Here is a 144,179-nt window from a genome sequence, read left to right on the forward strand (position 1 = left end):
ACCCCACCCCTGCACGGGACATGAGACCATGTGATTTGACACACTATCCCACCGAGGACCATAGATAGGCAATAAAAACAACGGTCACCCACAGTGCCCAGAAACAGCCAACACCAATGGCACGAGGAGCCACCCACATTCATCCATCGCCACTTGTGGATGGGGAAGACAGTGCACAAGTCTCTCACGGAAAAAGACCTGGTGGAAAAAGACCCGGCAGCAGCATCCCATCACTGACACAGTGAAATCACGTGTTCCTGTCACGGTGCATGCATGCAGGGACCCATAAGGTCAGCATTTTAAAATCCAGCGTTTGTTTACTCCCGATTAGCGGTAATAATAACAACCCACAGCTGCCACACCTGCATGACCACCAGCCCCCCCCTCCACCGTGCAAGCATCCCCCCGGAGACCCCTGCCAGACACCAAGAAACCACGAGCAGGTAAGCAGTACTCCACTCGCACTGCAAAGCAAGCTCACATCTCTATGGACACCTGAAACCAAAAATGTGGGAAGAACCCGGCACTGAACAACACAACAAGCCATTACGTGCCTGACCTCGAAGCAAATACAGCCTCCCGGTGCACCCAAACTCCGTTGCCACAAAGAGGGGTCCGCCCAGCCTTCCCTCTGACCCTGAAACAAGAAAATTGAGGCCGAGTTGTGGAGCCAGCCAAAGCCCAAAATGAAGAGTGTCCTGGGGATAAGGCCCACCGCAGCAGCTCCAAGGAAAAACATCAACAAGGCCACCCAGCCAGTCCCCACCACCTCTAGAACAATATATATGACACCCAGCAGCTCCCCAGACACCTCTCTCAAAACACAAGTTGAACCACAAGCTCACCGCTCCATGTCATGAAACACCGCGTCCTCCGCCGGTGCCGCCGCGGGCGGTCCCACTGAGGGCAGCTCCCCACCCTGGGAGCAGCCAACCTGTGGATCCCCATCCCATCAGATTGAGCGCGACACCATTCCTGGGGCAGCCCACAGCCTGAGCAGGAAGCACAGGAAGTGCTGCCACCATCAAAAGGTGCCCACACCCCTGGAAGCTGTGCACAAGATCTCTGTCCACCTTGGAGACCGTCCCTCCTGTCCGAACACCTGCAGGAAAATAAACAAAAGAATAGTTAGGACCTCCGCTGGAGGCCCAGACCCATTGTGCGAGGTTCTCCCAGGTTGGGGGGCAAAAAAGAGAGGCCGTCCTCTCCGCTCCCCCAACCTCTTATACCTAATGGAGAGGGCAAACAGATCCCGACCGCCCTGGTCCAGAGCGTATGAACCGGAAGCACTAATAAGTGCTTCCGGTTCCTGCGGGCCACCAGCCAATCACCAGTGGACCCTAGAGGGGGCCGGGGGTTCCTCGTCACTACTGTACGCGGTGCGCCCCACCTCCCATTGATGTGGGGGACCGACGTTACCACCATAATGGTAGCATGCCAGAGTCCGTGCCCTGCTTCTCAAGATGTGATTCCAATCCACAGAGGCGCTTCAACATCGAACATCATGGATAACTGCTGTGTGCCTCTCTTGCACACCTATTATCGCCAGCGGGCTTTTTTTTTTATTCATCAGGGGTAGCAAGCACTATATAAATGCAAACCCTTCTCTCTTCTATCCCTTCACTATCCTTTTTTGATACAAATAACAAAGTCACATGTACACTGCTCAAATTAATTTTTATATTCCCCAATACTAGTTCCCCACTAATACTGTTTGGGTTCAGGAGTAGCGTGCTACCTGCCGAAAAACACTTCAACACCTCATCAGGGGTAACAAGCACTATAATAATGTACACTCTTCCCTCTTCTATCCACTAGCGTAAAGAAACTTGAGAGTGGCCCCCTGCAAGGTACCGTGAGGGGGCCCCCTCCAGATTAAATTGGGTGGTCTCCAGCCAAAGTTTTCTGCTGAGGGGGCTCCCTGAATCTTGGGGGCCCACTGCACTGCAGGGGATGCAGGGGTCTGTGTTAGGCCACTGCTTCTATCCCTCCAATATCCTTTTTCAATCCAAATAACAGACTAACATGTCCACCACTCAAATTAATTCAATATATCCCCCTACTAATTCACCACTAATCCTTTTTGGATTCTAGAGTAGCATGCTGCTCACTGAAAAGTGCTTCTACACCTCATCAGGGGTAGCAAGTTCTATATAAATGCAAACCCTTCCCTCTTCTTTCCCTACACTATCTCTTTCAATCCAAATAACAGACTGACGTCCATCGGTCGAATTAATTTCATATTTCACTATACTAATTTACCACAAATCCTTTTTGGGTTCCGAAGTACTGGCCAACTCGCCGAAAAAGCACTTTGATGCCTCATCAGGAGTAGTAAGCTCTATATAAATGCAACTACAATTACAATTACAGAAATGTGCCCTTGTCTGTATGACTTTCACAGTGAGCGTCAGTTCTCCAATTATGTGTAACACCACTAGGGTTCAGCAATACTTTTCTGATTCTCATCATGAAAAACTGCATTGCATCCCACGTTTCAAGGCACTAACTGCACCCATTCCTCCAGCTGGGCCTGAAATCAATCTGCATGGATTTATGCCTTTCCTTCAACTGCATAAAAGGCAACAAAGAAACACAATGGCTGATGCTCAGCAACTTATCGTTTTGCAGAAGAAAAGGAAACAAAAGGCCTAGTTAATCACACATCCCTGAAGTTAAAGAATACCTGTATAGTACAGGCAGGAACGGGGATTCCACGTTGAATAGTTCATCTGGAATACATTTGTTGGTATTTGGGTTTTACTTTTACCTGCTTAGCTGTGGGGGTAACTTTAGTGAATTACAAGTGGCTTTTCATTTTGTGGGCATTTTTGTATTTGTATACTCACCGTTTTGAGGCCACTCTTAGAAAAGTGCTATACCCTCCCTTTCAAACATGGTAAAATTGACACACACAAAAAAAATTGGCACATTTGAATTACGTATAAGTCCCTATTATATAGCACTGCCTGTACTCAGGGCCGGTAAGGTAAATGCTACTAGTGGGCTGCAACAGGTAACATAAAAACAACTCAATGATCACATAACAATACAGTGCAATAACAAAAAAGAAACATGACACAAAACTCAAACCAATAATGCAGTACAAAAAAATGAAACAGCAGTGCAAGAACACACCATAGATACATCAAAAGGCATAATGATCACTACAGATTAGAAAGAAATCATAGCACAACACAAAAGCATAGCACAACAACTTAACCTAATAAGGCAAAATAGAACAAAAACACAACGATACCATGCAAATCAGCCAATATAAAACGAAAAAACAAAACACAACTTGTCAATATATCAAATATCACACCAAACAGCACACGGCGATGAAAAACAACAGAATAAAAAACCAAAGCAGAACACACCACAGAATAATCAACACAGTGCACAATAAACACAGTAGCGCTGCAACAAGCAAAAACACAGAAATACAGCACAACAATGCACTGTTGTGTGCAGATTTAGATTCCTTATATAGGTTTCCCGATTTATGCCCTTATATAGGTACAATTCACATTGCCCTTATTTGGACATAGAAATCCGGCCCTTATTTAGACATTGTCCGTAAAAAATCAAATACAGGCATGGCCGCCTACATCCGTCCATCCACATCACAACGACAACCAGACCCCTAAGCCTTTAGGAATTTCTCTCAGCTTGAATATTGATTTCTCCAAGAACTCATTAAGTATGCATGAACATCTATTCCTTAGGGGTTCATTCATGACGTTCCTCTGCCTGACGTCAATACTGGCATTCCTAGACACCTTCAAGGTATAAATATACCAGCACTTGCCCTGGCAAATTGAGGTTCTCGGAGGATTCGATCCAACCCAGACTACGCGGTTTGCCACGGCAAGTTCGGATGGAGATCAAGTTCCAGCCTGATGCACTGACCTGACGCTGCCATCCTCCTCGCAGAGAATCCAGCTCCAGTGCTCTCTGACGTCCATTGCAGGGGGTTAGACTATCGAGTCCAGAAAAGAGATTCCAACTCTCTCATTCTAAGGTATGGAGCTGACTAGAACTTAGAGAAACTTTTGGCAACTCTTGGCTAAACTAAAATATAGCTAGCTATTCTTTAGAAATGGCACCTACTTCAAACCTCGTACGCACTTAGGTTAGGTACACTAGGGTAGAACAATTTAGAAGCATCAAATGAGTATCACATTTTAGCTTATGTTATTTATGTATGTATTTTGATTAATATATGTCATAGCTACAAACCATGCTATTGCAGTATTATTTCATCTTACTTCTAACCTCATACATATTGTACTTCGCAGTCTATCTTACGATTGTAGCAATTCATATCTCTTGCATGAGAAATAAGACTGTTCAATAAACCCTTTTATTGAAACGCCCATATCTCTATTTCTGTGCAACTCTGTAGAAACAAAGCATGCACGATTGACTGAGTGAAACTGTTATCTATTGTTTCCACGATTCTGAGACTGCTCCGATTCTAAAAGGAAACAAAGTTGTCATGTATATCGGGTTGTCAGAGACTAATCCCTTCTTGTATATTTGAGAAGTTTCTAGTGACCTCTGAGTTAGCTGGCACACACAAATAATTACGTTTAATATACTTGATAGAGACATACTGACCGTAGTCCTATGTCAAATCTATAGTGTATGTTATTCCAATGCGCAGAGCCTATCAGGGATATAGGAACTACGCTACATGGCGCCTAATGGTTTGGTAAGGCACTAATTAAATGCTAGATACTGAAGTAACTCGGTCGTGCTTTTCTCAGAGACCTTCTACTCATAAAACTCCATAAGACGTCTGGAGTGGGTAGGAATAATATCCGCCATAGCTGAGTAGGACGATAGTCCTATGTATTAGCTGTTTGGTTTCATTCAACGTTGAAGGATACAGTGTTCCAAAATATTGTGCACCTTATCTTTGTTCCCTTGAAACTTGCTCTGAAACTTTCATTAAACAATGACCGAAAACGGCACAAACACCGATACTGGTGGAGTTGCGGCTGACCAAGTCACAGCAGCTTTTAATCGCACAGGTTTTCAATAGACCGACGAGGATTCTATAAACATCCATCCAAATTTAGGGAGAGCCATCACTCTAAAACTTATAAAACATGGCCTAACACCATGGTGGTAGAGCAGTTTTTGTGATAGAGGCACATGAATCTCACCAGACAGAGGTATTCTATTGATGGATAGTATTCCCAGAATCAAATCCAGTAACACACTTGTTTCACTTCTACAAAGAAGATGAACCACCTGAGGAATATATTCCTTTCGAGGATATTGAAATTCCACTCACATACCAGGAGCATGAGCTCTGGTTTAAAGGCGCTCTAAAACATTACAATCACATTACCAAGCTCGGTCCACTAGGTAGACCAGGAGCAACATGGCCGATTTTAGTCGGCTACACACCTCATCCTGACATTGAAGAAATGTCAGATGCAGAATTACTAGCTCAACTCAAGGAGCTAATCAAGATCTACAGACAATTAGTTCAATATGTCATGCGGCCTTTCACAGTCCAACCACCATTAACCATTCAAAATCCAGCCCCTCATCAGGTGAATACGTAAAAAATTACTCCACAGACTTTACACTCAGTCATGGGTAAATTACCCGCAAAACGCAAACAAATTCCATTCTGGTTGGCTCAAAAAATTACTCAATTGAAGCAGTATTTCCTAATACTACCCCTTTTGAAAAACACAGAATTTTAACAATTTGTTTACCAATGGGGATCAAACCACATCTGGAAGACTGCACCTCTTGTGGCACAGTCTTTGCTGCTATCTACACAAAAACACATGGTGTTCCGTCAATGGCGGTAATACCTGATGTCCTGAAACAGATTCAAAACGAATACAGGGCAGAGCCTGCTCTGAATTTAGGTATGAAGTTACTTAAAAATTTCGACCAGGTGTCAGCAATAATATTATCTAATATTTAAGGAGAAGCAGCATCAGTGGCGATCCGTCAGAAACTAAGGGAATTTGATGTAACAGAACAACCTCAAGAACTAGCCAGAATAATTGAAAAATCCTATGAGGAATTAGGCAGAGACAGACTGGGAGGGAAACCAGTAAAACCAAAACTGTCTGAAAGTCCTGATAAGGTCTTTCCTAAAAACACTCCTTTCTCTTCTAAAAAGAAGTGGGAAAATAGCAAACAGAATTCCAAAAAGAAGCGTTCTCATTCCCAAGGCAGGTCTCCTCCACAGAAGGAGCCCTCTGAAAGGAGATACAACCTCAGGAATAGGGATAATTTGAGAAAACCTGACAGATATCAAGATAATGATACATGTCCCTCTCGTACCTTTCAGATATCGTCACAGACATCTGAAAGAAGAGGATGGTCAGAAAACAATGAAGAACGCGTGAAGTCCAAAGACGATCAGCACGTTCAGAAAAATAAAGCAAAACCTCAATTCTCCAAGAAAAAGGTAGCAGGTCTGAAGATCAGACAGGCCGAGAATACTGAGAACCCAACTCAAGAACGGAGAATGGGCCCAGTGCAGCAGAAGTTACAATAGCTCGCCAGAGCCTGAAGGGACCTCTGGAGACAGTGAAGTTGAATGAAGACGTACAAGTTGAGACTGTAGACACCAGGGTTAGTTCTCCACATCGGTTATATGAAATAACACTCCGGATGGAGGGAGACATACCAAGAAAAGTGAAAGCACTCTTTTGGGAGCATCTTTCAAAGGGTTATCATATACTTCTAGCAGAACAGGACTGGTCACCAGAATTTTTAAGGGAGTGCCCACATGGCGAGGACATCATTATGCCTGCCTTCTCCAACCATGTTCCAGTTCATTTAAAATATACATTAGCCAGGAAATGGGCAGTAGCCCAAGCCCCAGCACTGTATAAAAATCATGTAGGATGGAATGAGGACTCACCTCCATAAAATCCAGTTAAAAAATCAACCGACTGCACAAAGGCAGTACCAAGTTAAGCAAGAAGCTAAAAAACAGGTCAGGGAGATTTTAGATCAACTTGAATATCATGGGGTGATTGAAACATGCACCTCATCAATGAACAATCCTTTGTTTCCTGTCTCCAAACCAGACAATACATATCGTCTAGTTTTGGATTACAGACACTTAAATTCTTGTTCCAAACCTTTGCAGAGGAAAATGCTCACGGTACAGCATTAATGAATAACATTGTGCGTAAAAAATATCAAACCACATTAAACATTTCAAATGGTTTCTTTTGTCAAAATATTGCACCAGAAAGCAGATATTTGACTGCTTTCTCAATAATGGGGACCCAGCGTCAATTTTGTCGACTCAAAAACAGCCCGAGATTATTCTCAGCAAGGGTAACAGAGTTAGTACAAACTTATGATGACGAGGCATTGTCATATGTCGATGATATATATCTGACAGACGATGACCTGGATAGGCACTTGAACAGGGTGAGCACCATAATATTGGGCTTCGCCTCAGAGGGTCACAAATTCAACTTTAAAAAGTCAAGAATTGCCCACCTCAACGTCCTTTTCCTAGGATATGAACTATCAAGTGAAGGCAAAAGCTGGCAGCCAACTTTTTAGAAAAGTGTGCGCTGCTCCAACCGTCAAAAACGCTAAAAAATGTACAGTCGATTCTAGGTTTCAAGAAATTTGGAAGAACTTACATTTTAAATTACGCAAAAAGGGTTAAACCACTCTAAAAATTAATCAAACCTGATTTTAAAATTACACATTGGACACATAAACTAACCCTGGGCGTAGTTCGCGAAGTAGCACTTCGCAAAGCTACGCAAAGTGCACTTCGCACTACGCGAGCTACGCGTAGCACTTCGCGAACTGCGTAGTACCTTGTTCCCACTGTGCCAGATGTCGTTTTCAATGATTACACAGTGCGGACAAGCAACCGGCACTGTGCAATCATTGAAAATGGCATCTTGCACAGTGCGAGCTGTAGTTTTCTGCTGCTCAAGTAGATTTTTACTCGAGTGGCAGCTTTCTCAACGCGAACTGGTAGTTTCTCATCGCGAGCGGTCGCGAGCATACGCGACCACTCGCAATGAGAAACCTGACCTCCTCGCGTTGGGAATCTCGCCGGGAGGTTTATTTTCCATGCTCGCGATCGCCAACTTGATGTTGCTGATCGCGAACAAGGAAAAAGTCTCGCCGGGATGTCATTTTGCTTGCTCGCGGTCGCCAACTTGACGTTGAGGACCGCGAGCAAGCAAAAAATGACCGCAGCACTATGCTACGCGTGTTCGCACTGTGCTACATGCAATTCGCGTAGTGCGAAGTAGCGCGAACTTCGCAAACTACGCGAGCATGGCGTAGTGCTTTGCCCAGGCTTAACATAAATACACAGAAATTTTGAGTTCACTCCAAACAGACATGTTAGCAACAAAATACTTGCAATCACGCGTAAACGTACGCAACTTAGTGATCCGAATATTTCCGGGTCAATGCAGATTCACCTAATTAACTTTTAACGAAGGTGAAAAAGTACCTATTGCATACAAATCCCACTTGCAGAAATGAGATTCACTTCTACAGAAAAAATTCTGACAGCAGTTCAAACCGCTGTAGTAAAAAAAATAGCCCTAGCTCAGGAGAAACGCATTATTGTCATGACTCCTGTACCAGCCTTAGAGGCGGTTACAAAGGCTGGCATTCCAAATGCAAAAGCTTTACATCAGAGATGGATACAATGGGTTAATTCTCTTGCTGCAACTGATGTTGAATACGTTTTTGATCCATATTTAAAAATACAAGCATTCCTGCAATATGAAGACGAATGTCCTCTGCCTACTGAAATTCTCCCTCTTGACCAGTACGAATTTATAATTTATACTGACAGATCTGCACAGCCCGCTATGGGGAGTAAACAAGCTTACAGTGCAGTGTGTGCTATCGTTAAAGGCTGCATGCGAAATGGCAAATTCAGACCAATGGTCACAAAAACCCAATCTCTAGGAGATTGTACAGCTCAGCGAGCTGAACTACAAGCATTTAAGATGGCACTTGAAAATACAGATCGCTAATTCCCCACACTGATAGTGTGCGATTCTTTTTACTGTGTTCAATCTTACAATGAATATTTACAGAATTGGATTAAAAATGGTTTCAAAGATGCAAAAGGTGGCACAATCAAGCACAAATTGCTTTGGGAACAAGTAGTTCAGGTGTGAAACGGACTACAGAGCACTCACGTTATACACAAGCTGAGTCACCAACGTGATGGCATTCACATTGAAGGGAATTCATTGGCTGATGAAGCCGCGAAAGGGGCTGTGCAAACGGCTTCCGTAGCTGCAATCACTCGTTGAAGAACGAAAATAGACAGCGAAATAATGCTGGCTGTCAATGCATCACGCAAAGGCAGCGGTGCGGCATTACCTAAAAAGTTTCCATTCAAATACTCATACATAATTGATGCGAATGGAGTTCCATTTGCTCTAATCCCTGGAGTGGGGGATAGAGTAATTCCAAACAGGAAATGTAGAGCAGCTTTGATTTACGAAGCGCATCGGGGAGAGGGTCTGATACATCAGGGGATCTCAAAGACAATTTTAGAGTTAAAAGAGATGTACTGGTGGCCAGGGATGAATTCTCTCATTCACATCTTCATTAATAACTGTATAGCATGCAATAGAGATCGCAGTACAGAACGAGTTCTAGCTACTTATTTAAGAGGCGTATTTTGCCGTGGGGAGTCCTTTACTGGCAGTCGCATGGATAGGGCAGGTACACTGGCATGACCATCTAGGCTGAAATGTGAGTATCTGGGAGTAGAGGGGATTTACAACCCTACCAGCTTGAGAATAATGTTATGCATCTTACTCCGTCTGTACACATTTATTGTTTCAGCCCAGTTACGTATCGGTGGTCCATGCGCCTAGCCGAAGGAGTATCTGTGTCCGACCAGTTAGTTAAGACTCCTGGGTAGCTAAGGTTTCTCCGTGCGGAGTAGTAATTTTTACGGGCGAGGTTCGCTGCCGATGTTAGTGTTCTACACTCTAAGTAAAATTCCCTCACATTAGCCCATCAGATAGGAAATCAATTACCACTTACAATATGGGTGCTGTGAGGTGAAGAATTGTGCAAGATGCCATGTACGGTTGTGATGCCCACATATATATTATGGATTTGTGTGCTTGCTTTAACGTGGGTAAGATATGCACACGACTGTGGCACACATATGTTGTATCAAGTTTTACTGATAGACATCCCTACTGCTTTTTCTTTTTCATTTTCCTAGATACTGACCTGGAGCCTATTCTTCATCATTAACCTGTGACCACACTGAGGAACACAGTTTGTGGCCCAGAGCGGTATTGAGGGTATTTTATTATGATTCACCAACTTTCACGTGCACTTAATTTTAACAATTTGGTCCTGACGAAGCGCCATCGACCTCTTATAGGCGGAAGAAGCGCGAAACATGTTGACCTATGACTGACCTATGACCTATGACCCCTGGGCATAGCGTGCCTCTAGGGTCATTACGTTTCAGCAGTCCAAAGCCTGCTAAGGGTACATCTAATAAAATTTGCTGCATGATGACCCATTTTTTTACATATTTTTCACACCATCTAGCACGCACTTCATTTACCCTCCATCAACAACCCACTCCCCACACACCCACATGCACCATCCGGCGGTCCTCAAAAGATCTCCGACAAAGAGACCCTTCGCGGGTCCCGTAGGGAATTGCAGCGCCGGCCCTACGAGGAGCAACCGCCCGATGATGAAGCATGACACCCTTCGGGGTGTGTGAGGGCAATAGAGGACAAAGAGTGGTCTTCCAGTTTCTTGAGTGGGTTTCCAATCTAGGAAATTTTCACACTCTGCTTTCCTTCCTTTTTCTCTTTTTTAGGGCTTGGTGACTTTATGCACCTGCCCATAGGAACTTTGTCCTCCTGGTGTTAGATATCGAATTTAGGGAGCATGGACACTGGACCTTTTTTAGCTCCTAGATCCCCCCCTCTTTTTGTGATATATATTTAGAACGGCAGCTTAGCCGTGGGATCATTAATTTTCTATTTTTTTCTACTTTGGTCACACAAATCCTTAGTACTAATAATATGGGCACTGCATGAGGGCTCCATCTTTTTAATCAACCCCCCACTTTGCACTATATGGTATAGCGAACCGACATGGGCTGGGGCTTTAGAACTTTATTAGTTCTTACAATTATATTTATATATATGGGCTGCAACTTCTGTTGAACGTGAGTGACATGGCGATATATTTTTTTCGTCTAGGTTTTACGTTTTAGTGACGTGATTCTAGCTAGTAACGCGCTGCCCTAATTGGGGCAGAGTAAGTGTAGTATCTCTGATACACGCACGCGCACAACCATAGATGCCTCACGCATGCGCAGTCAAGCTGTTAGCCCGGATAAGGGAACTACCTACACACGAGTTCTAGCTACTTATTTAAGAGGCGTATTTTGCCGTGGGGAGTCCTTTACTGGCAGTCGCATGGATAGGGCAGGTACACTGGCGTGACCATCTAGGCTGAAATGTGAGTATCTGGGAGTAGAGGGGATTTACGACCCTACCAGCTTGAGAATAATGTTATGCATCTTACTCCATCTGTACACATTTATTGTTTCAGCCCAGTTACGTATGGGTGGTCCATGCGCCTAGCCGAAGGAGTATCTGTGTCCGACCAGTTAGGTAAGACTCCTGGGCAGCTAAGGTTTCTCCGTGCGGAGTAGTAATTTTTACGGGCGAGGTTCGCTGCCGATGTTAGTGTTCTACACTCTAAGTAAGATTCCCTCACATTAGCCCATCAGATAGGAAATCAATTACCACTTACAATATGGGTGCTGTGAGGTGAAGAATTGTGCAAGATGCCATGTACGGTTGTGATGCCCACATATATATTATGGATTTGTGTGCTTGCTTTAACGTGGGTAAGATGTGCACACGACTGTGGCACACATATGTTGTATCAAGTTTTACTGATAGACATCCCTACTGCTTTTTCTTTTTCATTTTCCTAGATACTGACCTGGAGCCTATTCTTCATCATTAACCTGTGACCACACTGAGGAACACAGTTTGTGGCCCAGAGCGGTATTGAGGGTATTTTATTATGATTCACCAACTTTCACGTGCACTTAATTTTAACAATTTGGTCCTGACGAAGCGCCATCGACCTCTTATAGGCGGAAGAAGCGTGAAACATGTTGACCTATGGCTGACCTATGACCCATGACCCCTGGGCATAGCGTGCCTCTAGGGTCATTACTTTTCAGCAGTCCAAAGCCTGCTAAGTGTACATCTAATAAAATTTGCTGCATGATGACCCATTTTTTTAAATATTTTTCACACCATCTTGCACGCACTTCATTTACCCTCCATCAACAACCCACTCCCCACACACCCACATGCACCATCCGGCAGTCCTCAAAAGATCTCCGACAAAGAGACCCTTCTCGGGGCCCGTAGGGAATTGCAGCGCCGGCCCTACGAGGAGCAACCGCCCGATGATGAAGCATGACACCCTTCGGGGTGTGTGAGGGCAATAGAGGACAAAGAGTGGTCTTCCAGTTTCTTGAGTGGGTTTCCAATCTAGGAAATTTTCACACTCTGCTTTCCTTCCCTTTTCTCTTTTTTAGGGCTTGGTGACTTTATGCACCTGCCCATAGGAACTTTGTCCTCCTGGTGTTAGATATCGAATTTAGGGAGCATGGACACTGGACCTTTTTTAGCTCCTAGATCCCCCCCTCTTTTTGTGATATATACAATGTAGCCAGCCCAGTTCAGACACCATTGTTAGATAGCACCAGACTAATGATGTTCATGCGTCCTCATGGACGAATGCAATCCCAGAAACACTAAGTCTAGGTTCCTAGGGATGTGGCCTCAGTGTGAAGAACCAGAACCTTTGGGGCCTGGTGGCGCAGGGTACGCCCTAGTCTCCTGGATTCACCTGCTCAGCTACACAGAGACACGGGACACTCTGTCGGCGTTAGAAGATCAGATTTATTAGCTGCAGCTAGTACAGTTATCCCAGAAGTACACAAGGTAGGTTCTCAGGAGACTGCCACTTCACTCTGTGGCGCACAAACTTATATACCATATAGATAACCTATACATTAACCAAACACACTCCCAGAACATACAAGAAAGAGCCAATAAGGAAAGTTGGAAAACAGGACAGAACCAATAGGAGAGATTGGAAAACAAAAGTGTCAGATGACTCGAAGAAACCTCTCCTCCAACTATGTTTATCACCCCTCCCTCAAGCTAATTCATTAACGGATTCGTAACTAACTTGCAGGTAGCGAGATACGTTTGTGTGTGTTGGAGGACAGTTGTGAAATGAGAGAATGCTAGCAGAAGACAGTGAAGGCCAGACGATAAGATAAAGTCAGAAAAGAATAGTATGAACCAACAGATAGTTGAGACGGGGATTAGAAAAGCCAGACAGGGATTAGTGTACTCGGCCAGTCCTAACATCAGCTTTGCAAACAGAGGCAGAAAGCGTATTTGGACTCCAGGCTGCAGAAAAAGCAGAATAGACTTTGTTCGCCGTGCTGCCTGAGTGATGGCAACACAAAATGGCAGTGGAGCACAAAATGGCGGGTCGATTCGATCGTGATCAGAAATCGAAGTTCCTCAAGTGCTCGGCTGACGCTCGAATTGTTATAAAAGATTTGCGAGTCTTTATCGGTACATACGCAATAGGAACACTACATTCTCACCAGGGTCCTGCATTTATCTCTAAGGCTTACAAAGAAGCCATGGCCAGTCTGGGCTTAGCATTGCGGTATTCTTCTCCATTCCATCCTGAGGGAAATTCTGTTGTGGAAAGAAAAAACCGGGACATAAAGCAGTCTATAACTGGGTTCGGGTGATGGGTGGGTCAAACATTTATATGGGGTCCAGCGCGCAATAAACAACTTGCCAAGAAGTTCTCTAGGGGGTGTCACTCCATACGAGGTCCTGTTTGGCACTAGAAAGTTGGTTCCGGACTTAGATATGAAAGGCACAGTGGTGGAAAACAAACAATTTGATATCAAAGATCGTTTGGCTGTTTTACAGGACTTAAATGTACTAAGAATGCAACAAAGCAACGTGGTCCTGAAGCCAACCACCACTGAGAAAAACCCGTCCGTCCCAGCAAGGCCTGTCTGGATCCCAAAGCTTGGGGATCTAGGCAAAGAAAAGATCGCAGATAAGAAGGAATTTGGGCCTTCATACAGACAACCAGTACCCGTCCTAGCAATCCACGGATCAAGAACAGTTCTTTTGCTGCCCCTTGCTGGTAAAAAGGAGAAAAGATTTGTGTCCATTGACCTGATCAAACCACATTATGTGGCCGATACTGAACAGTAGGCCCAATGGACTCCGCCAATGTAGCAGACGCACTCCTCTAGCTACAATCCAAGAGGGTCAAACTGAGAGACTCATCACCTTTGAAGATTTGACAGTAAGAAATAGAGGACTAAGCAACAATGTTATGGACCTTGTACCTCTTGAGACCCAAATAACAGTTCGTCCAGATACACCTGTTTACAACGAAGTAACAAGTGATCAACTGTTCCAGCAATTTCATCAAATACGGATGCAATTCCAACCATTGACAGAACTGCTTCTGGCTATTTTATGAACTTTGATTTGTTTTCTGAGGATCCCAGCGAGCCTGAAACAACAGCAGTACAAGGAACTTTCAAAGAACAAGTAACAGACTTTTTTCAACCCTTGAAAAAACTTATCTGGTTTCACCATGGATTGAACTATGGATTGTTTTGGGAATATTCTTCTTTCTACTTTGGTTAGCTCCGGTAATAACTCTGGGTATGCTGATTAATGGAAGATATATTCAAATGGACACAGTAAGTAAAAGAGTGAACTCACTTCTCCAGCCACACAAATCATCCCATCGTGAAGCAAGAGACATGTCAGCGATGAACATCACAGCGATTCCTATACCTGATGGTATAGTTTGGGACAAAACCGAATATGACATTTTTGGCCCGTCGGAGCTTTTGAAGATTCCACATTTATTTAAAATTTCATTAAGTGACTTTATTACCTCCAGTACCTTTTGTGATGATTGGGGCTTCGAGACTGTTAATAATATGATGTCTGATCTAGAGATATCAACTGCATTCACTAATAATGAATATTTACAAGGTTCACCAGACTATGAACAACTGTATTGTTATAACCACCATGGTCATCATTTCTTGCATAGATCTGCAACACCTAGAAATGTATTTATGTATAACCAATGGGAACATTGTCCTACGCCACCAAAGGTTAGGTCGAAAACATTTGCAATGAGATTTCCATATTTTTCAGGGTTTAATATCTCAAATGCAGATACATTTTACTTTAAGAATGTCAATAAGACAAGGATGAAAACTATGTTAATGAATACCAAACAGATTTATTCTACAGCCTTTATTGCCCAACTGTCTAGACAGGGTTAAGACTTTTGGAAAGACAAATGTCTGGGGTACTAAAGATTGGCAAGTACAGGGAATAGAAGCTTTGTTTAGAGCCTTTATCATCCCTGAGCAAATTATGTTTTTGAACGACACTATCCAACAAACATTATGCCTTGGAATAGCCAAGATAAAAGACATGAACACTCCGTCTATACCTGCACCTACAAGTGAAAGCACTACACAGGGGTAGGTCGACGTACATACTATTTTGAATAATAACAGATCAGATCCTGAATGGAAAAAATGGTTGCTCTGGCCCTTAGACACAAACAACTGTCAAGATAGATTCCTGAAGAAAGCACAAGATTTTAACTTTCATAGGCCAGACCCATGTTATGTCCGAAGACAGCATCCGGGGGTAGTAACAACTTACAGTGTAGGGAAACTTTGTCTTGATTGGCTACAGAAAGCTACACTAGAGGATGTAAAACAACACTTAACTTTACTTCAAGAAGGCGCAGACCTTAGGGAATTCTTGCTAGGACCAAGAACTCCGCGTAAAAAATGTTTAATATATGCCGGTATCTACGCTGCTTATAATGAAGCATGGAAGGTCACCCAAGCAGAGACTGCAGAACAAATACGAGAAATTGATTGTATTAATTTAGAGAAATCTCTCTCTGTAGTAGACAATGGGTTAACGACTCTGTCGTCCAGGATATATTCTTTGGACAGCATTGTATCCTCTGTCATAGACATCATGGAACAAGACTTGGTCATGTTACAACATGGTCAGTAACTGCTACGTTCTATCATGCTATTAGGCTGGACGCTTCAAAACCTGCGTTCTGGCTATGTGCCTTGGCGTTTAATCAATACTATGTCACTGTTTACAGAATTCAATCTCACTGATAGAAAGATCAAACTGGCACAAAGGGGAACAGACTATACGGTGCTGAGCATTGAAAAACTGGAGAATTTACCATTCACAGTGGCAGAAAAACAGCTACTGAGTGGATCATACATGGTAAGATTACTCTGCCTGTTATGACTTTCCATTTTCAGTATTGCCTAGAAAATTATACCAGCAGGCAAATATGAAAGGTTGGGTAAAGAATACATCAAAACATCCTGGGATTTACCTTACACACACAGATGTTGGAGTGGGGGACGTGAAGTGTTTCTTAGCGGTGAAAACTGTGAACACGCACTAAGCGGTTCTCTCCTTTGTCAGGGTATTAACTTACACGGGGCCTATGGTGGTTCCACTACAAACTTATCCTGCCACCTGCACGGTTCACCGGCAGCAGAGATTAATCCAATCTTTGGTCAACTTTCAAATGGGAGTTACATTATGTTGAATGATCACAGCTGCTGTGCCATGCTGCCAGGTATCCCATATCTAGTAACGGTTACATCCAGGGTCACTTGCTGTATGCAGGTCTTGTTTTCACAAATAGACATAGTCAGGGAGTCGCCTTTATGGCCTTTACTGAATATCTCTTCTATACGGGTTGATAAATTAAGCAGAATGAAAGCCATTCTTAGACAAAAAACTGTGCCTTTGACCTCTGCCAAAGAAACCTATGATCTCCAAGTCGCAAGGACTTCTGCAGAGATACATACCCTTTTGTATACAAACTGCCCTGTGCATTTATCAGAAATGTTAGGTAGTATCTTAAACATGTCTGATACGAGCGGTATTCTACATGTATTTAAGAACGTGTGTGCAGGACTGTCAGCACCTTTTCAAGCAGTCCTCGGAATTTTTCCAAACTTCGTGCACTCTGTGTTTGGCGGACTGCCACTCCTTTTAGCACTCGTTGCGGGGATACTATTTTTGCTCCTACTGCTATGATATGGCAAGCCAAATCACCAGTGACACCAAGTTCACCATGGAAAGAACTCTATTGGAGATGAAGTGTTGTGAGCGCATCGTCCAAATACTGGGTTTACCTCGTCTACGAGAATTAAATACCACTTGGTTTCTGTCATTCAGATCAATCGGGCAAGATTGCATCTTACCTGTTCCACGCTGCCTGCTATGCGGTGAAGAATGCGTGCTGGACATTTGTTTGACACACCCATCAGTCATGCCTACGGATATCGATACTCTGTTGGACCCGATATTTGCACATGCTATGTGTTGTCCCCAGCGGCTACCAATCCTGATGGCGGCATTCATTGAGATCTCACAGACGTAACATGCTACTGCTGAGGTACGAGAGGAAACACCAGGTGCGCAGGTAATATCCAAACCGGACGTTGCTGATGCTTCCCATGCTGAAGGCGATAGTTTGCACCTATGTGCTGTTGATCTTCTACACGAGGTATTCCAACTCTCACCCACAACGGTAGATGACTTGTTGTCTACAGGTTTAGAAAATGTTATGTTTTCTCCATCCCCACACACTGAGTTTTGATTCAAGCACACAGTGTTCCGGAGAGACTCTGAATTTGGCCTTCATTATTTTTCAAATGTGATACTGACTTTGGAACTTTTTCTATGATTACATTTTTTTTTTCCTTTTCCCGTCCCAAAATTTTATTTTTCATTTTTTGGCACACTAATCTGCTTATAGTAGAACTATTCATAGAGAACAGAATTCTTTGAAAACACTTCCAGGGACACCTTGACATGAATAACAATTTGACTTGTGTAACCTGATATGAAATGGTTTCAGCCCCTTTTTCTTCTGTATTTACGAGCCATTTCATCACATGTATATATTTTGGTTCATTCATTTAGCATTCCAATGTGATCCTATGCTTAGAATGGAACATTGCCTTTAATATGTACAACACTTTATGCATAGCAATGGCTTTGTAATGTATTTTTAGCACATATGTTTTAGATTTATTTTAGCTTATGTTAGCAAACCCATGCGATACTTTTTTTAAGATATGTTTAGAATGTTTAGGATTTAGTAACGTCGTTCATACGAAACTGAAGTGGGTGTTGTGTGCAGATTTAGATTCCGTATATAGGTTTCCCGATTTATGCCCTTATATAGGTACAATTCACATTGCCCTTATTGGGACATACAAATCCGGCCCTTATTTAGACGTTGTCCGTACAAACCAAATACAGGCTTGGCCACCTACATCGTCCATCCACGTCTCAACGAATTCTTGGAAAACCAGACGCTTAAGCCTTTAGGAATTTCCCTCAGCTTGAATATTGATTTCTCCAAGAACTCATTAAGTATGCAGGAACATCTATTCCTTAGCGTTTCATTCATGACGTTCCTCTGCCCGACTTTAACGTCAATACTGGCATCCCTAGACACATTCATGGTATAAATATACCAGCACTTGCCCTGGCAAATTGCAGTTCCCGGAGGATTCGATCCACCCCAGACTACGCGGTTCACCACGGCAAGTTTGGAAGGCGATCGAGTTCCAGTCTGATGCACTGACCCGATGCTGCCATCCTCCTTGCAGAGAATCCAGCTCCAGTGCTCTCTGACCTCCCTTATGGGGGGTTAGACTATCGAGTCCAGAAAAGAGATTCCATCCTCTCTTATTCTAAGGTATGTAGCTGACTAGAACTTTTGGCAACTCTTGGCTAAACTAAAATATAGCTAGCTATACTTTAGAAATGGTACCTACTTCAAACCTCGTACTGCACTTAGGTTAGGTACACTGGGGTAGAACAATTTAGAAGCATCAGATGAGTATCACATTCTTGCTTATGTTATTTATGTATGTATTTTGATTAATATATGTCATAGCTACAAACCATGCTATTGCAGTATTATTTTATCTTACTGCTAACCTCATACATATTGTACTTCGCAGTCTGTCTTACGATTGTAGCAATTCATATCTCTTGCATGAGAGATAAGGCTGTTCAACCCTTTTATTGAAACTCCCGTCTCTCTATTTCTGTGCAACTCTGTAGAAACAAAGCATCCACGATTGACTGAGTGAAACTGTTATCTATTGTTTCCACGATTCTGAGACTGTTCCGATTCTAAAAGGAAACAAAGTTGTCATGTTTATTTGGTTGTCAGAGACTAATCCCTTCTTGTATATTCGAGAAGTTTCTAGTGACCTCTGAGTTAGCTGGCACACACAAGTAATTAAGTTTAAAATACTCGATAGAGACATACTGACCTTAGTCCTATGTCAAATCTATAGTGTATGTTATTCCAATGCGCAGAGCCTATCAGGGATATAGGAACTACACTACAGCACCACAAATCAATAAATTCAACAATATTTTATTTATTTATTTATTTAAGAACTTTTCTATAGCACTGGCCTGACCCTAGGGCAGAGGTCTCCAAATGTTTTTGCTCAGAGCCCCCGCTAAGCAAAATATTTAGAAGTCGGGCCCCCCTCCAAAACATTATGGCAAGCATTGGGGGAGTAGGAGGGAAATGGGTGCGTATAGGGAGTGGGTCTTATGAGCTGATTTCAGGAGTACTTTTTCTATAGCTTATAAACCTCACTAAATATGAGACTTCTAAAACAGCAAAAGCATCAAACAAAAACATGTATTATCCCAAACATACTTACCCCCATAATTGGGGTGTTGTGAGCTACTCCCACTTTTGGACCCCGATGCAACTACACCTGCTGCAATTCTCATAACTGCAGTCCTGAGTAGCAGGCTATCTCCTTTGCATCTTTTACCTCTTCCCCACCTTGGCGGATCATCACCTCGGCCCTAATGCTAGAAAGAAAAATATTCTGCCATGCCCCTTTTATAAAGGTAAACTATCATAATTGTGATGCAGTGGGCCCCTCAAACCCCTGAGCCTCAGTCCTGCTTCATGTGCTTCCCTAATGATAACCAGCAGTGGCCACTTACACACCTGGCAGCAGTACCAGCTTCACTAATGAATGGCCTTTTTAAAAAGAAATAAAAAAATAGACCACTTATATTGTCCCCTTCTTTAGGGTATCTCTCTGAAGAAGCTATCTCTGGCCATTTGTAAACATAAAAATGAGTCCCCATACAGTGGTCCATATTCTGGGCCTTCTCTTTGACAATATCAATGAATCTCAATCCTTTCCTCTGTCTCCTAGACTATTACTGTGAGGCTCCAGTAGTCGAGAGGATTAGGGCTCTGCATCTGAATGCAACCCTGCTGGCCTTCTACCTGCCATCCCATGGGCTCAGCTTTCACACAAAAAACTGCTCCAGAATGGTTAATATTGACTTTGAGGTGACTCTGCCTGAAAGAGAAGGGTGTGGTGGTAGTGCAGAAAGTTGAAAAAGAAACCAGCCATTAATTGATTGAGTCACTTAAAGCCAGGGCCACTGGAATTATGAGTTTGCATTTGCTACATAATCCATAATCTGCAGATTCCAACAAAAAAAACTTGATTTTAGCTTAAACGGAACAACAGTTACTTAAAATGAGGCAAAGTGTTCGGAGCAGTGGAAGGCCCTTTGCAAAGATTGACTGGCAATCTTGTAGTTGCATACGGCTGTTTTTGGGTGAGATGAAATATTTCCCTTGACAGCATTACCATGAGTTAAAATAACAAAATAATGAAGTAATGCTAACCACAAAATGTGCCGCATAATTAACCTTTTTTTTTGTTGCATTATTTAGTCAACCCTGCAGCATAATGTGTTCCTCTCCTACTGAATTATTCCAGTGGCTCTGCTTAAAGCTTCATGGCGGCAAAGATTTATTCTTTTTGAGATGTAATGTAAGGGTGTTAGCTGAGATTTGGAATTGTGGAGGCACTTACAAAAATGTCTGCATTATATACATTTTTATTACTTATTCCTAAAAAGTATATTATGTAAGAACTTGTTTTACCTCAATCACTGCATCATTTTGCTGCAGCAGCAGCCTAGTTTAGACCATTTTAAAATATTGGCTTACATACTCAGAGTGCTTTCTGCTACAGGCTGGGAGCTCATAGCACTATAAACAGGGTCACTGGAATTATGTGGCAGAAGGCCAAATTATGCAACAAGCAGAGGCGAATAATGCTGCATAATCTTGCCTCTTTTGTGATAGCATTATTGCATTATTTTTCGACTTGTTAACAGTGTCCTGGCATATATTTCCCCTCATTAGTACCACTTTAACACTCACATATAGCAATAAGCAACAGAAAGGTGACCAGTCAACCTTTAGAAAGGGCTTTCCGCTGCAAGGTAACGTGTTGCTGCTGCCTGTTGCTGCTGCCGTTTGAGCTCAAAATGAGTTTTTTTTTAAATCTGAAAATCAGATTATGTGGTAAATGCAGGAAATCCATAACTATGCTCAAACTTCTCACACACATACACACACATCTACAGTGATGGTAGTTACAAACTGAGGTTTCATAACCTAAAAGAGTGCATTTATCACCAGTTAGTTTAACTTGCATTTATTTTTCAATTCGTAAGTTATTGTATTATTTTATACACCCTTAAAAGACTGTGATAACACAAAACACTTGCCCTTTTTTTTTTTTAGAAACTTCTTTGATCCTGCCAGCACACTCACTGACCCCCGACCCCACCGCACTCTGCTAACAGTTGTCACTTTCACTTCAAGGTCTGGGTGTAAATGAAGACGGCCTGGAAATGCAGCAAATAAAGATCGATGCACTTCCAGGCCATCTTCATTTACATGTACTTTCAGAGGCATTAGCGCCCCCCTGGGAACCCATACACGCCCCCCCAGGGGGGCGCGCCCCACAGGTTGAAGACCTCTGCCCTAGGGTATCGGAGCGCTTTACAGCAGGTACATAGTAGATAATCCCCAGATACAAAATAGAAGAGCGACATATTAACAGAAGAATGCAAAATAAAAGAGAACACATTGTAGTGCAGGACAGTTTTGCCTTCAGGATTATTCGGAGTCTTAGAGCTGGAACAGAGCTCGATGTCCGCTAGCTGCCTCGAGCTATCCACTCCCTAGGGAGCAGTTTAGGAACAAGGTTTTGAGTTGGCTTTTGAATTCTACAAAGGAGGGAATGGTTCTGATGTGAGGGGGAATGGAGTTCCAGATTTTAGGAGCACTTACCGGTGAAGGACCGATCCGCAGGTTCCTGGTCTGGCTGGCTTTTTTGGAGTATTTTTGCCAGGTATTAGTGTTTGCCGGTGTGAAGGGCTTTATGGGCGAAGCAGGCTGTTCTGAAGCTAATCCGCATTTCGACTGGAAGCCACTTTAGTTCCCTGAGTGCAGGGGAGATATGCTCGAATTTCTTGATACCGGTGATCATTCTGGCAGCCGCATGCAGCGTTGTTTTGATGGGAGCCAGATGTGATTTAGGAATTCCTGAGAGGACTGCGTTCCCATAGTCCAGCCTTGACAGTACCAGAGATTGGGTGGCCTGTTTGAGATCACAGGGTGCAATGAAGGGTTTTATTATGTTCAGTAGTCTGAGGTTCAGGAAAACACTTTGGTCGAATTCTTAATGTGTCTCGTCATGTTCAGTTTTGAGTCTAGAGTGATGCCTAGAGATTTGACAGAGTCTGCTAGAGTGAGATTCCCGTTGAGTGCATCAATGGCCTTTAACCATTCGGCAATTTGGGGGTTATCTTCCTTATTCGAGATGAGGAGTGTCTCAGTCTTATCAGGATTTAGTTTAAGGTGGTTGCATGTCAGCCAGTGTTGGACATCTCTCAGTACATCATTGAGTCTTTGAATGTCTTTGAGAGAGGTAGTTTCCAGATAGATGTGAGTATCATCAGCGTAGAGATGGAAGCGGATGTTGGCTTTCCTCAGTAGTTTGGAGAGAGGTTCCGTGTAGATGTTAAAGAGTTGCGGTGATAGCACCGAGCCTTGAGGGACGCCCTTGTTGACTTGTTGGAGGTTGGAAGTGAAGTTTTTTATTTTTATTTTTTGTGAGCGATTGTGTAGTAAGGAGGAGAACCATTTGAGGACTACCTCGCCAAGACCAGCTCTTTCTTGGAGAGCCCTTATGAGGAGTTTGTGATCTACCGTGTCAAATGCTGCAGAGAGTTCAAGGAGAATGAGGAGGCAGCATTGGTCAGAGTCTAGTGATCCGTGGATATCGTCGATGATGTTGAGGATAGCGGTTTCTGTGCTACAGCCTTTTCTGAAGCCAGACTGGTGGGGGTCCAAGAGGTTGATGTTGTCCAGGTGCTGGGTTAGTTGATGTAGTACGCATCTTTCTAGGGTTTTTGAGATAAGGGGGAGTTTTGACACAGGTCTAAAGTTGTTCAGATCCGTAACATCTAGGCTGGGTTTTTTCAACAGGGGTGTGACTTGACCCATTTTAAGGCAGTCTGGAACAACTCCGTTTTTCAGGGAGCTATTTATGATCGTGCTCCAGAGCGGAGCTAAGGCGTGCTTCAGTTTTTTGGTCAGCAGGGGAGGAATGGGGTCTAGGACATGAGCTGAGGGTTTGGAGGTGAAGATCAGCATGACTATCTCAGTTTCTTGAATGGGGCAGAAGCTTAGCCAGGAATTGGAAGAGGTAAATGGAGAAAGATCAAGCGACCCAGCCACGATGCTCTTCGTGGGGTGCGTGTTGTTGATGTCCATTGAGAATTCGATTTTAGTGATCTTATCATTGCAGAAGTTGCCGAAGTTAATGCATAATTCTTTGGCTGCCTGTATAGGGGAGGACACGGGCTTGGAGGATTGTTCTCTGATGATGCTATAGAGCTCCTTGGGTCTGTTTTTGGCACTGTCCAGCACAGAACAGAAAAAGCTGGATTTCTTGTTTCTGATGTGATTGTTGTACTTCCTACGGGCTGATTTAAGTTGATTGTGGAGGATGGAGGTAGGGTTATTTCTCCACTTTCTTTCTTTGGCTCTTAGTTTTCTCCTTTCAGAGTTAAGGTCAGAGTTGAACCAAGATCTGGATGGAGTGGCTCGGCTCTTTTTCAGCTTTAGGGGAGCTAGTTGGTCAAGCATGCACACTAGCTTTGCATTGTAACACTCAGTGAGTTCATTTGTGGAGAGGTGGTCGTTGGTGTCGGGGAGAAGTGAGCTTATCCGTTCTTCGAAGACTCCCACGGGAACCTGAGAGAAGTTTCTCAACCATTTGGGGGGGTCTTGCATAGGCGTTTGAAAGAGAGTTAGTTGGTTGATATGGAATAAGATCATGTGGTGGTCTTACCAGTCGACGGGGAGTATGTGATTGATTGTGATTGTGTTTCTTTGAGCGATGATGGCATCCAAGGTGGCTCCTTTGTGGTGCGTCTCCTGTGTGCAGTACTGTATTAAATTGTTGTCACAGAGGAGACTGGATAGCGATTGGATTAGCGGGTTGTTAGTCTCATTCCACCACAGGTTAAGGTCGCCAAGAATTAGATTATTGGCATCTCCGAGTGCACCGTGAGCTATCAGGTCAGATAAGTGATCCCCGAATGCGGAGGTGTTACCTGGAGGATGATAGAGAAGGTGGCAGAGTAAAGTTCCATTATCTTTGGTCCTAATGTTGGTTGAGAGACATTCAAATGTGTTGTAATTGTATGAACCTATTTCTGTGATGACCATGTTGTCTTTATGGATGATAGCTACTCCTCCCCCTCGCTGGTCTTTTCTGTCTTTGTTGATGATGGAAAAACCTGGGGGTACAAGCATGTCTAAGCATGGTGGGGATAGCTCATTGAGCCAGGCCTCTGTGATGAACGTAATGTCAATGTCATGTGAGAGGATGGCCTCTGCTAGTTCAGTTGCATGCAAAGAAGCCGACCTGCAGTTGATGAGCAAGCTGTTGGTGAAAAGCTCTTTGTTGCTGGGGATCTTTTCTTTGGGCGCCCTAGGTAGGGTGGTGAGGACGGGCAGTCTCGGGGGTTTTGTGGAAGGAAGGTCTTTTCAGAGACCCGTGATCACTTGGATTTTGGATTTAGGGGAGTCAAAGGGGGGTGTGTCATATGAGGAAGCTAAATCGGCTGCTTCATTGTCGGACATGGCTGCTTCTGTTCTAGTGGGTCTTGAGTTCGGGGGTTTGGTATCGGTATTTGAGCGTCTCTGAGCCCTAGTGGGAAGGACTGCGATTTTTGAGGCGTTTTGTGGCCAGGGTTCTGTGTCCAGTCTTGGGGTTCTCTGGAGCTGAGTTTCGTGGGTTTCTGAGGGCCAGGAGGGGCTCTTGTGGCTGTTGGTGTTGGAAGTGGGGGTAACCCAGGGAGGAGATTGGTGGGGTCTGCATGCCTTATCTAGGTTGGAGAGGATTTCGGTCAGGCCCCGGGAGATCGAGTCTATCTGGTTTTCTAGTGTGAAGTACTCCAATTTTTGAGACTCCAGAGGTGCTAGGGGTAGCACCCTATGACTTCGAGTACTTCCTGATGTGGTATTATAAAATTCTGCATATCTTGATAATATCACAAAGAACTTGGCAACAGAAGCTGAAATATGAAAAGACATCTTTATTAAACTCAAATGAGTGAGACTACGTCGCACAGAAGCCTTAGCAACTGAATGAGGCAGTCTGCAGAACAAAAACCAGTGTTCTCTTTTATAATGCATATTACGCTCTGGGCAACACCGCCCTTCTCTTGCAGTTGGTCATTCACATATTTTACTTCAAAGAACAAGCAGAGTCATGATTGCAATCTCACATTTCAGTTCAGCCAGCCCGCAATTATTTACCCAGCAAGGCTCAGATCCCACATCTGACCCCAATAAACATGAGCATCTCCTGTTTTGAGAAACAGGCCATAAAGCAGGAACAAGCAGGTGCGAAAGTGATTAGCTGGAGGCTTGTGTGCGATGAAAGGACTTTATGGTGTGTCAAGCCCTGATGCTAATCACAGGTGGCCGGAGGAAGGGGAGCTCGTGAGACCGGACTGACCTGGGGCAGCGGAGACCAGCTGCCCAGGTCATGGAGAAGTCAAGCAGAAAGTACATGTATTCTAAAGGCCCGTACTTGCTTATAATGTGTTTGTCTATGTGAGGGCAACTTATAAGATGGCCACCACTCCAAGATGGAACCCACGGAGTCAATGTATAATAACGTATACATAGTGCATTTAGCAATGGGACGTCATGCAAAGCGCTTGTAAATACCGCATTGACCAATCGCGGTTTGCTAATACATGAATAAACAGGGGTAGGGCCCTGTCTCCTACGTGGTCCCAAATACCAAAGTACGACAGACCCTCCTTGTGCCCTTACATAGGCAATCACTATACTCATACTGATCTTAGTCCAGGTCTACAGACATGAAGTCATGGAGATGTTGCTGTAGCATCATCCTATTACTTAGCGACTCTCACGGGACACATGTAGTAGCACAAAGGCCATATATGGCAGGACAAAATAAGGAATACCTCTATCTAGGTGGCATAAGATCACACCCCCAACAATTAGTGATGTTTACTACTAACTAGTGTCGATGCAGAAGCTGTATAGAAGAATTGCTTACGAATTCTAATCTTTTAACCTGCTCATGTTCAGGAAAAGGGTGAAAAGAGTGAAAAAAAGACATAGGTTGGGAAGCGGGTGCAGAAGTCAATTGGGTAGAGAAAAACAATCCCACCCATAAATGACAACGTCATGTTTAAAACCCACTAGGAAACACGTTATTAAGAATATTTAGACAACGGGAGAAAGTAGCGACCACTATTACAAATGAAATATTTAGTAACATTTTAGGGCTCCTATACATTTTGTATGTTCAGGTGAAACAGTGGTGACCCTCATCAATGCTCTGAGGTGAAAAGGGGGCACCTTTCCACAGAAAATGGATTTTATTCTGTTTATACTAGACAATGCCAGCAAAACAAACAGTCTTCTAACACCTAGTCTATACAATCACACGGAAACCTCTTGTGAAACCACCTATGCCCAGAGTCCGTTCAAAAAGCCTCTCTGGCAGGCTTCTATTGTCCATCAAATCTTCTTCTGTTGTTTTCTTTTGCATGGGCCTCTTCATTCAAGCCTTTCATGAAAAAAAAGAAAGTACTGCTCAGTTGGAGTGCCCTCCTGGCAAACACTCACAGCTCACGGTCTCAATGTTTCAAGGCAGTGCACCTGTGTCTTTCCTCTGCTGCAGGCACTGCAAATAATATGCTCTTCATTGGTCATGGGCACAGATCATCTTGTGCAGACCCGGGACCATTCTCAGGATCCAACACTCATCATTCGGTGTCAGAGGATGCTCTTTCATGGGCACTGGAATGTAGTGCCTTCTGTCAATCTTGGATCCGCCGGTGCACTGCACTTCCATTGAAGCAAAGGAACAGAGGGGGTATGTGTGGCCAAAAACTCAGGCCAAGGGGCTCAAGGGACTGCACACTGTCAGAGGTTACCAGCACATGACAGGCGCTCTTGTGTACTGAAATTCTGGTTCTGTGGCAAAGCCAGCTCCTCCATCTTTTCTGATGTTGAACGCCTTATGACGAAGCAAGCGTGATGCTTTAACCAGTTCGTTGTATAACAAGGGGACTGTAAACAGGTGGCCTGCGGTCCTTCAAAGGAGTGGCCACACGCCATGGGACAATTTTGGTCCAGAATACACTGTCTTTCTTAGGAAGCAATACAAATAAAAAAAGGCAGTAGGCAAAACAGTGCCTCTAAGCTTTTCAATTGGGTTTCCGTGTGAGAGCCTTCATCATCTAAAGGTAGATAACTACACGAGAATTCTATCTAAAATGGATGTCTTCACATATGGTGGCATTGTCTAATAGGGCAAACACACATTTTTTTTCTGAATGATTACATATAAGTGTTTCTAAATTCCTTATCTAGGACATTTCAATAGAGAAATCACATGGTACAGATTATCATAGGCATGTAGAAACCTTTCATATCAGGTGCACTAGGCAATACACAGGCTAATAGTCAGATATGAAAACAAAAGACAAGAACTAGAGGGTCCTGATATTTGCATGATTAGAACACATCTGATCCCACCAAAAATTAAAGCAGCAGGAACAAAAAGGGTAAAAACCACATTAAAAATAGACATTGAAAATTCGTCATGTTCAAAAGGGTAAACGCAAGATATCCCCTATTGGTATGGAAAACTTGTCTTACTATAATATTGAGTCAGTTAGCCAGGCTATCGCTACCCTGACAGTCAGGCTGGAAAACATTGCAGCAGGCCTAAGGAAAATTCTTGGAAACCAGTCTGGTCATGCAAAAGGGAATTGTACATAATATGGGGGTTCCTGGTGCATCACTGCAGTCTGGAAGTATGTACCTGAACAATACACCTACAATAATAAATGGGCTGACTGGTGAAAGGAATACGGAAAAGGGAATTGGAACTAGGACACAACTAAAATCCCCAATCACTAAGCATAATGCGACATTGGGCAGGGAAGAAACAAAAGCAATAAAAAATAAAAATCTATAGGAAGGACAAGAATTTACTTGGGTGGTAGTCAGGCATGTGACATCACCAAGAGTACGGGTGATACACAAAAGGCCAAAGTCACATACGTTTTAACTCTACCGCTGGCGACTACACCATATACGGTAATCTTAGCTAATGTTCCAGTTCCTTCTGCAGGGAAAAATGAAAACCTAGTTTCCTTTTAAGAAGCAAAGGCCATATGCTACTTAGGAGACAGGACACCATTACCTCATGTAATATAGAAATTAAGCCACCTTGAGTCACAGATCTATAATTTCATCCTTAGGTTCAATCAAGGATACATAAATGTAGGGCTGCCTGTTCCTTTAAGGGACCCATGAGTCAGGCATTGGAAATAATAACTTATACTGTATAAAAATGAGCTTGTTTGCGCCTGCGCCAAGGGAAAATTGTACGTGCGAATGCTTGTCATTTTAGTGATGCAACACAACTTAAATCAAATTTTAATGCTAGGAGGTCATAGTATGAGTATTAAGCTTTATAAATATCAAAAAACGATTTTGAAAAGCACTTATTTTTTAAAATAATTTTTCCCATGATTAATAATTTTCTTTTAAAAAAAATCCCAATTATTCGTTTTTGTGATAATCCCATGTATAAAAACAAGCTGCATCCCTTGCCTATAATTTTGGACACGTTTACTCACAAGCCTAAGCGCATAAGCCGAATTTGAAACGCGCCACATTTTTGCGCCACTTTCATTTAAAAGGACGGTTCTGCAAAATTCCACCCGTGTTTAACTGCAGCTGAAATGTTTGCCTGTGAACATCTAATAAACTGCATCTAAGGAAAATGCTGTAAATTTATTTACTTTTGCAAAAATAGATAATTTCGTTTTTGGGGCCTGATTTATATCTATCGAATGTGTTTCTAATTTTATCCTTTAAGCATTTAACTGCAGTTTTGTATATGTGCACAATTGCTCATTCTATAAATTAAAGAGCAACACATAGCTATTGTAGCACATCACATTGTTCATTTCTGGATTTTTGTTTTAAGTTTCTACTTGATATTAATTAACCAGCAAACTACTTAACAGACTGGAAACATCAGAAGACCCACAAACACATATTGAGCTAATTTCAGACATAAACAGAAAGGGGTCAAACAGACAATACAGCGCGCTTTAGCCATTTTTCATAAATAGCGCCATCGCAATTTACTTACAGAAGTTGCACTAATGATAAAAAAACCACAGACATTTAAACACACAGTTGACTTACAAATCAATACGCATGACAGAAAAAAAGAACAGCTCACAGACTATACTTGAAACAAACCATTTGCAAATACTGTTGTAGGTCATATTTACAAGCAACGCTTTTCAATAGTGTTCCAAAAGGCTGCATGAACAGCCCCACAGACAGATGCATGTCCAAGAAGTAGTGAATGCACTCAATTCACTAGCTCTGCCTAGCAGAACACCACACAAAATCGTTGTGCATATCTTCATTCGTGAAACTGGGCAGAATGAAGGATCCTTGTTTTGTATTATGTCATATTTTAATTCCCTGGGGATACAAAATCACCAAGGAAGAAATATGTTTCTAAATCTAACCTATTTAGATATTTCCCACACTATGGTACCTTTCAAAACAAAAAGCAACACATTTTTCCATGTGAGCTTACAAACAGGCATGCCAAAAATATTGCGGAAAACGCAAGTATTATAATCAAAACCAAATGGAGAAATATCTCCTCAATACCTGCCTACACAAATTGCAATTCGCATATCAAAACTTATACAAACCAAAAGCTACATTTCCAAATTTGCTAAGATCAGGCATCTTATAGCTCACTAATCTAGCTCCAAACTTCAAGGGTTTATCTCTACCAATAAACTCGCAAATATGCGAGACCCTCGGTTTTGGTAATTGCAATGACCAAATCAGAAACCAAGAAACCAACCCCTCGGCTTTGGTAATTGCGATAACCAAATTAAAGACCCAAAGAACCAAAGGACTGGGAGCGACCCATTTATACTTAACTCTTACTTTTGATAATCAAAAGGTTATCCAAATTCTAATTGTCAAGTTCTACATGCCCAAACGTCTTTTATAATACTCACGCCAATTGGGTTCTTTTGCTCACCTTTTGAGTGACATCATGTGGAGGATCAAAATCAGGAAGAGCAGAAATATACCGGACTACATAATCAAAGAATCTCCAGAATCCCTGTGCACAGAGTACCTTCTTGGTAGAATCCCGGTCTGTCCTTCCAGTAGATTTCAGTCTCCTGACCAGATCACTCCCACAGAAAGTCACTTCTCTGATGAGGCCGCTGGTGGGCGCCAAACTGAAGTACTCCAATTTTTGAGACTCCAGAGGTGCTAGGGGTAGCACCCTATGACTTCGAGTACTTCCTGATGTGGTATTATAAAATTCTGCATATCTTGATAATATCACAAAGAACTTGGCAACAGAAGCTGAAATATGAAAAGACATCTTTATTAAACTCAAATGAGTGAGACTACGTCGCACAGAAGCCTTAGCAACTGAATGAGGCAGTCTGCAGAACAAAAACCAGTGTTCTCTTTTATAATGCATATTACGCTCTGGGCAACACCGCCCTTCTCTTGCAGTTGGTCATTCACATATTTTACTTCAAAGAACAAGCAGAGTCATGATTGCAATCTCACATTTCAGTTCAGCCAGCCCGCAATTATTTACCCAGCAAGGCTCAGATCCCACACCTGACCCCAATAAACATGAGCATCTCCTGTTTTGAGAAACAGGCCATAAAGCAGGAACAAGCAGGTGCGAAAGTGATTAGCCGGAGGCTTGTGTGCGATGAAAGGACTTTATGGTGTGTCAAGCCCTGATGCTAATCACAGGTGGCCGGAGGAAGGGGAGCTCGTGAGACCGGACTGACCTGGGGCAGCGGAGACCAGCTGCCCAGGTCATGGAGAAGTCAAGCAGAAAGTACATGTATTCTAAAGGCCCGTACTTGCTTATAATGTGTTTGTCTATGTGAGGGCAACTTATAAGATGGCCACCACTCCAAGATGGAACCCACGGAGTCAATGTATAATAACGTATACATAGTGCATTTAGCAATGGGACGTTATGCAAAGCGCTTGTAAATACCGCATTGACCAATCGCGGTTTGCTAATACATGAATAAACAGGGGTAGGGCCCTGTCTCCTACGTGGTCCCAAATACCAAAGTACGACAAGTGACGCGTGTTGCTGCGCCACGGAGTCGTGGGGGCATCCCGGGGGGATTCGCCTCGTGTGGTGGTCGGGTTTATGGAGTGTTATCTCTTGCTTATTGTGTAGGGCAAGTTGTCCTCTTTTGTAATCCTGGGACGGGGGTGAATTGGGTCATGAAATGAATTTGAGTTTCTGAGATCTGTGCGGGAACTAGTGAGGTTAGGGGTCACTGTCGGCGGAGCTCGTTCATGAGTTTGCGGTGGGAGGGTCCAATTAGGGAGTGGAATTGTGTTTTCCTTAGGGAGTTGTGCAGCATGGTTAGTAGGGGTACTGCAGTGTGAGGTGACTTGGGGGAGGTGGATAGTGGGGGCATGGGGTGGGGTGGATTGTGTTTCCTGTTGGGGCCAATTCGCTGTAGGTGGGAGCTAGGTTGAGACGGGTCGAGGCAGGTGGGGGAGAGCGGATCGTAGTGTGGGGAAAAGGGAGTCGAAAGCTTCAAGGTTCTCATTGTTTGCCTGAATGAGAACAGTACCGTTAGTGTAGATGGTCACGGAAGTGGTCCCTCTTCTTGACGAGCGATTAGGGAGCAAGGATGTTAATTTGCAGCTGTGTGGTGATGATGTGGTTTTGGCGATGTAGAGTTGTGCTCTGAGAGTGGAGATCCAGTCTTCTGGTCTCTCCGTGTGGAAAATTAGGTCCATCTTAATCGGACCTTTGGAAGAGGAGTGCTACATGTCTGTAAATAGGGTTTCTCTGTGTTGTCGGATTAGTTTCTGTTTGAAATGTCGTCTCATTTTAGCTAACCCTGGGCGTAGTTCGCGAAGTAGCACTACGCGAAGCTACGCAAAGTGCACTTCGCACTATGCGAGCTACGCGTAGCACTTCGCGAACTGCGTAGTACCCTGTTCGCACTGTGCAAGATGTCGTTTTCAATGATTGCACAGTGCGGACAAGCAACCGGCACTGTTCAATCATTGAAAACGGCATCTTGCAGTGCAAGCTGTAGTTTTCTGCTGCTCGAGTAGATTTTTACTCGAGCGGCAGCTTTCTCAATGCGGACTGGTAGTTTCTCATCGCGAGCGGTCACGTGCATATGCGATCACTCGCAATGAGAAACCTGAATTCCTCGCATTGAGAATCTCGCCGGGCGGTTTATTTTCCACGCTCGCGATCGCCAACTTGATGTTGCTGATCGCGAACGAGTAAAAAGTCTCGCCGGGATGTCATTTTGCTTGCTCGCGGTCGCCAACTTGACGATGAGGACCGCGAGCAAGCAAAAAATGACTGCTGCACTACGCAACACTATGCTATGCGTGTTCGCACTGTGCGCTGTGCAATTCGCGTAGTGCGAAGTAGCGCAAACTTCGCAAACTACGCGAGTGTAGCGTAGTGCTTTGCCCAGGCTTAATTTTAGCAGAAAGGTGGGGGGGAGTTAATAGTGTATGAGTTCAGGCTGTGAGGTTTCAGATGGGTAGGTAGGGATTGGGTGGGGTGAGTTGGCGTGTCATGAGCCATAGTGTGAATTCTGTACGCAGAGGGATCAAGCCTCTGAAAGGAAGTATAAGGGAGGTGGGGAGAAAGGCAGATCAGCAGAGAGTGAGATAGATGTTGAGTTGAAGGTTGTCGGCGGTGTCGGTCTTGGGCCTGTTATGAATTAGACTCGGTACTCCGATGGTCGGGTGACGGCCATCTTAAGGCCAGGCAGGGTCCTGAGAGGGATAGTAGCTCCGCGTAGGGCTTGTGCTCTAATTTCAAAATCTTCTTTTGATCATGGAGGGGGCCAATGGTATCCCCTTATGTAGAGCCCTTGCCTCTGAAATTAGGTTAATAGGACTTGTCTGAGGGTACGCTGTGGCTCTTAGTGCTCTAGGGGCAGCCATCATGAGGCCAGGCAGCCTCGGCAGTGGGCGTGGGGCTTCCTGAGGGGCTGAGAGCTCTTAATAAGGTTCTAACTTCATTAGGGGCAGAAGGGATCCTGTCCCAAGGAGTCCTGTGCCATAAAGTTGTCAAGAGCCAGATCTAGGGGCTGAAGCAGCACAGCAAGGGTTGGGGATCCGCCATCTTAGAGTCAGGCGGGATCGAGGGAGAGGTTGCCCTTCGTTCAGGATTTGGGCGCGCTATAGCCCCAATCTGGGTCACTTCTGGGCATAATCCTAGGGGTGTGAGGCCTCTGATTTTGAGGCTGGGGGCCTTGGGGCTTGGCGGGCCCTATTTCTTGATGTTGCGATCGCAGCTCTTGATCAGGCAGGAGCCCTCGTTTGGTCTGAGGAGCCCTTATATGTAAATAGGGGTGTCTGGCCTCTGATTTTGTGGTAGGGGGCCTTGGCGCTCGGCGAGCTCTAGTCCTCGGAGGTATTGTGGTAAATAAAATATCACGCTGTCATAATTTTTCATATTATCAATAAGATCATGCATAAAGCAAGAGGCTGAGTCTGTGGTATCAGATTCATAAAGGGATTTATTCCAATAACTCGAGTCAAAGGGAGAATATCTCCATCACCAAAAAGGATCTGGACGGGGCTGAAAAGTATTCTCAATATTCTCAAAACATTATTCACAGAGTACAGTATATATACATTTCTCAATTGTACGTAAGCAAGAGAGCAAGAGAGAATGAGATAAGAGCATGTGGGCGTGTAAGTAGGCGTGAAGGTGGGCGTCCATGTGGGCGTCCACTTGATGATAATGGGTAAATTTCCATGTGTGGGTGGATACCTGGAGATGATTTCGCAATGTCAGCAGAAATACTTGGCAGAGATGCGCGCGCAGCAGCATGACGTGTGATTGACGTGCAACTAGAGGGTGAAAGGGACTTGACATTTAGCTCTACATGTGGAGACAAAAGTCTGGGGTTATGTCAACCTAATCCCAAATCATATCTAATATCCTATGTTTAAAGAACTGTGTTATCCACAAGGGAAGGGCTCTCGGACAGAATCTATTCTATACTGACTGTGTGTGTGTGTACAAGCGTCTAAGTGTCTACACTGAATGCGAGGGGATGGGAATATTCCATGGTGACAGGGCTATGAATTACTTGCATGAGGGCAGAGAAACCGGGCCTTTTGCTTGGTAACTGGAGGAATGTTTACTTAAGCTACTAGGCAGGAATGCATCGGCTGAGGGGGAAGCAGATAATTCGAAGGTGAAATACAGCTCTTGGCAGAGAATAGGCTGATGTCAGGCTTCGTGGGCCGCGCAGAGAATGAGACAGAGTTCATGGTCACAGATGCGAGCTCAAGCTGAAGCTGTCAGAGGCAGAGAGCAGGGAAAGGCTTTGAGGACAGAATCGGGCCTACTTGCCTGAACTGTAAAAATGGAGTAACTTAGCCATAAAAAGTCGGTGGCCTTTCATACTTAGGAATCGAATATCCAGCCCATTCATGGCGGATCTGACAGAGGACATGTTAACGGTGGACGCACATGTGTTTGCGTCTTCGAAACTGGAACTGGAGGAAACATACATGTACTTGTAACATGCATATAGAACCATATAGAACCGTTGGGGTCCAAGATAGGGGACATAACTGATCAGGGAAATCCACATTTCCACATTCCCTCCTTGTCCCCTACTTGCCCGTCAAGAAACATCAATCTTCATTAATCCATCGATTTGCTCATGGAGCATCATTTCTTCTTCTTTCTTCTTCCGGGATCTTGAGCGAAAACCTTGATGTGGAATACACGATGTGGCACACAGACCACAAATCGCTGGTCCACATTGCAGGCATAGACAGCAACTGAATAGTATGAGAAGGCCAATACCTAGGAAGGATAGGACCCTCCATCCAAAGGTAGATAATACACTCCAAAACCAACCGGACCAAGTCCAGGTGCCTGGATTCTGGTGTATCTGGCTTACAATCTTATGAAGGCGAGTTATGGCTTTATATACAGATGGCGAATTTTCTGGTATGAAAAATGCAATAGCTTGATCCGATGACCCTACAAGCTCCGCCCCTATCGGCCAGGATAACGTCAAGGACAAGGCTATTTTGAAGCACAACAATCCGCATAGCAGACTGCTCTTCTGTTAAATTGCCTAAGGCGGAAATAGTTTCGTTCACTACTGCTTCAAGGGTTCTGGTTAATCTACGTATCAGCTTACTATTGGTAACTGTACCTATATAGGGAAAGAAACCTTTATTGAAATCTGTGTATTTTTCCCATGCTGTTTCAGTGTAATTGACAATTGGGAGATCTCTCTGCTGTCTATTGTGTACTAAATGAGTATTTCTATGAGAATCAGGAGGAGCTAGGAAAACAGGTGGTAGGAGGAATGCTATGTAACAGGTACCATCCCAATCTAGAGGTAAGCGTATATATGCGGTCTGGCCACATATAAAGTAGGAATGACGAGAAGCTCTAAATGTAGACTTGCCTTGATCACTGAATTTTATTACAGTGGTGCATTTACTATGGCCCATGTGTATGGAGCCATTCTTTCTTATACATAATTCCTCTTTTACTGGGAATACGGACATGGCGGGCAAGATTGGTGTAGCTTCAGATTCAACGTTCAGGATCATGAGGTTAAGTGTAAAATTACCTAATCCATATACTTCATTTCTTAGATCAGTTCCTGTTCTTTTGGGAAGTCCCTCCTTGTTAGGGTAGCAGACTTTAAGCAAAAACTAAATTCAGGTTTCCCCATACCCAGTTGTCTTGATAAACTGCGGAATTCGAATCTAGGGAATTAATCAAACTAAACCATGCTCCACAGGAGCCATTGTGTGTGAACGGATAGAGAATAAAGGGGCAAAACTCCCTTATAGTTCTGATAGGGGGGGAGTCGGCCACAGACCCAGCAGTCTGTAGCATTGCTAGTCTGATGTGAATGGTGCAGCATCTGAATAAAGGTATTGTTGCGTAAGGCAAGTCGATATGATAGCTCATAGGATGGCAGATCACTAAATGTGTGCTTTATGGTATCATTAGTGGAGGAGTGTAAAAGTGAGGCAATAGGAGGAAAAATAGCATGTAGTATTAAGCTGATACATATTATCGTGATGCTCTTAAGATATTGAAAAATTACAGTCACTATACATCTATTTGCTTCTTATCTAACTCTTATTTTTGCTTTATGTTATTGTCCAAGATCTTATGCGAGCCAGAATACATGTTCAACCGCTTCACCACCTAGTGGACTTAATTGATCAAACGGGTTCTGACTTTTTGAATCAAGGTTTAGCTTTGTGGAAACTTCTGGGCATTCTCCTCTAGAAAATGTTGTTCAAAATCCAAGTTCAAAGTTTTTTTTCCTTTGTAAAAGAGTGGTGAAGGTGCACTTTGACTTTAACGGCCGTCCCCGTGGTCCAGAGCACTGACTTCGGCGCCTGTCATCCAGGAGCGATGGAGTATTCTTTGACCTGGGTGTTGTCAGGGAAGGCGGCAGCAACCTGCGAACAACAAGAGAGTAGTGCAGACATCAAGGAAGCCAGGTAATCTGTCAGCATGTTACTGTCAACATAAGTAATCTTTTAGGCATTGTAGTGCCCCACATATTTGGTGGTCTACCAAAGACCACTTCATAGGGAGATAAGCCTGTTCTAGAATGAGCTACTATTCGCATGTAAAAGAGGGCAACCGGCAGGGCTACCATCCAGTCTATACCTTTGTCTGCGCAAAATTTTAATGTCTGATTATGTCTTTCTACAAGGCCTGCTGCTTCAGGATGTCGCACACAATGGAATTTCCAGGTATACCCTAACAAAAGGGACACCTGCTTCATTAGTACCAGGACATATTTGTAACCTCTACATCTGTTTATTTGGATATAATCCATTTGGAGCACTTCAAAAGGGTGGTCAGGTGGATGGAATCCACCTTGTTCCATCGGAATGCCTTTACCTGCATTGAATTGGCAACAGATCATACATGTTCTGACCTTTTGTTTCGCTGCTGCACGCAGGTGCTTGTTGAACCATATATTCTGTAAGCTATCTATCATTGCTTTCTCTCCTAAGTGTGCAGGACTATGTGCGGTATTTATAATCACTTGTACCATGGTATCAGGAAGAAACCATGTGGATTTGCCCTTTGTCATCCAACCTTGATCAGTCAGTACCCCTCCTTGTTCCGATCATTTCTTTAATTCGTCTACAGTAGCATGTGTCTGTATGTCTTGTACATCCTTGGAAGGATCCCTAACTGTCATGGCTTTGGACAGTGATAGTATCTGTGATTTTGTCATGTCTAGTGGGGTCTGAGCTGTCTGTTTAGCAGTTCGGTCTGCCAGATCATTGCCTTGGGAAATGGTATCTGTGGCTCTAGTATGTGCTTTACATTTTAGGATAGCTATGGCTGTTGGTAAATGTATTGCTTCCAGTAGGGCTTGAATAAGGGGGCCATGCTGTATCTTGGCCCCATGAGAGGTCAAGAAACCTCTTTCTCTCCACAAAATCGGTGTAAATGTTTACTCTCAGGTGCTTAGCTCTTATGCACGCTTGTGTCAGGGCGATGAGCTCTGCTGCTTGTGCTGACAATATGTCTATTCTTTTAGTCTCTATTATTACAGTATCAGCAGTCACTGCATATGCTGCCACTAATTCTCCCGCCCCTGTCCTCATGCATGAGCCGTCAACATATAGTGTTAGCTCGGGGTCTGGGAGTGCAACATCTGTCAAGTCTTGTCTTGGTTTAGTCACGGTATGTATTACTTCAACACAGTTGTGTGGTGAAACGCTTTCTGTACTGGAGGGCAAAAGGGTAGCAGGATTCAGTATGTTGCATCGTCTGATCTCTATGTGTGGTTGAAATAACGTTGGCTCATAATCTGTCAGTCTAGCTACAGTCAGGTGTTGTGTTTGTGTCCGGTTCAAGAGAACCTCTACTGCGTGTGGTACTTGTACTGTCAGAGGGTGGCCTAGCACTATCGAGTCACTTTGTCTTATGGCTAAGGCCGTTACTGCAACTGATTTAGGCACGCAGGCAAAGCCTGGGCTACTGGGTCTAATGTACTAGAAAAATAAGCACAGGGCTCGTGTTTTCCTGCATGATCTTGTGTTAGGACAGATAGTGCTGTTCCATCCCGCTCTGTCACAAAAAACATAAACGATTTGTTGTAATCAGGGTTTGCTAAAACTGGTGCTTGACATAAAGCTCTCTTTAATTCTTCAAATGCCACAGCGTGTTCTTGTGTCCAAGGGAGGACTTTAGTAGAAGCTGTATTAGGGGCTTGGACTAATTCCCCTGAAAGATCACAATAAAACATGAGAAAAAGGGGAAAACACCATACCTATTTCCTTGGCTTAATTTCTAAGGGGGCTAATTTCTAAGGGGCTTAATTTCTTAAGGGGCTAGCGGGAAGCGAACCTCCTCAGGGGCCAGCAGAAAGCCAATATTCTCCTCCTTCCCCCCCTTTTTGACAGGAGGAAATCTGAAACAGATTTCACTGCTGTCAAACACTATCAAACCCTGTGTCTTGTCAACACTATTAATCCCTGTGTGTAGCTACTGGGCGTAAGCAAAATTATAGGAAATACACAGCGTATGTGAAACGGCGAGAAATCCTTCAAATTAATGTACAAACCTCATTGTGTTAGCTCATAAGCTGGCCAAATGACATCTCATATGCAAATGTCCCTATTACATGAACCTACACCAACCTGAAGTCAATATTAATGCTAGGAGGCCCTAATAGGAATGCTAAATTACCTAAATATTCGGAAAACCAAGTTTAAGAACAGTTGTTAATGTTGATAATTAATAATTTATCTGCTAAAGAAATCAGTCAATGTGCAATAATTTCCACCTATACAATAAATAGCCTAATTCAAAAACAAGTCAACTTTTGGGGCCACCACTCACAAGAATGAGCTTACTAAAGCAAACTTTAAAAAGGAAATCCTGTCAGATATTTTCTCATTACCCTAAATACCGAGCCTTATTTGTCACTCTGTGGTGGCAGTCCTTATTTAAAACAGGCCTTTCAAGAGTTAAAATGCGAGTGCACAGATCATAACTGTTCCTTAATGTCCAATCTGGAAACATATGACCGAGGCTGCCTGTCTATAAGAGAAAGGCAGTTATGTGAAAAATATTTTAGTCTTGCATAGCCTTTTTCTTTTGTTTCATTCATCTCCAACACCAATTAGACATACACTGATAACGTGTTGTCTGCTATTTTGACAGCATGATAATGGTAATATCATGTCTGTGAAATTTAGTAATTGTGAACAAGTTCCAGCCAAGCGCTGTGCAAAGATCGCCGTCGTCATGACTATCTCTGTACTTGCACAGGAGAACTTGGTATTAAACGCTAAAACAGACTGGTCAATACAACACAAAAACAAAACATATATAAAATACATATGCCAAGCCATCAGTATACCAGGCACAGAAAGCATAGACAATTACACTAACATATATAAATGAGCAGCGATGCGCAATTACAGTACCTACAGCTCAGATGCGAACATTCTGGCCTGCTTAATTTGTCAGGTTTATAATCAATAACTGATTTACCTGCCCTATACACCTCCATCTGACAGTGGGTCATCCCAATGATGACCGCGTCAAGTCTGACACACAGGATCAGCAACAATAATCAAAAAATGACGAACACACGAACCTGTCTCTTTTTTTTTTTTTTTTTTTTTTTTATAAAAATGAGCTATGAATCTTTGTACACAATGTACCCCCATGTCCTAGTCGAAGATGCATCCCACATCTTTCCTCACAGACCCGTAACCACTGGATCATTTATCCAATGCAACTGGTGGCAGCTTGTGGCCACAATTCAAAAATGTCTGAATTTGAAAATCGTTTTTATATAGGCACATAGCCCTTAAAATTCCAAACAAGAGCAACATTTTACTTTCTGACCAGAAGCAATATAACAATTGCTAAAAAATAAAACAAATCCTCTCCATAGACATTTCCTCGGGGCACTTGTTTTGCACAGAATAGAACAAGGGAATCTTTCTCGACTTACATTTCTCAGCTGCCCTGTCTTATCAGAGAAGTTAAAAATAGCCCCTCAGCGCGGCCTGAGCCTGGGCTGCCAGCCATCTTTTGTTTGTTTTTCCTACTCCTGGCCCCAAGGCTCTCCAGCTGCAGGCATTACACAGATGCGATGTCAGAGAAGCCTTCTAAGCAGTGCCCTGTTCTGCTCCTCTCATCGGCCCCCACCTACACTGGCTACAAGGTCAGAATCTGTCTCCGATTTCTGTATCACATTCTGCTCTACACGGCCCCCACCTTCTCCTCACTCTGAAGCTGTCAAAGACAAAAAGACTACTCAATTCCATAAAAACTGCAATAATTCGCTCAATTGAAAAATTATTTTTACATACAATTTGCACTCAGGGGGTCATAATCTTACCGACTTGACCCAGCACATTGGCTCACTGGACCATCAAGAACACAAACCTGTATTCATGAAAAATTTGCAAATTCGAAATACCCACAAGTCTTTTTCCAAGCTAAACTTGTCACTAATTATTTTTCGTTAACACTTTGTACATTAGGGGTGTCATCAAATCACAGGAGTTGCTCCTTCTCTAGCTGCACCCCTCTCAATTTCCTATTGACAACGTAGTCAAATGTTGGACCATGTAAACACCAGCTATGCGCTGTTCATTTGGTGGGTGGCTCAAGAACCTTTGGGCTACTATGTAATTATTATATGTATTATAACTGGTCTTTTTACTGGGGCCACTCTTGCTAGGTCCTCTGAAAGGACGGGATAAATACCAGCAACGTCAGTATTTCTTTTTCTGTCAGCCTGCGCTCATTTTACCAGCTCAAATTCCTCCTGTAACATCTCATCCTTGGCTTTTCCAGACACCAGTCCACTTCTCTCTGCTTCATGAAACACTTACTCTGTCCTTCTATGTCACTCCGTGCGCCAAAAACTCAATGGCATCCTTCCAAGCTGGTCTACATTTCCTCTTTCATAAGAGTGTTTCGTTGTCTGTCTACTTGTTCTGCTTTTACTCAGATACCTTCCTCAACTAACACGTTTTCTCGGGCTTTGTCTGAATCCTCCCTACTTTTCTCTTCTTTTCTGAGCGCTTACTCTGTGCGTCTATGCTATTCTTTACGCCATAATTCAACAGCGTCTTTCTGTGACTGTCTAGCTTTCCTCTTCCACAACTCTTCTTCGACTTTCATGATACATTCGGCATCCCAGGTCCCAGCTACGGGCCATCTCTGACTTTCTGGTAACTCTTTGGTGTAGTCCACCCATAGATCAAGGAATAATATGGCGTCTAAGCCATGCTTGTGATAAATAAAATGTCCTGCAGTGTCCCTAGGAGGAATAGGAACTGCTTCTTCAAGCACCCCTTTTCTAGTAGTAATCTGTCTCAACTTCGAGAAGAGCGGCATATTGACAACTGATCTGATACTTACTCTTGAACTCACTTAATACGAAAAAAACACAATAATGAACAGTGAACAATGAACAATCATTCATACCACAATATTTGAACACTTTAAACATTAAACATTAAACATTTTAACAACGACCGACAATGATGACAGTCTGCCTAACTAATCACCACGCTGAATTCTTGACAATAACTGAATACTTCGGAATACTTGATATACTGCTAAACAGTACATATACACTGCTAAACAGTGCAGACCGGATTTGTGTACCCAAATCCGTCTTGACCGGCACAACCTATGTGCGCGTCAACACGCCTCCCCGGCGATGGTACTCACCGAGTAGCTCCTTGAAACGGAAGGCCTCAGAGAATGGACTGGACTCGACGACTGCGGACATCGGACCCTCTGGACATCGGGACTTTGAAAACCTGGTTGGCCTCTGTATACCTCGGACGCAGCTCTCTCGCAGGTGGGCTCTGGGTAGACAATCTGCGTTCCTCACCGCCTCGTATGGATGCCTGGTCGCAGTCTGTCCCCTTCGGTGGCCTGAGGGAGTTGGCGGGAAAACCCGCGACGTGCACGTTTGAAGTCCATCACGGCTATGGAAGGGGCAAAACAGGACCTTCATCTCCGGCGTGTGGGGAAAGAGATTAAACTGTTCGGGCGCCATTCTGTGGTAAATAAAATATCACGCTGTCATAATTTTTCATATTATCAATAAGATCATGCATAAAGCAAGAGGCTGAGTCTGTGGTATCAGATTCATAAAGGGATTTATTCCAATAACTCGAGTCAAAGGGAGAATATCTCCATCACCAAAAAGGATCTGGACGGGGCTGAAAAGTATTCTCAATATTCTCAAAACATTATTCACAGAGTACAGTATATATACATTTCTCAATTGTACGTAAGCAAGAGAGCAAGAGAGAATGAGATAAGAGCATGTGGGCGTGTAAGTAGGCGTGAAGGTGGGCGTCCATGTGGGCGTCCACTTGATGATAATGGGTAAATTTCCATGTGTGGGTGGATACCTGGAGATGATTTCGCAATGTCAGCAGAAATACTTGGCAGAGATGCGCGCGCAGCAGCATGACGTGTGATTGACGTGCAACTAGAGGGTGAAAGGGACTTGACATTTAGCTCTACATGTGGAGACAAAAGTCTGGGGTTATGTCAACCTAATCCCAAATCATATCTAATATCCTATGTTTAAAGAACTGTGTTATCCACAAGGGAAGGGCTCTCGGACAGAATCTATTCTATACTGACTGTGTGTGTGTGTACAAGCGTCTAAGTGTCTACACTGAATGCGAGGGGATGGGAATATTCCATGGTGACAGGGCTATGAATTACTTGCATGAGGGCAGAGAAACCGGGCCTTTTGCTTGGTAACTGGAGGAATGTTTACTTAAGCTACTAGGCAGGAATGCATCGGCTGAGGGGGAAGCAGATAATTCGAAGGTGAAATACAGCTCTTGGCAGAGAATAGGCTGATGTCAGGCTTCGTGGGCCGCGCAGAGAATGAGACAGAGTTCATGGTCACAGATGCGAGCTCAAGCTGAAGCTGTCAGAGGCAGAGAGCAGGGAAAGGCTTTGAGGACAGAATCGGGCCTACTTGCCTGAACTGTAAAAATGGAGTAACTTAGCCATAAAAAGTCGGTGGCCTTTCATACTTAGGAATCGAATATCCAGCCCATTCATGGCGGATCTGACAGAGGACATGTTAACGGTGGACGCACATGTGTTTGCGTCTTCGAAACTGGAACTGGAGGAAACATACATGTACTTGTAACATGCATATAGAACCATATAGAACCGTTGGGGTCCAAGATAGGGGACATAACTGATCAGGGAAATCCACATTTCCACAGTATGGTCGCGTGAGGCGGCCATTTTGAAGCCAATACAATACAATACAACACAGTGGCATAACACATAACAAAAACAACATTTAACATCATAAAAATAACTGCAAAACACAAAAACAACACAATATAAACACAAAAGCACAATTATTAAGGTTTTTTGATGCTGACTGCTAGACCTGTCAGCCTTGGGATGGTCTTCTCCCCCTAACGTTTGGCTTTTCTCCTCCATTTTTGCAGATCTCGTTTTTGCTGACCATTGACGTCTATGCAATCTGTGCTGAAGTGCATGTGCTCTCTCCTTAAAACATGGTACCATTGGCTGTCACCAACTGACATATTTAATTTACTTGTAAGTCCCCAGTAAAGTGGTACCACGTGTACCCATGACCTGTATATTAAATGCTACAAGTGGGACTACGGCACTTTTTGTGTCAACCTCTTAAGGAACCCGTTAAATATGTTTCAGGTTTGCCAATGCAGCCTGTGTGTAGTTTTAAACTGCCATTTCAACCTGGCAAAATAAACTTCCTTTTTAATGGATATACGTCGCCACTCGGGTAGGCCCTGAACAGCCCAGAGGGCAGGGTACAGTGTATTAAAAAGTTAGACACATATGTTTTTGTTTTACATGTCATGTTAGTGAACTACTTTAAAATTCATTTAAAGTTTAATGTAAGGCCTACCTCTCCCGTGGAATATCATTGGAGCTACCTTATTACATTTAATAAGCTGTAATTTCTAAAGGGGCCCGGGTAGGTAGTTCATGTTTGGTGTCTTTGGAATGGTAAATCCTATCTTAGGGTAAAGTCAGATTTCAAATTACAATTTTAGAAATGCCATTCTTAGAAAGTTAGCAGTGTCAAATCTTAGCCATTTGGTTCCTTTAGCCTGTCTTTAGGTCACTTGCCTAGATGTAGCTGACAGTTGGGCTCTATGTATTCCTCCTTGCTAGCCACACAAAATAGAGAGCTTAGGTGTGCCTGGATGGGCCATTGCTGGAAGAATGGGAGGGCTGAGCTGGGCACAGCCCTACTTACACTTAAATAGGGTGTGTTCTGCTTCCACACAAAGGGCTGTATACCCACTGTAGTTAGTCTGGAGCCAGGGCAGGGACGACAGGAATCTTTTGGACTTCAAAGGGAAACCTCTTAAAGATTCTCCCACTGAAAAAGATGAACCAGGTATAAATATAGGACCCCAGACACCAACTCTTCATTACACCTCCGGGTCTGTGGATACTCTGCCAGGAAGAAGGATTGCTGTGTTGCCGAAAGGGGCTGCAATTCTGCACAACACCTAGCAGTGAAGGAAGACGTGTCCGGGCATTGTGTAGGAATACAAGGTTTGCAACTATTGCATTTGGTTTGGACCAGACACGATTGCACCTCTGTTGATTGAACACAGTTGGACTTGAGATTTCTTCAATGGGTCATGTCTAAAGACATTTCACATGGCTTTACACGCTCAAGACGACGGTTACTGAATAGACCTTTCAAATAACCAAATGGTCAAAATGTCGACAGTAAGTACCTGGACATAATTTGATGAGATTGGTGTCTAGAGTCTAGATGAACTGTAACTGTAAACAGTATTACACTTGCATATAAAGAGGACCAGGGATCATTTGTTAAATGCTGTTTTTTACTGTATATATTCATGTGTGCATCACAAATTCTAGAGCAGTTTTTAATAATCAACACAAGACCAAAATAACAAAAATCCAACCAGTGGAACCAGAGATATGCAGGTTTAAATATTTCAGTGAAAAGAGCACCAAAAGGTACGAAGCGCCAAGAGTGGGCATCTAGTCACGCCGGACTGGGTCAAAGTCACAAGTTCAGGCTGACCGCAATGGAGCATGGGCTGGCTACAGGGACCCAGTTAGGCACTCTGAACAAGAGTCCTGGTTGCAGATCATTGTGAGGTCCCGCGTTGAGAAGGCATTGCCCAGCCTCTGTATCGAGGAGTTGAGGAGCTGCGATGCGAGGTCCTGCATCATTGTGGAGGATCCTGTTGATAAGGGCTTGCAATGCAAAGTCCAGCGTTGAGGATGTGTTACACAGTCAAGGCTATGTGACAGTTCCTTAGAGCTGTGAGGTTGCTATGTGAGAACCAGGGACATTGTTGAGGCTGTAGTCGAGGAGGGATTTGCGATGTGATGGCCAGGATCCGGGAAGCTTCATACAAAGGTGGTTCCGATTAGGGCTGCAGGGTGTATGTGAAGTCTTAAGCTGAGAGAAACACCCACAGCAGAGGTGATGCGTTAGTTCTGCTCAGGGTTATGCCGGTACTGCAAGATCCACAGATGGGCTGGCATAGCACCTTCAGGCCCACTTCCAAGGGTCAAGTAGTGGGATGGCAACACTTGTCAGGGTAGTACTCAGAGATGGCAGAGTCAAGGTGCAGGGTTCAAGGTTGTTGCAGACTTCTATCCCTGAGGCTCTAGGCAAGAGGCCAGCCAACTGGCCCTTGGAGTAACTCTTTGGTCTTGGGTTTAACAGATGCAGATCCAGTCCTTCTCACCTAGGCAAGAGGGCAGTAGGCAGCAAGTCAGTGCAGCAGGGTAGCAGTACTTCAGAGTACACTCTATTTTTCTAACCTGGTGTGGCCTTCTTCTGTAGAGTTGTTTCACTGCTGTGTTACTGTTTGAAGTGTTGCAAAAATACTTTACACATTGCCTCTGAGTTAAGCCTGACTGCTGTGTGCCAATCTACGCAAGGGTTGAGCACAGGTTGATTTAGGGTTGCCAACGACTTCCACTTGACAAGGATTGTGTTTCCTGCTTGAGTACGGTTCCACTCACCCCTTTTTTTTTAATGCTAATGTAGGGGATGGCTCCTCATGTCTACACTACATCAGCACAGCCGACCAGTGGCATCAGCTGCAGAGTGGAAGGGATATGAAGTGGGTGTTAAGATAAAATTGTACATCACTTGCTATCCATCACAGGATTCCAACTGACATCAGAGACACCCTGCAAGTCATACTTGTTGTCTAGTTCATGTCCCTTGGCGCTGTTCCATTGAAAACAACTATCCAATCTTTAATTCAGTGTGTTATGCCTCCCCTCCTATTTATTTAATTCTCTTTTGAGTACTGTTAGAAATTGGGTCTCTATTTGTCAGTGGTTTGCACACTGTTTAAGCAGGAACCCTCACTCCAGTCAGGGTACGGGAGTCATACAGCTAAGATAACCCCTGGCCAGTCAAAACGGCAGTTTAAGCTGCGCACACAGACACTGCAGTGGCAGGTCTGAGACATGTTTGCAGGGCTACTCATGTGGGTGGCACAATCAGTGCTGCAGGCCCACTAGTAGCATTTGATTTTTAGGCCCTGGGCACACATGGTGCACTGTACTAGGGACTTACTAGAAAATCAAATAGGCCAATCACGGAGGAACTAAGGGGCATATCAGCAAGGCGAGGCAATAGAATTATCGCCGCTTTTGCAGCCGTTTTTGGCCGAAAAGCGGCTATAATTTTATCGCCTAATTGGCAAGCGCATGCTAAAGCGTGAAAACTTGCTTTAGCGTAGGGAATTCCTAACGCCCAGCTTTGCATCTCTGATGAGATGCAAAGTGGGCGTTCCTGACCTGACATGACAGGAGAAATGCCGCTAAACGACATTTCTCCTATCATCAAGCCCCACGCTATGAAGCATAGCGGCAAGAAAGGTAGCGATAACACTTGTTATCGCTACTATACTTACGCCTGCTTCAGGACTGACTTAGCCATGATATCCTATGGAAGGTGGATATCATGGCTAAGTTTGTGAGTCCCTATCATCAAACTAACGCCACATTGCGTGAGATTATCGCTGGGTTTCCAGCGATAATCTCATGTCAGGCAGTTGGCGTGAGGATTTTTATCGCTTTTGAGATAAGTGTTGCTAATAGCACGCTATCTCAGCGATAAAAATCCACGCTAGCCGGCAATAATTATCCTAGCGCTAAGTGCGCTTAGCGATAATTATCGCCGGTTGTTGCAGATATGCCCCAAAATAACATTACATTTTAGGGAGAGAGCATATGCAGTTTATAATTGGTTAGCAGTGGCAAAGTGTCCAGATTCCTAAAAACAGAAAGTAGGTCAGAAAACAGGAAAAAAAAGGCAAAAAGTTTGGGGAGAACCTTGAAGAAAGAGCCAGGTCCAATAAGTACATTAACCTTTTCACATTTTACCTAGCATGGTGGGATAATTGGGTAATGAATTCTATATACTGCTTATTTTGTGTGTTTAATTTGGCAAACAGCAGCCAGTAAGTATCATCAGCGTGTCACGCCACTCAAATAAATCATTGACCGAACAAGAATCCAGAGCTGGATGTGTCTGGCTGTCATAATTCATTCAGTCTTCCTCTCTCCCTCCTCCCCCTCCTTGATGCACCTGATAAGATCAGCTCAAGGAGCAGGCATAAGTGCAGACAGCGGATAACCGCTGTAGAAAAACCGAGTGAAGCTCGTAGCTGGCGTGTGCCCCCATTAAATACCTGCCAAGATAGCCCAACTGGTGTCACCCTGCATGACAAAACTGTTTCTGTTTAGGACTTATGCGCCATTACGCACTCTGCTGACAGGAAGAACTGGTCTCTTTTTTATCCTGAAGGCAGCTTTTGGTCTCTTGCAGGATGTGACTATCTAAAGCACTTCATTTTTATGTCTCGTAGACCTAGAGCTGGAGCGCACATGCGCTCCTCGCTCTACGAGAATTATTGTAATCGGTAAGGTTTCAGAAGTGGTGTTTAAGCAGCGCCCCTGCATTTCATTGGCTTGCATCATCATCTATGCTAAAGGCTGGTTTTGGATTGTATAGAAGGCTTCTTAGTTCCTCCTTGTTTCCGCTCTGTCTAATTTTAGCCCGCCCATCCAGACTGCATGGTGTACTTGGCGGTACACTATTGACTTTATTAGTTGGTGTAGGCACTTTTTTCATTAAAGTGAATCTGCTTTCACGTCTATGCATAGCATACATTTTTGCAGCGTTACACTGTTCTCTTTATTATTATATTTGGTTGTAGGCAATTTTTCATTTAAGGGAAGCTGCTTTCACGTATTCATGTTGTGTTAATGCGTAGCGAAGGAAGCGCCGAATGTCCTCCGATTGTCTAATAATAAGCCACAGAGAGGTTTGTACGCTCGAGGCAATACGCTGCGTGTTTAATTGTTGCTCTTCTGCTTTCCCGGGAGAGGTTAGTACATTCAGGGCAATGCGCTGCGTGTTCAATTGTTGCTCTTCTGCTTTCACGGGAGAGGTTAGTACGTTCGGGGCAATACACTGCGTGTTCAATTTTTGCTTTGCTGCTTTCACGTCGCTGTGCATGTTTGTGTTGTGTTGATTTGTGGTGAAGGAAGCATCAACTGTCCACCGATTGTTTAATAATAAGCCACAGACAAGTTAGTGCATTCATGCAATACGCTGCATGTTAACTAGAATGGGGCAAGACATAAGACAAAGAGGGAGGTAGAGGCTCACGGGGAGACAGAGCGAGAGAGACACAGAGGCAGTAAGAGTGAGTGATATGCGCCAATACTCGCCAGTGTGACAGGGAGCCACGGACAGGTTAGTACATTCGGGGAAATACGCTGCATGTTCATCTTTTGCTCTGCTGCTTTCTTGTCGCTGTGCATCTTTGTGTTGTGTTGATTTGTGGCGAAGGAAGCGCCAACTGTCCACCGATTGCCTAATAATAACCCATGGACAGGTTACTACGTTGAGGCTTATTAGTCTCTCCTTGTTACCGCCCTGTCTCCTTTTGGCCCCGCCCACCCGGACTGGATCTTTCAATTGCGGTGTTACACTGCAGATGCCAAGCTGAGTCTCCAGGGGGAGGATGGGAAATGAGGAAGGTAAACAAGCTTTCCAGTTGCCCTCGATCCCTCCCACCCAGTCAGGCGTTATCCTCCAAGCGTTGTGTAAATACACCGATGACCTTCTGTCCGACCCCAGGGGTCAGATTTTCACCTCTGCTCTTCATCCTTCTGTTGTTACTGAAAGATGTCACTGAAAAATCCTCCCCCATTTAGATGCTCAGGTTTTTTATTTGCATGGAAAGTAGAGGGACAAAACTCTAGGCTGCTAAAGCCAGCCTCTTCCTCGCTGTCCGGTTTAACTGCTGACGTCATCACAGCTCATAAAATGGCCAAGGCATCCTTAGAACAGGGCTATGCCACCAGCAGGCAGTGGGCTAGCAGCCTCGTGGGACCGTTTCTTGGGGTGAGGAAGGTCACAGAGGACACAGCACAGCTATAAACAGCGTAGAAGTATGCTCACAGCCCCTCGTTGTTGGTATAAAAACGGTCACAACAGGCCCTAAATAGAACAGATTTCCTAACGTCCCAAAGCGACTCCTGCGATCTGGTTGCAGTAAGACTTTCTGGTCACATTGCGGATCCGTACCATGACACGATCCGCTGAGGTCACGCTGGCTTGTGCCCCGTCCATCTGCTCTTCTATTAAGACCCTGTTGGTCTCGTGACTACAGAGCTATGCTTGTACAGGGCCTGTGCTGAGGAGCTAACACCGCAGCAAAAACAGGCTTGCCCCTGGCCGTAGAATCTTCTTCAGACAGGCAGTGAACGACGACATCGTGCCCCGAGTGTGAGGAGGCACTCAGGTATTCGTCTCGTGGCTCGGGGTGTCAACCTAAATAAATAATGTAATTCTTTCAACGATTTGTGTTTGCTTCAGATGGATAATCAAGAGATTGCCTGTTTCTGTATCCCAAAACAAAGTATTATTATCACGCCCCCTTCTATTATGGTAAAAAATACAAGTTCCAAAATAAACAAGGCAGGATTTTGTTTCGTTTGAAAGCTACATGACTCTCCAGTCCAGATGTGTGAACAATACAAGCTAGAACAAGCATTTGCAATGCAATAGGTCTCGCATTTACGTGAGTTTGAGCTATTGACATTGTAAATGACAATGCCTTTTATTTTTGTTTTCGTTTTTAAAACATAACTAAAAGGCATTGTCATTTACAATGCCAATAGCTTAACCTCGTGTAAATGCGAGACCTATTGCATTGCAAATGCTTGTTTATTATAACTTTTCAACATGCTGCACAGCAGCCACACCGATCTACAACATAGCTTAAATACAGTTGTGGCTAAACACTTATAAGGTCTCATATGCGAGACCTATTGGCTATGCCAATGCTTGTTTCACTATTTCTTGGCGTCAGAGATTTTTGTGCATGATCGCCTTTAAGGACTAGCGCTTCATATTGCCACCTTTTATGGAACCATGGGCCTAATGTTCAAATCTCTTATGCAATCGCAAAGGCTCACATTACAAAAATCAGAGCCTTTGTGGCTACAAAATAGCTTTAGGGTATGTTCAAAATCCAAATTGAGAAACATAAATCAGGTTTGTGATTAAATACCGAATTGCAAATCGAAATGGGCATGCTGAGGGCGTCCTTTCCAATTTGCAATTTCTTATGCTACGTTCCAAAGGTTTGAGACCACAATTGAGACAGCAAAGCATTGATAGGTTACCGACACCTCATATAAGTTGGCAACCTATTAACAAACAAGAACTGGACCCCTTCCCCTTTGTGAATGTTGTAAAAACATTTTTTAGGAGAAGGCAGTAGTCCCTGGGACCACTGCTTACTCATAAAAATAAATCTTTGACACTTTTTATTTTGGTAAGGTATCCCACTTCCCTTTAAAGCTGCTTGCTTTATTAAAAACAAACACAGACATGGTGGTCTGCTGACTTTAGCTGCCTAGCATCCATGTGATGGCAGAGATTCGTAGTGGTTCATAACTTATGACCTACCTCATGCATATTATTGAGGTAGGTCAAATTGTGAGCCCCGACGAATCAGATAATTTTGAGATCCAACACCTTGGTTAGCAAACAAACAATGCATTTGGTAAAAGTCGGTCCTCAAATTGTAAGCACTTTTACGAATTATTTTTTCCAAACAAAGGGACCAAATTGTTGCGGGCAATAAGCACGTCCAAGCCCCAAAAATGGGGTAAAAGGCCACTTTATTGGACAGGTAGTCAATATAATACATATTTATATACAGATCAATATTTCAACAACATATTCCCCACTAACACCCCCGCCCCTAAGCAATCTATCCCGTAAAAACTATTACCCAACCTTGTTCTGCCTAATCTTCCTCCCCAAATCCCTATCTACAACTCCTGCCTACCTCTTGCCTCCAACCTCATTCCCTTGCTTCCCTCTGTCTGAAGCTATTCCTAATGCCCCCAACCCTTCCTGCCTGTCTTGATCTCCTCCAACTCTGCCACCAGGAAAACCCTTACCCAGGCGTTTTTCCCGTCCCCCCCACCTTACTAGAAGTCGACATTGCACACTGGACGTTTGTCATCAGCTAGAGTAAAAAACATATCACCCATGTCGCCAAACATGTGAAACAAGCATTTGCAATGCAATAGGTCTCGCATTTGCGAGAGTTTAAGCTAATGGCATTGTAAATGACAACGTCTTTTCTTTATCTGTTTTGGTAATTAACACATAAATAAAAGGCATTGTCATTTACAATACCAATAGCTCAAACTCTTGTTAATGCGAAACCTATTCAAAGAAGCGGCCGCCATTGTCCCGGGATGCTCGGGAAGGTAAAGCATGCATTGCGCGGTGAATGCGGCAGGAAAGCATGTCCTGCTTGCAGGAGGAGAAACTCATTAAAGAAAATAGTGCTTACAGACTAAAAAAGACATACCATTTAACAACCGAAGTAAAAAGGCCAGTCCTCATGGGAGGTTTCAAATTAAGACAAGGCGGTACTGATGAGGGACTAACAAGCCTATTAACGAATCAGAAGCCAGCATTTACGAAGAGCAATGACACAAGCCAATGACAAATATGGGCGGGGAGTGTGCGGGGCTTTATTCTAATACTCCAATACAGCATGCCTCGCAGAGCAGCACATGCACTGCCCAGGCTCGACCTAATGAGCTATAAACAAGGAGGACAACACCTCCCCTGCGATCTTGGCACTGATGTTGCCACCTTTGAGGCGAGGGATAGCAAAGGCAGTGCCAGGGGGTGCAGTGAGCAAACGAGGGGTCACAGCTGTGACACCTGGCAACCCCTTAATGACATCTATGCCTCCGACTGAAAATATAGGGCCACTTGACAAAGAAGTAAGTTTATGCTTTCATGGTGGAGTTAGAGATGCAAAGAGTTTTAAAAAGTTTCAACTTTGTTAGGAAACCTAATGTGTGTCATTGTTCCCTGAACGATGAAGCACTGGCTCTGTTGCTCTGCCTTTGAGCCACGGGCAGAGAATCTGAGAGCACTGACAGGGAAAAGGAAAAAACACAACAATTATCGCCCACCAATTATCAGCTTCAGGCGATAGATGCGGTGCAATGCTCCTTCTTTATTCACACGAGTACCGCGTCCAGACTGTATGATCTAAAGTTTGAAAGCTGCCTGAGAGAGACATATTGTCCATTACAGCATAGTCTGTTCCATGCCACAAAACACCCACAGCATCAGATGAGTTATTGTTTCAATCATATTTTCTACATCACACAAACATGTCAATTAATGCTCCAACTGAGCAAGAGAACTGAAGCAAACCGTCACGTGAACAAGTAGTACAAAGAGTTACTATAAAGACTCAGATTCACATTTCTTTTTTTATATGCATTTCTGTATTGATTTTCCACTGAAGTACATCTCGTCCTCCCGTAGAGACTACATAGAGACATTTAGATTAAAACAAAAAATACAAAAGGATCAAATAAATAGTAGCCTCATTGAGGCCAAAATGGGTCAGTATAGGGAGTAAGTTGAGCTGGTAAATAGGGGAAACAAGCATTGGCCGAGCGGCCTTAAAAGTAACGGCCGCGCGGCCGTGAAAGCGAAAGTAATCGCGGTCGCGATCACAGCAAAAGTGTTGGCGATCGCGAGGTCAGGATGCGCTGTGTGGCAAGCACGCGAGTGGTGCGCGCGCAGCAGTGATTGGCGGCTGTGCGCGTGAACGCAAGCGCTAGGCCAGCGAGGTCTGGTAGGTAGCACTTTGGAAACCTGTATACTAAATATCGAGCAACAGCGCATGCACTGTTCTAGGCTCGACCTAAAAATGTTATTCATTTATTACGAAAGCCATATCTGCAGGAGAAAACACACGCTGTCGCCAAACAGGTGATACTTTATCCCTAACAAACCAAGAAAACTACCACCTGTAACTAAAGAAAATATTTAAATAAAAGAGGGGGGGATCTGAGAAGCGGGGGGGTGTAGAGAGGAGACTGTGAAAGGAATAAACCCTTTGTTGCAACTTGAACTAGGTATATCAAACAATGAACCGAAAGAATGCTGTCGCTTCAACATCGTTTTCAACACCATGCTTGTATTTCTAAAATTTTGGCAACCATCTCTTTTATATTTAGAATATAAATTTCATTACCAATGAAGGACAAGTGAACCCCATCATGCCTAAAGAAATGGTAATCTTCTTTTGTTATTTCATCGTGAACTAACCAAAATTTGCCATTTGTGTAACAAAAGCCATGCAATTCTCTGTTTACTTTCCTTCTTGCTCTTTCCACCGCGGTAAATCTCTTTGCCCCTCTCCAAATTTTGCGTGGCATCAGTGCTGTTAAGACGAGCTGTGTTTTGGACCAAGTCTTAGAAAAAAGTTCCAAATCTGTTTTTATTTCTAACAGTAGCCCAAGACCCGATAACTGAACTAGGTCATTTTCTCCAAGGTGGATCATGACAATGTCGGGTTTATTCTTAGAAGACAGCTCGCTTATTAAAGGCATAAATTGGCCCCACTTCATGCCACTTTTTCCCAACCATGACACTTACACTTCATCGGAACTAAAACCTAAATTCTTCCCAAGTGTCTTGTTTCTGCCTGCTTTGCTGGCCATTTGATGAATGAGTGTCCAATTATTCAAACTTTGTGGTGTCACGCTGATAAACTTGCCACCGAACCTGAAAAGAGAAAACAATTAATATCTCTGCTCTTAAACTTCAAATTCTAACTCTCTAATATAACTTAAGCAACAGTCTGAGGACCAACGCCCCAGTTTCTTAACATCACTAATGGAAAATCCCCATCTGGCCGCTTCTGAAGCCGCCCCAGTGCGGAAAGAATGTGTACCAAAATTTACAGGATTCTTCCCAATTTTCTTTAAAGATTTCCTCAAGATTGACAACAACTGGGAAGCTTTTAGCTGAGATCCATCTAAGTGTTGGAAAATAAAGTTTGACTTTGCACCGCCTAACGCTATAAAATCTGACCATGCTTGTTTAGGGCACAAAGGACCGCGTATGGTTTGTAAAGTCACTCTTGAACCTTTGCCTGTCTGGTCGGTTTTTGATTGTTCAAGAAAAACTTTTATGTCTCCACAAACCAGAGATACATTCTGTACTTTTAAACCATCATTAATAGAAGTTCCTCGCAGTTCAGATATCTGGAAGGCACCGAAAAAGAGCCAAATCATACAGAGTTTGAACAAATTGAATTCAAAGGTAGAAAAACAAATGTCGTGTAAAACTAGAATCAACCTTTACAAAAGTTTTAGAGATATAGGCTCCCTTTTATATAACTCTCTCTTTTTGTTTTTGCCTAGTCTTGTACGATCCTCCTGCCCATTTCGCTTGCTGAGGGCTCATATCCCCAAAAGAACATCCCATAGAATGATATTCCTGCTAGCTTCCATGTTTCCTTCAAAATAGATGCCAAGTAGTGAAAAATCAGAAGGGTGTACTGGCATCAGTCTGAAGGCAGACTTAGGTGCCGATCACGATCCGGCAAAAACCGGGTACGAACCGTCGGACGGAGCATAATCTCCGCCCGACGCGTACCCGGTCGTCAATTTTTACAAACAAGGAATTACGATTCGCACGGGTACACCATTACCGTACGATTCGTAAAAAAGCCCGACCGAACAAAAAACACCTACCAATGCGATCCGGGAAAGCGCCGACCTGACGTCGGGACGCTCGCAGCCAGCCATTCACGACCAAGGAATCACGATTCGCACCGACGTCACCCCGCACGGTGAATCTTTTGCGGCAGCCAAAAACTGCCGGGAAATCAGGACGACGCGAACAAGGACCACCAGTACGCGACGGACAGACGACGCCGCGAACAAGGAGGACCAGTACGTGACGGACACACAGGACGACGCCACCAAGGAGGACCCGTACGCGACAGGACGACGCGATCAAGGAGGACCCGTACGCGACAGGACGACGCGAGCAAGGAGTACCAGTACGCGACGGACAGACATGGACCCGAACCTACGAGTCATCCCTGCCCTCACGCCGCAGAAGGTCAGAATAACTAAGGGAGGGGGGAAAGTGGGGTGGGGTGGGGGTGGCACGACCAGGGCAGGCCACAAAACAACCACATAAGTTACACACCACACATGGCCTGGACATACCTGACTCCCATGCCCTGGTCACCACGAGGGGGTGGGGGCGTGTCCTGATAAGCCAGCGACCGCCACAACGGAAGTCCGTCACCACGCGAACCGGCAACACAACCAGACAGGTACGTCCCGTACCCACGCCTGAAGAGCGTGGGTACGAGTCGGACCACGCCCACACACGTCACCCCAACAATGGCGGGACGGATCGCACCCACGTGGCAAAGGCCTGGGTACGGGCCGCACTAACATCACATAGCGCGGGGACGGATATGTACGGACCCTACCCCCACCCCGTATGCAAGGAGCGTACCCCCCAGCCCAACAGTGCAAGTACGACCCGTACCCCCACCCGCGGACGAACGGAGCGTACCCCCAACCCAACAGTGTAAGTTCGACCCGTAGCCTCACCCGCGTATGCATGGAGCGTACCCCCCATGCCAACAGTGTAAGTACGACTCGAACCCCCACCCACGAATGCAAGGAGCGTACCCCCCAGCCCAACAGTGTAAGTACGACCCGTACCCCCACCCGCGTATGCAAGGAGCGTACCCCCCATGCCAACAGTGTCAGTACGACCCGTACCCCCACCCGCGGACGTACGGAGCGTACCCCCACCCCAACAGTGTAAGTTCGACCCGTACCCTCACCCGCGTATGCATGGAGCGTACCCCCCATGCCAACATTGTAAGTACGACTCGAACCCCCACCCACGAATGCAAGGAGCGTACCCCCCAGCCCAACAGTGTAAGTACGACCCGTACCCCCACCCGCAAATGCAAGGAGCGTACCCCCCAGCCCAACAGTGTAAGTACGACCCGTACCCCCACCCGCAAATGCAAGGAGCGTACCCCCAGCCCAACAGTGTAAGTACGACCCGTACCCCCACCCGCGAATGCAAGGAGCGTACCCCCACCCCAACAGTGTAAGTTCGACCCGTACCCTCACCCGCGTATGCATGGAGCGTACCCCCCATGCCAACATTGTAAGTACGACTCGAACCCCCACCCACGAATGCAAGGAGCGTACCCCCCAGCCCAACAGTGTAAGTACGACCCGTACCCCCACCCGCAAATGCAAGGAGCGTACCCCCCAGCCCAACAGTGTAAGTACGACCCGTACCCCCACCCGCGAATGCAAGGAGCGTACCCCCCAGCCCAACAGTGTAAGTACGACCCGTACCCCCACCCGCGAATGCAAGGAGCGTACCCCCACCCCAACAGTGTAAGTTCGACCCGTACCCTCACCCGCGTATGCATGGAGCGTACCCCCCATGCCAACATTGTAAGTACGACTCGAACCCCCACCCACGAATGCAAGGAGCGTACCCCCCAGCCCAACAGTGTAAGTACGACCCGTACCCCCACCCGCAAATGCAAGGAGCGTACCCCCCATGCCAACAGTGTAAGTACGACCCGTACCCACACCCGCGGACGTACGGAGCGTACCCCCACCACACCAGTGTCAGTAGACTCGTACCCTCACCTCGAATGCATTGAGCGTACCCCCACCGTGTATGTGCAAAGCGCACATATCCTGAAATCTGAGGTGTGTGTGCAGAGTCCACCCAGCAGTGCCCTGAGACAGGAGGGGTGGGTGTGGAGTCCTCCCAGCAGTGCCCTAAGACAGGAGGGGTGGGTGCCGATCACTCCCAGCAGTGCCCTGAGACAGGAGGGGTGGGTGTGGAGTCCTCCCAGCAGTGCCCTGACACAGGAGGGGTGGGTGTGGAGTCCTCCCAGCAGTGCCCTGAGACAGGAGGGGTGGGTGCAGAGTCCTCCCAGCAGTGCCCTGAGACAGGAGGGGTGGGTGCCTATCACTCCCAGCAGTGCCCTGAGACAGGAGGGGTGTGTGCAGAGTCCTCCCAGCAGTGCCCTGACACAGGAGGGGTGGGTGCCCATCACTCCCAGCAGTGCCCTGAGACAGGTGGGGTGTAACACATGTGTGTGAGGCCAGAATCATCCACATGCATACTGGCTACAAGGGAACATGTCCCCATGAACTCATGTCAACAGACTCCACACACAAGTACAGTGATCACCAAGGATGCCACGATTGTTGCAGGTGGAGACATGGCCCTGCATGCATGGCCAAAGTAGAAGGGCTCCGTCACACACACAGCTCATGTAGACACAGCTCTGCGCTAAACATTGGGAACACCCTGCAGGGAAGAAAGCTGGGTACACAGAGGAAGGAATACACCCTGGGACAAGTGCACCATGCAGTAACTGCTTACATGAACAAAGAAAGTTAGCCAACACCTTGTGATGGCACACAGATCACAGGGTCCCACCAATGAGCAGTACACTACTACATATCCCACACACCCAAACCCTTACACACCACCCAAAACCATGTAGCAGCCCCACCAACACCAATACCAGCATAGCAGTAGTGTGATAATGAAAACAAAATTAAGCTTTATTCAGCATGAGCACAATGTCCGTGGATCGCAGGCAGTTCAATCTTCACAAAGCCCATAGGGCAGTCAATGATTCTCAGCTGGATGGGGGACACAGTGGGTTGCATGTCCCCTACCTTGCCTGCACAGTCAAATGGCATCGTCTTCCACACTGGTGAGGGCATCAGGGGGGGGGGAAGCAACAGGCACCGCAGGGACATCAGGGCAAAGGGGCGGCGTTGTGGGTGCAGGGATGGAGGACTCCACCACAGGGGGTGGGTCAGTGCCAAAGGCGGAGGCCAGGATGGCACTACACACCTTTGCAAGGTCCTCCAGGGAGTCCCCTGCACCCGAAGGGACCTCAGGCCCCAAGGAGGGGGGGGGGTCAGAGGGATGGGTCGCAGCGCCACCGGGGGAGGGTGGAGACAGGGGGGGAGACTCAACCACCCTGACCGGGGACCTCCTTGACCGCTTGCGTGGTGGTGTAACTGTGGGGCTCAGGGACAGAGCGGCCATGAAGGAGTCCTTGGGGGAGATGTGGCCAGGAGAGCTGAGGGGAGGGGATTTGGAGGGAGTGGACTGGGTGGAATGTGGACTCCCACTATGGCTGCGTGTCACACGTTTGCCCCCCGACCCAGTGGGTGTGCCTACCTCACCCTGTGTGTGCGTCTCAGGAGGAGTGCGGTGTACCTTCCCTGCTGGTGTGGTGCCCGTGTCCGTTGATGTGGGTGCATGCCGACGTCTGGGTGTACGTGTGACAGGCATGGGAGTGGGAAGTGTGGATGGGGCAGGGGTAGGTGGGGGGAGGTCGCGCTGCAGGAGAGCCACTGCTGCAGTCAGTGTGGAGTCGATGGACCTCAGCAAGTTGCGTTGGTCAGCCTGCGATGAATGAATGCCCTCCAAGAAAGCCTCGATGTTGGTGAGGGTTTTGCCGTGGGCATGGAGGACATTAAGGATCGCAGCCTGACCAACCTGCAGTTGCCGCTGGATGTCCACAGACTCTGCATTGGCGGCAGCAGTGGAGACAGGGGCAGGGGGTGCGGTGCCTGGCAGGAAGGAGACATGCTGTGACCGGGCACGCTGGGAAGGGACACGAGCAAGTGGGAGGCGGCTGGTGGAAACTGAGGGGGCGGTGCGAGGTGTTGTTCCGCTGTCAGCTGCTGGTGCAGCCTCCGCCCACTCGGAGACATCGTCCCCGGACCTGTCAGCTTCGTAGTCTGATGTGCCAGTCGACAGGTCCTCGGCCACACTCTCCTCCGCCTCTGTCACTCTCGATGTGCCAGACCCGATGTCACGGCTGGCACTGGTGCTCGGTCCCTCCGCCTGGTCTGTGTCCATGTCTCCCTCTGTGTCCCCCGACGATGCTGTGGGCAGGGTGGAGAGACAGAAAATAATCAGACACCTGTACACATCTGTCACATGAGTCCAATCTACATAGGTAACATTGCATGGCCTGAAAAGGAAGATCCCTAACATCTACTGAACAGGGTACCGATGTAGAGCATGAAACACACAGTTGGTTGAGCCACCATGCCACTGAAATACCATGGAGAGCATGAGACAATAGCTAAACACAGGAAAAGGAGTCTGACATAGCACCCAGGCCCTGGGGACAATCCAGCACTGCATCTGCACCACACAGCGTTGGCGAAAATACCGATGACCAGGGACCATATCCATGAACTTGAGACACATGCTGCATAGGTAATGCTGAAAACATGCACAACATGACTCGGTCACTGCACATTGCGTGTGTGTCCAGACACATCACACACTGCCCAGACCCAGCAAGTGGAAATCAGGATTTAACACATAGGCATTGCCCGCCCCAACAAGACCCTACACGAGGCAAATTGTTGAGACACAGGTGGCACCAACATCTCATAGTCTGGGTGATACACACAGGGGCAGGCAAAAAGGAAGATTGGACGCCAAACAGCCAAGGTGCGCCTGTACAAATAATGAGGTACCAGTGCCCATCCTCAGATGAGTATAACAAGACACACAGGCAGTGGCAACTGTGAGTATGAAGAAGGACAATCAGGTCAGGCTGCACAGTGGACACCTGTACAAAATAGCACGTCTATATACATGGTGACAGGGGACAATGGCACAGAGCACAACCTACGCTGTAGACACTGAGATTGGCCACGTTTATGATGACACATACACCACTGAGGAAAAGGTGCCCCAGGGGACAGTAGTGGGCACGCAACTACATGCTACTGAATGGTAATGACTGCAACACACGTCACCATCCCTGCACTATGTGTATCGCACACTCATGCACATCATGTCACAGGCCACTACATAGGACATGCGCGCTGTAAGGCATGACACATGAGAGACCAACCCCCATGTCTGGAGTCAGCATCAGTGCCAACTGACATGGAACCCACATGCAGTGAACTTGACAGTGCACAGGCAAGGTCCCACAACCTGTTACACACCACCCCCACACATGTTGCTACAGTCATTGTTTTCGTGGACAAAGCGCCAGCCTACATTACCTTGTGAAGGAGTGACTACACACAGACCAGGGAACACATTGCAAGGAGGGGAAGGGTGGCAGGGGCACAGCGCTATACTGGGTCAAACAGGATCTGCACAGCACCTTTAAACCCTGCCAGTGAATTCATGCTACTGTGCCCTTACAAATGCCGGTGACACACAACAAACACACATGTACCTACCCCCTTCCGGCTGCTGCATCGCCTGTAAGCGCCTCTCCAGGTCTGGAAAGACCACCGGCAGCACACGCCTGTGGAGGTGGCTCAGACGGCGGCGGCCGCGGTTCTTGTGGCTCTCAGGTGAGTCCCCCAGCAGGAGCCGTGCAATCCTCCGCGTCCAGCACCGGATATCCTGCCAGCGTTTCCTCACCTGGGGCAGGCTCCGCCTCCGACCATCCACACCCCTCACGGCACTGACGGCGGTCAGCCAGATCTGCTCCTTGGCAGTGGCGCCTACCTGTGAGGAGGAACAAGTGACACCACATCAATACACCAGCCACATGTCACAGAGAGACATATGTGTACAAATTAGCTGGTTACAACAAGGCATGTCATGCAGCCAACGCATTGCACCTTTGTCATAGGGACATCATCCCCTGGTGAGGGAAAAAGCAGTACGTGCCACAGTGGGTACACAGGTGGAATGATGGCAATGTCACAATCAATGATCAAGGCTCACACTGTGCATCACACCCACCCCTCCTGTCTCAGGGCACTGCTGTGAGTGATAGGCCCCCACCCCTCCTGTCTCAGGGCACTGCTGGGAGGACTCTGCACACACCCCTCCTGTCTCAGGGCACTGCTGTGAGTGATAGGCCCCCACCCCTCCTGTCTCAGGGCACTGCTGTGAGTGATAGGCCCCCACCCCTCCTGTCTCAGGGCACTGCTGTGAGTGATAGGCCCCCACCCCTCCTGTCTCAGGGCACTGCTGGGAGGACTCTGCACACACCCCTCCTGTCTCAGGGCACTGCTGTGAGTGATAGGCCCCCACCCCTCCTGTCTCAGGGCACTGCTGTGAGTGATAGGCCCCCACCCCTCCTGTCTCAGGGCACTGCTGTGAGTGATAGGCCCCCACCCCTCCTGGGACCCCCCCGACAGTACATGGCATGTGTGTTACACCTGGACGCAATGGCAGAAGTCACAGTCACAACATAGGGACAGTCTGTGGCAGTGGCCTATGCACTCACCTGATACCCTGGTCGCCCATACAGCATGGAGTACTGTGGGAGGATCACATCCAGCAGAGCCATGTTCTCCTCCAGGGTGAATGGCTGTGTCCTCTCCACAGCCCTTGACATGGTTCCAGGGAATCAGTAGCAGCAGCTGGGTCGACGAATGCAAAGATGTGCAGGCAAGTGCTCCCTAATGGGACCTGGCTGCCTTATATGTGCCCTTCTGCCCAGTCTCATGCACAGGAGTACAGAGTGATTGGTCACTCACATTTGCATCCTATGTTTCCACCAATCCCTTCAAACCTAGCAGTCTGTGGGTTCTCTATCGGTTTCATTCTCCTGCATGATGTCAGCCCCACATACACATTGCAACAAAGTATAAGAATTCCAACTGACTTCTGCTGTGCACCTTCCAGAACAATTTCGAAATTTGAACTTGGTCTCCATGACAACCAGCATGCATGTAGGCCTGAATACTTGTCCCCTATGTAATTTGGAGCATCACACACAGGTACGTTGCGTTTGGGGGCCCTAGGGCACCCCAAATGCATGGCAACGGCCCGTACATGCATGCCTACGCTCTCAATCACTATGGGTCTGCACGCGTATGCGTACCCGTAGTGGTACGGACCGTACACTCGCATCTACGCTCACTATCACTACGAGTACGCATACGCGTGCAGACCCATAGTGATATAGAGCGTACATGCGTGTGTACGGTCCGTACCACTACGGGTACGCATACGCGTGCAGACCCATAGTGATAGAGAGCGTAGATGCGAGTGTACGGTCCGTACCACTACGGGTACGCATACGCGTGCAGACCCATAGTGATATAGAGCGTAGATGCGTGTGTACGGTCCGTACCACTACGGGTACGCATACGCGTGCAGACCCATAGTGATAGTGAGCGTAGATGTGAGTGTACGGTCCGTACCACTACGGGTACGCATACGCGTGCAGACCCATTGTGATAGGGCCGTACACACGCATCTACGCTCACTATCACTATGGGTCTGCACGCGTATGCGTACCCGTGGTGGTACGGACCGTACACTCGCATGTACGCTCTCTATCACTATGGGTCTGCACGCGTATGCGTACCCGTGGTGGTACGGACCGTACACTCGCATGTACGCTCTCTATCACTATGGCTCTGCACGCGTATGCGTACCCGTAGTGGTACGGACCGTACACTCGCATCTACGCTCTCTATCACTATGGGTCTGCACGCGTATGCGTACCCGTAGTGGTACGGACCGTACACACGCATGTACGCTCTATATCACTATGGGTCTGCACGCGTATGCGTACTCGTAGTGATAGTGAGCGTAGATGCGAGTGTACGGTCCGTACCACTACGGGTACGCATACGCGTGCAGACCCATAGTGATAGAGAGCGTACATGCGAGTGTACGGTCCGTACCACCACGGGTACGCATACGCGTGCAGACCCATAGTGATAGAGAGCGTACATGCGAGTGTACGGTCCGTACCACCACGGGTACGCATACGCGTGCAGACCCATAGTGATAGTGAGCGTAGATGCGTGTGTACGGCCCTATCACTATGGGTCTGCACGCGTATGCGTACCCGTAGTGGTACGGACCGTACACTCACATCTACGCTCACTATCACTATGGGTCTGCACGCGTATGCGTACCCGTGGTGGTACGGACCGTACACTCGCATGTACGCTCTCTATCACTATGGGTCTGCACGCGTATGCGTACCCGTGGTGGTACGGACCGTACACTCGCATGTACGCTCACTATCACTATGGGTCTGCACGCGTATGCGTACCCGTAGTGGCACAGACCGTACACACGCATCTACGCTCGCCATCACGATGGGTACACATACGGCAGCACTCCCACAGTGATTTGGGAACATGCACAGGCCCTCTCAGCAGCAGTACGGCGGATTTTACACATCACTGTGGTGATAGGCGACACACATGTAGGAATAGGGCGGACATACTTGTCCATGGATGGACATACTTGTCCAGGAATGGACATCAAGGCATCGTCTGTGCATTACCACATGTGTGGGGCACAGGTGTCACAGGCTGTGATGTGGAACATGCCTCCTGAGTGGAGAAGGCACCAGATGTATGATGAGATGTGTACATGTGTACTGTGTGAGGGTGCAATGTGTGCCAGGCATGCCCTTGACTCCTTTGACATGTGTGCATGTGGGACTGCGCACTTGGGGTGAGCGTCACTGGCATGGCACGGACACCAACACACGGAAGTGTCCCATGATGCCCGGTACAGGGGTCATGACACATGACTTGTCACTACCCACAGTGCACAATGTGACTATGCCATATATGTGTCCGGGATTTACATCAGGTTGAGGTTGTAGCACCCTCAAAAGCTGCAGCCGTTGCAGCAACCAACATGTGGCTGTGTGTAGATTGTCATTGCACACTGTTCCCAACACCATGCCACATGTGTTATCGGATGTGAGGTGCACATGTATGCAAGGGACACGGAGTAGCGTGACAAGGCCATGTCAGCAAACTCACAAGGAATGTGTGGTGAGTCATGACATGTGCACCTTCATGGCAAGGTGTGTGGGCTGGACTAGTGTAATGTCATGTGACCTGTGGCTCAAGTGTTCCGCTGCCAGTCTCTGCAATCGGCATCACACTTCTGCTGATGTGTGGGTGTATGTCACTCCTGTCTTGCGTAGGGCAGTGCACTTGCACTGGGACACAGCTATTTCCATGGCGTGGCATGGGGAGGTTCTCAATCACCGTGTGTAGCTGGGTCTTGGAAGGAGTGTCACCTTGCATCCATACGTGTCCTGGGCATGTAGCACATGCCTGACTCCCTATGTGGCATGTGTGTATTGCCAGATTTACATGTGCTCAGTAGACATGAGTTGTTCTCGTAGTGCACTCACTCTTCCCTGTCACTTCCAAATTACTGCAGAGCGCCACCTGTTGCCCGAAGAATTCCAGACTTGGCCACCATGCAGGAGAATGACAGGATACGGCTCTACCGCTTCACCCAACCGTTGATTCTGGAGCTGACGGCGAGACTGGCACCACACCTGCAACCGCAGCACAGGTATCCTACGGCACTGACACCCCAGCTGAAGGTAATGGCTGCCCTACATTTCCTTGCCACGGGTACCTTCCAAAATACCATAGCTCATGTTGGTGGCATGTCCCAGAGCATGTTCAGCGGTGTGCTGCATGATTTCTTGGAGGCCATGTTGATTCACCTGGATGACTTCATCAAGTTCCCAACCCCTGAACAGATGACTGAGGTCAAGCGTGGTTTCTATGCCCTGGGAGGGATGCCCCATGTCATTGGGTCCATAGATGGGACACATGTAGGTTTGGTACCACCACACGCACGGGAGGTGGCGTACCGCAATCGGAAGCACTACCACTCCATCAATGCCCTTGTGGTGTGTCTGTCCAACATGGTGATTTCACATGTCTGTGCTCGTTTCCCAGGATCAGCACACGATGCCTACATCATGAGGCGTAGCGGGATGCCTGATATGATGATGCAGCTGCGCAACGAACGGGCATGTGTTGTTGGTGGGTACAGTCTGTCTGTCCTGTATTCTGTTTGGCCGAGCAGCACTACCGCTTCGCCAGTTCTAACGATATCCATGTGCTTTCCATTTAGGGGACGCTGGCTATCCCAACATGCCTTGGCTGCTGACACCTCTCCGCAACCCCATCACGCCGGCCCAGCTCCGCTACAACACCGCCCATGGCCGGACAAGGCGAGTGATAGAGAGGACGTTTGGCATGCTGAAGAGCCGATTCCGGTGCCTCCACAAGACCGGCGGCGCACTCCCATATGCCCCGGCAAAGGTTTGCAAGATCTTCATGGTCTGCTGCATGCTGCACAACATGGCAGTTGAAAGAGCTGTGCCACTCATCCTGAATCAACATGACGAGGACCATCCACCCGTGGAGGACGAAGGGCTTGGCAATGGGGCTAGTGATGTGGAGGATGTGGAGCCGCAAGAGGACATCCGGACTCGGCTCATACGTGACTTCTTTGCTTAGTGGTGAGTACCAGGGTCTGAGTGTGCACGCATTGGTCCCCGTGTGGCATGCGTTGTGATGTGTGTCTCCACCTGCATGTATGGCACGTGTGTCAGAGGTGTGTGTGGGTGTGTCACTGGAGTGATGGTGGCAGTGATGGTAGTATTTCCCCAGTCATAATTGTGACCTAGCATGTTGTCATCCATACATGTGTCGAGTACATGCACATGCAAGTGGCTGTGCTTTTTGTGGCTGACTTCTTGTGTGTCTCTCTTCCCCAGGTACCTGCGCATGCCGTTTGCTGGTTGCATTGTTGTGGCACTGCTATTCCTCATGGACATGACATCGTGGGCTGACTCAGCGTTACAGGCACGGACACGTTTGGAAGTCTCCATGGGGTAAGGGATGCATCTGGGGTGTATTGGGTGTGGCAGTTGTTCACGATGTGTGCACACTGCCCCGGTCGGGGTTTGGTTCCTCTGCAGACATGTGGCATCCCCATGGGACACGACATGCAGCTGGGTACACCTGAATAGATGGCCTGCCTGGTTGTCAGTCATCAGTGATGGGATAGTGGATTGTGATGAAGGCATCAATGTGTGTGACACTGCCCTCGGACACATACGGTTAACATTGTCTTGACATGGCGTGGGACTTCCACATCAGCGGATGTATGGTGTATGGCAGTCTCTCCGTGAGCAGCTGTGGGTATTTAGCTGTTAGCCGACACTTGTGTGCCAGTTCCATGGCTATCACGCATTTGTGCTGCAGAAGGGGGGTGCCAGTGTTGGAGCCACATGTTACTCCACATGATGTGTTCATGTGTACTTCAAATTGCCTCTGCAATCCCAAAAACATGACTAATAAAGGTGTCCCTATGCCTCCAAGGTGCCTCTTCTCAGTCAATGCTGGTGTGTTGGCACGGTGCATCCTGCATGTCTGGCATGGTATTCCCTGATTGTGGCTATGTGTCAATGTGTCGAGTGGCAAGATGCAAGCTGTGTGTGTGTGCTGAGACTGTGTATTGGGCATGATGTCCATGACTGTGTGGGTATTGTGACATGTGCCATCCCCATGCATCCAACGTTGTCCATGACCCCATTCTCTGCATCCACCGGACTCAAGCTTGCAGGACATGGTTCTGCCACCTGTCTACACATACCTGGGTGCCCCCCAGGACACGGGCCAGGATCCCTGACCTCTGCGCATGACTGTTGCTGTACTCAATGTGTCTGTCAGCACGGTTGTTCGGCCACCCCCTCAGCTGGTTCTGACCATCACGGGTGTGTATGGTGCTCCATGTCTGTCTTGCCTAAAAAACTGTGACCCATGTGTCCTGTGCCAGACTCAGGCCCCAGGGTGTGGATGGTTGAAGTGAACAGATGACTCAGGCATGTTTAGACTGTACAAGACACATGTTAGGTAATAATGCTACCAGCAGGCATCTACTCTTAATAGTGTGATTTATTATTGGGGGGGGGGGGGGGACAAAGTGAGGGGCTTTCCGGGATTAGGGAATCCAAAGTTCAGTAGGGGAGTTGGTGTCCTTGCCATTGGAAATCCTCAGAGTCCATGCCACAGTCTTTGTCAACATTGGTCAGCCAGTGACCAGCAGGGCCATGTGGCAGAGAATGTCTCTTGATGCTGTGATGCTGTTGCTCCAGTGGGCCAGGTGCCAGGCCAGGTGTCCTGGGAGATGGTGATGTAGCAGCCACCCTCACGGTCCTTTCCGTGGACGACCCGGCTTCCTGCGGGGAACCTCAGCAGCAGGCCGTGACGACGTCTGGGATGCTCCGTCGGATGTTTCCTCCTCCTCCTCATGATCCCTCCCTGTGGGTGGTGATGTTCTCCGCCTTCTGGCACAGGGAGGGTCGGCCATGGTGTCGGCCATCCGACGGAGTTCAGCGTGAATCCCCTGGGACGCCGTCACTTGCTCAGCCTGTCTGTCCTCCATCCTCCGTTGGTGTAGCTGTAGACAGGCTATTAGCTCCGCATGTTGCTGGGCCTGCTGGACCTTGATCCCCTCGAGGACAGACACAACCTGGGCCATGCCCGTGGTGTCCTGCCGGTATGAGTCCAGGATGTTACGGACATGGGAAAATACCGGATCCCCAGCCAACTGGTCAGGCTCGCGCCTCCGCCGTCCTCCACTCCCACCACCCCTGCCCACTTGCGTCTGGCCTGCACTTGTGGGCACATCGGGTCTCCGGGACCCCTGAGGGGTGGCATTGGCGTTGTCGCCTGCCTCCTCCTGGGTGCCCGGGACACCGTGTCCCTCCTGGCGAGCCTGGCTGCATTGTGGTGTTGGGGCAGGGATCCTGGGTGTCTCCTGGGATGTGGCAGGAGTGGGGGTGGTGGTTGGCACGGTTGTACCTGACGCAGGTGCTGCAGGTGGTTGGACACCAGAGGGGCCAGGTCGGTCGGGGTCGTCCGCAGAGTGGTGAGAGTGGTCGCTGCCGGTGGGTTCGGTCTCCTGCAGATCCGGGTCCTGTGAGTGTTCCCCCCCAGTGTTGGGGGGTGCGGCACGACGTTGACCTGTGTGTGAGAGAGAAAATGTTAATTTGGATCCATGCAACATCCATGTTTCATCCGTTACAAAGTTGGCACATTTCCTCTTGGAATTAGGATCTGTCTTGCATTCCACTCACAGTGCACTTGTGCATGTGTGTGTCCCTTGGGCACCAATTTGGACCCTTTAACTATGTGTGGCACAGTCTTACTTGCTGCGTCAAGTGTGACTGCAGTCAGCAGTGGAGTGTGCATGTGTGCCGAGCTATGCATTTGCGCCTTCCTTGTAGCACTGTACATGTGCACATGGAGTGGATCCACACACTTATATGATGCAGGTGGCTGTCCTTGTGCTCGTGTACAGGTTGTGAGATGGCCCTGCGTTTTGCCATGATGAAGAGGGGGGGTTCTGGCACTGGCCACCCTTGTCTACATGCACGCAGTCCACCTGCTGACGAGCAGACATTCCCACACACCAAAGGACTGATTTGCTCTCCCTGTGTCTCCCTCCTTCTCTGTCCCCCTCTCCCTCCCTCTCTGTCCCCCTCTCCCTCCCTCTGTGTGTCAGCCTCCTCCCTCTGTCCATCTTCCTGTGTCTCCCTCCCTCTCTGTCCCCCTCTCCCTCCCTCTCTGTCCCCCTCTCCCTCCCTCTGTGTGTCAGCCTCCTCCCTCTGTCCATCTTCCTGTGTCTCCCTCCCTCTCTGTCCCCCTCTCCCTCCCTCTCTGTCCCCCTCTCCCTCCCTCTCTGTCCCCCTCTCCCTCCCTCTGTGTGTCAGCCTCCTCCCTGTGTCCATCTTCCTGTGTCTCCCTCCCTCTCTGTCCCCCTCTCCCTCCCTCTCTGTCCCCCTCTCCCTCCCTCTCTGTCCCCCTCTCCCTCCCTCCGTGTGTCACCCTCTGTCACCTTGGCCCAGCTTCCTGGGCACACACCGTTAGCAGATCTTTGAGTGGCCCTTGGCCTGTTGATGTGAGTTTGTTTCTGATCTCCAGGCACCCATTTTGTCTGCTGTGTGTCTGTGCGCTGCTGCTGTGGTGGTGTGTGCTGCCACTCTCTCACACTGTTGGCTGTTCATTGGCTGCTGGCATGTGCAAAACAGTGCCTTCACCCCCATGTGTTGATGCAAGGCGTCCGCCATTTGCTGGCAAGTCATTCCTGTGTTGGGACACAGTGTTTGTCTGGCTGTGACCTAGGCCATATGGGCAGAGGGCATTGTTGTCTGCTTTGGAGTCGCACTATGTGATTCTTGGTGCCCAGCCTCCCGCCATCCGGGTTACCGTGTCATGTGTTGTTGTCTTCTGTGGCCTGTGACTTGACATTGTCCAGCTGGGTGCATGGGGCATGGTGGCAGCAGTGGCATGTGCCTGCTCATGGAGTGTGGTTGAGTAATGCGATGGCTTGTGGTGGTTGCGTGCCTGTTATTAATTTTGGTTGTGGTTGCAGTTCCCCCCATGTGAGGTGCGTTGTTTGTGTACTCACCCGGGTCTCGGAGTCCTTCTACTCCTTCAACTGCCTCCACCGGCAGTATGGCCATCACCCTCTCCTCCCAGGGATGGTACTGTACGGCTCTGCGGGAGGGCCCTCCTCCGGTGGCGTTGGCCTGGTCGTGTTCCTCCTGTCTCTTGGCTCTGACCCTCCTCCGCAGATCGTACCACCTGTTCTGGCAATCCTGCTTGGTCCTCCTGGTGTCCGCAACAGCATTCACAGCATCGACGATGGTCTGCCACATGGCTGTTTTGGCTGCCTGGCTGGTGCTTCTGACCAATGTTCCAAAGATCTGTGGCTCGACTCTGAGGATTTGATCAACAAGGACCTCCAACTCTCGGTGACTGAACTTTGGATTCTTGGTGGTGGGCATGGTGAGGGGTGTGGGTGGGGATGGTGTGGGTGTGGGGGGGGTGTGGATGTTGGGGGGGGTGTGGATGGTTGTGTGTGTGTGTGAATGTGATGAGAGGGTGTTTGTGAGGGTGGTCGTGTGAAGGTGTGCAAGTGTAAGATGTGGTGTCGCTTGTAGTCTGGTTCTGTGGTGTCTGGCAGCAGTGGGTCTGTTGCAAAGGCTCATGGTTTGTGTGTGTGGGCCCTTTTCATTGGTCCATGGGTGGGTGTGGCAGTGTTTGAATTTTGGGTGGGTGTGTTATAAGGAGTGGTGGTGTATTGGGCCTCTGTTTGTTTTTGACAGTTGCAGGTCAGTGATTGTGTTATTTTAGTGGTTGTTGGCCATGTTTAGTGGCTGTGTGCCTTTCGAATGGTGTATTGTTGTGTTGTTTTGTTTTGTCCTTGTTGTGTACGTGCGTTTTGAGCGTGTGTACGGTGTGTACATGGGCCATTTGGTTGTACGATTATGTCCTTGTGTGTGGCTTTGTACGACTCGTACATGCGGTTGTGATGTTGGGGCATGGGGTGCGCTCCGTACTTAGGAGGTTGTGTTGGGGGTGCGCCAGGAACGTACTGGGGTGGGGGTACGACTGGAACGTACTGGGGTGTGGGTACGACTGGAACGTACTGGGGAGTGGGTAGACGGGGCTATGACACGTCCTGGGGTGGGGGTGTGGCTCGCACGTACTGGGGTGTAGGTACACGGGGGTACGACACGTACAGGGGTGGGGGGGTGTACATGGACGGTGGTACGACACGTACTGGGGTGGGGGGGTGTACATTGACGGTGGTACGACACGTACTGGGGTGGGGGTACGACTGGAACGTACTGGGGTGTGGGTAGACGGGGCTATGACACGTCCTGGGGTGGGGGTGTGGCTCGCACGTACTGGGGTGTAGGTACACGGGGGGTACGACACGTACTGGGGTGGGGGTACGACTGGAACGTACTGGGGTGTGGGTAGACGGGGCTATGACACGTCCTGGGGTGGGGGTGTGGCTCGCACGTACTGGGGTGTAGGTACACGGGGGGTACGACACGTACAGGGGTGGGGGGGTGTCCATGGACGATGGTACAACACGTACTGGGGTGGGGGGGTGTACATTGACGGTGGTACGACACGTCCTGGGGTGGGGGTTCGACTGGAACGTACTGGGGTGTACCTAGACGGGTGGGGGTATACATATACGGGGGGTACGTGTCGGACGTACGGGGGCTGGGGAGAGTGTTGGGCGCGTATGCGGGCACATGTCTCCATGGTTGCTGTAAGAGTTCGGTGCGGACGGTGTTTTTTCCATACGGTTGTAACCTCGGACGCACGGGATGGATCGTGATTCCTAGGTCGGACTTGGTTTTTCACGTTTGTAAGGTAAATCGTCCGAGGACGTGTCGGACACATTTTCCGAACCGGGGACGTGTGGGGAATGATTCCCAGTGCGGTTCGTATGGACTTTTTACCATGCGAATCGTGATTGCCAGTTCGTACGGCACTTGTACGATTCGTACGGTAAAAGGACCCGATACGGGTCGCACGGGGGAATTTTTTACCGGATCGTGATCGGCACCTCAATGTCACATTTGGCTAATTTAGAGTCCTTCTCAGTTTTTCTTATCATTGTTAATGCTGAATCTACAGAAGCAAACTGGACCATGGAAACTTCTTTTGCAATGAAATCATTAACGGAGAAACCTTGGGGCCATGAGAGGTGTTGGATCATCCTGAAATCTCCCATTGTCTTTTTCGGGACCACCCCAAAGGAGAGACGATGAGATTGTCCAGCGGCCATGAATCGAAAGGGCCTGCCATCCTCCCCTCTTTTACTTCTGTCAGAAGTTTTTTCCTAACAATGTGTGGGACTTCATTTGCAGACTTTAGATTTTTTGCATCTGCGACATCTGGGCCCTTGGTATCCCAATTTAAAACCTTCCTCGAAACCCCATTCTAGCATTGTTGCCTCTTGCGTGTCAGGATAGAATTTTAACCATTTACATAAATTGTCCATCCTGATTGGAGTAAAAGCTCTTGTTCCCAGGCTGGAAAGCAAAACCTCTACCTCTGTTTGGAAACCCACCTCCCCAATTTGATTGTTCACCGAAACATTGTCGAACTGCATGCCTTCCTCCGCACTTTGGGCACTCATGCTTATATTTGCAAGGGTTCCTTGCACAGAATCCCTTATTGAAATTCCAGCATGCCCCTGATACAAGAGTTTGTGGTCTGTTCCAAGCCATTGAGGGTACATCCACTGGACCCAGAGTTCATTGTCTACCTCCCCCCATGGTTTCTCTGGCACTAAAACTAGTCTGGCTCTAAACTCCTCGTCATAGTGTAACCATGCGTACCCCTCCAAATTCTGTGGCAGCCTTTCGAATCGTGTCCAAATACTTGAAAATGGACACTGACCTGTCAGGAAACCTTTCGTAGTATACGCTGGCAAAAATAAGAAAGAATGAGGTCCACGTGTCAATGTTAGTTGGCACTCGTGGCCTCTTTGCCAATTCCCACGCCTCTTCTTTTGATCCTCTTTTGCTTGTATTTCCCTGTGTAGTAACTTGAATACTTCAATGAACTCCCCTTTCCATATCTTTTCTTTCATGGCCTTATTTAAATATGCGCCCAGGAGCATGGACAGACCCATATACGGTAAACGTTTCAAAGTTAATGTACTTTGAACCTTTGACTATGCTTTATTAATGTTATCTGAACTTATTGTAAGTTTTACCTTATCATCTACCATCACACCTTCTTTAACAACCTGACTGCCTTTCTCTTGTATTATGACCTTAGAATGTTCACTGTCTGTTCCTACACTCTTATCCACCCGCAAACGTTTGTGACTGAACTGTATGTGTTCCTCACCTTGATTTGTGGATGTGCGTTCCTCATTCGAAGTTCTTCTCTTCGCCCCTCTGTGTTGATGTCTTGAGCTGAGTCGTCCCCAGGTGCCTTCAATATCTCTGTCTTGTGAAAAATAAGTTCTAGAAACATCTTTAGTACATCCCCCCTTTTTCCCCTGTAAAATCTCAAAGACCCTTCAATATTTCTCCTTCATCCGCAATTTCCCCCTCTTCCAAAGATTCAAAATCTTCCTCTAGTAACTGTGCCACTACCACCCCGCTCTTCCCTACGCTACCACCCCCCCTGCTACCACTTGGATGCTCCCCATCTCCCGTCATAAGCTTTCCAGTTAATAGCTTTTTTGTATTTAGGAACACTTACTGCGTCCAACGGTGCAGGAAATTTCACTTGAAAATCTCCTTCATCTCTATTTCGTAAGCTGCAGGATGCTAGATGCCGGGACGGAAATTCTTTACTGCCCATTTTTGTGCTTGGCAGTATCTCGCTCACTTCGTGCTGTAAAACGCTTACATTTGCAGCTGTGATATATCTGTTCTCATACAAGTTAAAAAGTCTATTTTCATGATTTATCTCCTTCGGTATCCACACCCATTGTCCATCATGGTCAGGTGCAAAAGCACGGTTATCCTGACCAACCTCACTCTGTCTGGTAAAATGGAACGATGAAGCGCTACCCTTACCTGCATCTGCACTCGGCAAAATATTACGCAGAACAGGAGTATTTATCTGAGGTGATGCGTGTAAAACCTCAATTGGGCTTGCAGTTTGCTTTGGCATTAAAATAGTGTCGCCCTTCACGCTAGACAACATGAGAGATAAACATCTTTTGGTCGATTTATCGCCTGACACACCAGTATTTTTTAACTGGTTCTTACCATGTCCACTAGGTGTGGTATTTGCCTCACATTTCCCGATTACTGAATCTTTTTTCCCTGCCCCAGCTCGTTTGCTAATTGTTTTCTTTATCGAGGCAGAGCCAGTTACCGCACGTGTGTGCGGCCTGCCCCGCCTATTTGTGGAAGTGCTAGGCAATGAGTGAGAAGCCGAAGACTGGGGGAGCTGCTGGCTGACAGTAGGTGAGGCACTTGCGAGCGAGGGGCTAATATTTACAGAAGGCGTTGGTGAGCCTTCACTGGACAGACACGCTGTTACAGCAGCTGACACGCCACCCGCAGCCAGCCGCCTGCGCCGTTCCAGACCTACCCACGCCCCAGACAGAACACCGGGAACTATCAGGTCTTCCTGCCCGGCCTTGCACAAGGTACGCTGCGCCTCACGAGCGGAAGCGGCTGCTTCCATTGCTGACAATTGACTCACACAAAAGCATACAAAGCGCCCGGAGACTCAACATTTTTGTTTCCCTACCTCCACACCGTCGCTAGCAAGTGCGCCACTGGAATTTCGTGCTCCTCTCCTCTCGCTGCGGAGACCTGCCCAATCAGCGATGCCGCTGGTCACGGCCGTACCAAGTGCCCGAAGCTGCCCTGGGGTTGACAATCTGCAATTGCCACCCCCAGGAGCCCTCATTCTTGCACATATTTCTGACTAAACACACCATGTCATTTTAGTCATAATGTCAGTGAACAACTATACAATGGATTTAGATTGCAATCTTTGCATTTCTCAATTCATTCTTTTGTACATTTCTATTGCATTAAAACCCAATAGAGTGGTATCTAAGCGCTAACAGCACTGTAGTGCCAGGTGCATATTTAAACAATAACGTAGGAACGTTTTCCTAGATAGGTAATAGGTACTCCCATCTGGTTTTAATCTTGTATGCTTGAAAGCAGGGTGCACCCAGATATTAGCTTCTTCCTCCCTCTCTTTGACTTAAGTTGCAGTGCTTGGGACCCTGCGATCCCTGCACAAAAAGATAATCTCTCATTTTATTAGTACAGCAGGTTATGAAGATTCAATGACGTAGCTGCTCAGCTGTAAAAGTTATTACAGTTGCGTTTTGATGTTCTTATGCCTTTAGACAGAACTACGAGCCAAGGTGAAAGGAAAGTCACACATCATGTCTGGCAAGCCACTTATCTGTTTTTCTAAAATTAACAGTAATCAGGAAAGATAGAACCGCTGGGTGTTTTTACACATTGTGAGCTACATTTGATTAATCTGACTTACATTATATTGATTCTGATATCTTTTTAAAAAAAATTGCTAACTACTTTTGTTGATGAGTTTAATTTAGCACTATAGGATCTATTTTAATTGTTTTTGTCCGCAAGCATACTATCTCTTTCATAGCAAAGAGCAAAATACAAAGGAATTTAGTCATGTTTTGGGAAAGCAATGGAGTGACCATTTATCATAAGAAATAAAAAAAGATGGGGAATTTTATCAAGGGGCCGCAATAAAATTATCGTCGCTTTAGCATCCGTTTTTGGGCGAAAAGCAGCGATAATTTTATCACATTATCATCAAGGACATGCTAGCGCCTGATTCCTTGACTTAGCCCCATTTTCCACACAACTCGCCTCGCATCGATAATGAGATGCAAAGGAGGCATGGCTGTGAAAACAACATGGGACAATATCGCGAAGGCAGCATCGTGATATTATCAACAAGGGGTAGAAATATTTGAAATCGCGTTAAGTATGCCTTAACGCAGGGATTTAATGTCTGTTAAACTCCTGACTAAGGCATACCTAACATGGGGGGTGGATTGTGTGGCGAAGACCACAGGCCCTATCATCATCTGCATTGTTAATACAGCGCTAGCATGGCGATAATTCCCAGCGATAGCCGGCGATAAAAATCCTCACGCTAAGAGTGGCCAGCTATAATTATCGCTGCCGCTTCATAATATGACCCGACGTATGCTGTATGATAAACAGATATTGCAACTCAGATGGAGATGCATGACCTTATAAAGTTCGGCCTCATTATTGACTGACTGAACTCCTCAGTGACTTGCAAAATCTTTGTATTGTACTGCAGAGGGTACGTTTCCCCCATAAATATGACAAAGTATTTTTTCATATAGGTGCTTTCACTTGCACTGCTCTACCACTTAAGGTCATAGTTTTGAATTTTAAACAAGATGTTACTCTGAGTCAATGGAACTTGCATAGGATGGCGGGTGGTATATGAACCCTGATTCCCAGGTTGGACCCTGCTGTAGCTGCTAAACATTTGAAAACCTGAGCTCGGTTTTCTATTAGCTTAGAGGTTGCTGCATGAAGTTGTCATAATGAAGTTTGGCATTCAAGACTGGTCTTGCTCTGCAGGTCTCCGCTGTGTTTTCTTCAGAGAGTTAAGGGCATAATTGGAGGCGTAAATTATGTTATTTACTTGATTCATTGTTATTATGTCAGTCTTTCCAAATGGCTTAGCTACCCTTTTGCAGCCTATACCAAGGTCTTTTTTAAGTCTTTGTTATTCTATTTATATATCTCGCTTGAAAGTATCATTTTAAATGCGTAGTTAAAGAAAACAAATGCCGGACAGGGGCGGCCGCTCCATTAGGGCAGAGGAGCGCCGCCCCCCCTTGCCACCAGCGGAACAGGTGTGGGGTCCAGGGGATGACACTACTGGTGGGGGAGTGGTGAACACTCCGTTCATTGCTCATGACTGCACTCCAATAGGCAGGAACACATGCTCCCAAACAACCCCACACAATCCCAATGCTGCTCTCATGCTATTAATCTCAGCATGAGAGCAGCGATGGGATTGGGCATAGCCGGCCGGTCTCACACTCCAAAAGGGAGTGGGAGCCTGTGCCCTGAGCACTGGGGATACCGCCTGGAGAAATCCAAGTGCTCATGTTGGCTTGGCTGCCGTGGACAGTCAGCCAAACCGACATGAGCTCTCACAGTGCCTACCACCACGGTGCACACACAGAATATCGAGTTTAAAATGTCATCATACAGAAATATCGAGTTTTAAATATCGTGATACAGAAATAGCAACAGGAACAATACCGTGGTCAAGAATATCGACCTTCAGGTAATAAATATCGTTTTTGGAAATATTGAAGTTGTTCATATTGTTTGCAAAAATATAGTTGTTTAAAATATCAATGTTTTAATTAGAGTTTGTATTTTAATATATATTTTAAAAGAATGTGATCTATTTCTTGTATAAGAATTTGTTTTGTTTTTTAATATATGTGTTACATTTTTAGTAGTTTTTATTTTTATCTTAATTAAATTTAGAGTTCTGTAGAGGGTTGTGGGTTCATAGGGGAATAGGGTGGGAAGTAATTTAATTATAATAAATTAATGGTTATTTTTTATGTATAAGTATTTATTTAATTTAGATTTGATAGTGTTAATTATGGGAATACATTTATTATTAACTATTTATTAATTTGTTGCTAATTATTTGTAATTAATTATTTGGCAATTATATTAATTGTGTCATTGTTTTAGGAGCGGGTTGTGGGTTTATAGGGGAATAGGGTGGGAAGTAATTTAATTATAATAAATTAATTATGAATGAATGAATAAGACACTTATAAAGCGCATGGCTACCAAAGGCCTCCCAGCACTAGAAGATGATCAGGAAAACAAGCAGGCAGCTGATTCCAGCTTTTAGCAGCAATAACAGAAAAGAGACGGCCCCCGCTCCGACTCGATTGAATCTGGGAACAATAGCAAGATGTTTCGACTCAGAACGTAGAGGTCTTCTAGGGATATACAGAGAGATAATAGATTGAAGAATCGGAGGAGAGCTGGCCACCAGTGATTTATGGGCAATACACAAGGCCTTAAATTGAATTCTTTTATCAACTGGCAGCCAGTGGAGTGCCTTAATGTGCGGTTTAGCGGATTCTCTATTGTGAGCCTGCAAAAGAAGTCATGCTGCACAATTTTGGATCGTTTGAAGTTTTTTTATCGTCGAACAGGGGGAGTCCAAATAGAGCACATTGGCATAATCAAGCCTTGATAAAATCCGTGCTTGAAACAGCAGTTTCCTAGCATTAAAAGACAAGAGGGGCAAGATCCTTCTAATCATTTTAAGAATGGCGTAACAGGAGGCAGCAACCCTGGATGCCTGAGTCTTAAAACTCAGGTTGTGGTCCAACCAGACTCCCAGGCTTTTTACTTGGTCTTTGGGGCCAGGCATATCTCCCGTACATTTGGGACAGAGAGTACCAATCTCCAGGCTGGTAGTCTTTCCCAGAAACATCAATTCTGTTTTTGCCGCGTTCAGCTTAAGAAAAGAGGAGTCCATCCATTCCGAAACTTTTTCCAAACAATTAGCCAAGAAGGACTTGTTATTGTCTAAAAGATCGAGGGACACAATAAGCTGAGTATCGTCAGTGTACGTGATGATCTTAACCTCGAACGGCTCGACAATCTCGTCCAGTGGACGCATATAGACATTAAAAAGTGTGGGGCTAAGAGAGGAGCCCTGCGAGACCCCACACTGCAGTGGCATCCAATTGGAGGTGGAGTTGTTCTCAAATCCTAAAAAGGAGCGATCCGAGAGGAAGGACTCAAGCCATTTATATAAAATATCAGTCACCCCACTCTCTCTAAGTCTCGCCAGTAGCAGTTGGTGATTTACCGTGTTGAAGGCCACGCTGAGATCAGGTAGGATAATCGCAGCGGAGCCTCCAGCATCTAAGATTTTCCTAGACTCCTCAACAACCACTAGCAAGACAGTTTCAGTGTACTGCTGGGGCCTAAAGCCCATTTGAGAGGGATGAAGGCATTGATTTATTTCCAAAAAAGCAGAAAGAACAGAATTAACGTGCCTTTCGCATATTTTGGCAATCCCAGGAAGTAACGAAATAGGACGGTAATTTGCAAGAACTTCGGGATCCAAGGTGGGCTCCTTCAGTAAGGCTCGAACCCTAGCCTGTTTCCAAAGGGAGGGGACAATCCCAGAGGAAAAAGAGCTATTAACTAGCTCGATGAAAACAGGAGCGACTGAGTCAAATACCTGGTTAAGGATGCGGGGGTGCCGCGTTACTGGGGGAGCCAGATTTCAGGTGAGCCAATTGCAGTTTTAATTTTCCAGGTCCATGGGTGGGATGAAATCAATAAAAGGGTTTGAAAAAGGGATTGATCTCTAATCAGAGGGGGATTAGCCCCACCTCCTAAAGCAGAAAGGGGGGAAAGGCCAGATAAATATCTTGAATTCTATTATAGAAAAAGAGAGCCAATTCATTGCAACAACCTGCGGCATTTTCGGGGGTAAGGAAGGCTCAGGAGGTTGAGTGAGAGATTTGGTAATTTAAAAAATTTTGCGGGGGGAGTTGGGCGCTGATAGAATTTTATTTGCGAAGTAGTCAGATTGGGCAGATCTAATTTCTGCTTTGTAGGCTTCGACGGCATCTCTGTATTTAATTTTCTCAGGAATTGAAAAGTCCTTTCTCCAGGTTCTTTCATGGCGCTTACAAAGCTGTTTCAACTCCCTAAGTTTAGGGGAATAACAGGCAGCACCATGATCACTCTTTTTGCTAGATGACCAATTTTTGGGAATATGGCTGTCTAAAGACGTCTCAAGCCATTGATTGATTATAATGTTATCAGATTCAGGGTCATTACTAAGCACCGGCCTACCAGAATCAAGAGTGACATCCATGCGTCAATAGAGAGTTCAGCCCAGCTCCGGTTCCAGGATTTTACCCTTTTCCTTGTCTGTCCACCCTTCTGAGGAGTCCAAGCAAAAGGGACCTTGAAGTGGTCTGACAAAGGTAGTGGAATAGGTTTATCCACTATGAGATCGTTGATATTAGAAAATAATGGGTCCAGAAGATGACCTTTTTGATGAGTGGATCCGGACACTTTTTGCTTCAGGGCCAATGTGTCCAAGATGTCAATTAGCACCTCAGATTCAGGATCCAGAGCCTGGTCAAAATGAATATTTAAGTCACCTAAACTGAGTAATTAGAGGTGGAGCTCAATGATTTGGCTATAATGTCTGGGAGTTCTTTACTAAATTTGACACTGGTGCCAGGTTGTCGATAGATAAGAGTACCCGAGAAGGTACAAGTGGGGGAGAAGCCTATCACAAAAAAGCAAATCTCACAGTCAGGAATCAAACTGTCAGTGATTTGACAGTGAAAAGTGTCCTTATATATGATAAATAACCCCCCCGCCTCTTCTTCCTACACGGTCTTGTCTCCGAATAGGGTGGGAAATAATTTAATTATAATAAATTAATTATAATTTTTTATGTATTAGTATTTATTTAATTTCGATTTTATAGTGTTAATTGTGCAAATTTAGGGGGTCTATTAGACTGGCGGGCGGATGGCCGCTGCCGGGCCAGCGGTGGCAACTGCTGGACCAGCAGCGGACATCCGCCCGCGATCGCATCCCTGAAAAACGCTGGTCCCATTAGCATGGCGGTAACGAACGGGGAGGTGAGAATCTCCGCCTGCCACTTTTCTGCCGGTACCATGCATGCCTAGCGGGACTACCACAATGATGCTGGTGCAGGGCCAGGTTCCGCCGGCATAATTATGATACCGGCGGTAGCCAGCCTTTTCGTGGTGGTGGAACCGCCATGGAAAGGCATGCGGAGAATGTCTCCGGGGGCCCATTGCAGGCCCCCAATGGTTGGGGGGGTGTGTGGGTGCACTGGGGGGTACCCATGGTACCCCCATATGTCCCTGTACCAGGTGGCAGGCACTGTGCAGTGCCTGCCACTCAGTGCAGTGATACGCATCACATGCTCCTCTCCACACCACGGTGGTGCTGCTGGTAGCAGCAACCGCCGCAATGTTAATCGTCAGAATCCGACCGCCGCGGTCAGATGTCGACTGCGGAGCATCCTAATTTGACCGGCGGTAATGCCGCGGTCCTTGCGGGTGGTCTTTTTCCGCTACCATGATGGTCAGGGAGATGTTCCGCCCGCCATCCTAATAGACCCCTAAGTTATTATAAATTACTAATTAATTGGCTTGTAATCATTATGAATTAACTGACAATTAGGTTAATAGTCTCATTTTTTAGGAGAGGGTTGTGGGTTTATAGGGGAATAGGGTCGATACTAATTTAATTATAATAAATGTATTATTTTTTTAATTCATTCATATTTATTTAATTTGTATTTTATAATGTTAATTGTGGAAGTTCTTATATTATTAAATATATATTAATTGGTTGTAAATTATGATCAATTAATTAATTTGTAATTATGTTAATTATGACAATTTTGTAGGAGTGGGTGGTGGGCTTTATATGAGAATAGAGTGGGAATTAATGAATAGTTGTTTGTTAATTAATGCTGATTAATTAATTAAAATTAAAGTATGGCAAATGTGTAATTAATTTTTGATGTACGTTGCGGGGTTTATAGTTGTAAATGGTGGGAAGTAAATTCTTTTAAATGAATTAATACGTTTTTGATAATTGGTATTCATTTATTAAAGTAAAATTAGTTACTGAAATTGTGTAATGATTTTTAGGTGTAGGTTGTGGTGTTTATTGGGGTAGAGGGTGGAAAGTAATTTATGTTTAATTAATTGATTATTAATATAAATGTATCATTTGATAAATATTCATGGTAAGTGTTTATTGTCATTTTGTGTGTGTGCTTTGTTTTTATAGGGGTAATATTTGAGGAGTAAATTATTAATATTTTTGTAAAAGATTCGAAATTAATAATATTTGATTCATAAGTAATTATGTTAATTATGGAGGTACATTTTTTTTAAATGTAAATGTGGGTTGTAAATTGTGTGGCGTTATAGGGTATGAAATAAAAAATATTACATTTATGTAATAAATAATGTTTTTGTTTATAAAAATCTTTTATGAAAAAATCATTTTTGGTTTTTTAATTATTTTAAATTATTTTAAAATAATCTTTCTAGGTGTTTGTTAGATCTTTTTAACATTCTAATTTGTTTCTATGTTTTGTAATATTTAAAACTTTAATATATGTTTTATTTTTTTGTTTTTAAATCTTTTGTGTTGTTGTTCTTTTGTTCGTTTTTAACTTTGAACTGAGTCCAATGGAAATAATAATGTTTATCCCTCTGCTATCCAACACTTTATCTACTGTTGCACTCACTGGAGTGTGAATAGTAAGTTTTACCCCTCCGCTATCCAACATTTTCTTTACTATTGTACTTACTGGAGTGGGAATATTAAGTTTTACCCCTCAGCTATCTAACCCTTTCTCTACGGTTGCACTCACTGGAGTGGGAATATTAAGTTTTACCCCTCCGCTATCCAACACTTTCCCAACTGTTGCACCCACTGGAGTGGGAATAGTAATTTTGACCCCTCTGCTGTCCAACTCTTTCCCTACTGTTGCACTCACTGGAGTGGAAAATTTAATTAAAAACTACTAAATATTTCAATGTTTTCATTTATTATATAATGTTTTTATGAGATTTTATGTTATAAGTATATGTAAATATATATATATTTATTTGTAATTTTTTATCTTTTTATAAAATTTTAAAATACATTAAAATTAATAGTTTATTAATTGTTTTAAAGGAAATAGAAATATATATTACATTTTATATATGCATGTTTAAATATTTTTTAAATCACATTTTGTTTATTATATTTGTTAGAATGTATATGAAATCTAAATAATGTTTTCAAGTTAATTTTATTATTTAATGTATTTAACATGAACTTTTATGTTTTTAAAAAAATGATATTTTGTACATCTATATTGTTTTACATCGATATTTTTGTTTCGATATTTCTTGTACTTACAATTTTAAATATAAGAAATCGATATTTTTTACATCGATATTTTTGCATCGATATTTGTGTATGGGGATATTTTGGGAATCGATATTCTATCAGTGAACCTACCACCACTCCCTCCCTGCTGCTGATGCACCATGGCCCAACCCCGCCCTAGACTCACAGTTTGGCAGTCAAAAATACAATGTCAATAAAATAGTTTTATTGTCATTTTTTTTTCTTCAAGCTGCGTTTCAGCAGTGGGGCGACGCTCCTCTTCTGCCATAGTGGAGGAGCCGCCCCTGTGCACGATGGTACTCTTTATTTTCTAGACAGTAGCCTCTATTTACATCAACTCTGTTTAGCCCGCATTGATACTGAGGCAGTTCTCATTTATATTTCTCTGTTATTTTAGCAAACACTTCAGCAACGTGCAACAGATCTCCTACAGGACCGCAAACCAAAATCATGACTAAAATGTAACACCAACCGACCATGCATCTGAAAATCAGCAGCAATATGTGTGGGCATCAGGGAAATGGTTGAACACGGATATTAAATAAAAGAGGAGACATGCTGTGGCACCTTATATTCTTCTGCTTATAAATTCCCCCCCGTTGTTTTGACATAATGCCATGCTTGCTATTTTCTGGCAGAATATTTTTAGCCATTTTCCTTTGCTCTTCCCATTGCACCTTAGGCTTGGTTCAGGAGTTACGACTGGTCAAGTGTATCAAAGGCTGCTGACAAGTCCAGAAGCACCAACGATGCTGGATCACTGGTGCCTTTGATGCTTGAATTGCGTGCTTCTAAAGAGGTTGAAACCCAGATTTTTGTGATCTCCATATATATCATTAATTTCCATACAGTTCAGCATTTACATTTTACCCTCCTATTCAAGGATTCAAGGTGTATTAACCTTTGAGGTGAGGACAATAATTTTTTTAATCAGTCTCATGTAGGCGTGCATTTGTAAATAAAGGAATCACTCAGGCTTTTTTAAACTATGGAATGACCAGGAGGAACAGCTAACAATCTCGACCACATAAGATATAAGACATGTGATCACCAGTGTATGATGTAGAATTAGGCTCTTTTATGTAGGGAGTAGTCTCTATTATTTAAAACATTCTACCTTTTCCTCATATATTTATTTCCCAACATCATTAACCACCTTTCTTCTTTATCGTTAGCAATGAAAGAACTAGTTAAATTAACTTTGACCTAATCAGTGGGTTAGCAATATTAGGCCAGATGTACGCCGCATTTTACTGGTCGTAAACGGCCCATCAGGCCATTTGCGACCGGTAAAATGTATTTTCAAATGTAGGTCTTTGTCTATTTTGGTACAGACGCCTCCTGATTTGTCAATAATTTGGATTATGTAAAGCTACGTCATTAACAGTTACTTCATTTATGTGATCATTTGAACTTACAGTCATTGGAAAACCAAATTTACTATTTTGTGTTTGTAGATTAACATAATAAGCATAATAGTGGTTACCTTCCCCAGATGCAGCTGTGCCTCATCCAAAACAGTATATGTGCAGTAGGAAGTTGGGGAAAAGGTGCCAAATATATTCTAGAGTAGTTGTAGGAATACAGATCATGAAGCCACCAACTAAGGAGGGGTTAGCATTTAGTAGAGGGGAAGGCAAGGAATGTGGAGGCATGGAGAACAAAAGGGAAATGGCTGCCTATCAAAAGCACACTATCTTTAAAAAATGGGAAAAACCACAAAGCAAGGATATGGTAATCATAGGTAATAAAGGGAACATGAATTCCTGCCCTTGAGCCTCCCACTACCAATTAACATATGCAGCATTTCAGGTTGCGGATTGCACAAACATACGCCCAAAACTAGGCTAAGTTCATCCACTCAGCTCTGCAACCACATTGAGAAATTTCAGCTCCTTGACCTCTACCAGTTGGGTTTCAGAGCAGGGCATAGTACTAAAACAGCACTAACTCACATCGCTGATGACGCCTTGAGATCCCTTGATCAAAATGTCCCTTGTCTTCAGATCCTTCTTGACTTGTTCTCAGCATTTGACACCATCAAACATGAAAAACTCATTGCTCTTCTTCAACATAGGACGAGCCTTTGGGGCCCTGTCTTAAACTGGTTTGCCTCTTTCTTACAGAACCGCACACAAAGAATCAAAGTTAACTATTCCCTTGCAACCAGTACCCCAGTCACTACTGGAGTACCTCAAGGCTCCGCACTCTCACCCACTCTTTTCAACCCTTTCATGGAACCGCTTCCCGATATTCTGAACCGTTCTAACATTCATTACCATATGTATGCTGATGACACGCAACTGTACTTGAAGATCTTCTCTCTAGATGACATAAAAACTCTAAATGATGCACTCTTACAAACTCAACAATGGCTAGCCCAGAACCATCTTTTGTTAAATACTCTCAAAACAGAATTCCATCTGATTGCCCACCGCAACCACTCTGCACCTACCCTGGACTGGCTTAAACAACTAACTACTCTTAACTGCACCCCTCATGTTTTATACTCTGCTGAATCATTAGATATAACCTTGGTCAAACACCTTAATGTGCAAGATCACATCAGTGCAACTATTAGAGGAACCAATCTTCAGCTCTACACCCTCAGGAAAATCAAGCCTTTCCTTCCGCCCGAGGACATCCAGCCTGCAGTAAAATCCCTAGTTATCTCACGCTTGGAATATGGTTTAGTGACCCTTGCTGGGCTACCTAAAGCTAGTTTGGCTCCGCTCAGAGCCACTCTAAACTCTTCGGACAGACTCATCACTGGCTCCAGAAATCATGGCCACATCACGCCAGACCTAAGTCACCTAAACTGGCTGTCTATTGAAGTTAGGGTACGATTCAAGATAGCTTGCCTGACGAATAAAGCTACTCATTACAACACTGCGCTCTACCTGGCAAAAAAGCTTGAGCTATCTGGCTCAAGTCGGAACTTAAGAAGCTCTACCACCCTACTTTTGTAACCTCCCAAGCTCAATAAGAAAATAACTTACAATTGTGCTTTCTCTGGTCTTGCTCCAAGAATATGGAACGCTCTTCCTCCCAAGATCAGATCCAACTCATCTACTGCATCTTTCAAAAAACATGTTAAATGGCTAATCTTGAATGGCCATCAACAACATTAACCTTGTTACCTTCTCAATCCTCCTCTTTCTCCGGTTTTGATACTCTTTTATACTGTTTCTTCAAATTGTAATATGCTCTCTGTTCAAGTGTCATCTTGATCTATCGACCTGCTAAAACTGTACTGGTCCCTCTAGATTGACTGACTCCCCGTGCCCCCTTTGACCTTGTGTGTTCCCCCTTTTTTTGACCTTGTGGTTGAGAAACTACCTCATTTGTTCCATTTTGTTGTTTTACTCTTGCTTTTGCCCCTTTGTACAGCGCTCTGATACCCGTAAGGGTCATGTTTGCGTTTTGTAAAACATTTCAAATAAATAAAAATCCACAGCGCCATACACCACCAGCCTAGCAGTAGGAAGAATGTGAAAAATCAACGAAAACCAGAAATAATACAATATCTGTGGGCCAGACAGTGGCCTCATCAATACCCCAGTCCCCCATGGCCGAAAAGTAATGTGGAAATAAGCAAAACATTGATTACATTTTAAAAATACCCCTACCGTTACCATCTGAAGGCAATACCCCCAGTCTAAGACTTGCAAAAGCCAAAGAAAATACACATTGGTGAATCATCTCAGCACACAAAGACACATTTGACAAAATGGTAGACAAACCCATGAAAAGTGAGAAGAAGACTACCATGCACATGCAGACAAAAAAATACTCGAAATGTGGCATGTTTTTCAAAGCCAGCCACAGCCTGTAAACCATTTTTAGCACAGTAACATTGAAAATGTGAAGGATTGATTAAACATTATTGAGAAACAAGTCTGTGCTCTACATCGTGATAGTACATCAGCTACTAACACCAGAGTACAATAATAAAATATGTGGCCAAAAACACAAGGACATGGAGGAAATGTATGCTTAGAACTCCACTAACTCAAAATGCCCAATGTTGTTAGGCTTTTGATTCTTACTTCCCACATGGGCCTTCCTTTCATCCTCTAGTACAGACTCCGGGCCCTCCATCAAAAACAAATAAAAATTAAATAAATACAAAAAGAAGTAACAATATTGGTGCATAACCTTTCTCATCCATCACCCCATCAATAAGAAATATTTTGCAAGTAACTGAACTCAACTTACTTGATTTTCCCAAAATATCCAATGGTGGTTGGTGCAGCAGAGATTGTAAACAAAGACGTGTGATGCTTTCCCTCCACTATTAGAATACAGATTGACCAAGGAGCCAAATACCAACAGGGAGGAACTGCAAGAAGGTGCTACTGTATGTGCAGTGTGTCAATTTCTATGGTACTTCCTTTGTAAAAAGGAAAAAAAAACATTAGGTATTGCAATCTTGGCACAATGCAGTACCTTTTATATGCCCTTAGTTGAGCACTGACATCTGGAAGGGTAAAGGGTGGAGATTGTTCAAAGGAAGGTACCGATCCCTGACCCATGGTTTCTTTTCTGGGAGACTGTGGAAGGAAAACAGGAATTGCGCCTGGGTAGAATGGTTGTACAGGAAATTCAACTGGAGTATCTGCAGGGAGATAAGTCCAGCATAGCTTGGACTAGCATCCAGAGCCTTGGGTCTTTTGCCTGCAGATTGTCCAATGAGCGGCAAGGCTTCACTTTAGCAGTGAGATGGAAAGTGAGATGTCATACTGCTTGAGGCTGTTGTTGAAATAATAAGGACAACCCTATTTGCCCACTTGGACATGGGAGGGTATTTATTAATATAGCAATTGTCTGTTGGAACGCATTCAAAAGTAGTACCGTCGTATGTGTCTTTAAAGGAACCCAGAGTTACTGAGACTTATTCATTGGACCAACATTAACTACAAAAAAGACAAAGCACAGGACTTTTGTAGTTTGCATCTTGTAATGTTTTGACTCCAATATACAAAGAACACAGATAAAAGACAGCGTACAAGTGCCAATGGTTGTATGCATTGATTGATACCATTCATAAAAGGGGTTGCATGTGTCAGATTTGAACCCCTTGAAGGTAAATTACACATAATACCATGATACCAAGATGTAGGGTTTGTCAAGGTTTTGAACCTGCGTCAATGTTTTGACCATGCGTTAATGTTAGGGTCACTTCAGGACATAGTCATCTGACTACAAGACCTATCCCAGTCAAATGTTTCAGTGCAGGGGCGTATTTTTTAAGAATCAGCACCAATGATCTTCATACCAATACCGGCAAAGCTGGTTCCATACAGATTAATGATGATTTCAATTTTGTGAATTTGTCTCTCCACCCTTCAATGGTGCCAAATGGAGTGAGATTATCTCCACCACGTTCTTGTTGAAGAATATATTGAAATGATAATTTGGACAATTTTACTTTGCTATAGGTACTGGTTCGCTGACTGGGTAAATATATATATATTAAATGTAATACTATATAAACAAATACATTAATATACACAAATGGAAAGCGCACAGTAGCAGCATTGAAGATGTCCGCCTGGTGACTTTCCTCCGCGGGAGCCGAGGAATCTCTGCTGCATTGTTGGGCAGTTGTTATTACCAACTATTATAACGGTGGCATAATTAGACATCGGAAATGGTAGGGAGAAGTACAGTAGGCTTTTAAGCTTATACATTTTCAGAAGCTTTGCCTGCTGCTCCTGTCCTGTCAGGACTTAAGCCACCAATTTGTTTTTAAAGGTCCCTCAGCCTGCCTTTTGATCATAATGGCATGTTTTTTACCTTTAGAGACTTCTTTCTCTCTTTCCTGAATGGCATACACAGCCTCTATTACTATATTTTTTTCCCTTTTTCACCCTTTTTTGTTTTTTATCTGAGAGATATCCCTGCCTCCTATTCTCCACGAACCTTTGATTGCCTTTTTTCGGTCACCTCCATTGCTGGTTGCTTATTGTTACTCGACCCACCAATCCTCGCTGGATGAATCTACACCACCAAACTTCATTATGGACACTGCACATTCCTCCAAATCGGTGGCTTCTTCTATTTCCTGTGCTTGCGAGGAGTCTGGAAGTGGTGCAAATAAAAGAGTAAAGAAGGATCCCTCTTCTCCTACAAAATCTCCATTACTTTTAACTCTGAAGGATATTATGGATGAGTTATTAAATATGAAACCTTTCATGGTGGAGAAAAGTGCAACAGATTGAGCATAAGTGGTCCATTCTGGATTCAAGGCTCACTGAGGTGGGACAACAGGTAAGTGATGCTCAAGATGTCACGGCCAAGGTTTCCTATTTAACCAAGGATGTTACACAGCGTATAAGACTGGCAGACGATTTAGAACATCATAACCATTGCAACAACCTACACATTCATGGTATCCCGGAGGAATCAGAAGATCCAAATACGATTACATTTCTCAAGTTGCATATCCCCAAAATTGTGGGGTTGAAATCTGCGGAATTGAACATTCATAGAGCTCACAGGATAGGTCCTTCTAATTCTGAATCCTGTAATAGGCCTAGAGGGATTATTGCCCTTTTTGTTTACAATACTCTGATCTTATGGAAGTCCTTATGATGGCCAAACAACATAAGCAGGTGCTCTGGTCAGGGCACAAAGTCTTTTTCAGTCAGGATGTAGGCAAGGTTACTGCTGCGAGGAGAAAGGAGTTTTTGGACTTGAGACCAGTTCTGAGATCCATGAATGTGGGCTACTGCACCCATGTTTCTTCAAAGTCACCTACAAGGACAGGGAAATCACCTTCGAAGACCCTAAGGATCTCAAACAATTTATCCATGAGCACAAAGGAGAAGAAATGGAACTTAGTCAAACTTGATTTGTGCAACTTCTTTTCCAGTTCTTTTTTTAATTGTATTTTTGTGATGCTTTGTACAGGTTCTGCGTACCTCTTGTCGATGGAATGTGCTATGATGGTTATTGTCGTCTTCCCGCTTTCAGACTTGTTTTCGTGTATGCTATATGAAGCTTCTCATCACATGGCAGGTCTGTCCGGTGTATCACTATCTCCAAAAAATTAATATTTTTTAATGTTATTTATTTTGCCATTTGTAAAGCATGCAGCTACCCTTAGGTTTCCCGGTGCTAAGAACTACTGTGTCATTATTGAAGACACTACCATTAAAATAGCCATGTTTTTAGGAGTATGCGAAACTGCAGCAAGGAGGTACAGTTCCTCATATACTGAGGTAAGGCATTCCACAGTTTTGGACCTAGGTATGAGAAAGCGCGCCTGCCTGAACGTGCCCAATGTATTCTTGGTACACAATGTTCTTCCTGGGCTACAGGTCTCAAATTACGTGAGGGAATATATTCAGGGCCAAGCCCAGCCTTGGCTTTAAACATATAGCAAAGGGTTTTAAAATGTATTCTTTTTTCGATCGGTAACCAATGTAATTCCCTCAGAATAGGGGAGGCCGCGGTCCTTCTTGAAGAGCAAGTGAGAAGCCTAGCCGCAGCATTCTGAACCACCTGGAGTCGACAGGTAGCTGCCTTATCTGGCCCAAGGTACAAGACATTACCATAATCCAACCAAGAAAGAATAAGAGGCTGAATTAGCACCCTCATAGCTAGATGAGGAATAATCCAACAAATGTATTTTTACCCACTTCATAACTGCGAAGCAAGTTGATGCCACTATGGCTCCTTGGGGTTGCATAGACAGATCTTCATCTAGCCAAACACCCAAGCTTTTTATTTTTACAGAGGGGGTGAGAACAGAGCCTAAGGAAGCCGTCCAAAATGTTGGACACCATAGTTGTGGAAATTTTCCCATGATCAAAACCTGAGTTTTATCCCCTTTCAATTTGAGGTAGTTATTATATTCTAACCTTCATCAGTCCTGCATTAAGTCTCTGTTCCTGACTTCATATATATTGTTTCTTAATTTCCTTGTGGCTACCCTTCGGTTTGGACTCCTTGTCTTACCCCCTTGCTCCAAACTAGTATCATTTCATTCCTCATTCTTGTGGATGATATGACTGAAGTCCTTCAGCATTTTGTCATCTTTTCACTTTTCTATACACAGGGGAGTTAGTTTCCTAACTCCTCACTGTTATCTGCTTCCTTTCCATTTCTATCTCATTTTTCTCTTTCTATTTTCTCCTCTATTGGAAGGAATGGATAGATAAAGGCATATTAGTATTGAATATGAAACTTTACAACGCACGCGTTACAACGCGTGTCATTACAACAAATGTTTTACATCGCAAAATCCATTACAACGTATTTCGTTACAACGCATGTCTTTACAATGCATAATCTATTACAACGCAATTACTATTCTAACTCCGCCAGGGACGTACTTTGGGGAATGCGTTGTAATGGATTATGCAATGAAATGACATACGTTGTAATGGATTTCGCATTGTAAAACATCCATTGTAATGACACGCGTTGTAACACGTGTGTTGTAAATGAAGTTTCCCATTAGTATTTTGTCCTATAATTTGTGATGATGCAGTGTTAGAATTGAGGGGCATCCAATTTAAATACGATCTTTCATCCTTTTATGCAGTTCAATATGATGAAATTAGACCCACCATTCTTCAGCTATTTTCTCAAACCCCCTTTTCATCAAGTCTTTCCATTGTCTCCTTTTCCTCCCATATATTTTTCCTCAAAGGTGAAAGCTTCTTATATATACAAGCTAAGAACAGACCTAAATCAAACATTTTATTACGTTGGGAACTGGACTTCAATCAAGAATTTTCTCAATACACCTGGAAAACAATATGGGCTAAGATACACACTACTTTCCGCCACAGCCCACACTTTATTTTAAGTCTATAATAGATTATATTACACTCACTTACATCAATTTCACTTAAATAATGACACCAAGGGGTCGATTCCGATCCGTTAAAAATTATTTCCGTACGACTCGAATCCGTATTTTTTTCCGTATGAATCGTACAAGTCACGACCAACCCGTGAAGTACGATCCGTACATGAAAAAGTACGTATGGACTGGCCCGCTCTGTACGAATCATAGCGGGAAAAGTAGTACGAGACGTACCCGGACACTTTTGCGTACGATACGTAAAATGACAGTCCGAGCGTGCAAGTACGATCCGGACCGGATATCCGATTTACGAATCATACGGAAAACGGCCCGTACATGGGGAATTACTCTACCCGCTACGAAGTGAAGTTTGTACGACTCGTAGCCCGGGAAAAGTTGTTCCCGGGGTACGAGTCGTACAGGGCCCCCCACTCCCCCGTATGTACGCACCGTACTCCCACCCCTGTATGTACACACCATACTCCCAACCCCGTATGTACGCACCATACTCCCACCCCCGTATGTACGCACCGTACCCCCACCCCCGTATGTACGCACCATACCCCCACCCCCCGTATGTACGCACCGTACCCCCACCCCCATATGTACACACTGTACCCCCACACCCGTATGTACACACTGTACCCCCACCTCCCATATGTACGCACTGTACCCCCACCCCCCGTATGTACGCACCGTACCCCCAGCGCTATGCTATGCACTGGGGCCTTTCTTCTCTCATCTCCATTCTAAAAAATTTTAGCAAATGCTGCAGTTTTATATTAGTATTGTTCTTTCTACTCTATGCACTATGTTTCATATCACAATTTATATGTTAGTTGTTATCCCTTTTGCAGACATAATATTTCATTGTTTTATATATTACGCTTACATAAAGCTTGAGTTGATGTATCTCATTTAGCTATTTATTGTTTTACAAATTCATTCAATAAAGCATTTTTTACTTTAAAAAGTAATATACACAACTATATATATATATATATTCACTGAAAAAACCATAGGTTTCACACATGTTATAGTTAGCGGAAATTTTACTGATAAAAAACCAATGAAATTCCCCCGTTATAGTTAGTGCAGGAAACTATAAATCACGCGACCGCAATCCTCTGCTGATGCTAATACTGTATTTAGAAACTTATTTGCCCATGTCTTCTTCCATAAATTTTTAGCTATACATATATTACAAATATTTTTTTTTCATAAAGACACATATGTCATCAGCAGAAGATTGCGGTCGCGTGAGTTATAGTTTCCTGCACTAACTATAACGGGGGAATTTCATTGGTTTTTTATCAGTAAAATTTCCGCTAACTATAACATGTGTGAAACCTATGGTTTTTTCAGTGAATTTGCAAGGTTTTTTAAATGCTAATTCCTAACTATAACGTGTGTGAAACCTATGGTTTTTTCAGTGAATTTGTACGGTTTTTTAAATGCTAAGTTACTTTACGCGATTCGTGGCGTGCGCGCCCACTTAACGCAGTTCGTTCCGTGCGTGCACAGTGCGCTTCGCGTTCCATGCGCGCACAGTGCGCTTCGCGCACCGTGCGCGCACAGTGAGCACGCGGTGCGCTTTGCGCACCGCACGCCCACTTTACGCAGTTAGTGCCGTGCACGCACGGTGGGCACGCGGTGCGCTACGCGCACCGCTTGCCCACGTTACGCTAGATGGGCCATGTACGCACGATGCGCTTCACGCACCGTGCGCACATGGAGGACATATTATGCGCTTCCTTGTGATAGGTAATCTGTTGAAATTTTTTGGGGAAATGCTGTGCTCTTATATGCCATGCACAAATGGTGGCCTTCGGCCACCATTTGCCACACGGGGTGGAGAGAGTGGGGTTTTTTTTTTTAAATAATTTTTTACCGTATGCGTACGGTAAGCGTACGGTAAGCGTACGGTAAGCGTAATCGGCGAAATTTTCAAAAAATAAAAAATTACCGTTTTTTGCCTTGGGGGATCTTTGAAGACTCAACTAACATGGTTATGTGCATGGGCGCTGTCTAAACAGCCCCTTTATATGTTTTTGGCATTTGTTTATCAGCTCCCCCCTCAGAGTGCGAGAGAGAAAATGGCGGCCGCCGCTTCCTGGTTTCGACCGATTCGAATGTTTACTAAGATCTAAGGGCCAATCAGAATCGCGCTCGCGCACGCCACCGTACGCGTACGGTAAGCGCACCGTAAGCGCACCGTAAGCTGGCTCAGATATATATATTGATTTAAAGGCTATTTTCTCAGAATCTACTGAACAGATTTACACCAAACCTACAAAAGGCACTTCCTTGACCTGAGGACTACCTCTCTGCCAAATTTCAAGTAATTCTGTTCAGCCGTTCGGGCTGTAGCTGTGTCTAAAGGTCCTATGGAAAAATGCATGGGAAAAACACGTTTTGGGACCCCCCTTTTATCTCAGCCCCTGCTTGACGAATCCCCCCGAGACTTTCAGGGTAGGAGCGGAGCGTAGCGCCCCACCTATTTTGAAAAATTCGCAAGGATTCGTCGACCGGCGCAAAAGTTATTCAAAATAGAATGTTGCGGATTTCCTATGGAAACGTGGTCCTAACTATAACTACCTACTGGCGACCGCCAGTAGGTAATGAATATATATATATATATATATATATATACAGACATATATATATATATATTTATTTGTATGTATTAACATATACTACTTTGAAAATATTAAAACATTTAATTATTTTAATGTAAACAAAATATTTATAGTCAATTATGTTATGATATATGATATATATATGTACCAAAGTCCGCTTTGTGGGACTGCTGACATGCACTATATTTGGGGACCCTTACAGACTGCAGGACTTCATTTACCAGCATCCTTGGCATCTACTGCTCACAGTGATGGAAGAACAAGAGCTGTGATTGGACATTTGAGTACCAATAGGAACACCATGAGCAGTAGTAAGTCCCTGCACTTTTCAACGAATTTTAAAACACAATGCTGGCAATGATTAAGGCATTCGCCGAAACGCGTCTGACAGGTGTTTTAAGCATGTACCTGTCTGGATCGCAGCAATTTAAACCTACCTGATATGTCCAAAAGCATGTGTCGGACCCGTTTCTTGGCAAAGAGGCGAGTGTGGTGGTGGATATGTACGCAGCAGTCGACGCTGCATAACCGGCACGCCTCTCGATCTGGTGCTCCGCTTCAAGACGACAACTTTGTGGTTTTTGGTGCTGGTTGCACAAAGCGGCCCCCCCTCGCCCAAATTAAAGTTCCTGGTATCGAGGAGAGAGCAGCAGCCTGCTGCTGATTTGGACGTCGACGATAGGCGATGGTTGCTGCCATGGTCCCTGCGGCAGTGGATGAGCAGACTCACAGGCTGGCAAAAAGCTGGGGCATTACTGAATGTACGGACCGGTCACTGTACCAAAGTCCGCTTTGTGGGACTGCTGACATGCACTATATTTGGGGACCCTTACAGACTGCACGACTTCATTTACCAGCATCCTTGGCGTCTACTGCTCACAGTGATGGAAGAACAAGAGCTGTGATTGGACATTTGAGTACCAATAGGAACACCATGAGCAGTATGTAAAGTCCCTGCACTTTTCAACGAATTTTAAAACACAATGCTGGCAATGATTAAGGCATTCGCCGAAACGCGTCTGCCAGGTGTTTTAAGCGTGTACCTGTCTGGATGGCGGCAATTAAAACCTACCTGATATGTCCAAAAGCATGTGTCGGACCCGTTTCTTTGCAAAGAGGCGAGTGTGGTGGTGGATATGTACGCAGCAGTCGACGCTGTATGACCGGCACGCCTCTCGATCTGGTGCTCCGCTTCAAGTCGACAACTTTGTGGTTTTTGGTGCTGGTTGCACAAAGCGGCGCCCCCTCGCCCAAGATAAAGTTCCTGGTATCGAGGAGAGAGCAGCAGCCTGCTGCTGATTTGGACGACGATAGGCGATGGTTGCTGCCATTGTCCCTGCGGCAGTGGATGAGCGGACTCACAGGCTGGCAAAAAGCTGGGGCATTACTGAATGGACGGACCGGTCACTGTACCAAAGTCCGCTTTGTGGGACTGCTGACATGCACTATATTTGGGGACCCTTACAGACTGCAGGACTTCATTTACCAGCATCCTTGCCGTCTACTGCTCACAGTGATGGAAGAACAAGAGCTGTGATAGGACATTTGAGTACCAATAGGAACACCATGAGCAGTATGTAAAGTCCCTGCACTTTTCAACGAATTTTAAAACACAATGCTGGCAATGATTAAGGCATTCGCCGAAACGCGTCTGCCAGGTGTTTTAGGCATGTACCTGTCTGGATGGCGGCAATTAAAACCTACCTGATATGTCCAAAAGCATGTGTCGGACCCGTTTCTTGGCAAAGAGGCGAGTGTGGTGGTGGATATGTACGCAGCAGTCGACGCTGCATGACCGGCACGCCTCTCGATCTGGTGCTCCGCTTCAAGTCGACAACTTTGTGGTTTTTGGTGCTGGTTGCACAACGCGGCGCCCCCTCGCCCAAGATAAAGTTCCTGGTATCGAGGAGAGAGCAGCAGCCTGCTGCTGATTTGGACGACAATAGGCGATGGTTGCTGCCATGGTCCCTGCGGCAGTGGATGAGCGGACTCACAGGCTGGCAAAAAGCTGGGGCATTACTGAATGTACGGACCGGTCACTGTACCAAAGTCCGCTTTGTGGGACTGCTGACATGCACTATATTTGGGGACCCTTACAGACTGCAGGACTTCATTTACCAGCATCCTTGGCGTCTACTGCTCACAGTGATGGAAGAACAAGAGCTGTGATAGGACATTTGAGTACCAATAGGAACACCATGAGCAGTATGTAAAGTCCCTGCACTTTTCAACGAATTTTAAAACACAATGTTGGCAATGATTAAGGCATTCGCCGAAACACGTCTGCCAGGTGTTTTAAGCGTGTACCTGTCTGGATGGCGGCAATTAAAACCTACCTGATATGTCCAAAAGCATCTGTCGGACCCGTTTCTTGGCAAAGAGGCGAGTGTGGTGGTGGATATATATATGTATATATATATATATTCACAGAAAAAACCATAGGTTTCAGGCACGTTATAGTTAGGAATTAGCATTCAAAAAACCTCAGAAATTCACTGAAAAACCATAGGTTTCAGGGGTGTTATAGTTAGCTGGACTTTTCACTTCTACAAAACCATTGAAATTCCCCCGTTATAGTTAGTTCAGCTAACTATAACTCGCGCGCCCGCAATGCACTGCTGATGACGTCACATATTACATCACTCATGACATGGTCAGTGACATCACTCATGACATCACTGATGACATCTCAAATGACATCACTGATGACATCATCCAGTGAATGTGTGTTTTTCTGAAAATTAAATATGTTTTATATATGTATATCTCAAGGTTGATGGAAGAATAAATGGGTATATAAGTGTCTAAATGGATGATTTGTTTTTGAAAAATTGATTGTGTAACTGACTGATTAAGTGTATCATAGTGAATACATGGCTTAGTGAGTAATGTTTAAATATGTAAATATCTGTATCAGTCTCTCACTTTGTGTATAAGTGGCTGCATGGGTTGGTGAGTAGCTACATGGGTGTCTATATAGGTTATTAGTTGGTTTTTTGAGTATCAGTCTGAGTGTCTGCATGGTTCGGTGGGGGGTATTACGTAGTGCATAGGTGCATGAATGAGTGACTCACTCTTTGTATGTGTTGAAGACAGCATGTGTGCAGGACTGTATGGGTAGATGAGTGTGTGTATGGGTGTGTTAGTGAGTGAATGACTGTCTCAATAGTGTCTTTATGAGTAACTACATATGTTTTAAACTAGTATATGTGACTATTGGTGTATATAAGTGAGTATATGTGAGAGTGAGAGATTGAAAGAGTTCCTGTATGAATAAGTATGTGTTTCTATAAGTGATTGTTTAAAAGACTAAGTATGTGTAAGTTTCCGTAGAAGTAAGTGTGGTGGTGTGTGTATAACTGTATATGCAAATAAATGTATGTTTGATTCTTTATTAGCATGAGTGACTATGTGTGTGAGTAACTCTATGGATGAGTGGCATTGTGTAACAGGATGTATAGGTGTATGAGTACATATGATGAGTGAATACATGTATGAGTGACTGTATAGGACTGTTGGTGAATGAGTGGATGTGTATGTGGATCTTAGAATTACTGAAGAGGTTGTTGTAACTGGTATTGGTATGTCCATTGTTTTGAAAAGTTTAGTCTCTAATTTTGAATGTGTGTATCAAAGGTTATATTAGGGTGAGAGGAGGTCTACCACTCTATCACAAGGATGATGTCATCAGTGATGTCATCAGTGATGTCATTTGAGATGTCATCAGTGATGTCATGAGTGATGTCATTGATCATGTCATGAGTGATGTAATATGTGACGTCATCAGCAGTGCATTGCGGGCGCGCGAGTTAAAGTTAGCTGAACTAACTATAACGGGGGAATTTCAATGGTTTTGTAGAAGTGAAAAGTCCAGCTAACTATAACACCCCTGAAACCTATGGTTTTTCAGTGAATTTCTGAGGTTTTTTAAATGCTAATTCCTAACTATAACGTGCCTGAAACCTATGGTTTTTTCTGTGAATTTCAAAGGTTTTTTAAATGCTAATTTCTAACTATGCCTACAGAGATAGGACATGTGAAGAAAGAAGAAATAATGCACAGAAAGAAAAAAAAGAAGTGCAGAAAGAAGCAACAGAAGTCCTCAAAGACGAAGAAAAGTGCAGGAAGAAGGATAACATGCAGAAAGAACAAAAAGAAGAGCAGAAAGAAGCCTTGTTGCAAAATCATCCTGTACCCTCAACTTTTTCAGACGGATACTGGTGGTAACTGAGTCTGACTAACCAGTCCTAGAGCCAGTGCTATGTTAAAAGACACTTAGAATACAGTGAAAACACCTACATACACTAGGGAACATTATGTGTTGGGGTCCCCCTGTGATTAGCATGACCTCCTCTGTAAGCCCCTAGTATATAATAGGGCAGGGGGATTAAAACTACCTCTTAAAACAGGCCACAGGGCGTTTTTGCACATGTTAACTCAGGCCCCGTCCCCTCCCTTCACCACTGTGTAAACACGCCCTGTGTCCGTTTTTAGTTGGGAGATTAAGTTCATTTGAATCCTGAGGGTCCCTAGGGTCCAACTAGCCCACTAGGTACCTCCAGTAAGTGCCACAGAGCTGCGTTGCAGAGAGGTGTACAAAGTGGCACGGCCTGGACCACCTCGCTGCAATGCAGCTCAGTGGCGCTTACTGGAAGCACTTGGTGGGCTAGTTAGCCCCCAGGGGCCCTCAGTATTGAAGGAAAATTATATCCCCAATTTAAAACGTGCCATAGTGCGTGTTTGCACACGTCACCTCAGGCCCCGTCCCGTCCCTTCACCACTGTGTAAACGCGCCCTGTGGCTGTTCTAAGTTGAGAGATTAAGTCCCCTTGAATCCTAAGGGTCCCTAGGGTCAAACTAGACCACTAGGTACCTCCAGTAAGCGCCACAGAGCTGCGTTGCAGAGAGGTGTAAAAAGGGGCTTGGCCTCAGAACACCTGTCTGCAGCGCAGCTCCCTGGTGCATACTAGAGATGCCTGTTGTGCTAGTTGGCCCTCAGGGAGCCTCAGTATTGAAGAGGAATTAATTCCCCAACTTACAACTCGCCAGGGGGTGCGTTTGAAGAGTGCTGCAAGGAGGGGGCGTGGCCTCCGGCGCGATGCCAGTCTTTTATTTATTTTAATTTTTTAAGAAGAGGGGCTGTGTGGTTCCCCTTCTTATTCTAATTTATTGGCCCTGATGACCCCATCCCCCAGGGCCTGTGTCCTAATTATATTTTTTTGACCCCAATCCCCAGGGCCGGCCACTGTTTTTTATTATTTTAAAAAAATATATATTTATAGACACACCTAGGACATGCTGGACAAACCGTACGCACCTATCACCATGACGATTTGCGTGATATTCATTAAAAGGCGACTAGGCATACAATGAATCCACGTGGAATGTATTTACACCACTAGTGAAGCTCTGACATGTCTGATGCCCTACCGTGCCTAATCCCGGTAGACACCCTTGTCGTTTATTTATACAAACATGGGTAGCTATTGACGGGCACATTTAATACACATGCACACCAAGCCATTCAAAGGGGATTCGACAAAAATTCGACCAAAACTATGCAAGAAACCCCCCTCACGGTTAATAAAACACACATCCACTGCCGGATGTGTAATACTTTTTATTTTACTCTCTGGAAAGGGGACGAACATCACTTGAGAGTCACAGCGCGCTCCTGGCAGAGCCCAATGCTGTGTTACACCCACCATTGCCTGCTGAGTGCCACACACCTCTGTGTTGTATTCCACTAGCTAGTGCATATGCTATGACACTCTCTAGCCCATGTGCACTGTAACACCACCCCGTGAATATGTCATGCCACACTTGTCTTCGCACGGGTTATATTGCCCCATCTAACGTGCCTTCCTCGATGCCTATGTTATAACGCACAGTGCTATGCCATACATATTACAATCTGGGATCCATATCTTTGTCACAGTGCATATGCAACGTTACACTCCCCAGCACATATTTTATATTACAACTTTAGAGACTAGTTAGGTTACACAACACTGCCCTGTGCATATTACACTCCAAGGCGCATATCGCATAGCACACGCTAGTGCCTGTGCTATCTCGCTCTCTCCAATGAATCTGTCATTGCGCACAATGTATTGCATATTATATTTCACGCCCGGTTCATCTTATATCACACTTTTTGGTGCATAGTTTATACCATACACTATATCTAGTTTTCATTTTCAATCGTGCTCTCAGGACTATGTTCTATATAACACTGTGTTCACCTACCCTTTTCACGGGCATTACATTTTGCGATAGGGGTGGAGGGTCAGGGGGTGTTTCTGCCAAGTGAGCCCGGAGTCACAGTCACAAACGTCCTCTTCTTCCTGAATAAAAGTGAGATTATGCTGCATACTTGTTTATATTTTAAGTAGTTCGCACAGACACACGTTTTAAAACCAATAAAGTTCCTAATACCCGCCTTCTCTGAACAGTTAGCTTGCTGCCCCATCCCCCTCCTCCCTATCCTCTGTTGTGTGAATCCATGGACTAGCCTCCTCCCTCCTGCCATGCATGGTCTGAAGCGCTGCCACTGCCCTCAATTTAGTATGATGTACCAGTCCACTCCTCCTGCCCTCCATTGCCCAATTCTATGCCCCATCATTGACCTCCTGCTTAAACTCTGTGCTTAGCTTGCTGCCTCTATTCTCCTTCCCCCTGCCCTCCGATGTCTTTGTGCATGCCCCTGCTCCATCCTTTTTGCCCACCATGTTCCATGGACCTGCCACTCCTATCTACTCTGAGTGTTCTGTTGAGCTGCCACTCCCCTCCCACCTGTCTAGCATTGTCAGATGACTGTAACCTGTCCCTGCCACCTCCACCCTGCCTGTCCACATGCCATGCCCCTATCCTCTTCCTCCTGTCCTACATGGTCCATTGTACTGCCACACCCTTCTGCCCTCCCTGGTCTGTTGTGCTGCAACTGCTCCTCCTGCCTGCCCGTGCGGTCTGTTGTGAGGCCCCTTCCCCTGAAATTTCTTGTCTGTGCACAGGTCCTGACCCTCCCTTCTATCCTCCATCGTCCTTTGTGCATGCCCCTGCACCCTCCTTCTTGCCCATCATAGCCATTGTGCTACCACTAACACTCCCACTTGCCATGAATGGTCTTCTGTGCTGCCATGGCCCCTCCCACCTTCCCTGTGTGGTCAGTTAGCTGCCCCTGAACCCCTCCCACCTTCCCTCCATGGTCTGTGTGTATGCCATCACAGTCTCACTGTTGCTCTTCATGGTGTGTCTTGCTTCTAGTGCCCATCCTGCCTGACCTCCATGGCTATCTTGCTGCTCCTGCCCTGCCCCCTTGCCCCCAGCCCTCTGTTTACATGTGCAGACCCCTACTCCCTCCCTCCTGGCTTGTCTGTTCCATTGTAATGCCCCTGATCAATCCCTCCTGCCCTTTATGGTCTGTTATGCTGCAGCTTTCTCTCCTGTCTGTCCATTATGGTCCTGCCTCTTGCCCCTCTGTTCTCTGTTGTCCATGTGCATGGTCCTGTCCCCTCCCTCTTGCTTTCTATGGATTGTTGTGCTGCACTCCCATCCCGCATGCCCTGTGTGGTGTATTGTGCTGCTGCAAACCCTGATGCCTGCCCTGCAGGGTCAGTTTGGTGCACCTCTCCATGTCCCTCCTGTCCTCTGTTATCCAAGTCCATGTCCCTACCCCATTTCCTTCCATGATCCAATGTACCATACTTGCGAACATTTTGAACTTGGTAAGAGGGAGATTTTGAAAAAAAACTGGGGTATTGATTTTCCCCTTTGAGTTACATTGAAAAAGAGGAGATTGTAGACAGGAGACAGATAAAATAAAGCCCATTTGAGCTTAAAAACATTGGACGTTTCCTGGCTGAATCGGGTCTGTTGGCATGTATGGTTGTACTACCATTGCCTCTTCCTTCTGCCCACAATGGTCTATTACATTGCCACAGCCTCTCTTGCAAGTCCTGTATTGTTGGTTTGTTGCCCCTGCCCCCCTTTCCACTGCCCTCTATAGTCTGTTGTGCTGCCACGGCCCTTCCTGCCTGCTCAGTGTGGTTAAATTGTTGCCTTTGCACCCTCCTACCTGCCTTCAATTTTCAGAGTCCGTGCCCCTGGCCTCTGCCTCTCAACAGTATCCTAATGAACAACTAGATTGCTAACATTCTATATTTATTACAAAAGTGTGGAACGCCTGACGTCATCTTGATGTAATCAAAACTGTAATACCTAGAGCATTTCCTTTAGAAATTACAAATATGAGAGGGTCTTATTGGCATCAAAATTATGGTTAGTGCTCTAAAAGACTAAAATAAGGACATATTTTCTGAGTTTTCAAATAGCGAGAAAGCACTTTTAAATTATTTGTTACCTTTATGTTTTTTTATCCAGTTGACCACTTGATTAAATGTTGCACTTAGGGGAGAGGATGTGGTGTTACTTCCAGAACTGCAGACTTTGCAACTGGGGAACCAGGTTGGAGTTTCTGCTTCAGCACGACATTCTGTGATTCTCGTCAAATCACTTAGTCTCCCCATGTCTACAACCAAAATGAATTTGTTCTTTTGTGATGTAACCAATGCTCATGTAAAGCACTCCAATACCTGACAAGTCTGCACTATATAACACTGCAAAAACACAAAATAATAAGTGTTTTTCACACTTCTGTCATTGGGCTATATTTGGGGTACATCTGGGTGATTTTGGGCTACATTTGGGCTCTTTTGTCTCCGGTGGCCATCTTGGGAGATTTATTTGTTATGAAGTTTCCTAATTTCCTCATGTACTGCAGTCTCCTCAGTAGGAAATGCTTTCAGTTTTTTACTTTGATTCCATCATGAAGGTATTCAGATATGTCACACATTTGCCATAAATTCTGAATGTTAGCACTCTAGTTGCTCATTAGATCACTGTAGTAAAACTACTGTTCACCATGGAAGTCTGCTCCTGGTATTAAAAGGGCATGTTTCAGTCTGCATGTCAGAATTTTTTGATGAAATAGAAGAGGATTTGAGAAGTCACTCAAAATGTGCCCTCATTTTCTTTCTTCAGCATTAATCATAATTTCTATGGCAAAATGAACCCCCTCATTGTGTTCCTTTTTAAATTAAATGTTTTAAGTGTTACCAGTTTATTCCAATCAAGATGGCTTCAGGTGTGCCATACTTTTGTCATAATGAAGACAGTAAGCGCTCTAGTTGATTTTAAGAACACACTGGGACATTCTGTCATTGGGCTATACTTGGGCTACATCTGGGTGATATTTGGGCTACATTTGGGCTCTTTTGTCTCTTGTGGCCATCTTGGCAGACTTATTTGTTATGAAGTTTCCTAATTTCCTCATTTACTGCAGTCTCCTCAGTAGGAAATACTTTCAGTTTTTTACTTTGATTCCAAAGGCATTCAGATGTGTCACACATTTGCCATAAATTCAAAATGTTAGCACTCTTTTTGCTCATTAGATCACTGTAGTAAAGCTACTGCTCACCAGGGAAAACTGCTGCTGGTATTGAAAGTGCATGTTTCAGTCTGCATGTCAGAACTTTTTAATGAAATAGAAGAGGATTTGAGAAGTCACTCAAAATGTGCCCTAATTTTTCTTTCTGCAGCACTAATCATACTTTTTATGGAAAAATAATCCCCTCATTTTGTTCCTTTTTAAATTAAATGTTTTAAGAGTTACCACTTTAATCCAAGCAAGATGGCTTCAGGTGTGCCATACGTTTATCATAAGTAGGACTGTTAGCGCTCTAGTTGTTCTTTGGAACACTCTGGGAAGCTGCAGTAGAACACAAAGGAATCAACTGACAGTCTCTGCCCTTGTTGGATGTACATGTTTTACTGAGAATGTCAGACTTCATTCTCACATGACTGAGAAAGATAATGTGAATTTACAGAAAATAAGCTCTCAGTTTAGCTTATAGATCACCTTCCAAACCTCTGTGGGAAAAGCATGAGAAAATATTTTTCTCTCAATCATGATAGCCCAGCAGAAGGCTTTTTCACATGGTGAAATCACCTTAGAACATACCACAATTCCTAAAATGAGTATGGTACCATCAACAAATGATTTATAATGTAACTAGAGTCTTAAAACCTTCTATTAACTGCAATGCTTTTTAATGAGGTGCTATCATGTATATTGGTCCCAAGATGGCTGCCAACACTTCTTGAATGAAGTGCTGACAGCCAATCAGATCTCAGGATGAGATGTGTGGTTAGGCTCCGCCCACATATATATATGATTTTACTTTTGATTTTCTCAGGAACTACTGAACAGATTGACACCAGACCTGCAAAAGGCACATCCCTGACCTGAGGACTACCTCTCTGCCAAATTTCAAGTAATTCTGTTCAGCCGTTTGGGCTGTACCTTGGACTAAAGGTCCCTACGGAAAATTGCATGGGGAAAACGCGTTTTGGGACCCCCCTTTTTTCTCAGCCCCCGCTTGACGAATCTCCCCGAGACTTTCAGGGTAGGGGCGGAGCGGAGCGCCCCACTTATTTTGAAAATTTCGCGAGGATTCGTCAACCTGCGCCAAAGTTATTCCAAATAGAATGTTGCGGATTTCCTATGGAAACACGGTCCTAACTATAACTATCTACTGGCGACCGCCAGTAGATAATATATATATATATATATTCACTGAAAAAACCATAGGTTTCACACATGTTATAGTTAGCTGGACATTTTACTGATGAAAAACCAATGAAATTCCCCCGTTATAGTTACTGTAGGCAACTATAACTCACGCGACCGCAATCCTCTGCTGATGCTAATACTGTATTTAGACACTTATTTGCCCATGTCTTCTTCCATTAAATTTTAGCTATACATATATTACAAATATTTTTTTTTCATAAAGACACATATGTCATCAGCAGAGGATTACGGTCGCGTGAGTTATAGTTGCCTACAGTAACTATAACGGGGGAATTTCATTGGTTTTTCATCAGTAAAATGTCCAGCTAACTATAACATGTGTGAAACCTATGGTTTTTTCAGTGAATTTGCAAGGTTTTTTAAATGCTAATTCCTAACTATAACGTGTGTGAAACCTATGGTTTTTTCAGTGAATTTGTACGTTTTTTTAAATGCTAAGTTACTTTACGCCATTTGTGGCGTGCGCGCCCACTTAACGCAGTTCGTTCCGTGCGCGCACGGTGCGCTTCGCGCACCGTGCGCGCACAGTGAGCTCGCGGTGCGCTTCGCGCACCGCGTGTCCACGTTACGCTAGATGGGCCCTGAACGCACGATGCGCTTCGCGCACCGTGCGCACATGGAGGAAACATATGATGAGCATCGTTGTGACAGGTAAAATATTGCTTTTGTAATGACGACATAAGCCATGCACAACTAGTGCCCTTCAGGCACTAGTTGCACACGGGGTGTGGAGAATGTGGATAATTTTTTTTTTTTTTTAATATTGGCTACCGTACGCGTACGGTAAGCGTAATCGGCGAAATTTTCGAAAAAATTAAAATTGCTTTTTTTCACTTGGGGGATCGTTGGGGACTCCCTCGACATGGCTAGGTGCTTGGGAGCTGTCTAAACAGCCCCTTTATATGTTTTTTCACTTTGTTTTTCAACCCCCTGTCAGAGTGCGAGAGAGAAAATGGCGGCCGCCGCTTCCTGGTTTAGACCGATTCGAATGTTTACTAAGATCTAACGGCCAATCAGAATCGCGCTCGCGCACGTCACCGTACGCGTACGGTAAGCGCACCGTAAGCGCACCGTAAGCTGGCTCAGATATATATATTGATTTAAAGGCTATTTTCTCAGAATCTACTGAACAGATTTACACCAAACCTACAAAAGGCACTTCCTTGACCTGGGGACTACCTCTCTGCCAAATTTCATTAAATTCTGTTCAGCCGTTCGGGCTGTAGCCCTGTCTAAAGGTCCTATGGAAAAATGCATGGGAAAAACGCGTTTTGGGACCCCCCTTTTATCTCAGCCCCCGCTTGACGAATCCCCCCGAGACTTTCAGGGTAGGAGCGGAGCGTAGCGCCCCACCTATTTTGAAAAATTCGCGAGGATTCGTCGACCGGCGCCAAAGTTATTCAAAATAGAATGTTGCGTATTTCCTATGGAAACGTGGTCCTAACTATAACTACCTACTGGCGACCGCCAGTAGGTAATATATATATATATATATATATATATATATTTTTTTTTTTAAATCTATTTATGTATACTATTAAAAATTAATGGAATCTATTTGCTTTACATTATCATAATTTAATACATTTAAATTTGTTAACATTTGGGGCTTGACCTGACGGTCAAACAAGGCGGTCACTCTTTAGGTGAGCTCCTGGCAGTCGCCACCTTATCCATCATAATTCTGCCCACACTGCAACATACTAAAGCCCCGACTTCATCAGAGACAGCCAATGAGGTGGAGAGTGCCCCAGGATGATGAGATCTGTGGCTACCCCTGGTAGTGGGTGGCAGAGGCCAGGGATGCTGCTGCAGGGCAGGTGGCGCTGTGCATGGTGGCGCTGCAGGAAAGATGTGATGACCTGCGGTGATGGAAGACATCTGCTGTGGGGCCGGCTGTTGCAGCCTGGGTAGTGAGTCACCTGTGTTCAGGCCCTCGTGGTGAAGTTTGATGCCACAGGATGCAAGGTTAGCCCAGGACATAGCTTGGCACGGGCTGCTGGCCTGATTGACCCCTGGTTGTATACCTCCAGGTCCTGGCGGCCCTGGATGTATAGCCAGGAGAAAACTCTGTGCACCTGGGAGTCTGATGGCCAGTTGTTGAGTGATGTAGAGGACTAAGGGGGCAGGTGGAGCCCACTGCTGAAGCTTTGGCCTGGGACTTTAATGGGTGCGGTCTCAGAGCCCAGGGCCATACAAGGTGGCGTGGTAGGGGCCCGGTGGCCCCTCCATCAATATAGACCTGTGCCCTGGGACATGAGAGTGATGCGGTGGGGCAAGCAACCTTGTGGTTTGGAGCCGAATGAGCAGTTAAACTCCTCTGGTCCTGGACCTTGTTGTGCCCCTCACAAGTGGCATGGAGGGTGAGGTGCCCTGAATGGACTGCGCTGCAGGGCATCACAAGGCCGGAAGAAGCTGGCCCCCTCGCCTGCACATACACAAGTCAAGTATGATGTGTTGGACCAGGCATGATGAGCGATGTGAGGGCCCGCCCAGTGACCATGGGCTTGGCCTTGGCTAGTGTGGCCACATTCACATAGTTGAGAGAATGCTGTGTGGGCCTTCTGCCTCACTGTACTAGCCTGACACAGTTACCTGCCTTGCCAGCTGCCAAGTGCTATCCAGAGCTAAAAGAAGAGATCTGGGTGAGCGTAACCAGGGCCGGAGGAGACATTGGCGGCCTGTCCACACATAACTCTTTACTGGAATGCCCTAGAGGCGGAGATCACAGAGGTACTGGAATGGGTGGTCCCACACAATCCACTGAATATACTACTGGTTTCACAGATGGGCTAGATGGGTCGAGAGCAGATAAGAAATTCCTTGGTACTGCCCTAGTAGTGGCCAAACGCGATATAGCGATGATCTGGAAAAATCCCGCTCCACCTAAAATCTCTACATGGTGCAAGGGGTTGGACTGGTGCGCTGAGCAAGAACTTCCCCTATACGAAGCTAGAGGCTGCCTCTCCAAACACCATCATGTATGGGGTAAATGGCTAGGTCTGTTAGAAGGATCACTACGGTCCCTTCCTTAAGAGCACTCCTGAGGCTGTACCTGTGCAATGTTGATCCAGCCCCTTCTGGATTCCCTACTTGTCAGTCTTAAAGACCATCTAGCTTGCCTCTTAGACCCCGTTCTCCACAAACTTGATCTTGTAGCCGGTAGGTTGGATATGTTAGAAGCTAGACTCGCTGGTGATAAGATCCCAGTAATAGGGCATCCCACATTGTCAAATGGGGTGATGCCAGTTGGTGCGACCAATGAGGTTGGTAATGCTAGACCACAAAGGTCAGTGGGGGTCTTGCCAGTTATACCTTCCATAGGGGAAGAGAAGGGTTACGACCCAGGTTTAGAAATGGTTACTGTTAGGGGTAACAACAACTTTTGTGATGAGCAAAGCCGCCCCCCCTGAGCAATAGGGCTGGTAACGAGGGGGAAGGAGCAGGGGCTCCTCCAACCCCTCCCAATTTACATCTTCCCCCCAAGCCACCCCTTATTCCATTGTTTTGGCTAATGTTCCACCACTTTTGGAAGGAACTTACGAACATTGGTCAAACCTTAAGAATAAATCCCTGCATTATTTGAGCTCTAAAATTGGAAATAGCAAGACCCTGTTTGATGATTTTAATATGGTTAGGAGTATCAACTGGATTGGTCAGTCTTATAAGTCCCTTCCTGGGGATTGTGTGGTGTTGAGTTTTAAGTCCCCGGCTTTGGTCAAATATATATTGGAAGCCGCTTTCCACCAACCTCCAGCATTTAATTCGATTAAAATTCTCCCACTGGGCTTCTTTTATAGGCCAGGCTCCACTCAGCCTATGCGGGATAATCGTGCTATCTCAAGACTTCCAGTAAGGTCTAATCTGCCCATTGTGACCTCCAACCGCTTTGATATCCTCTCATCACTGGAGGATAATGATTGACGCACGGCTAGTTCTGCTTGTCCCTTACTGATAGATCCTGGGACTCCGGGTTTTTCTTGTCACCAGAGCCCGGATATTATTAAGTTACCATCTCCTAGTGTTACTACTTGCATGTCTAACCCCTCTGGTTCTATACAGCCTCTACTTGCTAAAATGACTGACCTCATGGTTGTCCCAGGACAAGTGGTGGGAACTGGTCTTGCAAAATCGTCACTGAAATTGGGTTCATGGAACATCGCAGGGTTGGGGTCTAGGCTTGATATTCCTGATTGGGCCTCTTTTATCAACGATTTCGAGATATGGGCATTTCAAGAGACCTGGGCATTGGTTCCCCACTTCCGTACAGGTTTTTTGAATTTTTTCAAACCTGCTGTTAAGGGCCATAGGGGTAGACCGATGGGTGGTTTAACCACTTGGGTTCGTCAATGTGAGGGTGTCACTGTGACAGAGGTCCCAATAGATAGTCAAGACATTTTGATCATCAGGGTCCAATCTCTCACTGGCCTTAATCTCCTTATAATAAACATCTATGTAAGGGGTCTCCCGGGAGGTAAATGTTCTCCTACTTGTCTCCTTTTGGAGAACTATTTAGGGTCCGAATTAAAATCCATCAATAAGATTGTGGCTGGAGACTTTAATGTCTGTTTTGAGCCCCTGGGTGTTGATTGTGGGGATTTCACTGAGGATGAAGATTCTCTTTGGGGTGTTCCCCAACTGGAGCTGGAACCAGTAAAGAAGTGGACACAAGCTGCCCTGTTCAAGAAAGGCTTATGTCTAAACCAGGGTATGAGAGCAGTTAATGGGCGAACAAAGTCGGATAGGTTGGGGAGGATGACCTTTGATAATGGTAGAACTGGGAGCCGAATTGACTATATTTTAGTCAATCTGGAGTTGTGGTCGCTCATTGACGATATGGTGGTAGTAAGTAGAGTTGAGAGTGATCGTGATCATAATCCTCTTGTTCTCTGTATCAATGACAATAGTTTTATTGACCCTCCTACTATTCTTGATGGCCGTACCTCTATGGATGTTATACTCACAAATGATTTAAGAAGGGTGAGATGGCCGAAAATTGCCACTTGTGAAACTTCCCGGGCGGCCATTAGAAATTTGGTCACCAATACCATGGTTACACTCAACCAGTTGAAGTCTCAAGATTTGATCACGGATAATATACGGGATATTCATAACATGCTCTTTGCAGAACTTAAATCTTTTTTTGTTAGAACCCCTCCTTCCATCGGTAAAGGCAAAGTGTTGAGATCCTGTACGTGGTTCAACAAGGACTGTAGACTGGCCCAAAGTGCCCTGATACAGGCCATCAAATCTAGTTCACCCACCGCCATTCAAAAATGTAGGTCTGCGTATAAAACCGCCCAACTTAAGGCCAAACAAAATTGGGATGAGGACCGCTAGAGGGATTTATATCAGGCTTGTCATGACCGTAATATGGTCCATTTTTGGCATCTTCTTAAATGGGGCAACTGCTCCTCGGATATTCGGCCCTCTAACCACAACAGTGGGTAGCATATTTCGAGGAACAGTGTAAGGTTGGTGATAGGGTGATTAATCATAACATTTGTCCACTTGTTGTCGAAAACCCCTTGGAATTCTCTCCATGTGAAGTTAAGTCTGTTTTAAAATGTATTAAGAGTGGTAAGGCCCCGGGTCCTGATTGTATCCCTGCCGACTTATTCATCCAGGAGCAAGATGTATGGATCCCGTACCTGACTGTGCTGGCAAATGCCCTCGCGGGTGGTGCTGCTGTCCCTGACTCGTGGCTTGGGGCAGAGATATTGCCGATCTACAAGAAAGGCGATCGCTCTGCCCCGGGCAATTATAGACCAATTAGTCTTATTGACGCAGTACAAAAAATTATAGCCCGTCTTGTACTGGGTCGTATACAAACCTGGATGACTGATTTTAATGTGCTGTCCCCTCTTCAGGCGGGGTTTCGTACACATATTTGGACCCTGGACCAAGTATTTAGGGTTGTACTCCTTTATTGGAAGGAAGTCTTTTTGGGGGGTGGTAAGCTGTATGCGGCTTTCGTGGACCTAAGGTCCGCGTTTGACCTTGTGCCGAGGGTCAAATTATGGGAAGCCCTTTTGGAGATGGGCATGCCAAAAGAACTGGTATCCTTCCTGGTTATTATTCATGATAATACGTATGCCCGTGTTCGTTGGGGCAAACCAGGGGAGGTGACGGACAGATTTAACGTGTCCAAAGGAGTTCGCCAAGGGTGTGTGCTCGCTCCCACTTTGTTCTCACTATTTATTAATAGGGTTATAAATTACTTTTCCAACAACCCTACCGATGCACCCTCTCTGGCTGGAGTGAAGATTCCCCTACTCATGTTCGCAGACGATACCCTCTTGATCTCGAAGACGAGACAGGGCTTGCAGTTAGCCCTGTCTCGCTTTGAGGTTTTTTGTCGCGAACATGAGTTGGAAATAAATGTTGGGAAGACCAAGTTCATGGTTTTTCGAGGCCCTAGGCGCATTAAGGCGCGGGTATGTCTGGGTGGTGTCAGTTTGGATCAAACGGCTGTGTTTACCTATCTAGGGGTCACCTTCAGCGAGACATGCAGCTGGTCTTACCAGCTGGATCTTCTCGCTCTTAAACATGCCCAACTAGGTGGAGCTTTGTTGAAAGAGCATAAACATTCTTTAACAAAACCAATAGCTCCCCTAATGAAGATTTATGGCTCCAAGATTCTGCCTGCCATTTTATATGGTGCTGAGATCTGGGGCTTTAGTAACATGTCCAAATTGATGACTGCCCAGAACAAATTTCTCCGAACAGCAATAGGGCTTCCACACTCTACCCCGCGCATCCCTTTATTATATGATCTGGGAATCCAGCCTCTAGAGGACTTGGCAGGGTATAGACCCCTGGCGTTTTGGCGTCGCTTGTGGACTACACCTGAATTATCGATTTATGCCAAAGCCCTCTTGGAGGTTAAAGGGCTGGAGGGTTCGCACAGGATACCTTGGTTTGTCTGATATTAAATCCCTGTTGACTGACCTCGGGATGGCTGACCTTTGGGCTAACCCAGATACTGTAGTTTTCCCCCCGAAAAATGTCCTAAAGGATGCCTATTGGTGTTTTATTAAGAACAGGAGATTTGCTTCCCTTATGGGTACCTCGATGACTGCCACATTCTTTGCTTTTAAGGATGAGTCTGTCTATGAGGGTTACTGGGATACCATTCTGAAACATTTTGATCGCAAACTGTATCACCAGTTTAGAGTGGGCGCCCTACCCTGCGAGGACTCACTAAAAGTTGGAGTCCTCTTGGTAGCGATAAGTGCCCCTTCTGTGTACATACAATCGAATCTATGGACCATTTCCTTTTCTGTTGTCCAACTTATCAACTTCCTCGATGTGTTTGGCTTCGGCCCGTCTGCAGATTAATGAGCACTCGTTCTGCACAGGTTGCTAGTAGAATCCTGAAAACAGACACATCAAAACCTGAAGTAATAGGTGTTGCCAAATTCATTAGTTGGGCATGGATTCTTAGGGCACGGAAACTTAAGTCGTGATATGTGTCCCATTAGGTTTCAGCCGTTTTTTAATTATTATCATTATTATGGACTATTAGGTTAGACTGGCGCGTCCTTCACTGTATTTTAGTATGTTTGACATTATGTCTTAATGATTTGTTCACTATGAAATATTTTACATGATCTTAGACTTTTTATCTTTTATTGTAATATGAATTGTACTGTTTATGAACCGATTTTATTTGTATAGAATGTCTTTTATGATGTTAATCGAATAAAGACTTACTGACTGACTGACTGATTATATAATGTCTTAGAAATGTTCATGCCTACACAATTCCATATGTACAGAATTGAGACTCATGCAGTACTTGTTTGTAATTTGTGTTTGTATAAAATCAATAAATTTGATTATAAAAAAAAGATTCAAGACATGCTGCTACGTCCACCATGCTTAGGGGTTGTCTTCAAATTACAAACTCTTTGCTTTGACTCCCTAGAGGAGGTCTTTGCCAGATCCAACCCACTGTCTGGCCAAACAGTCAATTTCTTGTCCCTTAATATGCGTTTCATGTAAAAAAGCAATTTGACAGTTCAATTTGGAAAGGTGAGTGAGCACTCTCTGCTTTTTAACAAGGTTTTGAAGACCCTTTATGTTTCAAGATATAACACATAAATTAGCCATTCAATATATAAACAATAACTGTTAACCAGAAAAACATACATACTTTTTTTATTAATGAATAAGAAACAACATAATGAAACGTGGAGTGGATTGGTTGAATAGCAAATAAAAATGGTTGTAAATTGAGAAAACATAAGGCAGAATGAAATATAAGGAAAAGGAAGGAATTGAAAGGAAGGGAAAAGGACGGAGAAGAGAAAAGGTTAATAGAGATTGAAAATATCTCCCTGGTGTGGAAAAAATTAAAGAGATGACGAAAAGCCAAAAGACTTTAGTCATAATTGTCACTAAAGAAGAGAGAAACAAATGATATTAGCATGGAGAGGGGGAATGAAACAAGTAGATGTCCAGCCTGAACAAGGAAAACTGAAGAAAATAGATTAAAAACATATAGGGGTCTATTAGTATGTCAGGCGGATCACCACTGCCCGCATGGCGGTGGCGATCTGCCTGACATTTTCCTCCACCCGCATCCAATTTCCCCCCTGCCATATTACGATGGCAGGGGGGACCCCGGCAGATGGAAAGACCGTCCACCAGTTTTCACTGGTCGGCGAGTTGACCGGGCGGAAAAGAGGCTGAATATGGTGGCGACTCCGCTATCCATATTACAAATCAGGCAGAGATGTGTTGCCGCCATGGAAAGGCATGCGAAGTCTAAATGTGGGGGCCCGTTGCGGGCCCCCAGGGTAATGAGGGTGTGGGTGCCTATGGTACCCCCCTGCATTGGCATGCACAATGTGGCAGGCACTGCGCCGTGCCAGCCACGTTGTGCATGCAAATGCACAAGGTGCAGCCACAGCACAGCCCGCCACAATATTGTGGATGGGGGATGCCACTGCCACCGTGGCGGTGGAATACTATTTGCCAGTGCGGGACCGCTGCACCACTGGCGGCCGGCCCAAACATTGCTAGGGTGGCGGGCGTATGAAAGTCCACTCGCCATCCTAATAGGCCCCTAAGTGTCAGGTAGAATAACTTGATAAAAACAAAGATAAGAGAAAATGCTACCACTTCCAAATAAACAAGAACCACTGGTCGAACTTACCATACAGGAAAGATAATGATACAACGATGACATAAAGTGAAGATTGAAAATGGATGAGCACCGATGAACACTACAACATACTCCAACTGACCAGAGGTAATATGGGACCTGTAAAGAAACAACAAAAATAATAAGACTTGTGAGTTTATGCATAGAACAGGTCAAGTTTTGCCAAGTTCTATTTCTTCTCCCTTGTGTGGATGATTGAGCAACTTAAGGTCCTGTGGACCCTCGAATGTGGTTGTTTTATCATTATAAGTAACATTAAAGAAACAAGAGTGAATGAGCCATTATCGTGCATTCATTTATCTTAATACTGGCGTCAATTCCAAAAATTCTTTCCGCCTATTGGCAGTGGCCCTAGACACATCTTGACTGAAAAAACCTTATGTCCCAACCAGAGTAACCGTTTATACTGTTTACCCATTGTGAGGACTTCCATAAGATCTGAATATTGTAAATAAAAAATAAAAAATAAATAATCCCACTGCGTATATTAGAATTTGTAAACGGAAAAGGTCCTATCTGATGAACCCTCTGGATATTCAACTTGCGTAGTTGCTTGGAGCGCCCGTTCGCGATGGCTTTTTCTTGTTCGGGAGCGCGGTTAGCGTGTTCGGGAAGCGGTTTGCATGCTCGGGGGATAATATCTAGTGATCTTACCCATGCGGTCCCCAATGGGCGCGGCCATCTTGTTTTTCAATTGTCCCGCCCGCTCGTAATGCCTTATTTCCTGTTCTGGGTCGCGGATAGCGTGTTCGTGATGTGCATTGTCGTGTTCGGGAGCGCATTTTACTTGTTCGCGATGAATAGTGCATGTTCGCGAGAAATATCGCGCAAACTTACCCACGCAGTCGCGAAAGGGCGCAGCCATCTTGTTTTTCACTCTATGCTATGGTTCTGGGCCTACTTTTCTATCCTCCCTTTATCTTTGTAATCCTTTGTATTTAAAGCATTTTTTCTGACTTTTTTTAGTTATCATCTATCTCTCTCTTTGCCTAAGTTTATATTTTGCATTTTATTTCTACTTTTACTGTGTTTTTTTTACTTTTATAAAGTTCTTTCTTTCTTCTTCTCCCTAACTTTTTTTTGCCCTTCTAACTCTTTTTTTCCGCCTCCCACCCACCCCAGAACCATGGCCAAGAGCACAGCTAGTGCAAAGAGCAAGGGACCTGCAGGAGCAGACAAGGGCCACCTGCCTTGCGGTAGAATGCGTCCTGCAGGGGTGCAGACCCGGCAACTGTTTGGGGAGGAGGAGGTGGCCGCCCATGTTTTTTTCATTCAGCGCCACCTCCCCTTGACCTTGGCAGCAGGCGACAGGCCCGGCTCTGGGTACGCTACCCAGGAGCGGCACCGTCGGTGGGCGAAAGTGCGCTGGGCAGTGTTCCGGGGCTCTGGGGTTCAGCGCACCCATAATCAGCTGGCTCACTGGTGGTCTGACATCCTGGACCGGGAGCAGGACCTGTTGGACCTGCTACGTGTCAAGGTCGTCGGGCTTGGTGAGTAACTTATTGTGTATATATTAAATTTGACGAACAACAAGATTACTACTGCGTGCTATGCGTTGCTGGTAAATTACGTTCTAAAAAGCAAAATCTTCTTTGATTTAAGGACCCAGGTGCTCGGTGGTACTCTTACTTGTTTGCAACTTAGTTTGCGCTAGCTTGTGCAGATTATGTAAGTTTATTTTAGAGAACTGAAATTAGGTAATGCGATTTGCTAGAGAGACTCTAGTCCTTCCATTGTCCTACTGTGAAATAGTGGTGGATGGATATTGGATACTAGGTTTAGTTTGTTAGTATTAGTTAAGAATTGTTTTATGCGGTCTGTGTGATGTCTCATCTGTCACTGAGTGCTGCTTACCCCAGTCCTCCGTTGAACCTTTTGTACTTTGTTTAGTGAGTGGTAGGCTTAGCATGGTCAGTCAGTAGCAGAACTAGATCAGAATCATGCAACCAACCCACAATTTTTTGTATGTATGTATGCACAAATGTATGCATGTGTCCTCCATCTCATCTATGCATTTGATGGCTGAAAAAAATGGAAATGCAGACTTAGTGAACAATTGGCCTGTCTGGAATAGGTGGTGTAGGTCAGGTGGTACTTACTAGGCTTCGTTAGTATTTGTAATCAGAATGATTATGGAACACTGGAGTGTTCATAAATAAGTAGACGATCCATGAATGCAGGAAGAAGCCATGTAGTTGATCCATCTGATTAGATAGGTCAATTTTATTGCAATTGTTGTTTCCTAAAATGGTGTTTGACTTATTTTTCCAAATGATTTATTATTATTTGTTTCACAGCACTCCTTAATGTTTGTCTCTTTCTTTATTATATTTTACATGATCATCAGCACCACCCAGGGGCAAAAAGACGGGGTCGGAGTCGGCGGGGAAACCAAAGGACCGCTCCACTACCGAGGCTCCTGCTGCTGGCCCCAGTAAGTCCTCCAGTGGTTATATTGACATTTATATTTCCCTAACTTTTACTGCATCTTTTTTTTCCGAACTATAAATTATGGTTCCACTTTCTAATTCTATTTTTTACAAAAGCTTCTTTGACCTTGACTTCTGTTTATCCCTGCCTCTAACTAAGTTCCTTCTAACTGCCTCTGCTATGACTCTCTGTTCTACTACTACTACTACTATTACTATTACACTGTCTGTAGCGAAGCTTGCACAGTTGCCCACTCTTTATTGAAGGTTTTCTGTGGAATAATAAAACTCTGATTGACCAATAGCTCTAGCCACTGTGTCCTGTCCTTTGGGTTGACCTCTTCTAGTCTTCTCAATGTTGAGGCTTTAACAATTACCACAAACAAAATGGCCAACCAGATATTTGACTAGTATTTTGGATGAGACAGTACAAGATACTACTATTGTTGTAGTGATTCTGCAGTGCCACATACAGAACTATGCACAACAAAATAGGATGTTGTTGATGGGAGGTTGGACCTTACTGATCACACCTCAGTCCGAAGAACCCACGATCCCCTGACCGACTAGCTATACTGTCTCACATTAGGGTCCCATTCCCGACCACCCCACCACGAAGAAGATACATAATGTTGATGATGACTGAGACAGACAACCCAGAACATAATAACACTATTTTGCTCACTCACGTGTGTAAGTCCACCCCACGACACCAAATATCACAGAGTTCAAAAGGTTTATTTGAAACAAGTAAAAAACTCTGTACATCGTTAATATGAAATTTAATTTACTACAGCCATCGTCAATAAGCCAGCAAAAAACCTAAGATTAAAACAGTAAACATTTACAAGTGCATGACAACAAGAACAAGAAACAAGGGGCCATATGTAGGAAGCCCAATACCGGTCGGTAACAGCCGATTTTCGGTAAAAATCCCGTTACCGACCGGTATTCAGGCTTTTGGTATGTAGGGGGCACATTTCAGGATTCGGTAATTTACCGAATCGGTAAAATTACCGAATCGGTAATTTTACCAATTCGGTAAATACCGAATCCTGAAATGAGATGTAGGGGGAGTGTGTGGGTGTTGTGTGGATTCGTTATTTACCACCAACTAAATGTTGGTGGTAAATGACGAATGGCTTTGAAAAAGCATTTTTTTGCACTTAGAAGTGTGCAATGTGGCAGACATACATGCCCTTAGGGCATGTATGTGTGCCACATGTGCACACATGCAGGAATCAGGGGTGCAACAGGGTGTCACTGTGACACCCTGCTACCCTTGATTGTGCTCCCCCCATTACCGAATCGGTATTTACCGATTCGGTAATGGTAACTGGCTTCCCATTGATTCCTATGGGCCTCCTGGCCCATAGGAATCAATGGGAAGCCAGTTACCATTACCGAATCGGTAAATACCGATTCTAAAATACCGACCCATTTGGAATCGGTAAATATTACCGATGGATTACCTACAAAGCATTTACCACTTCATAAATACCGAATCGGTAAAATTCGGTATTTATGAAGTGGTAAATGTTAGGCCACCTACATATGGCCCAGGATCTTTTGAATTCTGGAAGACCCCTCACCGTAGAACATAGAAATACTGGTTACATCATGCATCATAACTTCATAAGCTCTGTAAATCTCTGGTTTGTAGAAGGGAATCTTCCGCCTATTATATGAGAAAAATGCTGCGCATTAGCCGCTAGATAGTATACTGGTGAATGCAAGCATTTTGCAGTCATGGCAAAAAGTGTAACATGTATGTAATGGCTAATCAATACGGACTAACCAAACTCAATAAGTGGGTTGTTTTTCGACCTCTTCACTTGTACGCAACAGTCAAGTGGCCTCAAAGGCGTCTACTGCACATGTCAATAAGCTGGCAGGTATAATTAAATATGCGCCAAAAGAGTAGTAGTCAACATGATGAATCTAAAAGGGTTACACATGGCTCAGGCTAACTTTCAAAAGAGTAGAGTAGGACTAGATGACCCTAGGAACCATATCACTACTAGTGTCTGCCTACTGACTGTACTTACTGTCTAGAGCTGATGTATGTTGTATTAACTTTTTTTTCAATGTTCCAAGTGAACACTAATAAAATAGGGGGAGGTTTCCAGGCATCTAAAAATGTGTGATGTTTTTTTCTAGGCACACTACCATCCACCAGTGCCGGCGGGGCCAGCGGCGATGCGGTCATTCCGGAGGGGGCAGTAGAACTGGCGGCACCTGCAGGAGAGACAGGGGGGGAGCCAGCAGCAGTGGCCAGCGGCGGTAAGTTATAGTCATTACTTCTTGACATTACTACTAGATGGAAGTGTGTTCACTATTTCACTGTACTGTGCGACTTATTAAGTTGTAGTGAACATTATACAACGGTTGAAGAAGACACCCTTTACTTAGCATTAGCAGCGTGAGTTGAGTAACCAATGGCCTCTTCTATTTGACTCAGCTGTGAAGGTTTTATGAAGAAGACAAACTCAGATCAGATGACCTTGATGGATGTGTTGAACAAAGAGGGAAAGAAGGGTGGAAGGACGGGCGAGATAAATAATATGACTGACTGGCAGAGAAGGATATGTTGTTGGAAGCATGCATAGGTGGCTGATAGTAATCAGATCAGATGCATGGGTTGTTGAAGGATGGGTGGAAGGTGAAAGAGAATGCCTGCCTGGGTGGGCGACACAGTATGGGTGGATAGTGCTAGATAGCAAGAATCAGCGGTGTTTGGTTCAAACTCAAAGCCAAGGCAAGCAAGGAAGGAACGGAAGCATGGGTGGTTGTTGGTGAAACCAACTAAGTATGAGATATATAAAAAAGAAGGATAAACGTTTACTGTAATGGATGTATGGCTGGATGTACTATCATCAATAGACAGTATAGGTGGAAAGTGTCACTGGAGATTCTTGTCAAAGAAACTGCGCCACAGTAGCAAAGCGTAGGGGAATATAGGTAGTATTATCAGAATACAGTTGACTCGCAGTAGTTTGCAAGCACGCTAATATATATATATATATATATTATATACTGGCGGTCGCCAGTAGATAGTTATAGTTAGGACCGTGTTTCCATAGGAAATCTCAAAATTCTATTTTGAATAACTTTGGCGCCGGTTGACGAATCTTTGCGAAATTTTCGAAACTAATGGGGCGCTCTGCTCAACTCCTACCCTGAAAGTCTCGGGGCGATTCGTCAAGCGGGGGCCGAGAAAAAAGGGGGGTCCCAAAACGCGTTTTCCCCATGCATTTTCCAATAGGACCTTTAGTCGAAGGTACAGCCCGAACGGCTGAACAGAATTACTTGAAATTTGGCAGAGAGGTAGTCCTCAGGTCAGGGAAGTGCCTTTTGCAGGTCTGGTGTCAATCTGTTCAGTAGTTCCTGAGAAAATAGCATTTAAAAGCATATAAATATCTATACACGCGTACAGTGTGCGCACCGTAAGCGCACGGTGCACGCACCCTAACGTGCGCGAGCGAAATTCTGATTGGTTGTTACATGTCTGTAAATATTCGAATCGGTCAAAACCAGGAAGTGTCGGCCGCCATTTTGTCTGTCACACTGAAAAGGAAAGGTGGAGAACGTGAAAAGGGGGCAGGGTAGGGAATTCCTGACCCCCTAGCGTTTGTCAGGGGGTCACAGTGGGACCCCGAAGGGCCAAAAAAAAGATTTAATTTTTTTTTAAAAAAACGCGAGGTGCGCGCGAGTACGGCAAAAAATTAAAAAAAAAAATGTTAAAAGAAGATTAAGTGTTTAGATATTAGGTGGCTCTAAAAATAGCCGTTGTGTTTATTGAGTGTTTTTTGGTACCTACAAGTAAGTAACGATGCAGAGTCAAAAGTTCACGAGGAAGACTCTGTTCCCTTCATCATTGAAATGTACACCGTCGCCTCTATAAATGCCTTGCATGTTGTAACGCAAGTTGTTGTGGTATATAGAACCCATACCATAGTCTCTGAGGAAAGCAGAAACATACTTATTGATGTGCTTTCTTGCTTTGTCAATCTCCGGACAATGTTGGTTGGACCAGTTCCATTTTTGCCTTTGGCATATATTAGAATATACAAAGACAGTTTGTGGAAAAAGTGACATCAATTGCACAAAGGTGTCCTTAATAAGCATTTCCAGACCTACCCCAGTTAAAGTGCCTAGGTCATTTCCACCACAGTGCACAATAATAAGGTTAGGCTGTGGGAGATGTAGAAAGGTTTTCACCAAAGGCATGAATTGGTGCCACTTTAACCCTCTCTGACCAATCCATTTAATGTCTACATTTGGCAAAGCAAGATCTTTCACAATACTTCTTTTTTCTGCAAACTTTTCACTCCAGAAGACATAGCTGTGACCTATAATCCACACTGTGAACATCTTCCAAGGAGATCTGGATGCACTCAGAAGGTGTCTTTCAGTAGAATGGCAATATGAAGAGAAAGATAGTTGTAAAATGGAGGCTTACATACTTTTTTCAAAATAAAAAGAAATCATTGGCTGTTTCAGACCATTCAACAGTAAAAACTAGGCTGTATGTTTACATTTTTAAAAGCATGTTTTGGATTGGTTCAGAAAAATGTGTTCCCACAGAACATTAGTTTGGATTTGCTGTTAGGTTTGAAAAGTCAAGCACTCTTGCTATTTGGATTTGAAACATTGTGTGCTGAACTTCTGACCTCTTTGCTCACACCAGTGTTCCATGACCTGTTGCTATGGTAGCAGGCAGAAGTCATGTTGGGGGAAGGGATCATTTGGAAAGGGTTGAAATTTGCAACCAATAGAAATGTGTGATTCCATTTGAAAAAATGTGGGAAACACTGTGATTTGAAGTTAACATGTATATGTGTGAAAAAAGAGAGGGAAACATTGCCATTTACTGGTTCTGCTGAGAGGTGTACAGTTCAGAGATTCTGGCTCTGATAATCTGCTGTGTGAGTGCCACATTTCTTTCTCAACTAACTACTTTTAAAAGGTGAGTTATGAATTTGAGAGGGGATGTATGTGGTGTATTTGGATATAAATAATAGAAATGTGATTCTTCTTTTAAAGTTGTGTTTTACATTTTATGTTTTGGAAGATATTTAACTGCCTTGAACATGTCAGATATTATGGAGTATGTCTTCACCATAAGTTAAGGTGTACTGGTATCACCCAGGAATACTGTTTTGTGCCTAGAATCACACCATGAGTCTGTGTGCACACAGGAATTCTTCTCAGAGATTTAATTTGTGTTGCTCTTGCTCTGTTAGACTTGCACTCGCAGGAAAGGGGCAGCTTGTTTTCTTGAACTGTGATGGTTAGCATTCAGCAGAAATCACTTTCTCACAAATGAGAGGTAAATGCTAACACATTTGAAATTAGCATGGTACATTTTCTTTCCACTTTAAAAGTTGTGTTTTACATTTTATGTTAAGGAAGATATTTAACTGCCTTGAACATGTCAGATATTATGGAGTATGTCTTCACCATAAGTCAAGGTGTACTGGTATCACCCAGGAATACTGTTTTGTGCCTAGAATCACACCATGAGTCTGTCTGCACACAGGAATTTTTCTCAGAGATTTAATTTGTGTTGCTCTTGTTCTGTTAGCCTTGCACTCGCAGGAAAGGGGCAGCTTGTTTTCTTGAACTGTGATGGTTAGCATTCAGCAGACATCCCTTTCTCACAAATGAGAGGCAAATGATAACGCATTTGAAATTAGCATGGTACATTTTCCTTCCACTTTTAAAGTTGTGTTTTAAGTTTTATGTTAAGGAAGATATTTAAGTGCCTTGAACATGTCAGATATTATGGAGTATGTCTTCACCATAAGTCAAGGTGTACTGGTATCACCCAGGGATACTGTTTTGTGCCTAGAATCACACCATGAGTCTGTCTGCACACAGGAATTCTTCTCAGAGATTTAATTTGTGTTGCTCTTGCTCTGTTAGCCTTGCACTCGCAGGAAAGGGGCAGCTTGTTTTCTTGAACTGTGATGGTTAGCATTCAGCAGAAATCACTTTCTCACAAATGAGAGGCAAATGCTAACACATTTGAAATTAGCATGGTACATTTTCCTTCCACTTTTAAAGTTGTGTTTTACATTTTATGTGAAGGAAGATATTTAAGTGCCTTGAACATGTCAGATATTATGGAGTATGTCTTCACCATAAGTTAAGGTGTATTGGTATGACCCAGGGATACTGTTTTGTGCCTACAATCACACCATGAGTCTGTCTGCACACAGGAATTATTCTCAGAGAATTTATTCGTGTTGCTCTTGCTCTGTTAGCCTTGCACTCGCAGGAAAGGGGCATCTTGTTTTCTTGAACTGTGATGGTTAGCATTCAGCAGAAATCACTTTCTCACAAATGAGAGGCAAATGCTAACACATTTCAAATTAGCATGGTACATTTTCCTTCCACTCCCGCAATGGGTGAGGTAGATCCTACATGTTCAAAACTCCAATTAACCTTTACCACACATGTACTCTTACATACATCTCTGCAGTCTTCATGCAGTTGTGCAAGCGTCCATGCAGATCTGTGTTGCACCTGACAATACACGGTCTCCAGAAGCACGCTCTTAGCACACAGACAGGTGCTTCTCCTGCACTCTCATGCTTACTATTCAGCTCTGTGTGGTATTTCAGATAGCATTGTGTAACGCTAAGACATTCAACGTCACCAAGGCTCATTTCCTTTGCTCTACTCTAATCACTCACCCTGTAACACATGCTGATGGTCACAAGTATCTGTTAGGACATGTGCTCTTTTCTGCTTCTCTAAAATATAAGGAAAATGTGTCAGGCTGCCACAGTAATTATCACTTAGTCTACTACAGCTAAAATGTGCTTTGAAATTGCCAATCAAAAATCGTTTTGTGCCTAGAATCACACCATGAGTCTGTGTGCACACAGAAATTGATGTTAGAGATTTAATACGTGTTGGTATTGTTCTGTAAGACTTGCAGTTGTAGGAAAGGGACAACTCATATGATAGGATTTGAAAAGCTCAACAAAAAAATCGTAATGTATTAAAATTACATAAAGGTATTTTTTTTAAGTTTCTTTCAGGTATTGCTAAACAACAGTGAAATTAATTAAAGATGCCTATAAAGTCAAGAAAGAGAAAAGAACAGCAACAACATCAATATTTGAAAAAAACTGGACAAAAAAAAATAGTTGAAGAACATCATGTTGGAAAAAAGAAAAAGTCTTCTGGTAAGCAGACCAAAGATTTTTTTTTAAATATCTTCAAACAAAGAAATTTTTTTAAAAATATATCCACTGCAAATAGTGTTTCAAGTACAAAACAACAACAGAGTCGACAGAAAATACTAAAAGCTAATGTAGAAACAGAAGTAAGAAAGAGTGACTTAACACGAAAAATAGATTTTAAAAACATTCGTCGTAAAATGTTTCAGAGAAGAGTGATGTTAAATTTGCTAAAGGATGTGAAAAAATATAAGAAGAAAACCAAATTTTATAAGAAAAAAATATATATTGAAACAATTGTTGCCAAGGCTTTGGAAATAAAAAGAAAACTATTCATTTTAATTTTGAACAGGATGCGTAGATTAGAAAAATTAGTCAAAGCAATGAAGTCATAAAGCAAAAGGAAAAGAGTAGTGAAAAAAAATAACTTTTGTAAAGTGTTCTCAGGAGAATGGAAGCATAGTTCAAGTACTGAACCATTTTTTAATGAAGAGAGTTATCTTCAAAGCAATAGTTTGCTGCATGCAGTTGACACCAATGGTCGAGCTTACGAAATGAAAGATGGTTGTCTAATGGAAAAGGAGAAAATGGTTCCAAGAGATGGGGAAGAAGTGTTAGCTGATGAGGTTATGGGGAGACGTCCTAAAGCCCCAGTGTATACTAGGAATTGTAGTAGTATTTGCACTGTGCGACAGGAATCTATTGATAAATTACGTGACTTTCTAAGAGAATATAGTAAAAAGAGTGTTAAACAGAAGATTAAGGTGCTTCAAAGACTAGATCCATGCAGAGGGAGAGAGAATACTGGTTTGCAAGGACATTCTCTGGCCTGTCTATCTAGGAAAGTTTGTCAAAGTGTTTTCACCATTTTAGGATGCTGGCAGTACATCATACTGAAATGAGAAAGTTTGTGAGAACATTGTATTTTGCTAAAAGTCCAGCACTAAAGTTAAATGAGTTGAATAATGCTCTGTTCCGTGGATCGGTATCAGATGTAGTGAAGGTTACTGATGATATTCAGTTTTGTTACTTTGGACCAGAGCAAGAAAGTGCAGGAAATGACACAGTTATTGAGGAAAATGTAGAAGAGAATGTAGAACTCACTGTTAGTAAAAATTTTGAAGATCAAATGACAACATTTACTATCATCTCTAATGACAGACCAAATATTACTTGTATTTGTTGCCGGAGAAGCCATTATAAAATTCAAACAAGGAATGTTGATCTCTACAAAAAAAGTGAAAATGAAGATAATTATAAGTGGAAGGATTTTGCAACATATATATTTCCGGAAAAATGTTTTGATTTGGGGGAAGATCAGCGTATTTGTAAATACTGTTATAACAAGTTAGAAGAAAATAGAATGCCAGCTAGAGCTGTACATAATAATTTAGAATTGGTTGATATTCCTGCAGAACTTTCTGATTTAAATACGTATGAGTCTATACTCATTCAATGTGTCCATCCGTTTCAGACTATAGTTCGTATGGAGCCCAAAACAGGAAAATTACCTCCTTCAGATTTACAAAGAGGTTTAAAAGGAAGAGTTGTCTATTTGCCATTGGATTTGAAAAAAAAATATTGAAACAATTGATGCAGATAATTTGGAAACTGATCCATTAGTTATTCTGGTTAATGGTGTACCTACAAAGAATAAGAAAATTTGGCAGGAGCTGGTAGATGTACGAAAAGTACAAAGAGCAAATTTATATTTGAAAAAAAATATTAAATGGTATGAATCAATTTATATGGACGAAGATGAAGAAGAATTACTAGCAGACACAGGAATATCAACTGGGCAAATTGAAAAAGTGGATAAGTCAAAAGAAGAAGAAATTTATGAACATTTCAGCATACATCCTCTTCATTCTAAAGAAGTTATGGGAAACACTATTGATCTGGTGAAAAAAGCAAAAGGAACTCCCGTGAGTGTATGGGAGGAGAGCTTGGAAGCTCGTTGTTTTCACCAGCTGTTTCCTACAGGAAAAGGTGGACGATATGATGAACGTCCAGTACAGATTTCTGCTTCTGAGTATCGGACTACAAGATTATATGCAGAAGATCCAAGATTTCATCAAAGTATTCCTTATTTGTTCCATCTTTTATTTGAAAGTGACTTGTCTGCACTATCTTATGCAGTAAATCACATTTTAAAAACTGGAGTACATCTACATAATGTGTCTGCAAAGGATTTTATGAACAAAGTGCAACAGCGAGATGATCATTTGGAATCTCAATTGATTAATTTGATGGCTTGTCAGCGTGGAATTAAAGAAAATTGGTACCGACGTCATGGAGAATTGAAATGTATGTTACGGAATTTAGGAACTCCTACATGGTTCCTTACCCTAAGCTTTGCTGAGTACGCTTGGGATGATTTACTGGATTTTCTTCGAGAGGCAAATTCAAATATTGAAAACATCCAATACAAGACAGCAAGAGAATTGTGCTCATTGGATCCGGTTAATGTTTGCAGATATTTCAATCATAGATTTGAGGCTATGATGTCCTTCATCTGCAATAAAAAAAATCCACCTCTTGGAGAAGTTGTGGATTTCTTTTGGAGAAAAGAGTACCAAGCAAGAGGTGCTCCTCATATTCATATGCTGTTGTGGATCAAGGATGCCCCAAAATTTGGAACAGATGCTGATAAAGCAGTTTTATCTTTCATTGAAGAATATGCAACATGTGCTATACCAAAAAGCACAGAAGAAAAAAACTTAAAAGAGCAAGTTTTACGTTTCCAAAGTCATCAGTGTGGAAAATACTGTCGACGAAAGTACAAAAGTAAAGATAAATTATACACAAAATGTCGATTTGGATTTCCACGACCTGTTCTTTCAAAAGGAAGAGTAAACAGTTTTATGTCAGCTGTGCGACATACTATTACAAGAAAATCGCCTAAGAATACCTACAACCTAAGAAGAAAAGAAGAGTCAAAATATATAAATGACTACAACCCAGTCATTTTATCCATGTGGAATGCTAACATGGATATACAGTATGTTGCTGACAATTCTATTGCTGTTGCTCGGTATGTCACATCTTACATCATTAAATCGGAGAAAACGGAATTGAAAGAAATGTGGGAAGAGATTTCTCACGAGAAGACTGTCAGTAAAAAGCTATACAGTTTCAGTTTAAAGATGTTATCGCATCGAGAAATTGGATCCTACGAATGCTCAGATAGGTTATCATCTGCAAGTCTGTACTCCAAATCCAGAAGAATAATTTGGGTAAGTTTAGGCCTTGCAGGAATGAGAAATCGGGTACTGAAATCTATTCGAGAAAATTAATATTTAGCAGAGTACGAACCTGAAAGTACAGACATTTTAAGAACAAACATGTTGGACACATATTACCCACAAAGAAGTCATCATCTTGAGAACATGTTTCTCTATGAAGTGCTGCAGACCTACATTTATAAACGGAATGCCACAGAAGACATCAACAACGGAAAATATAAAGTCACTGGTGAGGGAGGATGTTTGGTGAAGCAAACAAAAGGAAGTTTGATTAATCACCGGAAGCTGAGTTGCGACACTACTGACAAAAAGGAATTTTACTACTTGGCACTTTTACAGCTTTTTAAACCATGGTGTTCAGAGGACGAACTACTTGGAGATTTTCAGAGCTATGAAGATTCCTTTAATGCTTGCAAAGATAGCATAGAATGCAGTACTTTCACAACTTATGTTCAAATGTTAAATGAAGAAATTGAACAAGAAGCAACAATTGCAGCTGAAGTAGCTAGAGACAGTTCTCAAGACAGTCAAAGTTCTGGGACGTTCAGTCAAGATCCTCTAGGACAACCAATCGTAGAAAAGGAAGCTGCAATAGCCATGACTGAAGTGGAAACAGCTATGAATCAAGCTCAGGAAGATTTAATAAACTTACCAAATTTGGAACAACAACTGAATGATGAACAACAACAAATTTATGAGGAAGTCAGAAAAAAAACTTGATCACGGATTACTACATGAAAATAAAGAGTGCTCATGCACATCTTTTGAACCAATCAGAATGTATGTCAGTGGACAAGCAGGAACTGGAAAAAGTTTCTTAATTAAAGTAATTAGAAGCTACCTAGAGCAAAAAACAGATTCAACTTTGTCTTGTGTTGTTACTGCTCCAACTGGGTTAGCAGCGTATAACATAAAAGGAATTACCCTCCATCGTTTGCTAATGTTACCAGTAGAGCACGAGAACAAAATACAATACCACAAGCTAACAGGAGAAGCATCTTTTGAAGTTGCAAGAGTATTGAAAAATATGAAAGTTCTCATCATTGATGAGGTAAGCATGGTATCAAACTTAATGCTTGCCTTTGTGCATTTAAGAATGCAGCAAATTCTAAAGACAAAGGTGCCGATTCCGATCCTGGAAAAACCGGGTACGAACCATCGGTCAGAGGGTTTTCTCCGTCCGACTCGTACCCGGTAAAAAAACATTACAAACATGGAAGTATGATTCGCACGGAAACACCATTTCCGTACGAACCGTAAAAAACACCGACCGACGAAAATATCCATACAAATGTGATCCAGGAAAGTGCCGACGTGATGTCGGGACGCATTCCGGCTGTGTTTCACGAACCAGGAAGTACGATTCGAACCAACAGCAGTCAGGACGGCAATATTTTTACGGCACCCAAAAAGTGCCGGAAAAGCTAAGTACGCCGCGATGCCAGTGGAATAGGGGGCCCGGTACGCGCCGTACCCCCCCAGCCCCCGCATGTATGCACCGTACCCCCCCAGCCCCCGCATGTACGCGCCGTACCCCCCCCAGCCCCCGCATGTACGCGCCGTACCCCCCCAGCCCCCGCATGTACGCTCCGTACCCCCCCAGCCTCCGCATGTACGCCCCGAACCCGCACCCGTGTACGTACGGACCGTACCCCCACCCGTGTATGTACACCAGTGTAGGTACGCCCCGAACCCCCACCCGTGTATGTACACCAGTGTAGGTACGCCCCGAACCCCCACCCGTGTATGTACACCAGTGTAGGTATGCCCCGAACCCCCACCCGTGTATGTACACCAGTGTAGGTATGCCCCGAACCCCCACACGTGTATGTACACCAGTGTAGGTACGCACCGTACCCCCACCCATGTATGTACACCAGTGTAGGTACGCCTCGAACCCCCACCCGTGTATGTACACCAGTGTAGGTACGCCCCGAACCCCCACCCGTGTATGTACACCAGTGTAGGTATGCACCGTACCCACACCCGTGTATGTACGCGCTGGGGGTTCACACCGTACATACACGGGTGGGGGTTCGGGGCGTACCTACACTGGTGTACATACACGGGTGGGGGTTCGGGGCGTACATGCGGGGGCTGGGGGGGTGTTCGGGGCATACATGCGGGGGCTGGGGGGGTACGGCGCGTATGCAGGCACATGTCTTTATGGTTGCTATGGGAGTCTGGTCCGGACGGTGTTTCTTCCATACGGTTGTAAAATCGAAAGGACGGAACTGATCGTACTTGCGCAGTCGGACTTCATTTTTCCGATTCGTACGGTAAATCGTCCGGGGATGATTCGGACACTTTTTCCGACCCGAGGACATGTGGGGGTATTTTCCCAATGCGATTCGTATGGACTTTTTCCCATGCGAATCGTACTTGCCAGTTTGTACTGTACTTGTACGATTCGTACGGAAAAAAATCCGGATACGATTCGTACGGGGAAAATTTCTCCAGGATCGGAATCGGCACCAAACTATGACGTTCTATTTGGAGGAAAACATGTTATAGTTTTTGGGGATCTTCTGCAGCTCACTCCAGTTAAAGGACAACCAGTATTTCAAATCCTTGCACATGAAGACACGAAAAAGTCATTAGGAAGTATAGGTAATGTGAATATTTGGACATACTTTTAGTATAAAGAACTCATTACCAATATGCGGCAGGCAAATGATGATGATTATGCAAGTATTCTCAAAGATATCAGAATTGGACAACTCACAGAACATGGCAGAAAAGCTTTACAGAGTCGATTGCTATGTAATTTGTTCCCAACAGAACAAATTGTTCCAGAGAAAATATACAAGGAAATTGCTGGAAAAAATACTGTAATCTGCTTAATGCCAACACTACATGAATGCTCTATATTTAATCAAGAACTTTTGAAATTGGAAAAAGAAGAGATTGTCAAACTGGAAGCTGTGGATAAAATACAACATGAAGGAATAACTATTATATTGACAAGCAAACTGACAAGTAAATTGGATTCTCTAGAGAAAAACATCTCGAAAACAGCCGGTTTAGAAAAGAATCTTTATGTATTTATGAACTGTCGAGTAGTTTTAAGACGTAATTTGGATGTAGAGAAAGGTTTAGTGAATGGAGCTATGGGTAGAGTTGTGGGTTTTGTTAATTACCAGAAAAAAGTTGGAATTGAATTTTTAAAAATAAAATTTGATCAGATTGAAGAGGTTAAAGACATTTGTCGTTGTTCAGTTCGCTTCTTGCTTGTGAAAGACTTATATGTACGTAGGAAGCAGTTTCCATTTTCTCTAGCATATGCTGTAACTATTCACAAATCTCAAGGATTAACTGTAGATAGTGCTTTGGTAAACATTGGATCTAGTGTGTTTAAAGAAGGTATGGCATATGTTGCTTTGTTACGCGTGAAAAAAATATCTGGTTTATTCATGATAGACTTTGATGACTGAAAAGTTAGTGCTGATGGAAACTGTGTAAAGGAGTATAATAGATTAAGAAGAAGCTATGCTCCTCATTTAGGTCAGTATCCTGTGTTTGAAAAACATGTTGTTTGTCCGAAAAGGAGATTTGAGAATATCTGTAATGAGGGTGTACAGAAGAGAAAACAAAAAGAGAGTGATGTGACTGCAAGCAAAAAGAAAAAGGACAGTGTTGAAGAGGTTGTTGGTTGTCATTTTGAAAATAGCTCTGGTGTCAACTGCTACGCAAATGTAGTGCTAAATGTTGTATTTTATCTTGAAATTTTGAGAGAGCTGATAATACTAAATCATGGAAAAAGATTCTGTTCTCTGCTGAGTCTCCTTTATGAGAAGCTGAGTAATGATAAAACTAAAATAGAAAGTGCTTCTGATGTTAGACATCTTTTAGATGTATGTTCTGGATGTACACAGTTTACACAAGATGTCCAGCAAGATGCACAGGAATTTTTAATGTATATGCTTATGGTACTGGAAGATGAAGGGGTAGAAATAGAAAATATATTTGGTGTCTCATATAAATGGGAACATTGTTGTGAAAACTGTATGAACACATGCAGCAGTAATGTTGATTCAGAAAGGTTCATATATTTAACATTACCAGAGAGTAAATCAGTGACTTTTAGTAAATTAGTTAAAGATGCTAATCACAACGTGAAATGTTCTCAATGTAAATCAGACATGTTATCAACATTATTTTTTAAGAAATATGGACAGTATGTAATTTTAATGATACAACGTTGCAGAGCAGATGGAACAAAATTTGAAACTTTACTAAAGAAGTTTGTAGGAAATCAATTATCAATATCAGGTAAAACTTTTGTTGCAGTTGAAATAATTTTTCATGATGGACCTTCTATAACTTCTGGTCATTACACAGTTTATCTTAAATGTGAAAAAGGATGGACACTGTGTAATGATTCTCAATTGATTTTCAAGCAATGTTTGTCCTTATGATTTACCAAATTGTTACTTAATTTTTCTAAAACCAAAATTTTAGATACAAATTCCAGCATCTGAAGGAACCATTATTTCAATTTTATAGGATTAACATTGGATATTTCACTTAAAAAGGATTTTAAAATTACCATTTGGCCTCAAGGAAAGGTAAAGGTAACAATTGTGGACTTCTTTGACAGATATTAATTTGGTGTACGTGCTTAAGCAGCAAGATTTACAGACGTTATTTATTGCAAATAGTTATTGTTCTTAGAAGGTATTTTTAATATATTTGTGACATTTCTATCAAGGTATGTTTTAGTGAGGATACATTCAGGGCTTTTTTAAACAATCTTTCAGATTGTTTTTTTTTTGCCCGCTGTTAAATGATGAATACAATTGATATTCTGAAAACAGCAAAAAAAGGGCAAAAAATTGCTTTGTCAAATATGAAAAAACATGTACTGTTTAATAAAATGTACTGTTGAATATTAATACTTTTTTTCTTTTTTTCAGATCTTGAAAGAAAATTTAGGAAATGTAATCCATTTTATTTGCAATTAAAAAAACCCATTTATTTCTAATTAAGTTATTTTGCTGGTCAGGTAAGTTTAAAATATCTGTATTTCTCACACCTTCCCTTTCATGCTCCCTTTTCTTCACCTCTCCTCACTCTGCTTTTCTCATTCCTAGTCTTTGTCAGGGAGTCCCTGAACAAAGGGTGAAAAAAACGATTATGTTTTTTAAAAAAATCATTGGGTGCGCGCACCGTGTACGCACCCTAAAAAAAAATCGACAAATAGATTTAAAAAACAAGTTTTTGTGTTTAGATTTTAGGTGGCTCTAAAAAGAGCCCTTGTGTTAATGTAGGCACAGAGGAAGAGAAAAACGAAAAAATGAAAAAAACTATGGCCTGGTGCATAAGTGCTGCTCTAATTTCCTCTCAATGAGATTAATACTGGTCTCACCCAGAGAAATGAGAGCATGACAGTCTATGCACCGTGTATACAGCCTCCGAAAAGAAGGGCGTATATCCAGAGGTGTAGAAGTAGGAGAAGGCACCACCGCAAAAGAAGTGCTCGGCTGAGCTGCCAATGGTGTGCTCGGCTGAGCTGTTGCGGATGTGCTCGGCTGAGCTGCTGGTGGGTTTTCACTAACTGCTCGAGCAAAAGTCGCAGGATGCACTTTTTCAACGTGCCTTAACATTGTGTGAATACTAAAAGAGTATTTCTTATTAGCATTTCCACGTGATAAGGTCCGGTGACAAAGAATGCAGGTGACTTTTGGTGCATTCACCTTCTTTTGGCCTTCTGGAAAAATGAAAAACTGCCATACGAAGGAGTCTTTCTGCTTCCTCTGACTCTGTCTCACAAGAGTATCCTGTTCACTCTCAGAAGATGGCTGCTGCTCTGCCATTGTATCTCAAAAACAGATTAGCTCCTTCTCCTAGTGAATCAGAAGTAATAATGAGGGGAGTGGGTGTGGTGTTGGAAGAATCTGGAACTGAAACTACTTTGAACCAATGAAAAGTGTTGTTTCTTGATCACATGACTTGCCATGAGGGGAGTGGGTGTGGTGTTGGAAGAATCTAAAACTGAAACTAGTATGAACCAATGAAAAGTGTTGTTTTTTAATCACATGAACTGAGGTGCGCGCTCGGTGCGCGCACGGCGGAGCAAGTACGCATGCGCGAACGAGTACGCGCGCATGCGCGTCGTATTACGCGCGTACGTAGCGCGCATACGAAGCACGCGCGAATGAGCGTATGTATTACGCGCGTACGTAGCGCGCATACGAAGCACGCGCGCATGCGCGAACGTACTACGTGCGCATGCGCGAACTCAGCACGCGTAGTACGCGCTTGCGCGAACGTACGGCGCAGAGCACGCACGATGTACACATACGTACGTGGAGAACGTACGCATGCGTACTTAGTGCGCGCACCGAGCGCGCACTATGACGTACGCATGCGTACGTAGATAACGTACGCATGCGTACACGAAAAACGTACGCAGGCGTACTGGGTGCGCGCACCGAGCGCGCACGGTAAAAAAACCCTTTAAAAAAAAATGAATGAATTAAAATGTATATAAGTTAATAGAAGATATTAACTATGCTGTTCAACTTTATCCAAATTCAAAAAAAAAAAAAAGCTGAGCCATTCCAAATTAAAGGATACAGATAATCTATAAATATATACATAGGTAACTTGTTGTAAAAGACATATATTAAAAATGTCCTACCTCTATAGGCATAGTTAGAAACTAGCATTTAAAAAACCTTTGAAATTCACTGAAAAAACCATAGGTTTCACACACGTTATAGTTAGGAATTAGCATTTAAAAAACCTTGCAAATTCATTGAAAAAACCATAGGTTTCACACATGTTATAGTTAGCTGGATAATTCACTCGTACAAAACCATTGAAATTCCCCCGTTATAGTTAGTTCAGCTAACTATAACTTGCGCGCCCGCAATCCACTGCTGATGACGTCACATATTACATCACTCATGACATGGTCAGTGACATCACTGATGACATCACTGATGACATCTCAAATGACATCACTGATGACATCAATGATGATGTCATAAATGTGAAAAAATAGTACATCTTCTCCCATCCTAATATAAATTTAGAAACAACAACTCAAACTTTCAGATGACCAATTTGAAAACCATAGAAACTCCAATACTAATAACTACATTCCCACTCATTGACTCTTACATCTACATGCACCTCCACTCACTCACCTGAACAGTCACTCATTCTTACAGTCACTCCGTACAAGACTATCATATGCATTTATACACATATATAGACACTCACACACTTCCAATCATCCATTGAGGTACTGACACACCTAGTCAGTTGTGCAAATAATTAAACACAGACCAATTGACTCACCTATACAGGTAAACACACTTGAGTTCACTTACTCATAAAAATGCTAAAACATTTTGACACTCTTATTCAATTTCTAGTACAAGCACACACTCATCCATACAGCCAGTTCGCAATCACACACTCTCACATATAGATAGTTATATACTCTTACACACATATACACTGCGTTTCACATATGTAGTTACTGTCACAAGTACAACTGAGATATACATTCGATCCCTAACACACCCATACATACACTCACTCAACCGTACAGTTCATCACAGATGCACTCTAAAGACCATGCACCCATAGAATCACCCACTCATACATCTATGCACAGAGTCACACACACCTCACCCACTAATACACTCAGGCACCCATACAGATACTTAGACAACCAATAAATAACCCATAAAGATACTCATACAGCTATTCACAAAACCATGCAGCCACTTATACACAAACACACAGACACATACAGAGATTCACACAGTTTAGTCACTAGTATGCAGTAATATACATTTAATGACTTACATATAGACTCAGTTACGCACCTAGAAAATCATCCATTCACAAACTTGTACATCCACTCATTCTTCAACATGCCTTTCCCTATATATTTTAAACATATTAAAACTGTTCAGAAACACATAGTAAATGAATGATGTCATCAGTGATGTCATTTGAGATGTCATCAGTGATGTCATCAGTGATGTCACTGACCATGTCATGAGTGATGTAATATGTGATGTCATCAGCAGTGGATTGCGGGCGCGCGAGTTATAGTTAGCTTAACTAACTATAACGGGAGAATTTCAATAGTTTTGTACGAGTGAATTGTCCAGCTAACTATAACATGTGTGAAACCTATGGTTTTTTCAGTGAATATATATATATATATATATATATATATATATATATACATATATATTATCAAGCGGAAGCCCCTTCATCCGACTCTGGGGACCACTCCCTACCTATTAATGTATTTTCGATTGGGTCAGCCAGCCTGCAAAGGGTGGCCTATCTGTTGTTTATGGTTACACAATCAATGAAAGCAAAGTACCCTCTGCAGTAGCGGTTGGTGGTGGGAGTGCTGGTGGGCGGTGACATGGGGAGGGGCAGGGTGGGTGGCACTGGCAAGTAAACTATGTATTACGGCCAAATACAGGTAATCAACATAAAGATAAATAAAATTATTTTCATTGTGCGCACTGCACCGCCGAATGCGATGCAGTGCGTGCAACATATTTTTTTTAATGTATTGTTAAATTACCTGTGATTGTCCTTAATCCATAGTTTACTATCCCCACCCTGCACCTTCCCACGTCACTGCCCGGCAGCACTCCCACCACCGACCGCTGCTGACCTGATGTCGTATTACCATCTATAATATGAATATAAGCAATGATCATTGGATCAGATACATAATCAGCCTTTTTGTAGTACCCAGGGCAGGGTGTAAGTGAAATTGTTCATTTGCCCTCATGTAACAGACAGAGTATGGCCAGTGCCACCGGCCGTAAGGCGTCATGCAAAAATATGAGCTTCCCCACCTGCAGACAGTAGTAGTAAATAAAACTAACGTGAGTCTGCATCATGTGGCTCATATCTGTTTCTCTTGGGTGCAAGCTTAGCTGACTGAGCTGGCATGCCGGCTACAACAAGGTTATGTAATTGCGCTAAACTAGAGATAAGAACAACACGACTGGTGTACCGGAGTACATAGTACGATTATAATGTCGGAAACTCCCACAAATGTTATTGTCCAAGGAAGTAGGAGTAGAGATACTTACCACCAAATCACAAATGTTATGAACTGTGCTTGCTAGTGATACTGTGACACTATGTGTTGAATGATTTTAGTGTTTCTGTTTTGCTAAGAGTATTGGCTACACCATGTTCTTTTTCTTTCTTGATATAGATACTCCTCCACATCCACACCAAAACCATCTAGGAAGGAGTTGGCCGCCAGGGCCCAGCGCCGTAAACTGGAGGCCATTTGTGAAGAATATCAACGGCTGGTGGCTCAGGCGGAGGAGGAGAAGGAGGAGGCTGCAGCTGCAGCTTCCTCCAATGCCCCTGGCCCCAGTCAGGCCCTGCCTCCAGTTTCACGGCGCCGTGGTCCGGCAGGCGCCCTCCGCCGCTCCTCCATCTCAACCACTGCTGCCCCCCACCCTGCATGTAACTGTAGGGCATTTCGCTGCCAGCTGCTCCGCCGGATTGCCCGCTTAGAAGAGAACCAAGAGGAGCGGGTAAAAATCCTGGTGGATAAACACCTGAATGCCCGCCGACTATAGAGGACCTTGTCATTTGCCCCTTTTTTAATCCCTTTTGTTGGTGGGTGGGTTTTTGGGCGTTGGAGATTCATTCAAACATTGGGACTTGGACTTTCGTTTCGTTGTGGACATTGGTTGGGGTTAGGGAGGGGGGTGGGTTAGGTCAGAGTGGGATAGTTTATTTTTGTTAGGGGATATTAAATGTTATACTATTTACTTATACGATGTTAATGTTTTGTGGTGAGTTACTGTTTTCCGAATTCAATCTAAGTTACATGGTTTGTTACTTTGTTTCCGTGCTGCTGCATGCCCACAGCCAGTGTTTGATTTAAAAGATCTGCCGATTTTGTAACACACAAACCGACAGATGCAGTACCCCTCAATGAGCTATTTTTAATTGTCATAATAGTTCTGTCAGTCTCTCCTCCTAGTCCATACCTCCCACCAAGCTTATCTTACCTGTGATTGATAATGAAGTTCGGCACACTGATGGCTGCATGGTTGGTTTCCCAAATGAACGGAGAAGATGCCATTATTGTGGTGGTAGTAGTAGACACTGGCAATAGCATTTGAAAAAATAAAGTCACTTGACTGAGAGACTGTGGGAGGAGTAGTAGAAGAAAGAAAACTACAGCATGGGTGGGCAAGCAGAAGATTATCCTTGCCCTGCCTTCGTTGAAAATCAATTAGTGTTGCTTTCACCACATCTGCCCAGCAAGCGTGTGATCAATTGTTGGTGTAAATTTAATGTAGTCACATCACACCTCAATATAAATCACACAGCCCAGGGAAGGAGGTTTAGGGATTGATGAAGGATGAAAAGGGGGTTTTGGGAAAGGTTTGAGAAAGAAAAACAGACAGTATGCATGGACACAACAAAAGTAAAACACAATCTTGTAAGACGACCATGATCCGTTATCAAAGAAATCAAAGTATAAAGTGAGAAAAAGGAAATGCATGCATGCTGAGGAAGAAAACTTGATGGTTAATGATAATGAGTTGTACTTACTAACTACTACTACCCAATGAGACAGAACAGGGAAGAAATTAATAATATGAAATTTGCCTTGCCTGTTTGCCGCCCTCAGAGCTCAGACCGAACCAAATTACATGCTGTACCGGGATTACTTTTATTTTTCAAGCTAGCAAAGGAAATGACAAAATAGTTGTAGGGATCAATTACCAAACAAACCACAATACACAGTCGTAATGATTGAAGAGAAAAAAGGAATCAAATTAATTTAAAGATGAATGATGAATGATACTAAAGTTACTGTATTATCCTGGTCCAAATGTGGAGTTGCATCATTCTCGTCATTCCTCTTGGTCCTCCCTTCCATGGACACTCTGCACATCAATCTTGGGTACCACTGCCTGCCTGATGCGGATTGGTAAGGTAAGTGTGAGTTGTTTCTCCCACTATAGCACAGGTTAAAGGCCGGCCTGTAAGTGTAGATGGAAAAACAAATGGGGTATTGAAAAATTACAGCATTTAAAACAATAAACTCAATTACAGTGGAGTGCAAGAAGAGAAGACAAGACTCTTGAGAGCACACTTTCAGACTGAGGCAGTTTGGATAGGATACATAGTGTCTACTCTACAGCATTAAGATACAACAACAACGGGACAGGACTCAGGAGCCAGCACAGCCATAGAACAGGAGAACCGCGGCACAGGCCAGGCACCCTACCCCTTACTTACATTTTGACCGAGCCAGACAAATGGCATATGCACTGCAGCAACCTAGCATTTTCCAAATGAAGTGACTAAATCAATGCACCACTGTCCCTCATACCACTACACTCTACTCCAGCCCACACCACTACACGGACATCTAGCCTAGGTCTGCTGTGGTTCTTGTTCAAACTGTTTACCTTTTAAGTCAGTCCATGAAACACAGTTATTCCATCAATTATCTCCGATCCAACTGACTGACTGTGTGCAAAGATAGTATGCTCAGCAGCATTATGATGACCGTGTGGTACGTGTTCTCCAACACCAACCCAGTCTGTAGTGAATGATTACGTTTATAATATATTCCATATTCCAAAATTGCAACGGATATTGTCCGGCACCTGCAGTGGTAGGAGTACAATGTGGTTATTAAACAACAAGGAAACATTAACTGTCACCTGACCTGACTCACTTTTACTTTGTCGATAAACTAGTATAGTTCTACTTCATGCACATTCATTCGTAGTCAGCAAGCATCCTATGCAATGCATGCCATCATTCACAATAATCACTCATTACCTGTCTTGCTGTTCTCTTTGGCTGTCAGATCTGATGCCTGCCTAGCCTTCTGACAGTCAGTGATGAGTTTCTTTCGGCTTGGAAACAAAACGGAATATAGCTGGGGTCACGTTTCACTTCTTATGGAGGGACTGTTAGAGGCAACATGTATTGTACTATTCTCCATCTCCATCCAATGTCTGGCTTGCTTGAAATGTATTTAGGGAGAGTAAGGAAGATGGAGCAGGACCCTGAGGAGTGGAGTGGACAGTTATGCACAGATGTGCAACTCCAATAGGGAAATAAAAAGAGGAGACTGTTGATGGATTTGTTGTGATTAGATTTTGAACCAGAAAAACAGATACACAGTCACACACAAATAAAGGAAGGGAGAACAATTTGAAAGCCTAGTTGTCAGGGAAGAGGGGCTCATCCTCAAACTCTGGTGGTTCGGACAGAAGTACGTCTAACAACCCACTACTTATGTCATCGAAGTCGCTCTCCTCTTCCTGCTGTGATTCACGTATTTTGTACTCCGGTGGTATAAAGTGTTGATTCATTTTGATCATGGTTAACCTCTCCACGCTTTTGGGCGAGAGACTGGTCCTTTTCACAGTAACAATGGCACCAGCACCACTGAAAACATGCTCTGAAGAGACACTTGCAACAGGGCAAGCCACATACTTTATCGCCAGCCTGCTGAGCACTGGCCATTGGCTTCTTTTCCCATACCAATACACCAATGGGCTTTGCTCCATGAAGACCTCTGTTGTGTCATCTAGATAGGCCTGAACCATCCGCTCAATGTTCAGGGGTGCTCCGATTTGCTTGGCCTCTTTTGCCTTTGCATCAGTCATGGACGTACAAAACCCTTTCCGTAGAAACCAATCACCTGCCGTTTTTTTAAATGTGGCTGATGATCCTGTTGGTGCTGTTGATGTTATTGCTGGCAGTGTTGTTGACTGCTGGGAGGCAAACGCACTGCTCTCAGCCTCTGAAGTAGAACTTGACTCTGGGTGCCCTGCAGTACTTTTTCTGCCCTGGGGTGGCAGGCCTCTAATTAAGATCCGTTCTTTTTCAAAGTCAGTGGCTTCCTCAGCTATCAAAGTTTTGTACTTGGCAACATCCACTTCTGAAAAAGGAATTACTTCATTACTGCGCAGCAATAATTTGTAACATGGATCCAAAATTGAGGCAGTAATGTAATGTGGATGTGACACAATGTTATTTTGAATCCTTGTATTGTCAGATAAGCGAGCGACTAAGGTGTCCGCCAAATAATATGCGTCTACTTTGTCATCCACACCTGCGTACATTTCTGACACCTCCTTCAGCTCTTGCTCTAGCATGTACAACAATGGGATAGCTTGGTTCATACTACAGTCCTTCCTGCTCACTTCACGTGTGAAGACCTCAAAAGGAAGTAGCATCTCTGTGAGGCATTTGACGAGGTCCAATTGTGACATCTCAATGGTCATGCCTTTCACAGTAGGATCTCCTGACCTTTTCATGACATAAGCATTAAGTGGTATGTACTGCTCAAACAGATGCTCAAGCATGTAATACGTTGAGTTCCAACGTGTTGACACCTCCTGGATGAGTGCTTTGACTGCCATTTTATGGTCACGTTGAATGACCCTCAGCTGCTTCCGGGCTTTAAAATAATGGTTGAAATGTGTGCATATTCTTCTGCAGGTGGTCAGTAAGCTGCTGAATTTGCTTTCATTTTTCAGAAAGTCTTGAACAACAATGTTAATGCAGTGTGACAAACATGGGACCCTGAAATAGCCACCATCTTTCATGGCCCTAACTACATTACTGCCATTGTCCGTGGCAACAAAACCAATGGTAAGCCCTCTTGGTCGCAGCTACTCAAACACCTTGCTGTTAAACTCATCCAAAATGTTTGCAGCAGTATGATATTTCTCCATAGCAAACATGGCTACAGTTGCATGTTTGCGAGTGTCTTTAAAAATCTCAGCGGTGTCAACAACACCGTCAGATATCTTATCTTTAACACCCGAAAAAGAGACCCAGTGTGCAGTGATGCACATGTAATCAGTGGCTTGGCAACTGGTCCACATGTCTGTTGTCAGGTGTATACTCTGAACAGCACTCTGTTTTAAGGCTTTTCCAAGCAATTCCAGCACGTCGTGATGTAGTGCTAGAACAGCAACTCTTGCGAAATAGTAGCGGTTGGGAACTTTCCATTTTGGGCAGATGGTGTTCACAAATTCAAGAAAACCCACCCCTTCAAAAAAAGAAAAAGGGAGAATGTCCAGTGCTAACATTTTAGCCAGCTTCGCATTGTATAAACGTGCTATTGGGTGGTTGCGTTCGTACTGCCCCTCCGGCCTAGTAAACATGCTAAGAATGGTAGGCTGCATGGTATTCCTTCCTGTGCTCAACGTCACACTTTTTTGGCAAGCAGTACTCCTTGGTGTCTCAGGCTGACTCTTACTCTTGTGCCAATGAGATGTGGCTGAGGCTGTGGGAGCCCACACCACTGACGTGCTGGGGACAGGGCTACTTTGTGTACCACTACCACAGAGAATGTCTCCCTCTTCTTCCTGTTCCACCGTGAGCGGACTTTCTACTTGTTTATGCCCAACAGCAATGGTTCCAGTTTTTATGCAACTAAGGTGCTCCTCCCACTGGATTGTGTGGTGTTTTTTCAGATGGGTCATTTGGCCTCTGGTACCATAGTTTGTACCAAGCTTACCACGACTAACAGAGGTATGACAAACGGAGCATATAGCAATGTTCTCCTCCTTTCTGCTAACCGTAAAGAAGTCCCACACTGGGGAGCTTAACTTTTGTCTCCTGCTGGAGGTGCCACTTCCAATGCCGGATGAACTGGAGGGTGTGTGTTGAATTTGACTCTGTGCAGTACCACTACCTACTCCTGCTGAGGTGGTGCTTGTGCTGGATGTAGGACGCTGCCGGCCCTTTGCTAATGTAAATATGGAAGCTGGAGGTCGTGTTGGTGTTACCTGTGTTGGAGGTATGCGTGCTACATCCCTCGCAGCCATTTTGGATAGTGTAAAAATGTTGGTCTCCATCTCCTCAGGCCCGGGAGTGATGTTCGTGATGACTGGCACATCATCATCATCATCATCATCCTGCTTTTCTACATCAACCTCCATAAGTGTAAGGCTTTCTGGAACCCGCCTTTTCCCATGCCTGCTCTTGTGACGTGTTTCCCTTTCAGACTCAGTTTGTGGCTTCCAAGTGGCATCTAGATCATCAGAAGGGGGGCTTGGTGAAGAACTTGATGTACTAACCCTCCTTTTCCTTGCTGGGGATTTGGAAGCCAATGCAACTTCTAAAGGAGTGGCTTCCTCTTCTTCCTCTGCATGAGGCTCAATTTCCTGAACTGCCCCTACTTCAGGAGGAACTACAGCTACTATTGCGGGCGGTGGTTGCGGCTGGTGACCACTTATCTGCTGTGCTCCCTCCTGCATTGATTGTGTACTACTTTGCGATAGTGATAAGTTTAGTTCAGGCTCAGCATCACTGCTTTCCACCATACGGCTGGGTACCTCTTCCACACTCATCTGCTTGGGCCTGGGTTGGTGGGTTGGGCCCACTGATGTGGAGGTGCTGCCCCCAGCTTGGCCCCCCGACACCTCTGCTGCAGGCGTCATTTTTGGTGTCCCAAAAAAGGTTTTGGGAGGCACACCAGACTTAAGTGACACTTCCTTCTTCTTCTGTTCCTTCTTCTCCATGGCACCTTTCTTAGTACCGGAGGACCTGTTACCTGCTTTCTTTGGGGGCATCTTCTTGTCAAAACAGCACTCAGTTGCACAAGTTGCAGAGATGCCTGGTCAGGTCACTCACACGTCATGTCGTGTACATCAGCAGGACGTCGGTCTGGCACCACAATGGTCGATGATGATGACACACCTCCTCTGTCTTTTGTGCACCTAAAGGCAAAAAAGCCAGAATAACACCAGTCAAAAGATCAATAATACAATATATAACTTCTTAGTGTCTGGTGGGTGGTCACAATTATTAACTTTAATGAAGTCAGTGAACAAAAAAAGTATAGCCATTTATGAGACTGACAAGGCCAGGGCTCCTGGTGTACTTTTACTGTGTACACTCTGGAAGAAGAATAGCAAAGAACAAAAACATAAATGTAGTGTAGCCTGTTTGCCCTAAATAAAAATGTGTGCATCTTATGGGATGGATGCAGCATCAGGGAGCAACAACAATGAACATATACACATAAAAACTAAAGGCATTTATTTACAACACCCAAAAAAGTGAAATGTACCCCCGAAAAAAAGTAAAGCCCACATTTTACAATTCAATCCAAAGCCATACATGATGTTGAAATTTAACGCACAACACAAAAACAGTTGTTTAAATTCCATGCACCCGTGATGATTGATGAGTAGTACCCCTGGGCCTACTGTATAACTAGGCCACAAGCTTGGAGGCCTATGGAAAAAGCACAGTGGCTGGTACCACAAAATGGCCGCCACCACATGGCCAGGCCACTCACAAAAACAAGAAAAGGTCAAGAATACAAGACAGACAATGCAGGCCTATTGCAAAAGCACAATGCCTGCCTCCACAAAATGGCCGCCACACATGCTCAGGCCACCCACCACAATAATAACAAAAAAGTGATTACAAAGGACAGGAACAGGAAGTTGTAGTCTCTGTGGGACTTACTTTCTCTCCTAAAAATATTTTTTTTTTAAATAAAAGTGACTCCGTGCCCCAAAACTACAGCAGAATGACAACCTAGGGAGTTTTTTTAGCAAAATGCACAAAATCAGCGTTTTCGATAAGGATTTATGTTGCTCGCGAGATATTGTTTGCCAGATTGCAAATGCTGCGTGTTCGGAATTGCGATCTGTACAA

Source organism: Triturus cristatus, chromosome 3_2, assembly GCF_964204655.1.
Source record: "Triturus cristatus chromosome 3_2, aTriCri1.1, whole genome shotgun sequence".
Lineage (NCBI taxonomy): Eukaryota > Metazoa > Chordata > Amphibia > Caudata > Salamandridae > Triturus > Triturus cristatus.